Source organism: Sorex araneus, chromosome 7 (genome assembly GCF_027595985.1).
Source record: "Sorex araneus isolate mSorAra2 chromosome 7, mSorAra2.pri, whole genome shotgun sequence".
In the NCBI taxonomy this organism is placed as follows: domain Eukaryota; kingdom Metazoa; phylum Chordata; class Mammalia; order Eulipotyphla; family Soricidae; genus Sorex; species Sorex araneus.
This window is the reverse complement of record NC_073308.1, coordinates 69,390,256-69,530,707: the sequence shown is the minus strand read 5'-3', so window position 1 is coordinate 69,530,707 and position 140,452 is coordinate 69,390,256. Positions and strand designations below refer to the sequence as shown.

The following is a 140,452-nucleotide window of genomic DNA, read 5'->3' as shown; positions in this document are numbered from 1 at the left end:
CACACAGAGCACACTCAGTGCACACCCGTGGCAAACTCAGGGTACACACAGGGGGCACATGGGTACTCAGGACACACACAGGGCACACACAGGGCATGCTCAGGGCACACATGGGACATACATTGGGGCACATGGGGCTTTTAGGACACACGGGACACACTCGGGCACACATGGTGACCCCAGCCTATGCACCAACTGCATGCTCCGTTTTGTCTGGTTTTGTTGGGACTTTTTTTTTGCGGGGGGCGGGGTGTCTGTTAGTGGTTGTGAAATGCAGACGAGACAGAAAGTCACTTTCTGGATGCCGTGCCTGTCTACAGAATGGGGGTCTCCCCTTCCAAACACAATCAGGTGTGCCCTAGAACAGATGACTGGTTAAAGAAACTCTGGTACATCTACACAATGGAATACTATGCAGCTGTCAGGAGAGATGAAGTCATGAGATTTGCCTATAAGTGGATGGTCATGGGGAGCATCATGCTAAGTGAAATGAGTCGGAAAGAGAGGGACAGATATAGAAGGGCTGCACTCATTTGTAGAGTATAAAACAACGTGAGACTGACCCCCAAGGACAGCAGACACAAGGGCCAGGAAGACTGCCCCATAGTTGGAAGCCTGCCTCATGAGCTGGGGGAGAAGGCAGCTGGGATAGAGAAGGGATTACCAAGTCAATGATGGTTGGAGGGATCGCTCGGGATGGGAGATGTGTGCTGGAAGTAGATAAAGGACCAAACGTAATAACCTCTCAGTATCTGTATTGAAAACCATAATGCCCAAAAGTGGAGAGTACTGTCTGCCCTGGAGGCAGGGGGAGGGTGGGAAAGGGGGGTATACTGGGGACATTGGTGGTGAAAAATGTGCACTGGTGGAGGGATGGGTGTTCCATCATTGCATGACTGAAACTCAAACATGGAAGTTTTGTAAATATAGCTCACGATGTTTCAACTTAAAAAATAAATTTATAAAACACCATCAGGGGGCTGGAGCGATAGCACAGCGGGTAGGGCATTTGCCTTGCACACGGCTGACCCGGGTTCAATTCCCAGCATCCCATATGGTCCCCTGAGCACTGCCAGGAGTAATTCCTGAGTGCAGAGCCAGGAGTAACCCCTGTGCAATGCCGGGTGTGAGCAAAAAATAACAAAAAAAAAAAAACTACCATCAGGTGGCACAGATCCATGAGATCTGGGACTAGGGATGAATGCATACATGATACGCAGATATGTGATAGATGCAAGCATGTATATACACGTGTGCATGACAGCTACACGCATGGCTAGGTGGCAGACACACGCACGACTTGGTACAGACAGACACATACATGCACCCTTCCCAGGAGACGGACCACGGACAGAGTCTCCGCACAGGGGCTGCTGGGAGCAGGGCGAGCTGACGGGGGCGCGGCCCAGGCTCGGGCGCGTGCGGGGCCGGGCGAGGGGCACCGTGGACTCTCTCGGGGGCACGGCCACGCTGGCCTCAGGGACAGCTGCCTCCCGTGGAGGCTGCAGCCACCAGACGCCGCCCACGGCTGCCTCGGGCTCCTGGGAGGGCGACAGGACGCCGAGTGGGAGTCTGGGGCGCCGGGAAGCATCGCCCGCTGTCAGTGGGTTTCGGCAGCCCTGGGGCCCCCGCGGGGCGGGGCGGGGCAGGGGGCAGCGCCACAGCCCACAGGCATCAAGCCTCGTACCGCGGCGCCGAGCAGAGCGCCCGGCTCGGGGGTCCCGCCTGGACCGTCCTGGACACGGGTGTGGGCAGGCCGGGCAGCCGCCCACGACCACTGTCTCCCTCCGCACAGCAGGGGGCGCCCTGCGGGCAGGAAAGAAGTCGGGGCTGCTGGGGCGCGAGAGGCAGGACGCAGAGTCCACGGAGGAGCCGCTGCCCCTGCCTCTCTCTGAGGGCCCTCGGCCTCCCCAGATTCCCACCAGGGGGTCTCCATCGCAGAACCCGCCCCTCTGCCCCTCCCTCTGCAAGGGAAAGAAGAACCTGAAACTGGGGGGGGGGGGGGCGGGGGGGAGGGGGAGGGAGAGAAGAGCGAGGGGAGGGCAGGGGGAGGGGAGGGGGAGAGTGGGGGACGACAGGAGGAGGGTGGGGAGGACAGGGGGGTGGGGGAGGACAGGGAGGGCTGGGGAAGAGCGGGGGAGGGCTGGGGGAGAGCAGGGGAGGGCAGGGAAGGGTGGGGGAGAGAAGGGGGAGGGGGAGGAGAAGGGCACGGGGAGCCTGTGGGAACCACCCCGGTGTGACCCTGTGGCAGAACCCGTGCCCACCCACGCCTGCCCACACACTGGGGCTCACCCTGTCCCCACCTGTCCCTGCAGGTTCTCTCCCAGCACTGCCCCTGGGCCCGCCCCAAGACCCCCCAGCCAGGCACCGGTGGTCACATATGGTCGCAGCGGCCCAGCTCCCCCACTAGACAGAAGCCGCAAGGAGCCTCCTGGAAGCTTCCGGGGACTGGTCTCCCAGAGGAACAAAGGCTGGGCCGGCCAGGGCCATTGGCGGGATTATCATTCACTCCCTGGCCAAGCTCTGCGTCCAGCCAGGCCCGGCCCTGGCGCCTTCCCAGCCCAGCCAAGTGTGCTCAGAACCCGCACCGCAGCCTGGACGCAAGAAAAGAGCATTGCAGGGGGGCTGCAGTGCCTGCCCGCATCGTGATGCTTGTTCCGCCCCCCCCCCCCCCCCCCCCCCCCCCGCACCGACCCTCCCGCCAACCTTTTCATCCCCTAACGACAAAGGAAGGGCCTGGGTGCCTGAGGTGTCACCTGCTTCCCCCCTCAGGGCTCCCTGGGCCCTGCAGGGGGCTTGGGGCTGCCTTGTAGAAAAGAAGAGAAAGGGAAAGGGAAAGGGAAGGGAAGGGAAGGACCAAGCCAGCCCCCATGAGACTAATGACAGGAAAGCCAACAGCCGGATGGAGCAGGGGCCGGGCAGCAGCGAGAGATGCCGAGAAGGAAAGACCCAGGAAGTTGGTTAAACCTGACGGGGCGCAGGGCCACGGCCCCGCCTGGTCCCCAGCTGCCAAATCAGGTTCCGGGAGCCCCGGTGGCCCGATCCTACCTCGTCAGACCCGGGGCGGGTGGCAGTGAGACTCGGCCATGCAGGAGCGGGGCTGGCCCGTCCCCACGTCACCGAGAGCTGCTCCTGCTCCCTGCCACGACACTCCAGGCGGGGAGAGGCCCCCGGGAGGCACCGGCCTAGCACAGGGCGGCCCCGGTCCATTCCCCACACCGGGAGTGAGCGCTGAGCCAGGCCCCTGAGCACTGCCGGGCAGAGCAACCCCAAACCCCACCAGCACCATGCCGAGCCCCGAGGGCTCCCTCAGCGTCACCTGGTCTAGCGGGCACCGCCAGGCAGAACCCGCGCACACACACCCCGAGCACAGAGCCAGGAGTAGCTCCTGGCGCTGTAGCTGTGACCCAAACTTCCCCACCCAAAACATCCCAAAGAGGAAGTTTCTCGCCGTCAGACCCCCAGGGGAGGAGCCCCGCACCCACGGCCCAAGCGCCATGGTGCTGGCAGCCCCCAGGGGTCCGACACAGCAGGACCCGGGCCGGGAAAGGGCAGGGCCAGCCCAGACTCACGCCCAGCACCGGGCGGGCCCTACACCCACAGGTGTGGCCCAGGGGTCCCACGCAGCCTCCGGGGCTGACCCCTGGACGCCCCACGCACCCCAAAGGAGCGTCACAGGGTAAGGGTGATTCCCCTCCTGCTGATTCCACTCCGGCCACCAGCCTCGCCCCCCAGGCCTGCTCACCCCTGAGTGCTCAGGGTGGGTGGAAGAATCACCCAGAAATCTCCCGGCTCACAGCAGCTACGCCCCAACAGGCAGGGACACGTCCAGAGGAGAGGGACAGCAAAGCCAGCCACGAGGCTGCCTCCAGGCCGCTCAGTCCCAGCCAGCCCCCGGGGACCCCTCGGAGACTTCCTGGGTGCAGGGCTGCCGCCGGAGCACCCGCCACCCTCCCCGCACACAGAGGAGCGGCCAGCGCCCGTCCTGGGCTGGAGAGTGACCGCAGGCAGGGAGCGGGCTCGCCGGTCTCCAGCCCCACCCCGGGCCCCAGGGCGAGCCGCTCTCTCCCACGGAGGGTATCTCAATTGATCCCGTGGCATTTTAAATGGATCTAATTTATATCATCTAATCTAATTAAGCATCCTCTTCACCTGGCATTATTTAAATTAACCTGAAGGTATTTCAAATTTATCACAGTCCAGGAGTTCATCAGAATCAGCAAGGCTGGCTCCGGGCAGGGGCGGGCACCCGGGCTCCAGCCCCAGCGCCCCGTAGAGCCCTCCAAACCCCACCAGCAGTGACGCCCGGGCACCGCCGGCCCCAAAACAAACCCAAAAGAGAAATAAAGCTGTTTAGACAGAGCAGCAGAAAGAACCGAGTGGACGCACCCCCAAAATGTCCCCTTCCCGGTGCCCACGTGTTCGCTGGGCCCCTCCCACACACACACCCCCCAGATTCGGGCTGAGAGACAGACCCCAATATCACCCACTCCTCCGCCAAAAGCCCCTCCCTGCCACACTGACCGTCAGGGCCACCGGAGGGCCCAGGGCCACTCCTGCTGCCGGCCCCAGGGCTCTGTCCCCACACATGCAGCGGCTACTCCGTGGGAGGCCACGGCCCGGGCTTGGGCCACAGAGCTGGCAGACGCCCCGCAGGGCGCAAAGGGACAGGCCCTGGGGGACACTGGGTCAGCCCTTCAGCGGGGCTCCCGCAGGGAAGGGGGGCCGGGGTCCTGCCATGGCCCGCCTCCACCGCCCTGCACACCCACGCACCCGGGGAGCTTCGGGGCTGGGCTCCCCCTTCTCGCCTACCGTTTCCGGGGGTCTGGCCTAGAGACAGGTGGCCTGGCCCCTACAGGGCCTCGAGTCGCAGCGCGTGGGCGCAGACCCCCCTGGGCAGGTCGGGCACCCCCCACCCGCTGGCAGTCACCGCGTGACCACAAGGAGGCGCCTCTGTCCACCTGGACGCATTGCCCAGGCCCCACGGGCGGGCAGCGTGTGGCTCTCTCCAGGACGCGCCAACAGTCGTCACGAGTCACAGGCGACCACCAGCCGGGCCGTCGGGCCGCTGGGTGCCGCGACCACCGATGAGGTGCTCTCAGACGAGGCGAACTCCCCTCCAGCCCCGCCGCTGCACGCGCCCGCGCTCTGCTCACGTTCCGGTTCCGCCCACCCGGGACAGGTGCAGGGTCCGGCAGGGACGGGCGGGCTGAGACGGCGCCCCCGGCTCGCCCCCGCACGACCAGCAGAGAAGCACTTGGCTGCGGCTCCCTGCGGACAGCAGGGCCGGCGCGGGCTGGACAATCGTCCCACGCAGGTCGGGCGCGCCCGCGTCCCCAGGCTCTGCGAACCACAGGGACACGGCGGCCTGGCCTGCGGGTGACCCGGGGACAGCGCCCGGCCGGGCGGCGAGGGCTGCAGGGCTACTGCTCAGGCCTGCGTCCCTCTCCCGCCCCAGGGCCACCTGAGTCCTCGGCTCTGGGCCTGGGCCTCCCCACCCCCCGGTGTCGGGAGTCCAGTCCTGCGCGCCCACGCTGGAGGACACGCTGGAGGACACGCGCGGGGCGGCCGCGGGCACCAGCAGCAGCTCACCTTGGCGCGGCGTCCACGCGGGCAGCCCGGGCTGTTCCCCACAGCAGGCGGGCCGGGGTGGCGCGTGGCCCTCGGGCCTGGCCGGCCAGCAGGGGCCTCGCTTCCTCCTTCCTGCAGGGGCTCCGTGGCCCCAACACTGTCCCCGGGAGCCCGAGGTCAGGCGCCCCCAACTCTGAGTCCTCGCGGCACCCGGACCCCTGGACTCTGTCCTGGTGCGCTCAGTGTCCCCGAGGGGCCCAGAGTCCACCACCGGCTGCTCCGAGCCCCCGCGGGGAGGGCTCCGCTTTCAGCCTCGGTCCGCGCGAGGTGCCGTGCGCACTGGGCCCCCGGCTGCTACTGACCGTTCACGTTCCCCGGACCCCGGGGGGGCCCCTGCACCGCTTCCCACTGCCTCGAACCCGGTGAGAGAGCAGGCGAGGTCCTTCCAGGCACGCAGACCCCGTCCCCCGCCCCCCCAGTGCACGCAGAACCCCCCAGGCCCTCCCCCAGCATGCAGCCCCGCACACAGACCCTCCCCCAGGCACGCAGCCCCTACCCCTGCGCGCAGGTCCCCTGGGCACGCACCCCACGTCTCGGGCAGGCAAAGCCCAGGCACACCCTGGGCACATATGCTACCCAGGCACGCAGGACCCAGGCACGCAGGCCCCCAGGCACGCCCCGGGCACTCAGGAGCCCCGGCTCGCAGCCACTAGTCCCCCGCCCCCTGCACACAGGCCGCCGCCCGGGGCACACAGACCCCTGTCCCTGGGCACGCCCTGGGCACACAGGCCCTGGGCACATAGGCCCCCTGGCACGCAGGACCCCCAACACGCAACTCCAACCCCCCCACCGCACGCAGGTTCCTCCCCTCCCCCTGTACACAATCCCTCTCCCCACTCCCGACACCCCCGACAACCCCCGCACGCAGGGCCGTGCGCCCGGGCACGTGACTGCTCACATCCAATCACCTGCCCCAACAGTAGGCGGGAGGCGGCCCCAGCGGTGCCAACTTCGCGGGGCAGAGTGCTGGGGACCTGGGGGACTGTGGAAGAACCCGTCCTCTAAAATCAAAACTAACTCTTTGTGATTGGCTCGGGGGTTGCTCCTGGCTCTGTGCTCGCAGGTGGACTCTGACGTGCAGTGCTCAGGGTCGGTCCGCGGTGCCAGGGATCAAACCCAGACGCCGCGAGGCGAGTGCCAGACCTGTCCTCGCCCTCCCGCCGCGAACTGTCTTCCAAGGGCTCCAGCGCGGGCTGCCGGCTGGCAGGCTCCGAGCCCGGGTCCTCAAGACAGGGCTTGGGGCGCAAGAGATGCACCCTGACCCAGCACCTCGGGTGGCTCCCGAGCACCCCGAGAGAGCCCTGTGCACCCCTGGGGTGGCCTCAAAAGACAAACCAAACAAACGCTGGTTGGAAAGTGACCCTGCAGGGCAGGCTGGGTGGGTCAGGGGTCAGCGCCGCGTCCCGGCGTCTGTCCTTCCCCGCAGCTCGCGAGCCTGTGTGTGGTCCTGAGCCCGGAGGCCTTGCAGCAGCCAGGCGAATCCCCCCCCCCCTCCAAGAAAAACAACGACCCACGACGGCGAGACGCCGCCACTTGTCGCTTCGTGCGTGCGCGGGCCCCCGTGCGTGCCGCATTTCCCACGGGGTGCGCGCGGGGTGCCGCGGCGCGGGGAGGCCCGCGGGGGCGCACTTTACACCGCGGTTGGTGGGGGGAGACTTTGCGGCGCACAACGGCCTCGGGTCGCCCTTAGGGCACGGTAAGATGGGGGCCCTGACCGCGAGATCCAGGAGTTCGGTTCTCCAGATGGAGACACGCAAAGTGCTTCCCACCCGGACGTGCCCGACGCTTTTCCTACAGACCAGGGCCTTGACCCGAGACCTTGCCGGGGGCCCGCATCTGGCGATGCTCGGGGCTTACTCCTGGCTCTGGGCCCAGGGATCGCTCCAGATGATGCTGGGGGACCCTCCGGGGCGCTGGGCATCGAACCCAGGCCCGCCGTGTGCCCTCCCCGCGGCGCCGCTGTCGCTCCAGCCCGGGGGACCGTGAGTTTGGAGTCAGGGGCTCCTCCGTGTTCCCTCGGGCCTTGTTCCCGCGCACGGCTGGCTGCGAGCTCCCGGGGGCCTCGTTTCTTGCTGGCGTCCGCACCTGTCGTTGGTCGCCGGGTTCTCGGGATCCAGAACCCTGCCCGGCCCGGCTCAGCCCGGCCCGACCCGGCGGCGCAGCGCGAGAGCCGGCGTGGCTCCGGCGCCCCCTGGCGTCCGCAGCGGGAGCGGCGCCGGCCTCTCCCCTCCGGCGAGGCGCGGGGGGCGCCGAGGGACCGTTTCCTAAGCCGAGATTGTGCATCATCTCCTGTCCGTTATCAGGGACTCCCGGGGGGCAGCCGTGCGCGCCCCGGCAGCGCGCCGCCCCGGCGACTCTCCAGCTCGTGCCCAGCTCGGGGTCAGCCCGGGCGCTGCCGGGCTCGCCTGACCGTTCTCCGCCGACAGACCGGCCGTTAGCGCGGACGCTGCTGCGCGGACGGCTGCTGGGGGGCGCCACCGCGGGAAGACGCGTCTCCGCGTCCACGCGTGGACCGCGCTGGGGATGCGTCCCAGGCGCCAAGAAGAGCGCAAACCTGGGGCTGGGCGATAGCACAGCGGGGACGGCGTTTGCCTTGCACGCGGCCGACCGGGGTTCGATGCCCAGCACCCCAGATGGTCCCCTGAGCACCGCCAGGAGTAACTCCTGAGCGCAGCCAGGAGGAACCCGGCTCTTGCATCCCCCAAGCACACCCTCCCGCCCCACGAGCCACCTCCCCTGTCCACTAACATGCAGCTTTTTTCTAATTTTTAGACTGACATGCTACTACGCACAAGCCTGAGGAAATGTTCCCGACCCCCATAGTCCTTTAGAAATTTAAAAAAAAAAAGGCTTCATTTCCAAATAACTCTAGATTTATATTTGAGTGCAGAGACTGATGAGACCAGACCCGAGGTCCAGAAGCTGAAATACAGACCGTGAGCGGGGTGGAGAGGCCACCAGTGGCTAAAGCACCTGCCTTGCAGGCTTCTGAGCAGCTTGTCACCGGCACCCAGGAGGCCGGGCGAGCGTGGGACCCTGTGAGGACAGCAGCATCGGTCAGGGAGGGAGGGAAAGGCGAGAAGAAGGACAGAAGCGTGTATGGACCTGGGTGTGAGCGCCACAGGCTGGGCCACCTGCTTGTGTTGGGACCCCGGGGGAGTGGGATAGACCATCCCCAGCACCATGCAGTCACCAGAGCACCGCCAGGAAGGGACAAGCAAGCACAGAGCTGGGAGTAAGGGCTGGAGCCATAGTACCGTGGGGAGGGTGGTTGCCTTGCGTGAGCCAATCTGGGTTAGATCCCCGGCACCCCAGATGGTCCCCCGAGCACCACCAGGAGTGATTCCTGAGTGCAGAGCCAGGAGGAACCCCTGTGCATCGCCAGGTGTGCCTCCCCACCCCCCCAAAAAAAAGAAATGGAAGTAGCCCCAAGCATTTCCAGTCACACTCCCATTTTAAAAAGCTTATTTATTCTTACAAACTGGAGGAGACTGTCTAGGTAGTGAGATTAATTGCAGGAGAAGAAATTAACGAGACTGTTTCTACTTGATGGTGTCTGCGGTGCTCAGAGACGAAGTTCCCAGAGCTTGTTCTTTTCCTGTCGTTTTTTTTTTAAAAAAAAATTCAAACATTGGGCTGAAAAAGTGAAATATTTTACAGCGTGCCTCTAAGATGGCATGTTGAGTAAGGTCACTTCTGCTCAAAGAAAGGAGGAGATGTAATAGTCTGTGTCGCAGAGCCCGTCTGAATAAAAGGCTGCAGAAAAGCAATTAAACAGCAGCCACCTTTGGGACAGTCCAGCGCCAACTTTGGGGAGAACTATCTCGAATGCTTCCACTTTCTTCTTTGAACTTCTCTTTCACAGGGAGCGTCTGTGGTTTCTGATACAAAAAAGAAGAAGAAAAACAGTAACAGGGACCTGAGAGATAGTACCACGGGGAGGTGTTTGTCTTACACACTGCCAACCTGGATTCGATCCCCTGCATCCCATAGGGTCCCCCGAGCACCACTGGGAGTGATTCCTGAGTGCAGAGCCAGGAGTAATCACTGGGCATTGCCAGGTGTGGCCCAAAAACCAAAAGAAGAAAGGGAAGGAGGGAGGGAGGGAGGGAAGGAAGGAAGGAAGGAAGGAAGGAAGGAAGGAAGGAAGGAAGGAAGGAAGGAAGGAAGGAAGGAAGGAAGGGAGGGAGGGAGGGAGGGAGGGAGGGAGGGAGGGAGGGAGGAGGAACAAAGGGAGAGAAGGGGAGGGAAGAGGAGGGGAGAGAGGGGAAGGAAAGGGAGGGGAAGGGAGGGGAAGGGAAGGGAGTCGAAGGGAGGGAAGGGGAAGGGAGGGAAGGGGAAGGGAGGGAAGGGGAAGGAAAGAGAGACAAAGATCAATAACACAAAGCTACTTCCAGTTTGAGGATAATCCAGGAGGAAGAGTAGATAAATTCCACCAAATGAACAAGAAGGCCTGGTTCACCTTCACATCCCTGTAGTCAGCTCAAAACTCCTGGAATCTGAACTTCTTTAAGTCAGCATTAGGCTAAAGTGCCCTTCTTTTTTTTTTTTTTTTTTTTTTTTTTTGCTTTTTGGGTCACACCCAGCAAGGCTCAGGGGTTACTCCTGGCTTTGCACTCAGGAACCACTCCTGGCGGTGCTTGGGGGACCATATGGGATGTCGGGGATCGAACCCAGGTCGGCCGCGTGCAAGGCAAACGCCCTACCCGCTGTGCTATCCCTCCGGCCCCTAAAGTGCCCTTCTTTAATTTGAGTTCCCTCTTGCTTTCCTTCTGATGCTGCTGGTGGTTGTTTTGTCACCGCTGCGGGGTGCTGATGTCACACTGGTGTTGGCAGTGATGATGGTGATCATATTGCCAATTGGGTTGGCGGCTTGTAGGATGACATCACTTTGTCCTCTCCCCCCTTGCCACAAGTAGCTTCTCCCGGTTTTCCCCGGAGTCTAGGCTTACCCCAGTCTCACCCATCAAGGTGTTCCCGACTCTCTCCCATCCCTTTGTTTAGCTATAATCACTTCTCTATGCTCTCTTCCCCAAAACAGTTAATCCGCGGCTCTACCTTAATCTGACTCTGCTAATTTGTAAGGTCAGACCTTCCTAGGATACTGAATTTATATTATATAAGTTAATATTGCCTTTCTCCTCTTCTTGTGCCTTTTGAATAATTTACTTTAAAGCTATGTCTGTTTTATATAGACACAAGAAGACAATATTATGTTAGACACAAGAAGACAATATTATGTTTTTATAACTTGGGAATTAATTGGCCTCGAATATTATTCCCTCCCGGGCATCTGCTTTCTCCACTTAAGCCTCAGTTGCCCTCAGTTCCTAGCACCCCAAAAGCAGGGTCCCGACGTGGGACGGGAAGGATCCAGGGCAAGCGGTGAGTTATGTGCTACCCTGGCATCGAGATGGGCCTGGCCAAAGTGCCTAATTCTTAACTATAAGTTAAGAGCTTGATCATAGACAAATACTGTCATGATCCAAAAGTAATGACGAGACTAGGACCCAGCTAGGGATAGGAAAGACTGATCTGGCCTGAGCACTGTAGTCTGAGATTGAGATGGCCCCAGGAGAGCAATTCCATAAGCTTTAATGCATCTCTTATTGTGTCCATACAAAATGATTAATATTATGAATTCTTATATGTTTGCTGGCTGAGGAGAGGAGAAACACACTCATGGGACTCTGCCCTTGGGTGGATCCTCCTGCTGAAAGAGAATTAAGTCCTAGGAGAAGCATCCCCTAAGGGAAAGGAACCTTACCCTATTGATGGTGACCACACCTAGGTGTACACCCCAACCCCCTTATGCTGGGGAGATTTAACTAGGCTGTAAGAGTGAGTTGGGGGGCCAGATCCACGGGGCCAGATCCACAGATCCTGAGAGAGACTGAGAGCCGGGAGAGAAGCAGAGAGAGAGAATGAAATAAACTGATCGAGCAACCAGTCTGGCCTTCTTCCTTCCGTCGCCTGCCCTCGACCGACAGCACACACAGCGGTTCCGGGGCACCGAACTCGGGCGGTGAGACAGAGCCGCCCGGAGAGCCCGCGAGTGCTCGCGCCCTTCGGCGAGCCTTAGTTAGCGGCTGCTGAGACCGGTGTTGGTGATGTTGATACTGCTGCTGTGACAAGCAGAGGTCGCGCCCGGCTGCTGTGCCCACACTGCACACCTTCCCAGGGCCCGGGCACCCGCCGGCAGTGCCACCGGGGTCACACTCCGTGCTGCGTGCGCAGCCCCTGAGGCACAGCCCTGGCCCCTCCATATTCTCTGACTGGGATATTTTGGCCCCAGCTTTACTAGGACCAACACACCCTCCTGAGGCAAATGCAGCCCTAATCCATTTAGAAACACATTTTCACAGCGGGGTTTGTCCTGCAAGCAGCTTCACCCGAAGGACTTCGCCTGACTCGGCCCCGTTGCCGGCGTGTTGCTGAAGCTCTCATCTGCCCTCCGACGGGCACTGCGTCACAGTGCCGTGTCACCAACACGGGACTCTCGGCCCCCCTCCAGGAGGGCCTGTCCCCTCCCCAGGGGGGACAGCAGCTCCAGGTGCCACTCAGAGATGGCAGCTTCCAGAGTTCTCGCCTGACCCTGCTGGTTCCGTCTCTAGATGGACTCAGGGTGTTCCAACGACAAGTGATTCAAATTCAGGTGTTCCCGTCAGGAAATGAGCCCAGAGATGCAACACTGTGACTTTAGATTCATTATTTATTTGTTCTTCCTTCAAGCTAAGATTTTTCTTATTGGGGGCCAGAGAGATAGTCCAGTGGGTAGCGTGCATGCAATAGGCCCAGGTTTGATTGCCATTACCCCATGTAGTCCCGATGCAGCCAGGAAAGCGCCCCGAGCACAGAGCCAGGAGAAAGCCTGAGCACAACCAGGTGTGACCCCAAAACAATATATATTACATATATAAGTCATATATATTATATGATACAAAATATATGATATATGACAAATATCTGTGTGATATATAATATATATGTGTATATCATGTATGTCTGTCCTTTGTTAGTGTGCTAAGTCATCTATCATATTAAGGCTAATGTTTAGCCAAACATTTCTGTTTTGCCCCCAGCATGCTTGAGGAAAGCACCAGGGACTCCTCAGGCCACGGTCAGCACTAAGGGCCAAGAGTGTGCCGAGCTGGTGGAAACAGACTTACACTGGCCTCCCGAGATACAAAGGTCCCCTGGAACGTGGAGAGGCCTCAGAGCATCAGCGCCCTGCCCGGCCCCGACTATTCCAGTGTGAATTTTTACCCGGAAGGACTGATTGACCGGGGGTGTGCTGATGTGGTGGCTGGAACATTCCCGTGCCCCGCCCCCTCCCCAGGGATTGGTTTTAAAAACAGCTGAAGCCCAGAGACGCTCAGCTAGTGCGGGCGGTGGAGGCAGGAGGCCCAGGTTCTATCCCCAGGACCGCTGGGTTCCTGAGCACTGAGCCCGGAGTAACCCCTGAACACAACAGAGCAAAAACAAAATAAAAGCAGTCGATCCCCAAAATACTTGCAAGCCGTGGGAAGTATATTGCAGACGGATCTCCAGCCCGCGGAGCCTGGCAAGGAGTCACTGTGAAACAGCACGTCAGCGCGGCGAGAGGCGGGAGGGAGGCAAGGGAGGGCTGGCCTTGCACGCTGCAGGCCTGGCCCACTCCCGGTGCCACGCAGGACCCCCTGCACCGCCAGGTCCCCCCTGAGCCTGGGCCAGTTCCCTCTTCTGAAGGGTGGGACGGTCAGAGGAGACCAGGCCAGCCGGACCCAGCACTGTCCCCGCGGCCTCGGCCTGCGGTGCTGCCGGCTCTGCCCAGCTGGGGGCAGCAGAGACCCCGGTACCCCGCGCCCCTTGGCCCTCCCGCCCTCGGCTCGGCGCCCCGCGGCCCTCCCGCCCTCCGCTCGGGGCTCCTTCCTGCGCGCCAGAGTCCAGGAGACGCCGTTGGACCCGCACAGCTAGGACAGCCGGGCCGGCACGGGGGCACGGGGCGGCGGGCGTGTATGGAGCCAGGCTCAGCCCGGCCCCGGCAGCACGGGGGCTCCAAGCACTGTCAGGCTTGACCCAAACTACACACTACACACACTACAACACACGCACGCGCACACACACATGCACACACACACGCACACACACGCGCACACACACTCACACACGCTCACACAGTACACACACATACATTACACAGCACACACACTCACACACACTACACACAGTACACATGCACACACACTACACACATACGCACACATGCATACACATTACACACGCATACTACACACTACACACACATACACACGTACACACTGCATACAGATGCACATTCACTACACATACTACACATGCACACTACACACACACCACACACACTACACACACTATATACACACACTACATACATGCACACACTACACACATATGCACACATACACATGCCACACACTACACACATACGTGCAACACACACTACACATACCACACACACTACACACACATGCACGCACTACACACACCGCACACATGCACACACTACACACACACACACCAAAAAACAAAGCCCGGGAGAGGAGCGGTTGCTGGGTGCGAGCAGCCAGCGTCTGCTCACATGAGCCCCGAGTTCCACCCCGGGGGCTGGGACAGGCTGTGAGCAAACGCGGCAGTGACAGGCTGGACGGGGGCCCACCTGCTCCCCCAGCACGACTGGGAGCAGCCCCTGAGCACAGGGCCGGGAGCAGCCGGTGAGCACTGCCGGGTGGGGCCCACACCCTTCTCCCCAGAGCCAATCCCAGAACAATTCTCGGCGTTCCTGGGCAGGCAGGGACCGAGCTGCCGTCTCAGGGCCTCGGGATGGGGCCGGGGGCCCTGGGAGCCCGACCGAGTTCAGATGGCCGCCTCGGCGAGAATGACACAGCAGGAGGGAGAGCGCGCTGGCTTTGCACACGGCTGGCCCAGGCTGCACCCCCGGCACCCGCATGGTTCCCCAAACCCCACCGGGCACAGAGTGAGAGCCAGGGGAACCCCTGAGCACGGCCAAGGGCGCCACCCGCTGCACCCCCAAAAGGAGCAGCTTAAAAACAACCTCTGGGGAGGGGCCGGAGAGATTACAGCGGGGAGGGTGCTGCTTTGCACAAGGCTGACCTGGGTTCGATCCCCAGCACCGCCAGGAGTGATCCCTGAGTGCGGAGCCAGGAGGGAGAAGCCCTGAGCCTTGCCAGTGTGGCCCGAGAAGAAAAAAGAAAGAATAAAAAAGAAGAGAAGAGAAAAGAAAAGGAAAGGAAAGGAAAAAAAGAAGAAAAGCAAAGAAGAAAAGGAAAAGAAGAGAAAAGAAAAGAAAAGAGAAAAGAAAAGAAAAGAAAAGAAAAGAAAAGAAAAGAAAAGAAAAGAAAGAAAAGAAAAGAAAAGAAAAGAAAAGAAAAGAAAAGAAAAGAAAGAAAAGAAAAGAAGAGTAAAAGGACGAGAAACCCTCTGGAGGCCTCCCCCTCTCGGAGGTCCTGGCCTCCCTCCCTGGCCAGCAGTGGCCTTGCAGGAGGCTGGGGGAACTCATGCTGAGGACCTGGGCTATGGGCGGGTCCCTGGGCCAAGTCCCGGCAGGGTTCCCGGAAGAGACGCCCGCCAGCCCCGGCCTGGCCCTCCCCTGCGTGGGGGCTCGCCCTGCTCACTGCCCCACAACCGGGAAGCCACGGAGAGCAGCCCAGGTCGAAGGCAGCAGAAAGCAGGGCTCCTGAGGGACTGTCCGCTGGCTGAGGACGCCAGCCCCGTGCTTCTCTGCCGTGGGGCGGCAGCTCCCGGCTGGTGTGGGAGAGCCCAGACTGGCCCGGGGATGCGTCTCCCGCTCACAGCCCACCTACCCACGGGAAGAGGCCTGTCCTCGCGGTCCACGGGGGCTGCTAAGTTCCAGCCATGGCGAAAACGTTCCACCTCCAGAGAAATGGAAAACAACTTCCCGGGAGTTGTGTGTAACTACCAGTCACATCTCACTAGCTGAAACTGCACCATATACGGCCAAGGGATGTCAGGGCTTTCTACTCCAGTTGGGTGACAGTATGTCTAAATAGCGAAAGGGTCACACAACGAGAGAGAGAGACAGAGAGACAGAGAGACAGAGAGACAGAGAGAGAGACAGAGAGAGAGAGAGAGAGAGAGAGAGAGAGAGGAGACGGAGAAGAGAGGAGAGGAGAGGAGAGGAGAGGAAAGGAGAGGAGAGGAGAGGAGAGGAGAGGAGAGGAGAGGAGAGGAGAGGAGAGGAGAGGAGAGGAGAGGAGAGGAGAGGAGAGGAGAGGAGAGGAGAGGAGAGGAGAGGAGAGGAGAGGAGAGGAGAGGAGAGGAGAGGAGAGAGAGGAGAGGAGAGGAGAGGAGAGGAGAGGAGAGGAGAGGAGACAGAGAGAGGAGAGGAGAGGAGAGGAGAGGAGAGGAGAGGAGACAGAGAGAGGAGAGGAGAGAGAGAGGGGGGAGAGGAGAGAGAGAGAGAGGGAAAGAGAGAAATAGAGAGAGAGAGAGAGAGAGAGAGAGAGAGAGAGAGAAAAGCGCCTACCCAGGAGGCAGGCGAGGGGTGGGGGTGGTGACGGGAGGGACCCTGGGGACAGTGGTGCTGGGAAATGTGCACAGGTGAGGGACGGGCGTTGGAACACGGTAGGACTGAAATTCAGCATGAACAGCTTTGTAATGCTCTAAGAAATAAGACTTAGTGACAGGTCCTGTGCGCCTGTGTGCTGCAGTGTTGGTCCCAAGCTCTCCGTTCGCGGCCCGGCCCTGGCAGAGAACAGCAGAGCCAGCAGCCGCCACGGGGTGGGCCGGCCAGCTGACTCAGCTGCCACCAGCCTGCCGGCGAGACACTGCTTCCACGGTCGCTAAGAGCACCGTCCCGAAGGGCGACGGAGCCGGCGTCTCACCGCCGTGGGGTTCGAGTGACGGGCGGCTACCTCGGGCCTCAGAGTGGCCAGCGCCTCGGAGCACTGCCTTGCGACCACCCACGCACCCGCTCACGGGTTCACATGCCTGATGTCCCACAGACCTGAGAACACGCAAGCAGCCTGCTGTCGGGCCTCACGCGTGTGTGTGCACACGTGCACAGCCGCCGGCCCGGGCCGGAGGGGGGGCGGGGTTCAGTGGCTCACCTGCAGCTCCAGGGCAAGGGGTCGGTCGTCCCAGCCTCCCTCATGCACCCAACAGGGCTGATCTCTCGGGAGGCGTGTGACGCCACAGCTGAAGGGTCCGAGTCTCTCTGTGAGCACCACACCGAGTACCATATCCCAGGGGCCCAGCACCACGGCAACGGCAGCGAAGGGAGGGGGAGGAGGGGAACGTTCTCTGCCAAATGCAGGGGGGCTGCAGGGACGGTGCTGCGGCAACCTGGGCTCCATCCCCACACCCCACCTCGCCCCCCGAGCACCACAGGGGTGGTCCCTGGACCCAGAGCCAGGACCCAGCCCTGAGCACTGCTGGGTGTGGTCAGAACAAAGCAACTGCCCTCCCGCCCCCAAAAAGCACACTGAGGAGAAACACGTGGTTTCAGATAGGAACCTTCCTCGGAAGTTTGGAGTTGATTTACTTCACCTGGTCTGGGGGACCCAGAGTTGCTCAGAGGCCACTCCCAGTGCTCAAAGGGTCACCCCCAGTGCTCAAAGGGTCATTCCCGGTGCTCAAAGGGTCACTCCCGGTGCTCAAAGGGCCACTCCCAGTGCTCAAAGGGTCACTCCCGGTGCTCAAAGGGTCACTCCCGGTGCCCAGGGTCACTCCCGGTGCCCAAGCGGCACTCCTAGCCAGCTTAGGGGCCCACTGAAGCTGGGGCTTGGCCTAGTGCCCAGCCCTCGGACCCGCCCCGGGGTCGTCCTGAAGCTGTAGGACCACAGGACATTCCCTCGGCCCCGCCCGCCCGCCTGTCCCTGCAGGGCCGGGTCTGTTCTCGGCTGACCCTGATTTGTCCAGGGCCTCCTCGGCCGCCTTCCTCTGCCCAGGGCTGCATCCCCACACCCGCAGTGGCTGAGATGAGAGCCTGTGGGGGTCCCGGGAGGGAGCGGAAAGGGCGGGGCTGTGGGCTGCTCCCCCGGGCACACAGGCCCCCTAAAGCCCAGGCTTGCTCCCGTGACTCCTAAAGGTGCTTCTTTTTCAGGGGCTCTACACCCGGTGCTGGGGGCCAGGCCAAGCCAGGGACGGACCCCAGGGCTCCCTCACGCCAAGCAGGGGCTGCCGAGTTGTGCATTTGAGGCTGGCTCTGCCTCGCGCTCTCCCCCACCCACCCCTGCCCCGGCCCGGGGCTGCTAAAGACACCAGAGCCCTCCCCAGAGGGAATCTGTAGCTTCTCACTCCCCGCTCACTCTGTCTGTGTGTCTGTCTGTCTGCCCTCTCTCTCTCTTTCTCTCTCTCTCTTCTCTCCATTGCCTCTGTCTCTCTCCTTCCCTCTCTGCCTCTCCCTCTCTCTCCTCTCTTTCTTCTCTATTTCTCTGTCTCTGTGTCTGTGTCTCTGTGTCTCTGTCTCTCTCTGTCTCTGTGTCTCTGTCTCTCTGTCTCTGTCTGTCTGTCTCTCTCTCTCTTCTCTCCATTGCCTCTGTCTCTCTCCTTCCCTCTCTCCTCTTTCTCTCTCTCTGCCTCTCCCTCTCTCTCCTCTCTTCTCTATTTCTCTGTCTCTGTCTGTGTCTCTGTCTCTCTCTGTCTCTCTGTCTCTGTCTCTTTCTCTCTCTCTCTGTCTCTCTCTCTCTCTCTCTCTCTCTCTCTCTCTCTCTCTCTCTCTCTCTCTCTCTCTCTCTCTCTCTCTCCCTGCAACCATTGTTTTAGGAATCTGAGTAAACGTAGAAATATCGGCGCACATATGCTGCCTGAGCCCATGTGCTGCTTGTGCCCACGTGGCCGAGCACATGTGTCGCCCGCATCTCCCCTCTTAGATGTGTACGTTCATACTTTCATACTTTTGTGTCTAAAGCTCAGTTATGTGTAGGGGCTTCCTCCACCCTTGGAGAAGCCCGCGTTCTCTCTTGAGCCCGTTATTCTTCTATTCTCTCTCCCACTTATCCCTTCTCCTTCCCTCAGAAACCTCTGAATAAAATCTATTTACTTCAAAAAAAAAAGAAATATCAAGATATTTGGGGTTTTTTCTTCTTCTTTTTCAGAACTGTGAGCAGCGCTGCCCGAGGAAGGGAAGAGAAGGCACACCTCTCCAGCGCCCGTCCGGAACCACAGCTGACACGGCTGTTTCCCTGAGCCGTGGGTGAAACTGGGGGTTTTCCGTGTGTCCTGCCGCTCCACTCCAGGGCACCCTGTCCCCCAGCCCCAGTGTCAGCGCTGCCAAAGTCACGAGCGTGGGTGACCTCCAGCCACAGCCCAGCCCGCGGGCACGGAGCAAGTGATTGCCCTGCCCAGGTCGGGCCGACAGGAGGCAGATTCACGCCCCGGGTCGCTGCCCCCGGCGTGCCCACCCGCGGCTCAGGACACATCAGTAGACTCTGCCGGCCATGTGGACGGGGCCTCGGGGACCCGGGAGCAGGGAGATGGACACAGAGGCCCTCTAAAGCCGGGGTCAGCACAAGATGCGGGGTCCCTCCTGGGGAACAAAACACGGGTGGCAAACCGGAACTACCTCCCGCTTTGGGGGCATAGGAAGGAAGAAGCGCCTCGGCGAAGCCCCCGCTCCCCACACAAGCATGTCGGATAAACCGGCCCACACGTTTGTGGCTGAAATCTCCGGGTTTCCTCAGGGTCGGGATGGGCTACCTCCCCCACCTCCTTGTAGTCCGGGAGCCTCGGCAGCCACATCCACCCCCACACGCCCGCCCAGTTAGAAGCTCCTCCAGCCTTTCCTTCCCGATAAAAACGCCGAATGCCCTGAGCAAGCACGACGACCTCTTAGCACCTGCATCGCAAACCACAACGCACAGGAGAGAGAGGAGGGCAGGTGCCTGCCACGGAGGCAGGCTGGGGGGAGGGACGGGTGCGGGGTCCCTGAATGAATGAAACCCAGTCGTGACCAGCTGGTACTGGTCTCTAGTTCACGGTTATTCAATTAAAAACAATTTTTTTAAACAGCCCACAAGTGACCTGCAAGCACCTTCCTCCTGTTTCTCAATCCTCATTCCGAGTCATCAGAACGTCTTCCAGCTCTTAATTCACACCCCAAATGTGTTTTGCAACACACTTGGCCGAGAGTCTCCCTGGGCCCTGGCCCCTGGCCCCAGATGGCGTGGGGCGAGCGTTCCTCCTGCCAGCACTGGCCGCGTGTGGGCACCCAGTGCAAGCTCAGCGGGCGATCTGCGTCCCCACCAGGCTCATCCCTCCCCCTGGCCCCTCCTCCACCTCCTGGCTGGCTGCCCAGCTTGACAGGTGAATGCGGCTCTGCAGGACACTTAGGCCAGTGCTTACGCAGGCAGCTCACTGCAGGCCTGTTTCTCTGGACTTCCTGGGGACCCCTCACTTCCTGCCCAGCAAACAAAATATAGGAAAGGAAGGAGCGTGCCAGAAGGCATCAGGGTGGGGGGGTGCACCTCGGGCCCTGACGGCTCCCAAGGCCCGTCGTACCCAACAGCTTCCTTTAGGGGCAGGGATGTCTCCTGGGGCAGGGGACAAGCCTTCTAGCCCCAGATACTTGAATGGGACACACACGCACACACACACTCAGATATACATATACATACTCAGATACACACACACTCAGATACATACACACATACTCAGATACACACACTCAGATACACACACACACTCAGATACACACACTCAGATACATACACACACTCAGATACACACACTCAGATACATACACACTCAGATACACACACTCAGATACATACACACATACTCAGATACACACACTCAGATGCACACACACACTCAGATACACACACTCAGATACATACACACACACTCAGATACACACACTCAGATAACATACACACTCAGATACATACACACACTCAGATACACACACTCAGATACATACACACACTCAGATACATACACACACTCAGATACACACACACTCAGATACATACACACACTCAGATACATACACATACTCAGATACACACACACTCAGATACACACACTCAGATAACATACACACACTCAGATAACATACACACACTCAGATACACACACTCAGATAAGACACACTCAGATACATGCATACACACTCAGATACAAACACACATTCAGATACACACAGTGAGATACATACACACTCACACAGAGACTCACCCACGGGAATATTTGCCACCCCTCTCTCCTTACTCATAGTTGGGCAATACTATGAGGTTTGCAGCTATTTACCAATTTGGCAATTTTCCGTTTCTTTTCTCCCAGCATGCGCCATAACCACACCGTCTTCCGGGCTGAGGTGGCGCATCTCCGCTTTGCTCACCGTTGCCTCCTGGCCCCAGAGGGGCTCCAGACAGAGAACTCCGGGCTGAGGTGGCGCATCTCCGCTTTGCTCACCGTTGCCTCCTGGCCCCAGAGGGGCTCCAGACAGAGAACTCCCACACAGACTCGGGGAGGACACGCCTCTCCGCCGGGAGTGGAGGGGAGGCAACGAAAGTTTGCTTGTGGGGGCAAACTCCTGTGGGGGCTCCCGTAACTGTCCCTGTTTCCCGGCCATCTGTGTGTCTCTGTGAGTGGCCCTGCCTCTGCCCATATTTCCTCTCGCTGCTTTTGCTCGTGGCTCGGGGGGTTGCTTGTCTGCGGCCCCACATCTGCAGACCCACCCAGTGCTGAGTCCCCGAGAAGCCTGTATGTGCTCTTTCTTCCTATACAAGCACACCAGTAATGAGTTTTAATTTATGGACTTTTGTAATGGGATTTGCTTAATCAATCACCCCAGAAACACCTTTAGGTGAGAAAGCAAGGAGATAGGATTATTTAATGTTAAGACAGACCACAACGAGGAGCTGGAGTGACTAGCACAGCAGGATAGGGCATTTGCCTGCATGCGGCCAACCCGGGTTCGATTCCCGGCATCCCATATGGTCCCCTGAGCAACGTCAGGAGTAATTCCTGAGTGCAGAGCCAGGAATAACCCCTGTGCATCACCACGTGTGACCCAAACAGCAAAAATAAATAAATAAATAAATAAATAATTTATAAAAAGAAAGACCACAACGAAGCAATCAGTCGACTTTATGGGCCAGGGCAGAGCGTACCGAGCACTTTTATCGGAGTTTTTCTGGCAATCAGAGCAATGATGAAACAAAGACAAGAAGAGCCAAGAATAGAGTTTCTCTGTTAGCTGCATGTGAAAATACACTGAGGGACACTGAGGCAGGAGGGACTGGACACGGGCCGAAAGGGGCCCCTCCTGCAGGGATCTTTGTGGAGACATTCTACTTCAGGACTCTGGACATTTATTAATTTACCGATTGCTTCAACTGGCCCCATCCCCTCCCTGCCATGTAGCAGGCGGGTTTGGGTCCTCAGCCCCTTCTGAATCATAACTGATGGTGCATGATCTCACCTCTGCCCGGCTCCCCCAGCCGCCTCCTTCGTGACCGTCGTGCTTCTAACTTTCCCATCACTGCAGCAATACATCAAGACAGCCAGAGGCACAGGGGAGGAGAGCAAAACTGCAATTTTCACCTGTCACAATATTAGGTCCAATAGGAAGCTGACGGCAACCAAGAGAAATCAAAGTGAACAATTGTAATAATATGTTATTTTTTTTAAAATCGGTGACTGTCTTCTCTCCCCTTTTGAAATACCGGTTTTTTGGTTTTTTTTTTTTTTTTTTTTTTTTTGCTTTTTTTGGGTCATACTCGGCGATGCACAGAGGTAAGTCCTGGCTTTGCAGTCAGGAATTACTCCTGCGGTGCTTGGAGGATCATGTGGGATGCGGGGGAATCGAACCCAGGTCCGTCGTGTGCAAGGCAAACGCCCTACCCGCTGTGCTATCGCTCCAGCCCCCGCCTTTTGAACTATCTTGGGTGGTATTTTCGGGCTTCTTGGTTTGGGGGCCACGCCGGGCAGTGCTCAGGGCTTCCTCCTGGCTCAAACCGTCTGGGGTGCCAGGGATCCAACCCGGGTTGGCTGTGTGCAAGACTGGGTGCCCGCCCCCGCGTGGGGTGGCCCCAGCCCCCTTAGAGGCGGTCTGGTCTCGCTGCTCTCACCTCTTAGGAGAGGACGGGCACCCCCCTGCCACAGTGACGCGAGCACGCGCACCAGGCGGTGGGCGTCAGGTCCGCATCACTGCGTCAGCGCCCAGCAGGGGCGATGTCCCCTTACGTAACAGGGGGCGCGGGTCATCCACACGCGGACGGGAACCCAGCGGGCAGTTGGAGGCGCACGGAAGAAATCCCATCACGCAGTTTGGCACCGTGCACTATCTGAACATTCTGCTTGTTTCTGCAATTTTCCATCTATTCTGTTCGGACCTGGGCGGATCTGGACCTGGGGAAGAAGGTCCACTCGGTCCTGGGCCAGCCCTTTCTGCTGCAGGACACGGAGTTCTGTTTGAGCCTGTTTCCACATGCAGGTGTTGCGAGTCTTATTATTCACACGCGCAGTATTGGATTGTACTGCACACGCCGGGCAGACACTTGCTAGCGAGTCACAGGCGTGTCCCGCTGCCTTCCACGCCCGCCCGGGAGCAGGCTGCGAGTGTTACCCAACAGAGCAGAGCACCGTTTCCCAACGCGGTGGCTTTCCTCGGTCACTAGCGAGTCCGAGTGTTTCTGAGTCAGATCTGCCCTTTCCTTCTTCTTTCTGCAATGGCTTTGAAGTTTGAGACTTATTTAAAAGGCCTCCACTCCCCCGAGATAATTTTGTTTGCTTTGGGAGTCAGGGGCCACTCCCGGCTGTTTTCAGGGGGCTGTGCTGTGCCGGGGTCACACCGGGGCTGATGGTGCGGGGCAGAGGGACAACACTGGAGGGAAGGCACTCGTCCAGAAAGCGACTCCGGGGGCCCAGAACCACACATGGATGGCCCCCGGGCACATGGATGGCCAGTGGTCACCCCAGAGCGAAGAGCCAGGAATGACCCATGAGCGTCACCACCACGTATGGTCAAAAATAAACCAAATTTAAACTTAATATAAATAATTAAATTTGACAGTGGTGAGTGGTGTTAGAATGTTGAGAACTGGCAGCCACAAGAAGCCATACATGTACATAGGTCATGTAAGTCATTCTGTGTTCTTACCAAATATCCAGTGACCTCTCACCCTGAACTTAGCTCATGTTTTCACTCATTTAGAATTACTTCGGGGTTGTTTTCTTTCTCTGCCAAGTTTAAATACCATTAACTGATCTGTTTCAACCTATCAATAATTGATGATAAAACAGTCTATATTTACAGAAAACATATGTTGACAGTTAGCACTAATGAATAATTTGTGAATCAAAAATTTGCAGATCCAGTCATTTCTGAAATTTGGGGGTTTGGGGTTTTGGGGTGTTTTTTTGGTTTGGGGGTCACACCTTACAGTGCTCACGGGGTACTCTGGCTCTGCACTCAGGGATCATTTCTGGCAGTGCTCAGGGGACCCTATGGGAAGCCGGGAATCACACCCGGGTCGGCCACATGCAACGCAAGAGCCCTCCCCGCTGTAATATTGCTCCAGCCCGTTTGAATAATTTTAGTAACTTTCCATCAATATAAATCCAAACGGAATGGGCCGTTATGACACCATTGGAAATTAAATGAATGATAGCCTGGGAATAATATTCAAGAAAATGAAATAAAGGAAATTACATTCCTCAGAAGTCACTTCAGGTGTGTATATGCTGCCCGAACCCACGTGGTGTTTGCGCCCACGAGGCCGAGCACATGTGGCGCCCACATCTCCTCTCCCGAGGTGTGGACTTTCATATCTCCATATCGGATGCTGGGATGTGTGTAGGGGTCTCTCCGCCTTTGGAGGAGCCCGTGTTCTCTCTTCAGCATGTTACTCTTTCTCCCACAATACAACCTGTCTTACTACACACACACACAAACACACACACAGAGTCACTTCAGGGACAGAAAGGAAGCTAAGCCAGGAGTCTAAGCTTCCCCACAATGCTCGGGCCACCCTGCCTCTGCCCTCTCCTCTCGGTATTCGGGGGACAGTATGGAGTGACGGGGATCGAACCCAGGTCAGCTGCATGGCAAACACTCCCCCGGCTGTACTATCGCTCTGGCCCCAAACTTCTTAGCTTCTTAGGAAGTAGGTTGGAGTGCTCTGGGGAGTGCTCTGAGGTGCCACCTGCAAGTGTGAGGCTCCACGCGGTGCCCAGGTGCCCCCCCAGAACCACCAACTGTGACAGTGGCAGCCCCCAGAACAGCTAGGCCTGAGGGACACTGCCCTGCCAGCCCCTGCAGCAGAGCTCTGGAGATTGGCAAGTGTCCCTCAGTTTGATCCCGGCACTGCATACGGTCCCCTGAGTACCACAGGGCGTGGTCCCCGGGCACAGAGCCAGGCGCAAGCCCTGAGTACAGCTGGGGTGGCAAAAAAAAAAAAAAGCAATGGGATTTGCAATGCTGGGCTATGCATTTTTGAGAAAATAAAATTTCTTGAACAAAACTGTAGAAAAATTGAGGACCCATCACTATCTCTGCCAGGAGATTCTCAGCCATTTTGAAAGTTTTATCAAATCTATCCAGTCCATAATTTTCTAACTAATGGTAGCTTTTGCCTAGAAAAGAAGAAAAACTTACTTCTGATACACAATCAGGTCTCAGCAGAAAAACACCGGTCTATCAAAAGACTATCAGCCGCTAAAGCAAAACTTTCAAATATTCCCTTAGCAAAGCTAGTAAAGGGATCTATTTTGTTTTCCTGGTGTTTGCTTTATCCAGAAATGATAATAATTATTGAGACTCAGATATGTGAACGCACTATTAGTGGGTTCCCAAGAAATGATAATCAGAGACATCAGCAAGAGGAACGAAGAGTTCTCTTTCTGATGTGTCTTTTCTCCATGATTATCTCTTCTGCTGGGAAGAGAGAAGTTGCTGGAAATTATAAAGATCAGATTCCCTTCCTTTCCAAATGGTTATTTTCAAAAGGCATGCTTTGTTTGTTTTGAATCGAGTTGTTTTTTTTTTTTCAGTAGGGAGAGTGTCTTCAGGTTGAAGAAATGTTCCGATAAATATTTCTACTACAAACTTCCGTGTAGCCAGTCACCACTCCTTCCCCTTCATCCTTTCCAGCCCCGTACTCAGAGGTTACCCTGCTCCATCCTTCCGCTTCCTTTCTAAACACGAACAGAGACGGGTTTTCATATGGATCAAATGGATCAAATGACAGGTACATTTTCCATAGTGTCTGACCGTTTTCTTTTCAAAAATGAAAATAAGAGTTTACTCAGAGAGGAAGATTTGGGTCGGTCAGTGAGGTGATTTTTGATCTCTCTGAATCTAAAACTCATTTGTTCCCTGTGCCAAGTTGCCGAGAAGGAGAAGGCTGGCCGGGAAAGCAGGCGGCAGTCTAGAATAACACAGCAGAAGTCCCGAACCCGGAGGCTGGAGAGACAGGACGGGTAAGGCACTTCCCTCGTATGCAAGTGTCCTACCCGCTTCAATCCCCGGCCCCATATATGGTCCTCTGAGCACCAAGCCAGGAGTAAGCCCTGAGCATTGTAGAACGTGACACACACACCCCCTCGCCACCCTGCCAAAAAAATAATAATTCTTTTTTTGTTGTTTTTTTGTTTTTCTGGTCATTCCTAGCGGTGCTCAGGAGACCATATGGGATGCTGGGAATCAAACCTGGGCCGGCCCCGAGAAAGGCAAAGACCCTACCCGCCGTACTATTGTTCCAGCCCCCAAATCAGAATTCTTGATGCAACCAAGACCTTAATAGAGACTCACTATTATCCAACAAACAGGCACAGCACAGTTGGGAATAAGATGAAAAGAACTTCACGCCCAGCCCACACCGAGAGCTCCAGCTTCAGTTATGATATCACCACTTAGGCTTAACGGGGATCTTCCCCCTTCACAGAAAATAAAAAGATTTGTTTGCCTGAGCAGGGATTTTTTTTTTTTTTCAAAATCTGGAAGCTCTCCGGTTCCTGGACAACTAGTCAGTCAAGATGATTCGTTTCCTACTGGCGAAAGAGAAACGGCCGTGGTTGAACTGTGCCCGTCACGAAGACGGGTTGAGGACAGGGCAGCGGGGCGGGCGCTTGCCTTGCACACGGCTGGCCCGGCTCTGATCGTCCTCCCCCAGACAGCCCGCTGAGCCCACCGGGAGCGATCCCCGAGCACAGAGTCGAGAGTGCACCTGGTGTGGCCCGAAGACAAAACAAAACAAGACAGATCTGCTTAGGGCAAGAGAGAGGTGCAGAAGGCTCCGGCACGGCCTTGCAGGTGGGGCCCCCAGACCCCCCGCTCCCCCAGGCATGGCTTGAGTGTCCCCCAGGCACTACCCAGTTGTGACCCCAAAACAAACCAAACCAGACACGTGTAGGGCCCCACGGAGAGCACGCGTGTGGTGGCCTGCCCCGCCTGGCACGGGGAAGGCCCTGCCTTCAGCCCCCAGAACCTCGGGGCCCCCAGAGCACCACCTGGGCCCCCCCAAGGCCTTGAGGTGCAAGCACTGCCCCCCAATATTCATCCTGTAAAATACAGAACAGGATGTGACACCCCAAGTCCTAGGGAACGTGGCCTTGTTGCTGATGAGGGGCCTGGGCGGGGGCCTGGCGCGGGCAGGACGCACAGGGCCAGGGCACTGGGGGCGAGGTGGGTGCCCACCCACAGCAGAGGGGCCCCGGGCAGCTGGAGGAGGCAGGGAGGGCCTGAGACAGGACAGCAGGTGAGGCCTGGCGTGCGGCTGACCCGGGGCTCTATCCCACACCCCGATTCGGGTCCCCCAAAGCCAGGGGGTGGCCAGCTGGGGGTGGCCCCAAAGACAAGACGGTCGGGGTCGTGTCCACACCTAAAATGGCCAGTGCTGCTCGGGCCCCTCGGGGTACCCAGAGTGCCCAGCCAAATACTCTCCTTGGAGAACGGTGGGTTTGCTGGGCGAGTCCTGGAGCAGAGAGGGCCCCTGCATCTGCAGAGAGACGGGCGGGACAGGCCTTCGGCAGGCGTGAGCACGCAGACTGCAAGCCCCCGCCCCCCCCCGTGTCCGAGCCTTTGGGTGGGTAAGGACCGACCCCGCCCGAGCCCCGCGCCTGCCGGCTCTCTTTCTCCCGGGACCGAAGTGACGCGTCCACACCGAGTTCCTCTTCGCTTCTGCCCTTCCCCATCCGCCTCACACCTGCTTATTTCTCCGGCTCTGGAGAAGCCAGGGGCACGCAGGGGACACCCTTGGGGCCCCACACCGAGGCTCAAGCCCTGGGCGCTGGCTTGCTGCTCACATCTGGTGCTGGCGGGGCCCGTGCCGGGCTCAGGACTGACACCTGGGGACGGCGTTTCTGTTTCGATTGTTCGCATTCTTTTTTTCATTGAGTCACTGTGATACGGAGCTACAACGTTGATCATGTCGGGTTTCAGCTACACCGTGTTCCAGCACCCGTCCCCCCCACCAGTGTCCCCAGGTCCCTCCCGCCACCTCCCCCAGCCTGTCTCCACAGCAGGGGCTTTCTCTCTCTCTCCTCTCTCTCTCCTCTCTCTCTCTCTCTCCCCCTCTCTCTCCTCTCTCTCTCCCCTCTCTCTCCTCTCTCTCCCCCCTCTCTCTCTCCTCTCTCTCTCCTCTCTCTCTCCTCTCTCTCCCCCCTCTCTCTCTCCTCTCTCTCTCCTCTCTCCTCTCTCTCCCCCCTCTCTCTCTCCTCTCTCTCCCCCCTCTCTCTCTCCTCTCTCTCTCCTCTCTCTCTCCTCTCTCTCCCCCCTCTCTCTCTCCTCTCTCTCTCCTCTCTCTCTCCTCTCTCTCTCCTCTCTCTCTCCTCTCTCTCTCCTCTCTCTCCCCCCTCTCTCTCTCCTCTCTCTCTCCTCTCTCCCCCTCTCTCTCTCCTCTCTCTCTCCTCTCTCTCTCCTCTCTCTCCCCCTCTCTCTCCTCTCTCTCTCCTCTCTCTCTCCTCTCTCTCCCCCCTCTCTCTCTCCTCTCTCCTCTCTCTCCCCCCTCTCTCTCTCCTCTCTCTCCTCTCCCCTCTCTCTCCTCTCTCTCCCCTCTCTCTCCCCTCTCTCTCCTCTCTCCCCTCTCTCTCCCCTCTCTCTCCCCTCTCTCCCCTCTCTCTCCCCTCTCTCTCCCCTCTCTCTCCTCTCTCTCCCCTCTCTCCCCTCTCCCCCCTCTCTCCCCTCTCTCCCCTCTCTCTCCTCTCTCTCTCCTCTCTCTCTCCTCTCTCTCCCCCCTCTCTCTCTCCTCTCTCTCCTCTCTCTCCCCCCTCTCTCTCTCCTCTCTCTCCTCTCCCCTCTCTCTCCTCTCTCTCCTCTCTCTCCCCTCTCTCTCCCCTCTCTCTCCCCTCTCTCTCCTCTCTCTCCTCTCTCCCCTCTCCCCCCTCTCTCCCCTCTCTCCCCTCTCTCTCCTCTCTCTCCTCTCTCTCTCCTCTCTCTCCTCTCTCTCTCCTCTCTCTCCTCTCTCTCTTCCTCTTTTTCTGTCTCTCTTTCTCCTCTCTCTCTTCTCTCTCTCTTACTCTCTTTTTCTGTCTCTCTCTCTTTCTGTCTCTGTCTCTCTCTCCTCTCTCTCTTCCTCTTTTTCTGTCTTTCTCCTCTCTCTCCTCTCTCTCTTCCTCTTTTTCTGTCTCTTTCTCCTCTCTCTCTTCTCTCTCTTCCTCTCTCTTTTTCTGTCTCTCTCTCTTTCTGTCTCTTTCTCTCTCTCCTCTCTCCTCTCTCTCTCTCCTCTCTCTTCCTCTTTTTCTGTCTTTCTCCTCTCTCTCCTCTCTCTCTTCCTCTTTTTCTGTCTCTCTCCTCTGTCTCTCCCTTCTTTCTCTCTTCCTCTCTCTTTTTCTGTCTCTCTCTCTGTCTCTCTCTCTCTGTCTCTGTCTCTCTCTCTCTCTCCTTTGCGGGTTTGTCATACCGGTACGTTTGTTCCTCTGCCTGCTCCAGCACGCGGTTCTTATCCAGAGTGACCATTCCCGGCTATCTTTGTCACGGTGGTCTTTGTCACAGACGGTCCCTATTCCAACTGTCCTTTCCCCCCAGCACTTGAGACAAGGCCCCACGTCTTGAACCCAAATGCCACCACTGTGCCACATGGGTGCGGAGAAACTCGCACCTGCTGGACTGGGCGGGAGAAGGAAAATAACGATAACAACAATGAGCCCTGAGTGGTGCCCCCGGGGGCGGGTGGCAGGGAAGAGGTGTCCCTGCTGCTGCCCCGGGGCGGCTGGGGCTGGGCGCCCTCCGCGGCCACATGGCCATAGCCCAGGAGACGCGAGCACCGTCAGATTCACGGGCGACAGTCTCCAGAGGCGAGTCCTCACGGGCCGTTCCCCTTCTCGGAGCACACCGGGAGCGGGGCTGCGTGCCCGGCACCGCCCAGCCCGTTGCCCCTCAGGCGGGTGGCTGGCACTTGGGCCCTCAGCCCCGTCTCTCCAGGAGGCAGAACTCCCAAGCTCTGACCTCGGAGTGACGCCACCTCATCACCTCATCCCGGGGCTCGTCTGACCCCCGGGGAGAAGCTTCTGTTGGGTCTCTCCCCCGAGGCTTCCCACCTGCCTCGGGAGGGGGCATCTAGCCCTCGGTGCTCACAGCCCCTGAAGTGGCACCTTAGGCCTGCTCTGGTTCTGCTCGGGGCCCACCCCGGCGCTGCTCCAGGCCCGCTTCCGGCTCTGTGCGGTACCCGGGATGGGGCCTGGCCTCCTGCGGGCGGGCGAGGCTTCGCTCTGCCTCTGCAGCTCCCTCGGAGCCCCCCTAGGGTCTCACGCCGCCTGAGCGCGACCCCTCCTGCCCAGGGCAGGGCTGGGGGGCCTTCTCTGCTCTCCCCGACGCCGTCTATCCTTAAAGCATCTCCCTGCAGGTTGCAGTGACCTGACTTCTCCGTCAACACTGGATCCAGGGAAGATGCGGGGGGCTGGGGGCCTGGGGCGCTGAGGACCACCAGAACCTGGACGCGGAGTTGAGTGTCATGCCGGCGAGCGTCCAAAGAAGTGCCGAGACCACCATGGAAGAGAGGACAATGAGCCTCACGCCCCTGTGGGCCCGGGAGGGTTTCCCCAAAAGACAGGACACTCGGGAGAGTCACAGTGAGAGAACGGGCCCTTCTGTCGCAGTGAAATGACAGTGTTCTTGCCAGCTGCTATTTGAGTTTTCTTTTTTAAAACACCACGAGGAGTTGGAGAGATGATCTGGTAGACCCCTTTCTTTCGTCTCCCTGCCTCTACGTGGAGAAAACCGGATGCTGTGAAACCCACTTTAGGGCCAGCACCATCAGGAATGGTCCCCCAGCAATAAAAAAAATAACCAATCATACTGGTGACAAGGGACAGGCAGTGACCCAATGCCCAGGGGCCCGTGCGGGACAGAGGGGCTGACCAGGGATGGATGGAGAGGCTGACCAGTGACGGCCGGAGGCGCTGACCAGTGCTGGACAGAGGGACTGACCAGGGAAGGATGGAGAGAATGACCAGGGATGGCCAGAGGCACTAGAGGGAGGGGCTGACCAGTGACCACCAGTGGGGCTGACCAGCAACAGATGGAGGGGCTGGCCAGTGCTGGACAGAGGGGCTGACCAACCCTGGGCTCTAGGTCAGCTGTCACACCGAAGTCCTGTGGCTAAGAATGCAAATCCAGGGGCTGGAGTGATAGCACAGCAGTGAGGGCATTTGCCTTGCAACCCAGGTCGACCCGGGTTCGAATCCCAGCATCCCATGTGGTTCCCTGAGCACTGCCAGGGGTGACTCCTGAGTGCAGAGCCAGGAGTAACCCCTGTGCATTGACAGGTGTGACCCAAAAAGCAAAAAAAAAAAAAAAAAAAAGAATGCAGATCCAGGTTTGGGAACCGTGCGAGGGACCCCAGGCCAGCACTGCGAGGTAAATGCTAACGAGAAGCCGAGGTGAGCCTGGCTCCTTCCTACTGCCCCGTCCACCCCTCTGACCTCTTTCTCGGGGTCATGCGGCCACTGTAATTAAGGAGGGTATGGGCACATGTCTGCAGGAACTCCAAGCTGATAAAAATTCCAGGTGCACAGTTTTTTGGGCTGGGAACTCTGGGGTCTTCTCAGACTGGGGGCAGGCAGCCTCCCTCCAACCCTCCACCCAGGACCCCCGCAGCCACACCACCTCCCACGGCAGCCCCGCTCTGCAGAGCCTCACGTTCCTGGGGGGTGCGACCTACCCGAGGCCGCCAGACTCCAAGACTGAGCCGGAGATAGCACAGTGGGGAGGGCACTTACCTTGCACTAGAACTCGATGTAATTCCGGGCATCCTGTATGGTCCCCGGTGCCCTGATACCACCGGGTGTGGTCCAAAACAAACAAACAAATAAAAAAACCAACTCCACAATACTGACATTCCAGTAGGAGCACACCAAACTACATGGGAAAGTGACACAGAAGCCAACTCAACAAACACAGTACCGCAGAAGGCTCAACTAGCAACGGCTCAGCAAACCCACCAGAAGAACTTGCTGACCCCATGGTGAGATAAAACAATTTTCACATAATGTTTTTTTAACATTTTTGTATAATCCCAATAGCTATTTAGTTGTAACAAGCAACATAAAATAATTTTGTGCCTACGTGGTGGGCAGACTTGCGGGAAAGGAACCGCCCAACGGTGATAGCGGGGCTGGTGTTCAAACAGTGAACATCCAACCGGATTATCAACAACTTTGCAAATCACAGTGTTTAAATAAAGATTAAAAATGGTGCTCAGTTCAACAAGCTTATCTTCCGTGAAAAGATAGAAAGCTGAGGTACAGTGGGTAGGGCGTTTGCCTTGCACACGGCCGACCCGGGTTCTAATCCCAGCACCCCATATGGTCCCCTGAGCACTGCCAGGGGTGATTCCTGAGTGAAGAGCCAGGAGTAACCCCTGTGCATCGCTGGGTGTGACCCAAAAACCAAAAAAAAAAAAAAAAAAAAAAAAAAGAAAGCTGAGGGGTTGTTTTTTTTTTTTTTTTTTTTTGCTTTTTGGGTCACACCCAGCGATGCACAAGGGTTACTCCTGGCTCTGCACTCAGGAATTACCCCTGGCGGTGCTCAGGGAACCATATAGGATGCTGGGATTAGAACCTGGGTTGGCCACGTGCAAGGCAAACGCCCTCCCCGCTGTGCTATTGCTCCAGCCCCGAAAGCTGAGGTATTTTTATTTTTTAATTTGAGTTGGGGTGTTTTTCTTGGGGGCGCTGTTTTTTGTTTCTTTGGCTGGTTGTTCTTGGGTCAGGCCCAGCTGTGCTCAGAGATTGCTCCTGCTCTGTGTTCAGGGATCACTCCCGACTGGGCTCAGGAAGCACAGACGGTGCTGGCGGGGATCGAACCCAGGCCAGCATGTGCAAGGCAAACGCTTCACTCTTTCTCCAGCCCTGGGGAGCTGTTTTTATCCATCACCTGAGATTGGGACCCTCAGTTCCCAGGGCCTCATCCAGACTCCGACACTTCACTAGTGGTATGATCTCGGGTGAGTGACAAGAGTGCTTGGTGCCAAGTTTTTGGCCCGTGAAATAGGGGTGGTGGCACCGACCTTATCAGCTGTTCGTGCCGGTTCAATGCGGCAGCGAGAACAGCGTGTTGCACTAACAAACACGAGCTGTTACTCCCCCCGAAGGTGCAGGCTGGGCTCTCGGGAGCCGGGGCGGGCTGTGTTTTTCTCTTGCTAACCTCCCTGAAGCTGGGAGCGCTGCCAAGATGCCCGGGGCAAGCACCCCGCACCCTCACGTCCTGCCCTGGGGATTAGGAGCCCACAGCCCGGCCGCTCCTCCCCAGCCCAGCGTGTCCCAGGAGGCCCCAAGTATTTATTGTCTCCAAACCCTCAGACAATACCGACAAAACCTGTTTCGAGCCGGGCTCCCCTAGGTCCGGGCACCGTCGACGTAAAACCCGCTCCCCGACATTTGTCTCATTCCAGGTGAGACAAACAGGTTGTCCGACTGCGCTGGCCTCAGACTGAACCGTAGCCCACGGCCCCTAAGCCCCGCCGCCACCTGGCAGCCGGAAAACACTTGAAACCACGAGTTGTTCCGGATGCTCATGGAAAAAGGAGCCGCGCTAAGCCCCAGGCATTTGTTACCGAACTTTCTCCACAAGGTGAGTCCGCACTTTCCCGGCTCTGCAGCAGGAAACGGAAGCGCAGAGAAGTCCCATGACTTCTCTGAAGGTCAGAGGCAGGAGAAGCCAGGAGGCAGCAGAACTGGTGGCTTTTTTTTTTTTTTTTTTTTGCTTTTTTTGGGTCACACCCAGCGATGCTCAGAGGTTACTCCTGGCTCTGCACCCAGGATCACTCTCCTGGCGGTGCTTGGGAGACCATGAGGGATGCCGGGGATCGAACCCGGGTCAGCCGGATGCAAGCCAAACGCCCTACCCGCTGTCCTATCGCTGCAGCCCAACTGGTGACTTTTAATAACTGTGGTCTGTCCGCCCTGAGCGTGGGGCCAGGGGTGGCCACAAGTGCCCCCCGGCAGGCACTTCCTGCCACATTTCATTCAATCCTCCCCCTAATCCTGGAGGGGGGGACTGGTGTTAGGGGGCAGCAGTTGGGGGTCACACCTCCCGGACTCGGGGTCTGGGGGTTTCTGCATGAGCAAGTTAAGGCCAGAGAGATAGGACCGGGGAAGGCACTGCTCTTGCGTGTGGCCAACCCTGGCTCAATCCCCCGCACTGCGTACGGTACCCCAGAGCCGCCAGCTGTGGCCGGAAAAGCTTCAAGAATTGGGGCCAGAGGGGCTGGAGTGATAGCACAGCGGGGAGGGCGTTTGCCTTGCACGCGGCCGACCCGGGTTCGATTCCCAGCATCTCATATGGTCCCCTGAGCACCGCCAGGGGTAGTTCCTGAGTACAGAGCCAGGAGTAAGCCCTGAGCATCGCAGGGTGTGACCCAAAAATAAATGAATAAATAAATAAATAAAAGAATTGGGACGGAGAGCTGCCCTGGAGGCTGAGCTCAGGGCTGCACACAGGAGGCTCATGTTTGTCCCGGAACCACCGAACACAGCACCGAGAGTAACCCCCAGCACTGCTAGCTGTGCCCTCCCAAAAAATTTATGATGACTTGAATTTTATTTATCTGGGGGTGGGGGGTAGGGGCTCACTCCTGGAGGCTCGGGGGACCCTCTCCCCACCTGCTGTGTTATAGATCCGGGGAGGGAATTTTTCAAAGACTGGGACTACACAGAAATAATAATCCCAGAGTGAAGGGAGGATGGGTTTCTGGGTTACGGGGACACAAAATTCAAAGGCGCCTCCCGGAGCAGAGGTGGCACAGAAGCCCCACACTCGCCGGGTAGAGACAGCCGGGGTGGCCCCCGGGGCCCCCCAGGGTAGGGGCCCCCCCAAGCAAAAGCAAACCAACAAGCCATGCGGCGCGCAGGGGCCGGGCGCAGCGCGGGGAGAGGCCTCTACATGCCGCTGTTTACTGACTTCTGGCCCACTGGGACGGTCTCAGGGCACGTGAGGCCCCGAGTCCCCCACCCGCCCCCGGCATCTCCTGTGGGAATTCAGGCTGTAACTCACTGGGTCCCAGTTGCCAAGTTTAACCAGTGAAAATTATGGCAGTCGGCTAGGACCGTGTTTAATGTTTGCTGCGGCTGACGGGCGAGCCCGGGGCCGGCCCGGGTCAGAGACCGTGAGGAGCTGAGCAGATCGGGCACAGGAAGGGGCCAGAAGGCGCCGGCCCAGCGGGTCGCGGCAAGGCCCGGGAGCGGAGCGGAGGACAGAGCAAGGCGCCTTTGTCCCTTTCGGTCAACAGAGCTTTTTTGTTTTTGAGATAATTGCACGTCTGTAAGGAAGCAGAGCGTCTGTGGGGTCCTTTCCGGTCTTCACCCTGCCCGTCGGGGACAGCGACGGCTTATGAACCCGCCCCGACAGGCCAGATGCGGCCCAGTGGGAGAGCATTGGCTTGGCCTGTGTGAGGTCCTGGGTTCAATCCCCAGCATGAAAAAAAAAATCAGTTTCATGAAACCCTCATCCCAATGTGACAAAGAATCAGACCGTGGTGCACACATAGGCCTGCCTGGTGGCTTTAAATAACCGTGTCCACCTCCTTCCTTCCTCAAGCCGGACAAGCATCCACTGGTACAGGGCTGTACCATACAGGCTGCCGTCCACACAGAATTCTCTAGAATAGAGCCCTGAGGGACTCAGGGCTGGAGAAATGGTCCAGCCCTAAAGACAAACAACTGAATGAGCAGCGCCCAGGGCAGGGAGCCAGCACCCAGGTCAGGGAGCCAGCACCCAGGTCAGAGAGCCAGCACCCAGGGCAGGGAGCCAGCACCCAGGTCAGAGAGCCAGCACCCAGGGCAGGGAACCAGCACCCAGGTCAGGGAGCCAGCACCCAGGTCAGAGAGCCAGCGCCCAGGGCAGGGGGCCGGGAGGGCTGGGCCCGGCACATGAGCGGTCAGAGCATATGAGGGCGTCCTCCCTGCCCCCACAGCTGAGCCCCCACCAGCCTGGCAGCGCTGCCCTGGAGGACAAGGAGAGGCACATGATCCTGCCCCCAACACACACACACACACACACACACACACACACACACACACACACACACACACACACACACACACACACACACACACACACAAGAGGAACCAGCTGCTGTGGTTCCCGTGCTCAGCCTCCCCGCGCGACATCAGCTCCCACCGGTCTGCAGCCTGCTCTGCACACCGGGGCTCCGTCCGTCTGTCCTGCCGGGACACCGGGGTTCTGTCTGTGCTGCCGGGACACCAGGGCCCTGTCTGTCAGTCCTGCTGGGGCACCGGGGCTCCGTCCGTCTGTCCTGCCGGGCACCAGGGCTCCGTCTGTCTGTCCTGCTGGGGCACTGGGGCTCCGTCCGTCTGTCCTGCCAGGGCACCGGGTCTCTGTAAGTCTCTCCTTCCGGGACACCGGGTCTCTGTCTGTCCTGCCGGGACACTGGGGCTCCGTCCGTCTATCCTGCCAGCGCACCGAGTCTCTGTGAGTCTCTCCTTCCAGGACACTGGATCTGTCTGTGCTGCCGGGACACGGGGGCCCTGTCTGTCAGTCCTGCTGGGGCAGCGGGGCTCCGTCTGTCTGTCCTGCGGTCCCCCAAGTGCAGTGGGGCACGGAGAGTGGGTCCTGCACCAGGGCCGGGCTGGCTCTGCTGCTGCTCCCTGACAGGCTGCACTGAGCCTGGGGACTTCGCTAAGTGCACGGAGCGGGCCAGGGTACACGGAGCAACGGAAAGGCCAGTGCAGGCCCACGTCGGTGTGAGTGTGAGTGTGTGTGTGTGTGTGTGTGTGTGTGTGTGTGTGTGTGCGAGAGTGAGTGTGTGTGGGTGGGGGTGGTGCACAGTTCAAGACACGGGGCCAGAGACGGTCCCCGGAGCGCAGCCTCTTGTCAAGCTGACGGGGAGAAACTCGTGGTGTTCTTCCTGCCTTTGTAGCTCCAGATCACCCGCCTGCAACCGTCCTTCGAGAGAGCTATTCCCGAGAGACCGCGGGGAAAGAAGGGTGCAGAGAAGGTAATGCTGCAAGTCACCCCCAAAGGACTAGATAAAAGCAGATTAAAGCAGAGTCTGGGACAGAAAATAGTGCAGCCCGGAGGGTGTTGGCTCTGCACGCGGATGACTGGGTTCAATCCCAGCACCCCACATGGTCCCCCACGCTCACGAGGGATCCCTGAGCACAGAGCCAGGAGTAAGCCCTGAGCACCACTGGGTGTGGCCCAGAAACACACACACACACACACACACTTAAAGGTGGCTAAAAAGACAGAAACTATGCAAAACGGGTCCCAGACGGAACGAACCGAATGCCAGAGCTGCGGGGACGAGAACAGGCTGCTCTCAGGGGCTTCCCCGGCCTGTGAGAGAGACGCACATGACCTCCCCAGGCTCGGTTCAACCCCTCCACTGCAGCCTGCGAGAGCAACAGGGCATCGATGGTGACGGGAATGTTTGGGTGGAGGTTACGTGAGCATTTCTGAGTCAGTTCCTCTAGTTTCCTACATATTCAGAACTACGAGAATGAAGGGGGTGGGGGCACACGCAGCTGTGCTCAGGAACTCGAGACCGGGCCGGCTCACGTCTGTCTCCTACTAGCGCTCCAGCCTCTGGGGGTTTCTGTTCGGTTTTGCTTTGCCCGCACGGCGCGGTGCTCAGGGGTGAATCCTCACAGTGCTCAGGGGGTTGTGCAGAGTCGGGGACCGACCCCGGCCTCCCGAGTCCCAGGCCCCCCTTCAAGCCTCTCCCCAGTCCCAGTTACAAACTTTTAGTTCGCCCTTTTCTTAAGCTACTGACCTCATCTTCCTCTTTTCTCCCCTCAAAAAACCTTCACTCCGTCCTCCCTTGGGGAACGCTCTGGGCCTTCTGCCTGACGAGCGTGTGCCTTGAGAGACAATCTCTGATTCCAAACAAAGGCGCGCTGCGTTCTCCGCTGCCTCCTGGCTTCGCTGGTTTGACAAGACTCAGAGGAGAACGCGGACTGAGCAGCCCGTAACTCAAGGAACCCGGAAATAGGACAGGGAGGGCTTGGGGCACTGGCCTTGCCAGAGCTGCCAACCTGTTTCACCCCCCAGACCACATATGGTCCCCCGAGCACTGATAGGAGCCGAGCTGGGGACAGGCCCGAGCACCTCTGGGTGTGGCCCAAACTCTTCTTCCCCTGCAGTGAAACACCTGGAAAGCTGCTAAATCTGGACTCCAGAGAGAAAGGAGCGGGGTCAGGTGCAGACTATTCAACATGAGAGTGACTGGAAGCGGCATTTTAGGAAAACTGGCTACCATGGTACAGAAAGTGGACAAGTCACGTTTAAAAACAAAATTCAGGGCTGGAGTGATAGCACAATGGGCAGGGTCTTTGCTGTGCATGCAGCTGACCCAGGTTCGAGTCCCAGCATCCCATATGGAACCCCGAGCACCGCCAGGAGCAATTCCTGAGTGCAGAGTCAGGAATAACCCCTGTGCATCGCTGGGTGTGACCCAAAAAGGAAAAAAAATTCAAGGCTAGACAGTGGGGAGGGCATTTGCCTGGCTGCCGCTGACCTGGATTCGATTCCCGGCATCCCACAAGGTCCCCTGACCAGGAGCCACCTCCAAGTACTGGGACTAGGCCCTGAGCACTGCTAGATGTGACCTATAGAAAAAATAAAAATCATCCAGATCAATTCAGAGATGCGTTGCAGTTGACTTTATTCAGTGATTCGTGAATTGGGGCAGTATCCCGCCCCCCACCTGGCAAGGTGAAAGGGCTGGGAGGGGTCCTACAAAATGAAAGGCTTTACAGCGAGAGACTGGGAAAAATTCTTACAGGAGGCTGTGCAGGAAGAGGGTGGGCGGAGGGTATTACCGTGCAGATTACCTGCTATTACCAACAGGGCAGGGCAGGATTACATTACAGGGAGGAGTCGAAAATACAACAAAACGAAAGAGTAAATCTTGTTTGGCGCCCTGGATTTAGGAAGACTGACTCCATTTTGGGCTCATGGTTCTTTGTGGGTAGAAAGTTATGATGTTATGATCTGAAAATAGCTCCCTCCCCCCCTACCACCGCCAGGGGCCAGAGCAATAGTACAGCAGGCAGGGCGTTTGCCTTGCACGCGGCCGACCCAGGTTCAGTCCTCAGCATCTCATATGGTGCCCCAGCACCGCCAGGAGTGATTCCTGAGTGCGGAGCTAGGAATCACTGAGCATCTCCTGGTGTGGCCCTAAAACAAAAAATTAAATTAATAAAAATAGTGCCCCTTGGGGCTGGAGAGATAGTACAGCAGGGAGGGCACTTGCCTTGCATGTGGCCAACCCGTGTCCAATCCTAGTACCCCAGACGGTTCCCAGAGCCCACCAGGAGTGATCCTTAAGCACAGAGCCAGGAGTAAGCCCAGAGCACCACTCAGTGTGCTCTCCCAAAAAAATTACACCCCCCAGGGCTGGGACGATAGCACAGCACGTAGGGCGTTTGCCTTGCTCGCGGCCAGCCCGGGTTCGACTCCCAGCATCCCATATGGTCCCCCAGGCACCGCCAGGGGTGATTCCTGAGTGCAGAGCCAAGAGTAACCCCTGTGCATCGCTGGGTGTGACCCAAAAAGAAAAAAAAATCACACCCCCCACACCAGAGAGAAAGCGGAAAGGCACTCTCGGACAGGGAAAGGTGTTGTCCCTCCACATTATCCCTAAGGACCCCGGCAGCCGCCAGCTACCAGAATTCAATGGAAGTGCAGGTACGCGGCTACAGTGACGGCAAACTCCAGGACTCAAGGGAGAGGGGATGGGCCGTCCCTTTCATACCCCGGCCCCATGGAGGTCATGCCCTCAAACTGTCTCCGGCTGCTACTAAAGTTCTTAATGGCTATGACCCAGAGACCGTCACTGTCACTGTCATCCCGTTGCTCATCGATTTGCTTGAGCGGGCACCAGTAACGTTTCCACTGTGAGACTTGTTTGTTACTGTTTCTGGCATGATGAATAGGCCACAGGTAGCTTGCCAGGCTCTGCCATGCAGGCGAGATACTCTTGGTAGCTTGCCGGGCTCTCCGAGAGGGGTGGAGTAATTGAACCCAGGTTGGCTGAGTGCAAGGCAAAGCCCTACCCGCTGTGCTATCGCTCCAGCCCCCAGAGACACACAAAAGAATCGCTAAACTGAGCAGCTCGCTGCAGAGATTTCTCCAGACCCTAATTATTTAAAATTTTAGAGCATGACATCTTATGCTATTCATAACAAGCAATACAAAAGTATGGGGAAGACTGTCTGCCATAGAGGCAGGGGGAGGGGGCAGGGGGATACTGGGGACCTTGATGGTGGAAGATGTCCGCTGGTGGAGGGCTGGGTGTTAGATCATTGTATGACTGAAGCTCAAAAAGGGAAGCTTTGTAACTGTATCTCACAGTGATTAAAAAATAATAATAAAATAATAATAAAATAAAATTAACATTCTAAAAAAAAAAAAAAAAGAGGTCGGGAACTTGCCCAACTTGCCCTGCATTTGTCTGTGGCTGGTTGGCTCTGACCCTGGCTCAGAGCTCAGCACCACAGACGGTCCCAAGGTACCACTGAGGGTCACAGCTGAGCACAGAGCCGGGAACAGCCCCTGAGCACTGCCGAGTCGAACCCACAGCCAAAGGTAAGTAAAAATAACCCCCGCTGAAACAAATCAATGGCACGAATCAATCAGACTTTCACCATGAGATGACCGGGTGCCCCGAGAAACCCTCCAGGAGGACTAACCGCTGCGCAAAAGTGACCCAAGTACCAGTCACCGGCCCCGGTTACCATGTGCTCGTCAAACCCGCACAACTGTAAGTCACTGTAAAATCAGTACTGCTCCTTTCATGGGCGCAAAAAGGAACAGGGGGAGGAAGAACAACTGACGGCCTTCCACTTCCCAACTGCAGAACAAGCCACGACACGCTAGTCACACAGGCTGCCCGGGGGCACGGAACACACACGGAGACAGAGAGAGCACAGACGAGAGCCCAGTAATCGAGTCTCAGAGTTGGCGTGGGTCTCCTGGGGTGCTGGGGAAACGGGCAGGGGTGAGGAGGGGAGGGAGAGACAGACACAGAGAGACAGACAGGGAAACAGAAAGACATACGAGACAGAGACAAAAAGGAGACAGAGAGACAGAGAGAGACAGGGAGACAGAGACATACGAGACAGAGAGAGACAGGGAGACAGAGACATACAAGACAGAGACAGACAGGGGGACAGACATACAGAGGCAGAGAGACATAAGAGACAGAGAGACAGAGACAGGGAGACATACAGAGACAGAGGCAGGCAGACCGAGTGGGAGTGCCGCCATCCTCCTGCTTGACAGGACAAGGTCTCCCGACGGCACCTTGGCCTTCCGACTTCCTGGGAAACTCATCCCTGCGGGCCTCCCCGCAGTGGCTGAGCCAGGAGAGCCGGGACAACTGGCGGCAAGGGGACAGTCTCTTCCTAAGTGGCCTGGCCAGTCAGATACCCACAGGCAGCGATGACCGTGGGCCTCCGCGTAACCACACCCCACACAGGCGTGGACAGCGAGAAGGCCCTGACCCTGGCTGGACCCCGGCACCGAAGGGTCCTGTAGCCTCGGGCCTCACAATGAACCCAGGAGTGGCCCCGGGCCTCTGAGCACTGAGCACGAAAGGAAGGAAAAAGTAGCTACCGAGGTGTCTCCCCTGCACTGTGACGTGACCCAGCGACTGCCACAGCTGATGGGCTCTAAGCCCGGGGCTGAGTGTCCCCAGGTCTCAAGAGGGGCACTGGGACTTGTCGGGAGACGTCTGAAAGATGGACTTGTGGGTGGGCAGCATCGGCCGTTTCTCACCAACACTCAGTCCACTGGCCTCTTCCTCCTGCCCTCCACCCCCCACCGCCCGTCTCTGCCAATTTAAATTAAGAGACAGTACAGTAGGGGGAAGCCCACATAGGCATGTGCACACACACACACACACACACACACACACACACACACACACGCACAAGCACGCACACACACACACACACACACACACACGCTGCGTCCAGAAATCCATTTGCTCACACACTTGGGAGAGATCCTTTCCCAAGAAGACCCCTTCGACAGCCGTAAGCCTCTCCTCCTCGTCCAAATTGGGCTAATGCTCTACATGCAAGAAGACAGGGAGGAAGGCGCCCGAGGGTGGTGTGGCCCAAGGCCAAACAAAAACAAATTACTACTGTATGGATTCCTGGGCCGGGTGTCACTGTGTGTACAGGGGTGTGTGCATGTGTGAGTGCGTGCCTGGACGTGCGAACGTGCCTGTGCGTGCGTGCAGGTGTGTGCGTAGTTGCTGCCCGTGTGCATGTGTGGGGCCTTTCTCAAGCCACCGCCACGCGGCTCTCTCAGACACCTGGGAACCGTCAGCTGAGGATTCACCTGCAGGGAGTCAGGTTCCCAGTGACCGACCCAGGGTCCCCCACTTCAGATTCCCGGGGCCCAGGCGACTGGCCAGGGACAAAGCTGCCCTCTGGGTGCAGCAAATATCCGAACACCAGGAGCTCGACAAGAGAAAGAGCCGCATGCCCAGCCACGCCCAGCGGCACTCAGGGCAACCCGGCAAGACGAGCGAGTCCAGAGAGCGGCCGCGGGGGCTGAGGCCACGCAGGGCACAGCCAGAGGAAGCATGCACACGCACGTGAGTGTGAGTGCACGTGTCCGAGCGTGTGCGAGTACGAGTATATGTGAGGCGCGATGGGTGTGCAAGTGTGAGTGCACGTGTGGATAAGTGTGTGTGCGACCATTTGAACACATGTATGGGAGTGTGTGTGTGTGTGTGTGTGTGTGTGTGTGTGTGTGTGGTGCAGGAGGGGCACCAGGAAAGGCACGAGGGCCAGTGAGTGAGCGCTCCCCTTCCTGGCCCCTGCGTGGCGGGTTCGAGGTGAGGTCTCCAGACGAAACAATCTTGGCGGTGCGCGGCGCACTGCAGCGGGCAGGCGGGGAGATTCTCCCGCACCCCTGTAAACAGACCCTGCAAAAGCAGCCCTGCCCGCAGGCGGGAGGACTGAGCCACGTCTGTTACATGCGGGGGTCCCCAGCTCCATCCCATCTCTGCACGGTTCTCTGAGCACCTCGGGGAGTCGCCCCCTCCAAACTACCAGCTACAGCCTCCCCCCAAAAAGATAAAAACCAAAGCTCTGCCCGGCCTTCAGAGCCCTTCCTGTGAAGGCGATGTCAGAGGCATGTTGGGGGCCCGCAAGAGAGCACGCGGGTTAGGCCCTTGCCTGGCCCACCGGCAACCCCGGCTCGGTCAGCAGCGCTCTCCAGGGCCTCCGGAACCCGGCCAAGAGTGAGCCCTGAGCACAGAGCCAGGAGTACGTCCTGAGCAGCACCGGGTGTGACCCCAAACGAAAAGTAAAGACCAACGCGCCACCCGGAGCGCAGTCATCTGCTCAGCGCCCTGCAGGATGGAGCCGGAACCCTCGGGGCAAACCAACCTCCTCTGGAACCCGGGTCCTGCTCCTTCCCGGCCTCCCCAGGCTTCTCCACCCCACCCCACCCCCACCCGTTTCGACTCCCCCCTCGACTGCGCATGGAGGAGAGGGGCTGCCGCAGCCCCAACCCCCTGGGGCTTGGTGCACCTCGCGTGGGGCAAAAGCAAGGCGAGAGTCCAGCACGCGGCTGACCAGCCTCAGTCGCTGGCGCCCTGTATGGTCCCCGAGCCCTGCCAGCATCGATCCCTGAGCACAGCCGGGTGTGGCCAAAAAGCAAATCAAAAATTAAGACTGCGGACTCAAACTCAGGGGAGCATCACTCTGGACCCTCGCCTCCTCACCACAAACCGTCTTTTCTGGTTTTAACCCTGTGTTTCATTTGTTTCGGTTTGGGGGCCACACCAGGCGGTGCTCAGGGCCTACTCCAGGCTCTGGGCTCAGGGACCACCCCTGGCGGGGCTGGGGGACACATGCAGGGCTGGGGACTCCCACATGCAACAGACGAGCTTCAATCAGATCCAAACCAGCTCAGCGGCAAGCAAAAGTGCCTCGACCCCTGTGCTTCTCTCCAGCCCCGATTTTCATTTTAACTCTGTAGTACAGGCTTGGGGGCGGGAGCCATAGCACAGCGCTTGGGCGTTCACCTTTCACGCGGCCGACCCGAGTTCGATTCCTCCGCCCCTCTCAGAGAGCCTAGCAAGCTACCGAGAGTATGGAGCCCGCGCGGCAGAGCCTGGCAAGCTACCCGTGCATATTGGATATGCCAAAAACAGTAACAAAAACAGTAACAATAAGTCTCTCAATGAGAGACGTTGCTGGTGCCCGCTCGAACAAATCGATGAGCAACGGGATGACAGTGACAGTGACAGTACAGGTTTGAAGCGAGACATCAGCAACCATAGTCGTGGAGGGCTTAAACACCCCAGTCTCACCAATGGAAAGACCAACTGGACAGAAAACCCACAATGCCTTGAAGAGCAACAGCCTGAAAGAAGGGCTTGAGGCAGGTGGGCTTCACTGACATTCGCAGGGCCCCCCACCCCCTGAAAGAGGAAAACACGGTCTTTTCTCAAGCACGAGTTCTACGGGAATATCTCCCCCAGTGCTTCATGGCGCAAATTTCCAGACACAGGGAGAAGAGAAAGAATCAGGATTGGAGAGAGTACAACAAGTGAGGGGCGTGTCCCGCACGCGGCAACCGGGGTTCAATCCCCCCCGCAGGAGTGATCCCTGAGCAGAGTCCTGTAAACATCACAGGGTGTGGCAAAAAATAAAGACAAAACAATCCCAGGTGAACAATCTACACCCATCACCCACCCAAGCCAACATCCTGCTGCATTGGCAGAACCGCTTTTATGGGCAGAATTTATTACCGTCCTTTATCTCGCCCGGTGACTAAAGCAGGTGCTGTGTGCTTTACAGATGAGGCTAGGAGGGCCTCCCCGGGTCACTGGGCGCCCAGGAGCGTGTGCACTTGAAGCGGGCATAGCCTGTGCCAACTGACTCACCCACGCTGGGGGGTGGGAGTGGAGGTCGGGAAAGGAGCGGGCACGAGCCTAGAATCCTGGGATGCCGGATCCATGAGAAGCTCCCACTGTCAGCAAAACGCGAGCTGGGTGAAATGGTGGGAAAAGCAAGAGAAAGCATTTCTGGGCGCCGGGGTCATCCCCGAGGAATCCGGGGCTGGGAACCCCCCTCCCCGCCCGCCCCCACGGCTTCCAGGCCTGGTTAGTCACTGTTTCCTGCCCGAGCCTTCCCAGTCCGCCGGATGCAGGCCAGGGGCCGGCGCTGCCCCCAGCCAGCGGCCCCTCTCGCGCCCCTGCACGTGCCCAGGGAGCGGGGACCCCCGGGGAAAGCCCGGTCCCCAGCTGCTGGCCTTCCAGCGCGGGCACCACCACCGGCCCACGCTCCCCGGCCCGTGACGCCCAGCAAGTGTCCGCCCCGGGCCGCCCCCCACGCTGCTCTCCCTCCCCCGCGGCCAGGCGGCATAGCTCCGGAGGGTGGTCTCGCCGCCCACACCCCGGGTCCTCGGGCGCCCGGTGAGTCACCAGGCGGCACCGCCCCCGCCGCAGCTCCGCACTTAACCGTTCCCGACGCTGCCAGCCAGCGCCGGTGCCAGCCCTGCCAGGACACCCTCTGCACCACCCCCGGCCCCAGGACGGCGGCGCCACCTCCAGCAGCGGCTAACGTGGCGCTGGGGGCGGGGGCTCGGAGAGGGGCGCGGAGCTGAGCCCACCTGCTGGAGACAGATGCAAGGTCGGCGCGCCCGGGCCCCCACCCCCGCGCCGCCCCGGGACGCCGTCGGGCCGCCCTCGGCTCTCCGGGACGCCCCCCGCGCTTCGCCGCGGCCGCCCCGGGCTCCAGGGCGCAGGGTGGGCGCCCCGGCGCGGCGCACACGTGTCCCGGGGGCCCCGGCCCCGCAACCGTCTCCAGACTCCCAGGCTCTGGGCGCTTCCATCGCACCCACGGGCGGGGGGGCGCGCGTCCCTGCCAAGCGGCTCAGCGGGCCCCGCGCGGCCCCGGAGACCCCACGCGTTCCCTCGGCGCCGGCCCGCCCGGGGGTCCGCGGCGCGCGCCGGGGAGGGGGCGGCGGGCCGAGGGGCCCCCGCGCGCCGCCCGCGGGCGCCGCGATCCCGCGCCCCCCCGCTCCGCGCCGCCGCTGGTAGCGCCCGGCCGGCCGGCGCGCGGCCCGCAGCCACCCGCCCGCGGCAGTCGGTGCCGCCGCCCGAGCCGCCGCGCAGCCCCCGGGACCCGCGCCCGGAGCCCCCGAGCCCCGACCGCGGCGGTTGGCGCGGCGGCGCCCGCCCGGCATGTTGCAGAGCCCGCGGCGCCTGTGCTCCGCGCTGCTGCGGCCCGACGCGCCGCGCCCGCGCCGCCGGCCCCCCGCCCGCCGCCCGCCCGCCGCGAGCGCCGCCGCCCCGCCAGGTGAGCCGCGCGGGGACCCGGGCCGGGCACGGGGCGGGGGCCGGCCGGGATGGGGGGCGGCGCGCGGGGGCCGGCCGGGATGGGGGGCGGCGCGCGGGGGCCGGGCCGGGATGGAGGCGGCGCGCGGGGACCGGGCCGGGATGGAGGCGGCGCGCCGGGGGACGAGATGGGGACCGGGATGGGGGGCGGCGCGCTGGGGGGACGGGGACGGGGACCGGGATGGGGGGCGGCCGGGATGGAGGAGAGCCGGCCGGGTGGACGCGGTACGGGCCGGGCTGGAGGGCGGCGGGCCGGGATGGACGCGGCGTGGGCCGGGATGGACGCGATCCGCCCCGGGGTGGACGCGGCGCGTGCCCGGGTGGACGGGGCCGGGGCGGGTTCCCCCTGCATCCTGGACGCTTCTGACCTTCCTTCCCTTCCCCGGTCCTGCCGAGACCCCTCGGGTCTTCAGGCGCCTTGTTTTGGTTCCCCCCCTGTTTGAGTTACATGGGGGCGAATTTTTATTATTAAAAAAAAAAATGGGAAAAAATATCGGGGCCGGAGCGATAGTCCAGCGGAGAGGGCGCTTGCCTTGCACGCGGCCCACCCGGGTTTCGATCCCTGAGCACCCCCGGGGTGGGGGGAATGGGTAGAGGGGCCTTGGGGGTGCCGTGAGGCTCCCGCACAGCCCGCTAAGCGGCTGAAAACCAGCGACCGTGACTTTTGAATTTTCTTCTCAAGTTCTGATGCACACTTGTTTGGCCTAAGACGGGCGGTGGGCTGAGGGTGGGTCTTGCACGCGGGTGAGTTGCTGGGGGCACCCCTGGTGGTGCTCAGGGCCTGCCTCTGGCTCTGCGCCCTGGGGTCCCACCGGAGTAGGGAGTTTTCCTTTCTTTCCTCCTTAATACCCAGGACGCTGTGTGCCCTGGAGAGCTGGTTAAGGTCTGGCCGGGGCAGGGCAGTGCCCCTGTGCCCAGCCAGTTTTATGCATCATGGATTCCCTTCCCCCTTTTCCCCCACCTCCGTGAAGGTGCAAAATTACTTGTGGGTTACTCAGACTCTTAAAGGTGAGAAACAGTTTCTCTTTCAGAGCCCTCAGTGTCTTGGTATTTGGGTTGGTGCTCAAGCGAAACGTTGGCGGAGGCTTCTCTAGATTATAATGCTTGCATTGGCTCTACAGTATTTGGACTCCTTATTTATTGATGAAGACTAAGCAGCAGAAAGTATGAGGAACTTTTTTTTTTTTTGAATGATAAATGTGATCATCCAAGGGGCTAGATAGTATTGTGTGTAGGGCACTTGCCTTGCAAGTAGCCAGCCCCGGTTCGATCCGTGGCACTCCGTAGGGTCTCCCCTACACCACCAGGAGTAACCCCTGAGCGTCGACAGGTGTGGTCACCCCAAAAAATATTTTTTTAAAAGTGATTATTCAAAATGGAATTGAAGCGGGCGGGTGGAACTGTCCAGCTGTGGGGGCTGCTGTGTGCAGCCGGAGGAGAGGCCGCGCCTGCCCTTATCTCCGGTTCCCTCCGGCCTGGAGGCACAGCAGGGGGTGTGAGATGCAGATGGGGTGAGGTGCGCTGGGCCCGCCTGAGGCCCGCCTGATAGCCCGTCCGCTGTGAGAGGGTTGGAACCCGGAAAGGGGTTTCAGCGACGGATCAGGAGGAGGGGAAAGGCCTCGAAGAATCTCAGAGCACTGCAGGTACTCACTGCCAGCTCCAGGCAGCCTGCGGTTCACTGCTGTTTATTTGTGTTTGTTTCCACCGGCTTGGGTGCAGGGGGGTTGCCCCCTGCTGTTCTCGGGGCACCCCGGGGGGCTGGCACCCTACCCCGGGCACAGTTCATGGAGCTGTCCTCTCTGGCCCGCCGCTGTGCACTTAGAAACTGCTCGGGGCAGAGGTTCTAGGTACAGGCTGTTTGGGGCTTTTGCTGTAATTATGTCTTGGTTTAGGGGCCACACCCTGTGGAGCTCCGAGCTTACTCCTGGCTCTGTGCTCAGGGGTCCCTCCTTGACAGGCTCCGGCGACCCTATCGGGTGCCAGGGCTCAGACCCGGGCCAGCTTCACGCAAGGCACACGCCCTCCCCGTGGTTCCTGCCGCCTGTTTGGGTGTTTTTGATCTGGAGGGCAGGACTGTGAGAAGGAGCTTGCGGCTCGGCGGGGGAGGTGAGATCCGCAGCAGGAAGTAAGTGGGTGTTTCACGCCGCCCCTCTTGTGCATTCAGTAGGAGCTTCCTGGGCCCAGGCTGTGCTGGTGTCTCGGGCCGGAGTAGGACTGGGATGGGAGGTGAAGGTGTGTTTGGGGAACGCCAAGTGGGCCGGGGGGGGGGGGGGGCACCTGGCGGGTCCCCTGAGCTCGGGCGCTGCTTAGCTGCTGTGTCCAGGCCTGCGAGGGACAGGCCGGGCGCTGCTGTTGCCCTCTGGTTCGGAGCCGCTCGCTGGCTCTGCGCTCGGGGGTCTCTCCGGGCCGGGTTCCGGGAGCATATGGGGTGCCAGGGATCGAACCCGGGTTGTTGGTGCGCAGGGCCCGTCTCTCGCCCTCGTGCTCTCGGGGCTGTGGGGACCGCTGTTGTGGTCCGCGTCCTGCGGGGCGTGCCCAGCACCCAGCACCCGGCTGCCCTGGCCTCAGCCGCGTCACGCCCTTTGCGGTGATGGAAAAGTCGCTTCTGCCTCCCGGGGTCCGGCCTGCCCCTGGGGAAGAGTCTCGGGGAGGGGACTCGCCTAAGTGCTCTCCGGGGAGGGGCCGAGGCGTCAGTGCTCTTGCTTAGGCCTCCCCTGATGTGGGAGGGCTCCGGGGGTTCTCCGGGGGCTGCTGAGCCCCTGCGTGGCTCTCCCGGGCCGTGTGGCCCCGGCCTGTCCTCTCCCCGCGTGCCGCCCGCCTCAGGCCTGTGTTTCCTGCCGCCGCTTCTCCTTTCTGAGGCCCACCCTTCCCGCGGCCCTGTCCAGCTGATGGGCCACGGTTTCTGCTTCCGCGGGCACTTCTGTAATACTGGGAAAGGCGTGACAGCCACGGAGGCCCTGGGCTCCCCCTGGCCCACCCCTGCACCTCCTGACTCACCCCTGCTGCCTCTTCTCTGGCCTCACCCCTGCCTCTGTCCCGACCTCACCTCTGCCTCTTCCCTGCCTCGTCCCCTGCCTCTTCCCGGATCACAGGACAGCAGGGAGGAGGCTCTCTGGCCTCTCGGGGTCCCGAGGCCACTGCCCCCTGCAGGTCCAGCCCTTCCGCCCTCCGCCTTTGTTTCCAGGGAGCCCCAGAGCTGCTCTTGGAGTTTGGAGCCTGTTCTGGGGGGCAGCTCTGCATTCCAGAGGGGGGTGGACCAGAGGCGTCCGCCCCCCTCTGGTTTCCGAGCAGAGGATCTGGCTGGAGGCACGGCCCGAGGCCAGGGAGCAGCAGGGAAACCGAGGCCCGAGCACATCTCGGCGGCACCCTGAGGAGAGACAGTCTTCATCCCGAGCCTCCCTGCGGGCCCCCCACCCCCTGAAAGAAAGCAGTCGCCATACGGTGACCATGTGGGTCCCCTGCCGTCCGCTACGTGGCATTGGTGTCGGGGGCCCCGGTCCAAACACGGTGCCCCCACAAGGCCGATTGCCAGCCCTCTCCCGACTGACGGCTCAGAAGTGGGAAAGGCAGTGTGGCTGGGTTTGTGGGGTCGCAGGGGCGTGAGCAGGGGGAAGAGGAAGGAAGAAGGCGGGCATAGCGACACCAGGGCACAGTCTGCAGGAAGGGCGCCCCGGGGAGGAAGAGGCACATCTAGACGCTTCCAGGAGGCTGGGTACGCGCAGACTAACACTGTCCTGGTGGAAGCCTGGGGGAGTGTCCCCGGAACCGGAGAACCCGGGAACTTTGGAGAGCTGGGGGCGGGGGGGGGGCAGGCTTTTGACAGACACTCCTCCATGGCCCAGGAGAAGGTTCTGGAAGGTAAAGATCCGAGCTGGGAGTCAGAGGGTCGCCCTGAGCATTCGCCTGAGGGAAAGTGGCCTTTCGCCTCGCACCTGGCCGGGGTGAGGCGGGCCGGGCTGGGGCTTGGTGTTGGGTTTGGTCCAGGCACTGTTACTTTATCCGTTTCCTCTTCCTCCGTTTCCCCGAGAAGCGTGACTTGTCCAGCGCTGCCAGAAGTCCTGGTGGGCTGTTGCTCGCGGTGGCCCCGTTGGAGCCCGGGCGGGCGGGCGGGGTGGCCAGTGTCAGCCCAGCTGCTGTGGGTCTCCCAAGGTGACACGGCAGCTCCCCTCCTGGGCCGGACGGCGGGACCCCGTGCAGGGCGTGCGGCGAGGGCCGGCCCCGCGCTCCAGCTGTCCGCCCGGCCTGCCGGAAGGTCGCCAGCCCGTCCTCGGGCCCAGGTGCTGGTATTTTTAGCCGCCGTGGTGCCAGCTGTGACCTTCAGGAGGACCAGCACATGGCTCGCTGAGGGCTGGACACGCTGTCCGTGACAGTGACGTCAGCAGCAGGGCTGGACTTGGGCCCCGGCCTGACCCTGTGTCCCGGGGCCCAGGCAGTGTCCGCGGGACACCCCGCCCTGTGCTCACCCCAGCGCCCCTTGCAGAAGGCCGGTGCTGGGGCCTGGTGGCCACCACGCAGCCCAGCACTGGCCCTGACTGGAATGACCCCAGGTCACTGCAGCGGGGCCCCGAGGCTCTGCTGGAGCCATTCGGGGGGCTACCAGGAGGCCGCCTGGCGTCTGTCCGTCCCAGACCTGCAGCTCGGCTCACACCGGGGAATGAGCACCTCCGGGGGCCTGCCCCGCCCCTACTCTGCTTGGGGGTCTCGCAAGGTCCCGACACTCCAGCGCGTGTGTGGGGAGCCCCCAGGATCCTGCTGAGTGCACCAGCCAGCAGGTGGCAGTGTGGGGCTGCTGCTCCCGCAGAGCCGTGCCTGACTCCCAGCCCCCACCCGTGTGCTGGGGTGCAGCGGGCAGCCCCCTCAGAAGAGCTGGGCCCAGGCTCCAGCTGGGAGCACTCACTCGGGGACTCCGGGGGCTCCCGGCAGCTGCTCCCTGGGTGAGGCCCCAGACCAGCTGCAGCCGGGAGCACGCGGGGGGGGGGGGGGGCTGGGGCCTGGGTCTGGGGGAGCACGCGGTGGGGAGGGGCTGGGGGCGGGTCTGGGGAGCACGCGGGGGTGGGGCTGGGGCCCGGGTCTGGGGGAGCACGCGGGGGGGGGGGGCTGGGGCCCGGGGCTGGGGGAGCACGCGGGGGGGGGGCTGGGCCCAGGTCTGGGGGAGCTGCTTCCTGACAGGCTGCACCTGCTGTTGCTGAGGCGCGGCAGGTCCTGTACCAGCCCCCCCGGCAGTCACATGCCCACCCCAGTGGTCACCTCAGGGAGACAGTGACAGTGATCCCGGTGTCTGAGACTGCGCACAGGCATGTGTGTGTGCACGTGTGTGTGCACGTGTGTACGCGCGCACTTTCCATCCCTCTCAGACTCTTGTGGCTCTAGTGGATCCCTGTGGCTGTCCCCAGCGGCCACGCTTCTCGCAGTTCCTGTGCTGCGGGTGGGTGTGGGTGTCGGGGACACGGGGACAGCTATGGGCCTACGTTCCTCAGGCGCGGCCTCGGAGCCAGCCTGCGTCCAGCGCGCCCCACCGTGCCCGCCGTGGTCAGGGAGGTTTGCTGGGCCTGTGCGGTGCCCCCGTCTCATCTCCCGCTGGCAGAGAAACAGGGGGTGGGCGGGGGTCCCTCCCGCCGGGGGGCACTGGCTGTGCCCTGGTGACCCGCTTCTCCTCTCCGCAGTCACGCCCATGGGCAGCGGCACGAGCCGCCTCTACAGCGCCCTCGCCAAGAGCCTGCCCGGCGCGGCGGCCCAGCACCCGGCCTACCTGGCGGCGCCCGAGCCCGAGCCGCTGGAGCCGCTGGAGCCGCAGGAGCTGCTAGCCGAGTGCAGGGCCGTGCTGCAGGGCCGGCCGCCCCGCTGCCGCAGGGACTTCGTGGCCGCGCGGACCGACAGGCCCAGCCGGCACCCGCCCATCCGAGTCATGCAGTGGAACATCCTGGCGCAAGGTGGGCCTGCGGGCAGGCGCGGGGTCGGGCCCTCCCCTCCTCACCCCCCCACCCCCAGATCCGTGTGCTGCTCCTCACGGGGGGGCCTGGCTGCTGGGGGAAGGCCCTTGCGTGGTCCTCGGGATCGAGGAAACAGTTAAAAAGATTTTTGGTTTAGGAAAAGAGATGTGGGGCTGGAGCCATAGCACAGCGGCGAGGGCATTTGCACGCGGCCGACCCGGGTTCGGTTCCCAGCATCCCATAGGGCCCCCTGAGCACCACTAGGAGGAATTCCTCAGTGCAGAGCCAGGAGTGACTCCTGTGCACCGCCGGGTGTGGCGCTAAATAGATAGATAAATGAGACGTTTGTGGCCGCCCCTGGCAGCCGCCTCGCTCAGGCCCCGCAGTGTAGGCACAGAACAGGCTCCTCCGCCCTCCCCGGCTCAGCATCACGGTGCTCGGGGCTCGGCCCGCACTCGGAGACACTGCGAGACCGTCCACGGAGGGCCGGGAGGGTGGTCCCTCCCACGTGATTCCCCGGCTGCGGAGAGTCACGTGGGCCCCCCCAGGCTCAGGTCCAGCAGGAGTCCCCAGAGGCCACCTGGGAAGCACGTCGGGGGCTACTCACTCCCGGGAGGGGGTGTTTGCAGAGCCCGGGAGGCGGAGGCGGGGTCTGGGGCCGTGGGGGCTGGCCGCTGTCCCGGTCCCCCGGGCGAGGGGGCCGAGGCCACCGGCCTGCCCCTCCTGACGGGCTGTCCGTTGCAGCGCTCGGGGAAGGCAAGGACAACTTCGCGCGGTGCCCGGCGGAGGCGCTGCGCTGGGAGGAGCGCAAGTGCCTGATCCTGGAGGAGATCCTGGCCTACCAGCCCCACGTCCTGTGCCTGCAGGAAGTCGACCACTACTTCGACACCTTCCAGCCGCTGCTCGGCCGCCTGGGCTACCAGGGCACCTTCTTCCCCAAGCCCTGGTCCCCGTGCCTGGACGTGGAGCACAACAACGGCCCCGACGGCTGCGCCCTGTTCTTCCTGCAGAGCCGCTTCCGGCTGCTCGACACGGCCAACATCCGGCTGACGGCCATGACCCTCAAGACCAACCAGGTGGCCATCGCCCAGACGCTGGAGTGCAAGGAGTCCCGGCGGCAGCTCTGCGTCGCCGTCACCCACCTGAAGGCGCGCACGGGCTGGGAGCGCTTCCGCTCGGCCCAGGGCTGCGACCTCCTGGAGAACCTGCAGAGCATCACGCAGGGGGCCAAGCTCCCCCTCATCGTGTGCGGGGACTTCAACGCCGAGCCCAGCGAGGAGGTGTACCAGCACTTCGCCTCGTCCAGCCTCAACCTGGACAGCGCCTACAAGCTGCTGAGCGCCGACGGGCAGTCGGAGCCGCCCTACACCACCTGGAAGATCCGCACGTCGGGCGAGTGCCGGCACACGCTCGACTACATCTGGTACTCGCAGCAGGCCCTGAGCGTGCGCGCCGCGCTGGCCCTGCTCACCGAGGAGCAGATCGGACCCAACCGCCTGCCCTCCTTCCACTACCCCTCGGACCACCTGTCCCTGGTGTGCGACTTCAGCTTCAACGAAGAGCCCAGCGGGCGCCTGTAGGCACGACCCGCGCCTCCGGGGAAACCTTTGCCATTAAAGCCTCTGGCTCCCGACGCAGGCCTGTCCCTCGGGTGTGATCGCTGTGTGTGCTCTCGCAGGCCGCGCGCAGGGGGTGGGCTGGCGGGCTCCTCCCGCGCTTCCTGTGCGAGCTGCCCCCTGCGTCCCGACACCCCGTCCAAAGAGGTGCCCGCCTGCCCCCACCTCAGCCCGGCCCTCCTGCGTCTCTCTCTCGGTGGGGTTTGGAGATGTCAACCAGACACACACGGCAATATTTATTTTTTATATCCTCGTGTGAAAATTAAAATAAACGGTAGCATTATGGACACTCGAGACGCACGCAGAACCCGAGGTGCCGAGGGGTCTGTCGCAGCTCGCCGGCTCTCGGCAGCCCCAGGCGGGCCCAGAGGGGCGCGTTTGCTCCTCCGAGGGGACTCCGAGTTGGGGTGCCCTCACCTGCCTTTCCCAAGCCGTCATGAGCTCAGGCGCCCCGTGTCCACGTACGGCCGCACAGTCACGGGGAACTCGGTTCCGGCCCTGCGCGTGTACAGTTTGACACTAATAAATGACCCCTTCAGGCTCGAGCGTTGAGTCCTTTGTTAGTCGGCGGATCCGGGGGCAGGGGTTCTGCGGCTCCCCTTCCACTCAGACCCACAGACCCTGACCCCCGGCCTCAGCCTGGCCCTGACTGAGCACAAAGCACGAGACTAGCGCTGGGTGGGGAGATGGGGCCGGAGGAGAGGGACCCCCCCATGAGCCACGCTGGCAACGCCCCCTCCACACTCAGGGCCCGGCCGCTCTGAGCCCCCTGAGCTGTTGGCAGCTTACTGGGAGAGAAACACGAGAGGCTCCTAGCGTTGCAGACAGTGCCCCGGGTGCCGCTCTGAACCATTCTGAAGCACCGAGACTTGACAATGGCCGTTTCTGACCTGCCGAGGTCAGGTTGCAGGCTGTCGGACCGGAGGCTAATTTTAGTACAGGCGCGGCCCAGAGATGAACGCTTGCGTAAGGCGCTGGAGTGGGTGGGGGCTGGGGGTGGGGGTGCCGTGCTCAGGGGACCACAGTGCAGAGCTGGGGTCTCAAATTGGTGGCGAGGGTGCCGGAGTCCCCCCGGTGCAAACGCCTCACCCCATAGCCTCAGTGCAATGAATTTTGTTTCGGGGAGGGGTGGGGGGTGGGGGGTCACGCCCAGCTGCACTCAGGGTCCTTTGGGGATTGAACCTGGGCCAGCCACGTGCAGGCGAGTGTGTGGCCAGCTCCGGCCCAGGGCTTCTCTCAGAGTGCTCTAGGCAGGCTCTGGGCACAGGCAGGCCCGCTTGGCCGTGGGGAAGGCCTGGGGCACCAGCGGACTGGGGCGACAGAAAGGTCTCCACACCCCCGGCCTGTTTCCATCCGGCAGAGCCTCACCCGGCCGGTGGCCGCCCCCAGAAATATCTGTCAAGTGCTGCAGAGAGTGACCATCACTGAGGTGGGCAAAGGCACGCCCTGCACTTCTCCGCCGGCCGCCAGCCTCCACCACCTCTAGGGGAGCCCCCCTCACCCCCAGAGAAACTCAGGGGTGGGGGGAACCAGTGCACTGCCCGAGAGGTCCCCCGGGCAGGCGAAGGGCATAGGATGACAATTTGCTTCCTAAACTTTTTGAGGTCGTGTACCCCGGTCCTATCCCTGGTCCCGATGTCCACGTACTGTGGGGTCCACAAAGTCCCAGAAACTTTTAAAATCCCACCCGGGTGTTTAACAGTGCGGGAGAGAGTGGGGGAGGCGTTTGCCAAGCGTATGCATATTCCATCCCGGCCTCATCTACGGCTCCCTGAGCACGACCAGGTGAGCCCAAACACCAGAAGGTAATAAAGCAGACCCAGCTCGAGGCAGGGGCAGCCCCGAGGCTCTGGGGGGTCTCAGGCTGGCTCAGTGGCCGGACGCTCCAAACCCAGCGGTAGCGGCCCCCCTGACTGAGTTGTCTCAGCCGGGCTGTGTTCGCTCTGCCTCGTCGCCTTGGACACTAGGCGCACTTCCCTGGACGGGGTTACCGTCACTTACTCTTCCAACAGGTGAACGGCTTGAAATTCTTGCGAGTTACACAGGTCAGGTCTAGAACGCTAAGCGTGAGAGGGGCCGGCCAGACGAGGAAGCAGGACGGCACACTGGTGGATTCTGGATCTGGCTGTGCAGGTCGGCACACCTGAAGGGGACGTGGGGAGACCCCGCAGCACTCGGGTCATTTATTCCGGGACTAACCTTCCCTCTCCCCGAGCTCCCTTTTGGAGGTGCGGGCTCAAGTTTAACTGCACCCAGGGGGTGAGTTCTGTTTCTCTGTTGAGTCCAAAGTCTTGCTGAGAAGTTCTTGTTCCTAATACAAGGAACAGAGCAACGGTTTCTTCAAGCAGTCCCGATTCTGATTTGCGCTTCAGAACCAGAGTTTGTTTAAACTGCTCCAACCTCTTGGAACCGCTTGGAACCGCTTCCCTCTATCCGGGTCGGCTTTCCAGATCTATCTCGTCAAACTAAAATGGCCTGATTCGCATCAGTGAGCCTCAGGTGACTCGGCCCTTCTAAAACTAGAATCCTCCTCTGAAAAACTGGGCTCAGTTCAGTCCGTTGAAGGTGGTAGGCTGAGCTAAAGCAGATCAATCCCCGGCACCACACACGTCAGGGACCACGGCCAGGAAACTGCCAGGGGTCACTCCTGAGCAGAGCCAGGAACAGCCCCTGAGCACAGCAGGCCTCGCCTCGTAGAGGTTGTTTTGGGAAATAGTCAAGTGTTTTCGACGATGGCAGCACTGCTGGAAATACCATACAGAACCTCCCACGCCCTCTGAAGACAAGGCGCGGTGAGGTGGGATTTCACTAGACTGGGTCCATACGTGAGCTTTTAAGTCATTTGTAACACAGCACTCAGTGCGAACGGAGAAGTCGCCTTAAGTGGAGGGCCATGCCAAGCCCTGATTTAACTGGCCCAAGCACAAACTGGGCCGTGGGGGTGTGACATCTCCCCAGGGGACCTGGTATGCAGCAAGGTCGCCACTCCTGTCCTCCAACTCAGAAGCACCGTCGGTGACCCGGAGGGCTTTCTGGCCCCGATCTCCTCAAGGCACCAGAAACCCTGTGTTCCAAGGACACCCGAGCACTGCCAGAAGGCTGTGGGGGCCCCTTGGGCAGCTGCGGGGGCTCAGGCCAGCACGAGGGAGGACGTGCTGTGGAGGAGGGACCGGAGACCCCGACTCATACACAGTGGAAGCGCGAACAGGAAAGGAGGTGCTGGAAGGCTGTGAGCTCAGGGGCACGTGGGCAACGGGCACTGTGTGGGGAGAAGCGGCTTCGAGGCGCCTGCCCTGTGCGGGGACAGGAGCACCCCAAGGACACAGCGGGCAGAGGCCAGTCGCTGGGCCCCAACAGTGTCCACAGCACCTCCGGGCAACGCTGCTCTCCCAGCCACCACCCTGCCCCGCCCTGCTGGTCCCCAGGGAAATTTCTCCCAAAGGCCCACCTCGCTTCCTCTGCACTTTGCAAACCTAGTTCTGAAGCTTCTGCTCTGAGGCGCGGTCACCGCCAAGAGCAAAGTCCAGTCCAGGACAGAGCGGTCCAGAAAGATGCTCTGCAGGGCTGGGCCAGCGAGGACTGGGAGAACAGGGCACCGCGGGCATCTCAGAAGGCTCCCGGGGAGGGAGCAGCGGCCACTGCAGTGGCGGGATTCGGTCTGAGCCACAGGCTCTGAGCTCAGGTGACCACGTGTTCGAGGACGCACATGGGCTGGCTGCCGGGTAAGACGAGCACCTTCAGCCCCGAGCTCTCCAACCCTGGGAGAGGAGCTTCCCAAGACTCCAGCCGTGGAACCTGGGCAGAGACTGCCGAGGTTTCTAGGAGGGCCCTCAGCTGGTGACTGTCACGTAGGAGCAGCCAAAAGATCTAAAACAGAAGAGAATTCATTTGGACACTGGAATTAGAGAAATTAGCCCGTGGAATTAGAGAAACCCATCCCACAGCTAGAGTGTGTGTGTGTGGGGGGGGGGGGGGGTGGGGGGAGACGGCGCCAGGTGGCCGGGGGCGAGCCCTCGTCCCCAATCCCCAGACCCAGAGCTAGGGCAGAATCGCTCCAATATCCCCAGTCTGACCACCACGCACGCACAGACCGCCAGAGACAGCGAACTTTAGACGAGTGCGGGTTATCCTGCCAAGCACAGGGTCTAAACCCTCAACACCGGGGCTGGAGCGATGATAGCACAGTGGGTAGGGCGTTTGCCTTGCACGCGGCCAACCCAGGTTCGATTCCCAGCAACCCATATGGTCCCCTGAGCACCGCCAGGAGTAATTCCTGAGTGCAGAGCCAGGAGTAACCCCTGTGCATCGCCAAGTGTGACCCAAAAAAAGCAAAAGATAAATAAATAAATCCTCAACACATGGACCCAATGCTTCCGACTGCTGTCTGGGGAAGGCCCCAAGAGGATGGCAAAGCAGAGAGGAGCCAGGGCAGCCAGAGCGCCGAGATACCGCGTGAGACCTCGAGCTCACTCGAGAGCCGGGCAGTGGGCTGGAACCGTGACCAGGGGGTCCCTGCAGGTGGGCAGGAGAGCAAGGACGGGCCTGGAGGAGTAGATGCGCCCACACGAGGGGCCCAGCCGGGACCGACTCGTGGACGGAGGTGGAGGCGCGGCATGGCAGCTCAGTGCGGCTCTGACGCAGACACAAGCCCACGGTCTCCTGCTTGCTCAGGCTGGAGCAAACGCCCTACCTGCCCGATTCAGTCAGCGCCAACAGGTGAGGACGTGCTGGGTGTCCGACTGCAACTCGACACCTCAGCGTACTTAATCCGAAAGACACAAAGAAGCGTTCGGTAGTGACGGGCAAGCTAGGCGGGCGTGGCCGAAGCGAATCACAAGCAAAGAACACGGCGGGTCAATGACGTCCACCCGTAGTTCTGAGCCACACACAGCATGGCCTAAGTTCGCGGTAAGCGTTACCAACTGCAAGCAATATCTGCGTCTCCAGGGAGGGCCCCGCTTGCCTCACACTGGCTGAAAGATGCCAAACCAGACCCATCGAGCGTGACTCCCGGTCCGAAACTCAAGACAGAATCAAGTGCCAGAGTGTGGGTTCCGAGGCGGGCTTCTTAGGAGATCCACTCCCCAAGAAACGCTTTAAGGACGGAGTATTTCAAGGGCTGTTGTGTATTTATGGGCAAGAGAAAAAAGATTACAACAGAAGTTACTACAAAAATTTTTGTTGACCCTAGAAGCTGATAAAATGCACAATTCAAGGCCACAAAAAACAGAATTTTCTTGGGAGTAGAAAAGAGAATGAAGATGCGACGGTGCAGCTGGGTGTGAAATGCTCCCCGCCCGCCACCTCCGTGCTCAGACCTGTCAAAGGGCCAAGGAGTCCTCATTCTTCCATACCAAGCATTAAGTGATCTGACATACATGTAAATCAGTATGTGCAGCCAACGCGCAACAGCAGCTCCATCGCGATGTGCAGGGCTGTAGAATAGGGCTAGGAATTAGAAAGAAGGCAGCACCATGGAGGGATGTGCCAAAATGTCCACGTCCTGGGCCAGAGAAACCCACGGCAGCCGGCCGGGCTCCTGACCCGGGCTCCCCGCTACCTTTGGAATAGTGTTATGAACACCACCAGAGACCAAAACGCAAGATAAATTTCATATCTATATTTCAGAAAACCTACTTGAATACACTTTGAAACAAGAGTACAACAAAATAGAATATACTTCAAATGTTGAATATACAAACTATTATAGTTCAAATCTGAACACTGGTACTTTCCCTCTTAAACTTCAACTAAAAAAAAAAAAGAAAAGAGAACTCCAGGTATTAGAGCTATCTGACAAAAATTCATGCTGGGCCTGAACTGCCATGTCGGCACCGATGCAGGGCTGCTGAGTGACACAGGTGTGTGACAGCAAAGGGCCGGAGCCAACTGTGAATTTGTCCACAATTAAGAAACTGACAGACTTAAACTACCATATAAAATGTTACATGTAAATTCTATAACAATACTGTGCTAGGTACAAGATTTTTAAAATTTTCTTTAATAAAAAAGCTTTACACAAACAAGCCATTAGCTTATTTCAAGAAAGAAAACCGAAAATTAGTCTAAGGCCTTTGTTTTAAATCAGCTTAAAAGCTATATGATAAAAAAAAAAAAAAAAGAAAAAGAAAAAAAAGGAAAAAAAACACACTAGGTCATTTTTGCTCTCCTCTTTCTGAAGCTTTTGGATCCGTTCTTCAATTCACATTCTACAAGAACTATATTAGCAGAGTCTTCACATAGCACCAGTTAAGTGAGTTCTGTGTGAACACAGTAAGAATTGCTGGTATGCATGTAAAATGCATGGAGAATCGCTCTAGGTAACACTGCGATCGCCCGCCCCTCCCGTGGACTGTCCCTCTTACAGAACGTTAGTGTGCCGAGGCGTAGTGTGACTGACATTGTAGTGACTGGCTTGGTCCCTCTGAGCCTTCTGGTGTTCGGGCTCCGCGGCCCACCGGGAGAGGCAGTTGCCGTCAGCATCGGGTCTGGCGTTCACTCCCCACTGAAACATGGGGAAGGTAATCGGCTCCAGTAAGATGATTTCCTTGCACGATTCCAGCGTCTAAAGTCAGTCTCCGAGACTGTCCCGCTGCCGCCCTCCAAGTGTTCTGTCAGTGCCGTCGAGGACAGCCTCACTTCTCACAGGTCACGAGTCCTTCCGTTTTCATGGTGACGGGAAGGGCGATGGCAGACGGCGCGCTCACCACCACGACGTGGGTGACCGTCTTCCCCCCGTCGGCGGGCTTTTCCTCCTGGGCCAGCTGCAAGGCCTTCCCGTCGTGCTCCGGCCTTTTGGCCAGGGCTTCGGCCTGCGCCTCAGGCCCTTTGAGGACCGCACTGATAACCCGGGGGGGCGTCTGGCTGGAGGCCTGGGGCGCAGGCACGGAGAGTCTCATGACGGGGGTGCCGTGCGCGATGGACACGGGGGTCAGTGCTCTCACAGCCAGAGGGGTGCCCACAATGTTAATGCTGCCTGAGCCGGGCAGGCTGGACTTGGTCTGCAGCTGGCACTGCGCCAGCTGCGTGGCCGGGATGGTGATGATCTTGGCAGGCTGCATGGTGATTTTGTCTCCGCTCTCAGCCGCGGTGGGCATCACGGTGGGGATGGTCTGGATCACCACCTTCGGGGAGCTCGCGGCGCTGGGGCTGCTGCTGCTGACTAGCGGCGCACCCGCGTTCACGGACTGGACGGCCACGGTGGAGATTTTCTGACCCAGTGATGTCATTACAACAGGGACCTGCATCGCCACACGAACCGTCCTAGATTTGGAAAAGTCTCAGTATTAGAAAATTGGTCTGGAACAAAATGAGGCACACACACCCAAACTGTGCATAGTGTTCGAGACTTTGCAGACACTCTGAGAATCCCTGAGGTGCAAAATATGAAAGACCACACGCCTGGGAAAGTCCACGTTACATTCTTAAGCCGTTAACAAGCAATTTAAGTGAGCTGACACATCTCCTTTGAAAACCAAAGACACCTAAAATGCCAAAGCACTTTTCAAAGTCCTGGTGACAGTGGATTCTTAAAAGACCAACATTAAAGAGGAACCAACCATTTTTTTTTCTTTTTGGGTCACACCCGGCCATGCACAAGGGTCACTCCTGGCTCTGCACTCAGGAATGACCTCTGGTGGTGCTCAGGGGACCATATGGGATGCTGGGAATCAAACCCGGGTGGGCTGCATGCAAGGCAAATGCCCTCCCTGCTGTGCTATCGCTCCAGCCCCAGGAACCCACCATTTTTATCAAGGAACTTTCTAGAAAGTGCACTGTCCCCAGTGCCGTCCCCTCCCTCACCGTGGAGCTGCTGGAGAGGCCACAGAAGCCGTGGCAGGTGGCGATCTGGATGAAGAGTCATGACCGGGGGACGTGATATTCAGCACCCGAGCGACGCCCTTGTCTGCCCGGGCGCAGCTGAGCGGCGAGGCGTTCTTCCCGCCGCGTACGGAGGCCGCCGCCTTCAGGAGGCTTTCTGCAGACACCGACACGCGCTCCAGGGACTTGTCGTCGGGAGCCGCTGCCAGCTCTTCACTGCAGGCTTCACTCTTGTCGTCATCGATGACCACGATGTTTTTGGGCATGTCCTTGAACTGGTAGACAAGCCGCTGTCCCTCTACCTTGGCCAGAATGCCCCTCTGGTAGTAGTACCTGCCAGGAAAAGCACCCATCAGCCACGGGCTCCCCCAGCCCCGCCCAGCTCCCCAGCCCTTGCTCCCGTGAGCCAGACAGGGTGCTCTCCGCCTCACCGCTGCGAGGGCGAAGGGCTTGGAGCACAAAGCTGGAACCTGGTGTCACTGATCTGAGAAACTAAGTCGCTCAAATCCTCTTTTTTTGTAGTCTTGTTTTGGGGACCACAACCAGTGGTGCTCAGGGCCACCTCGTGATGGGGCTTGGAGGGCCACGCAGGAGTGGGGAGGGAGCCCAGGGCTCCTGCCTGCGAAGCATGTATTCAGCTCTCCAGCTTACTCACCTGTAGGGAAGGAATTTTGCCTACAACCACTTCACTGTATTTTACAGACACTGATACAACCTCAACTGTCATTTACACAGGCCGTAAGCGGCGAGCCACCTAAGCAGCACTTCTCAGAGATTCAGCCGGGGTGCGGGGACGGGGGAGGAATTCTGCCCATCGCTATGACAAGCCACACCCCTTCGAGTCTCAAGGCTTAGGAGACAGCTGTCTATCCAGATGAAAGTCAGTGAACAAATCTGCCGAAACTCAATGCCAAGAATCTGGAAACTCATTGGGTCTGGGTTTAGTTTCTTCCAACCTTTGCCACTCGGGCACAAGAGATGACGCAGGAGAGAGAGGCACTAGCCTGGCACGCGGCCAAGCCAATGGCAACTAGGAGTGAGCTGTAAGCCCGGCCAGGCGGGGCCCAACCACCACCGCAGTCCGAGGCAAAGCTTTACTGCTTTCTACGTGAGGAGTAAGTAACTTCGAATTGCAAACGTGCACTTTCTGCAAAGCACATTTTCCAATAACGTAAAAATTTTAGGCATCCAAGATTTAAGTCTACTTCCCAAACCTGCACCCCGCTCTAGACCGGGGCTCCTCAGGCTTTCCCGGTTCCTGTCCCCCTTTTGTCAGAGAAATGTTTATGACCCCAATTATACACCGGTGCATGAAGCAGGTGGGTAGAGGCCAGAGAGATCCATGCAGGGGCTGCCAGGAGCTGTCTTGCCAGCCGCAGGCCTACCCTCGGCACTGTACACCGCAAGTACCACCAGGAGTGGCTCCTGAGCACTGCGAGGCATGGCCCCCAAATTCTAACTCCAAAACGCGGTGGGGCCCTAAAATATTTCCCAGACTGAAAGTTATTAAGAAACTTCTAAACATTTCTCTTTAAACAGCTACCGTACAGTATGAAGATACATTTTATCTGAAGGTTAATTTTTCTGTGTTCTTACCTCAGAGCCCGTCCCATCGTTTCATAGTTCATGTCTGGCTTGTTCTTATGCTTGCCCCAAAGCTTCGACACAGCCTTCGAGTCCACAAGCTTGAATATGCCCTTTTCTCTCTGAGTCCACTTAATATACCGGGGACACGTATTTTTATCTTGAAGGAGATCTAGAAGAAACTCCCACAAGTAGGTTGTGTTTCCTTTGAAAACAATAATGATAACGTAAAACTGGTTAGTGTACTTAAATACAAATGCTTAACTGCACTAGCATAATTCATTAGTGACAAAAGAAAATGCCTGGCTCGTAGTCCTGCCTGTCCACCGGCACGTGAACAGCGGCCAGCCCTCTGGGCTAGCCCTCGGCCCTGCGATGCCGTCTGCCGGTACCACTGCACGCCCGCACAGCGCCCGGCTCACAGACTTGTCTTCTTCCTTCTCATGGATTTGCGTTTTTTGGTTGTCTTCTGATTTATTTTCCCTTCCTCCCTCCCTCCCTCCCTCCCTCCCTTCCTTCCTTCTTCCCTCCCTCCCTTCCTTCCTGTTTCTGGACCACCCCTGGCGGTGCTCAGGGGACCAAAGGGAATGCCAGGTTGAACCCAGGTCGCCCACATGCCAAGCAAGTGTCCCGCCCACTACACTGTGGCTCCAGCCTCATCACGGGCTCTGGGTTCAGTAAAGGCCAGGCAGAATAATTTACTTCAGGTGAACCCAGACTGAACTGAATCAAAGTTACCTGCATTTGAACTCTGAATAAAATAAATTGCATCTCAAAAAAACACTAAACTTTTTTTTTACAGTCTTAAAAGTCACACTCAGCAGTGGTTGGAGGCTACTCCTGGCTCTGTTTCAGGGACCATGCGACGCTGGGGACTGAGCTAGTGCCCCAGTGTGCACGGCCAGTGCCTTGGCCGTAGTTCTCCCCAGCAGAGACCATGCCCAGTGCGGAGGGATTTCACGCAAGCCAGCACGATATGTTAACTGAAAGTAACACGCATCTTTTAAGTTTCTTTCCAGCTCGGGGCCACATCTCAGCCCTAGCAGACCTTAAACTGTTCCACTCCACCAGTTCTCCCCAAGGTAGGGATCAGCGTGTGTTTTTCAGGCAGGGTTTGGGAAAGACACAGAGTTCAGAAAGGGAAGCCTTTTTACTTTGCAAGCAGGCGACTCTACAATCGATCCCCAGCACCACATAAGGTGCCCAGAGCACTGTCAGAGTGGCCTCGGGGCCTGAGAGAGGGCACAGTGGGGAAGGTGCTTCTTTGCACGCAGCCAAGCAGGGTTCGATCCCTCGCACCCCATCTGGCCCCCAAAGCCGCTGGGTCCTGAGTGCAGATCCAGCTCCGTTCCCTCAGGCCCCCCCAGGGCTGGCTCAGTCGCCATGAGGAGCCCGAGTGCCCGAGACACCACCCGGCCCTGCCCCTGCAGCAAAGTAAAGGAAACTAGGTAGACAGGAGAACAGCTCAAGGGCTGCAGCTGACGTTCTGGACTTGAAAGACCCAAAACCAGTTCCCAGCACCACAGAGCCCCCCACCAGCCCCTCGCTCGGCACTGCCAGGCTTGGCCCTGGGCCCTGAGCGCCTCCGGCCCAAGCGGCACTGTGCTAACAGGCCTGCGAAGGTACGGCGAGGCCCAACAGCGGCTCCTGCCCAGTACCAGCACCACGCCCCCACGCCCCCTCAGAGCCGCCCGCAGCCAACAGACACTCCCTGGTACCCACACGGGCCCACATGCCTGCGCTCGGGACAGTAAACCAACACTTCCCAAATAACCTGCCCAGTTACCTTTTCCTTCCCTGGGCTTCTTCTTTATACCTAACTCAGGAGACCCATTGGAAATTGGTGATTGCTGGGTCTTTGGTTTACGGCCAACTGGGGGGAAAAAAAAAAAACCAAGGTATTAAAACTACACATTGCAAACAAGAAAGGTAAGATTAGCAGACTTTGAAAGTAGACATCCATTTGTAGATTAATGTACTTTGCACATAAAAGTTGCTTTTAGAGAGAGCATTAAAAGCGTTTCTGTATTTTAGGGGCTGGAATGATAGCACAGCGGGGAGGGCGTTTGCCTTGCACACCGCTGACCCAGGTTCGATTCCCAGCATCCTATATGGTGCCCTGAGCACAACCAGGGGTAATTCCTGAGTGCAGAGCCAGGAGTAACCCCTGAGCATCGCTGGGTATGACCCAAAAAGCACAAATAAATAAATAAAGGCGCTTCTGTATTTTAGATTACAATGGTCAGTTGGCAGGACCATTCAGAGCTCTGAGAAACCAGATTATTTCCATGATGGGAGGCTCAATGTGCTAACCTGTTTCAACAACACAGCAATAAAACCAGTCTCAGTATAGCTTTTGCTTGTTGTTGTATAGTATTTTTGGATAAAGCTTTTCCCTACCTACTGCTGAGGATCTGATAACCTGTGAAGCCCTTCAAGCTCAAAAAGATCGTTTCACACACTCCTGCTCTAAGCCAATCAATATACCAGATTTCAAGCATCACTGTTCAAGTCCCCCCACTTGAACAAACACATCAAGAGGGTAAAAAGTGTCTTCCAAGTAATGATCCCATGGCTAGTCCACGTGTGTCCGACCCGCCCTACTCACTCCCGGCACAGGCTCTGACACTCGCCCACGGCAGCGGAGGGAGCGAGGCTGCTCTACGCTGAATCCAAATCGGCGCTGAGGGGGGTTCTAAGAGGCTGCAAACACTGAACTAGATCCTATTTCCAGATTAAGTAGATTATTACTGATTACCTGGCACTCTATTCTGCATTAGCAAGGATTATTTAGAGCTAAATAAAGGGCTGAACTAGAGCCAGAGTGATAGTACAGTGGGGAGGGCGTTTGCCTTGCATGCGGCCAAGCCGGGTTCGATCCCTGGCATTCCATACGGTTCCCAGAGCACCACCAGGAATAATTCCTGAGTGCAGAGCCAGGAATAATCCCTAAGCATCTCTGGGTGTGACCCGGAAAAGGAAAAAAGAAAAAAGAGCTGAATTAAAGTGTCTATTTTAAAACAGAGCTATTACAATTTAGGACTTTATTAAGGTAATCCTATCATCTGTAAGAATGCTTTGGCAAAAATTCAAATCAAAAGTTCACTGGCCTCCTTAAAACAGGTTAATTTCTCAATTTTAAGTAACATTTACATGTAGGAAATCAGTAAAAATGACTAACATCTTTGCTAAATCCTAATTTCAAGGATGAAAGTTTAACTTAAAGGAAAAGTTAACCCAAACAGATTGTGTTTCCTATGCAGCCAGGTTTTTACCAACAGTACTTAAGTACTTAAAATGGGGAGGGGGAGAGAGGCGAGGCACATTCCAGTAAAATTACCTTTTTTAAAAAAAATTTATTTTGGGTCATACCTACAAACCCAACTTACACAAGCTAAGAAGTTGACTCCTGGCTCTGTGCTCAGGGCTATTCTGGAGGTGCACTATCCCCTCTGTACTCTCTTGCCAATACTAGTAAAACTAATTCTTGTATACTTCGTGCTACACGGTCTTGAAGACACTTATTAGTCTAGACTACTAAAATTTGAAAATAGAAAGCTGTTACCAGCAAGAGCAAACAGCACCTACTAACCTCGCCCCCAGTGCGCTGAACACAGCCATCTGATGCTTCGGTATGTGATTTTCAAGCGGTCAGTAAGCCCATTCCCATTAAGACCATTTCCCTGGACTTGCCGTTATCTCCTGCTTCTGGTCACACTCACGCCAGCTTTTCTGGGTCCTTCCCTCCTTAGGAAGCTCCTTAGAAAGCGCCCACTGGAAACAGCCTTTATTTGCAAATATTTATAGAAGCAAGTCTCCTCGCTTCTTTCCTTCAGACTCTCGGGAGACAGCCACCCTACACGTGTCATGAGGGATGACACTCGTCCTTCACCGGAACCGCAGCAATGGGCACAGGCCCAGGACATGGAATAGGTGAGTTCACTCGCCACTGCTCCCCTGGCTTCAACTAGGACAAGGCCACGCCATCGCCACTGGTCCCTGGCGGTGCTCAGGAACCTGGTGAGCCCAGCTGCCAGCCGGAGTCACAGAGGCGAAACTGCTCTCTACTATTTATTCCACTTAAAAGTGTCTCCCAGTTGGGGCTGGAGTGACAGCACAGTGAGTAGGCGCTTGCCTTGACGCAGTCACCCTGGGTTCAATCCCCAGTACCACATATGGTCTCCTTGGTCCCTAAGTGCAGAGCTAAGAGAAACCCTGAGGACCACTGGACGTGACAGGGGGAAAAAACCCAACTAAGGAACAAAAAACAAGTGTCTCTCAGCAATCTTGGTGTTTTTTTTTTCTTTTTTTTTTTTTTTTGGCTTTTTGGGTCACACCCGGCGATGCACAGGGGTCACTCCTGGCTCTGCACTCAGGAATTACCCCTGGCGGGGCTCGGGACCATATGGGATGCTGGGAATCAACCCGGGTCGGCTGCGTGCAAGGCAAACGCCCTCCCCGCTGTGCTATCCCTCCAGCCCCAAATCTTGGTGTTTTCAAGTCCAAGGTAAGGGCTGGGGATAGGGCTCAGTGCTAACAGTAACAGCCTCGTACACAAGCACAGACCTAAATTCAACTCCTCATGCCACAGACAGAAACAAAACACAAGGTACGGGGAGCAAAGAACACGGGACTTCGTCCTTCACTTTATTTCAGGGGGCTGGGAGGGAGGAGCGGGTGTTGCTTCCGGACCACACCTAGTGGGGCTGGGGCCCAAGTGCGGAGCCAGTGATCAAACGAGGGTCAGCCGCGTGCTCCCGCCTGGCTTTTACCTTAGCACCCACAAGAAAGGTGGGAAGATTTTTAAACCATGAAGAATATTTTGTGTTTTTAAATAATCAATACCTAAAGGGGTCAGAAAGTAGAAAGCTACACACTGAATCTCTGATCTTCCTGCTGTGACTAACATCTTCTGTAATCGTATTTTCAGACAACGACTTTTATGCTCTTCTACACAGAATAAATATATTAGGGGCTGGAGTGCCAGCACAGTGGATAGGGTGCTTGCCTCGCACGCAGCCTACCCAGGTTTGATTCCCAGCAACCCATATGGTCCCCCGAGAAGCCAGGAGTAATTCCTGAGCGCATGAGCCAGGAGTAACCCCTGGGCATTGCCGGGTGTGACCCAAAAAGGAAAAAAAGAAAAACAGAATAAATATGTTAAAGCACAAAATAAACCCTCAGTCCGTTGGTTTTGGAGGATCTCTCATTAAGACAACATCCTAACTTTATGTCACATATTTTCTAAGTCCCTTGATGGGGGGAAAAGATACCTCCCCCACAGAATGTGCCCGCCTTTCTAGAAAGGTCCACACACGCCCTACCTTTTTTCTTTCTCATGGGCTCGTGGCTCTCGGGAGATGTGGGTATCGGAGAGGTGTCCATGGGCTCAGACTCCTCTGTCGACACCTCCACTACCGTTTCAGTAATGACGTCGGGTCGCATAGCAGCGTGGATAAATTCTGGAGTTGATACACAAGGAGGGACAAACACTTCCACTATAAAAAAAAGTTGAAAAATTAAAACTTCCCCACCCCTACTACTGGTTCTCAATGTGGGCAATTCAATATTCAGCAGCAGTAAGGCCTACTAATAAATCTCCCCAACAGGGTCAGCCGGAAGCTGGTTTGGTGAATGTGCAGAACGCTCTAAGGTGTGTGAGGAAATCAATACGAAGCAGCTGGCATTGGGACACTGATAAGGTAAGGAGGATCGCGAACAGTCAACCCCTTATTCACTTGGAAGAGTTTCTCAGCTCATGAGAAAAGACTTTAAATTATTTTGACAATTGGGAAAACGTCTGAAACAACGACCTAACCATGTGCCATTTAATCAGAACTGTCTTCAAGTATCCACCAAGAGAGTCCAGGAGTGGCCGAAGAACCATGGGCTCCACGCCAGGACTCCGCGGAGCTGCACCCCTGGCCCAGCAGGGTTCTTCCACTGGAGACAGACGCACGTGAATTAAACACGTGGAACCGTCAAAAGTTCATCATCATTTTAGAATACGAAGCAAAGGCAACCCTGCTTATTAGTAACGGGGCCAGGGCCTGTTGCCTCGCTGTGTAAAATCTTCTGAGAGGGTCACAGCGCAGAGCACGCTGGATTCTACACAGGGGGCCCGAATAATCAGGGTCTGACGCATCTATTTCAACACAGATCGGGGCTACATACTGTCGGAGATTAATATATTGACCAATATGCTCTCCCTTTCCTCCCAGACCCCGGAATAAAACATGAGGTTCTTACTTCAACTAGGAGTCATGCTAAACCCCTTGAGAAGGGCCAATCTGACATTTATTAACTCCAATTAGTAGTAGGACATTAAAATTTGAGCAAATTAAAAAACCAGGACACAATGGCCCTCCGAGGTAGTCTTGGGGGGGAGGGGGCAAAGAAACAGGAGGGAGACGCAGAAACGAGCTCGTCTCCCTCCAGGCCGCCAGGGAGGCGCGGACCAACGCATCAAGGATCCGGAGCTCAAGGCGTAACGTCAGGGGCCCACATGGGCCTCACGGGGTGGGACGGGCCCCGAGTCGGGGAAGTGCGGGAACTGGCAGACAGACCAGTTCTTCCATCCTCACTGAGAACAGCCTTCCCTCTGCTCGCGCATGCTCACGTACCGGGGCTCCTCGACTCCCGCAGGCAGGTGGGAGACTCCATGTGGAGCAGCGCTTCGGCAGCCTCGATGGTCTTGTCCATACAGTGCGTGCTGCTGCCGTGAACAGACGCCTCCACTGTGGGGGGAAAGACCCACTCAGTTACCGAGCACGTGCACTGTGCAAGAAGCGGAAAGCAACCGCGTCACCGAGACAGAGTATCTGTACGAAGCACGTCCAGTAAGGCCCAGAGCCCCGCCGGACTGTGCAGCCTTCGGCCTGAGCTGCCTACAGGGCTGGAGACAGGCCGGCGGGGAAGGTGCTCCCTTGCAGGTGGCCCACCCCTCTGCCCGTCCCAGACCGCCTCTGGTCCCCGGAGCACAGCCAGGTGTGGCCCAGAACAGAAAAACAAAAAAGGTGCGGAAGGTTAATAAAGCAATTACTGAGATTAGAAATTACAAAGGACTGGAGCGATAGCACAGCGGCCGACCCGGGTTCGATTCCTCTGTCCCTCTCAGAGAGCCCCACAAGCTACTGAGAGTATCTCGCCCGCATGGCAGGGCCTGGCAAGCTCCCCATAGAGTATTCCCTATGCCAAAAACAGTAACAAGTCTCACAATGGAGACGTTACTGGTGCCCGCTCGAGCAAACTGATGAACAATGACAGTGGTACAGTGTTACAGAAATTACAAAGATGTTTGAAATGTAAAATCTATCTGAATTTTTAAGCCTAAACTAAGTTGGGGTAGGGAATAGGTGGGAGGGCAAAGGGTTCAATCAATTACATTTTTTTTTTTATTTGCTTTTTGGGTCACACCTGGCGATGCACAGGGGTTATTCCTAGCTCATGCACTCAGGAATCACCCCAGGCGGTGCTCAGAGGACCATATGGGATGCTGGGAATCGAACCCGGATCGGCCACGTGCAGGCCCTCAATTACATATTTTGACAGTCACTAAAACGCCAGAAGTCCTAAGGAAAAAAAAAAAATCAGTCAGAAAAACACACTCTTAATTTAATGTATCAGACTTATCAGGCTGAGTTCTTTAGCTTGAACACTAGAGAAACTTCTTCATTACACATGGATCCTTGTAGTCTTATCAAGAGCTGTCAGGCTTTGCTGAGATTCACACATAATTTACTTAAAAATTTGTTAGCGAGGGGGCTGGAGAGATAGCACAGCGGGTAGGGCGTTTGCCTTGCACGCGGCCGACCCGGGTTCAAATCCCAGCGTGCAGAGCCAGGAGTAACCCCTGTGCATCGCTGGGAGTGACCCAAAAAGCAAAAAAAAAAAAATTTGTTAGCAGGACCAGAGCAACAGTACAGCGGGTAGGGAGTTTGCAGCGCACCCAGATTCAATCCCTGGCACCAGACCTGACCCCCAGCACACAGCCAGAAGTAAATTCCAACTGCAGGACGCTGAATATCACTGGTTGTGACTGAAAACAAACTAACAAAAAGAAAACCCTGCCACAAAATTGTCTGCTCCCCCCACCCCCGACTTCCAGATCCCATGAAAGTTTTTTTCTGACTCCGCCTTCCCAAACTCTCCGAAGGCTTCCTTTACGCCCTGCTGGGTTTATCACTCTGAAACTGCAGTGGCCTGCAGCGGGCAGGACTCTCAACTGTGCTCAGAATCTGCTAACCTCAGCCAGCAGCTCACTTTCTTCTGAGAGCAATCTGTTTCCGCGCGCAGACTCCTGAGCTCGGAGTATAAAACGATTCCCAGAAGGAAGTCCAGGGCCTGGTGCCCTCTGAGAAGCTCGAGGTGCTCTGACCACAGAGCCTGTCCCCTTAGCCTTTCTCTTGGTTTGTGATGCTCAGGGATCAGTCAAGCTCACGGCCAGGCCCCTGCCCACTGGACTCGCTCCGACCCACTCACGCATCATTAGCTGCCTCTAGTCGCAAACACTGACCCCACAGAGCAGACGCCAAGATTCCTCTCCGATGCCAAAGGAGCACCAAGTGCCAAGTACCCTTCCAAGGAGAGCGCCACTCCGGCAGACAGGATGCCCTTCAGGACACGCTACTCTCACATCCTGATTCATCTTATCTTTATTGATTTGTTTTGGTTTTGGGGTCACACCCAGCGAGCTCAGAGCTTACTCCTGGCAGTGCTCAGGGGACACTGCCGGGGTCCGGGAGTCAAACCCAGGACACCGTCAGGCAAGGCAAGCGCCTACCCCCCCTACGATGGCTCAGGCCCCTCACGTCCTAATTTTAAGTGGGCAAGTACTCTACTTGGTAGGTAAGAGGTTCTGAAACATGAATTTGTACCAATTTCTAATTTGATCTTAAGAGGGTCTCTCAGAGGATTACAGTGGTGTATTTACATACATTTAATACAACTTTCCAAACTCAAACTGCACCGTAAGATGGAAATGTTTAAAAATTACTCCCAGGCCACTTTTCAGAGGGAAACACACACTTGGGTGAGCCCGGCCGGGCAGAGGCGCGGAGAGGCCAGCTGGCCACCTGTCGCCCTGCCCGCCGCGCCTCTCTACCAAGGTGCTGCGTCTCCAGCTGCTCTTCCCATTTATGGCAATCTGCTCCTCGCCAGCGCCGGAGGGAGGCAGCCAGCCTGCAGCCAGTCTATCTTTAGGTGACCCGGCTCATTCTCCGAGCACAGGCCCCAGCGCCGGCCCTTCCAGCTCGGCCTGGAGGAACGGGCGCAGGAGCCCCACGCAGTGCTCTGCTCTCAAGGGCTTGGAAAAAGAGTCCCGTCCCACAATGCGTGGGACACTAAGGAACGTGGGGAAAGTTTTAGAAGTTTTGGACTCTAAACAGCTTCATTCCCTTTCTAGTCCGTTATGTTGCAATTAAGCTGTAATCTTGGGGGCTATTAATAAAACATTCTGATTACACTGATTTATGTAATTGTATTAAGACACATCCTAAACCGTTGTCACGGTAAAAGCTTCAGGTACGTATTCGATATTAACATAAGGATTCCAGCAACAATTTATTGTACTAAGCTACACACAGAATGAAATTTGCCGAACAGTTACATGGCCCTTCTGTTGCGTCAGGTACACCCCCAACTTAAGGTTCCACCTTAGTTATGCCTGTGGAAGCTATTACTTGGAAGATAAGCTGTCAGGCTGGAGAGATGCTCAGCAGGTAGGGCGCTCAGCTTGCACGAGGCCAGGTTCAATGCCCGGCGCCCCATAAGGCCCTCTGAGCACCGCCAGAGTGATTCCTGAGCACAGAGCCAGGAGCAAAGACCTAAGCACTGCCAGGAGTGGTCCAAACACAAAAAAGTTTTGTCTTCTGGGTTGGAGACAGCACAGGAGGGAAGGCGTTTGTCTTGCGTGCACCCCAGATGGCCCCCTGCTGAGAGCCAGGAACATGGGTGGGGGGGTTGGTGCCCCAAATTCAACTTATTTCTTAGAATAAGAAATTTTTATTTACAGAATAAAACATATGAAAACTAACAGAAATTTACTGGGGCTGGAGCAGTAGCACAGCAGGGAGGGTGTTTGCTTGCTTTGCATGCAGCTGACCCAGGTCCGATCCCCAGCATCCCATATGGTCCCCCGAGCTCTACCAGGAGTAACCCCTGAGCATCGACGGGTACGACCCAAAAAGAAAAAAAAAATTTTACGTATTCCTATTTGAAGCTTAGATAAGAATGTAAAAGGGAGGGACTGGAGCAATAGCACAGCGGGTAGGGCATTTGCCTTGCACACAGCTGACCCAGGTTCGATTCCAGCATCCCATATGGTCCCCCGAGCTCTACCAGGAGTAACCCCTGAGCATCGCCGGGTGTGACCAATCAATCAATCAATCAATAAATAAGTAAAGGTATCAAATGCCTATAAGTTATCAAGCTTTTAAAAGATCTACTCTGTTCCGCTTGGGGCGTGCTTAGCTGGATGCAAGCAGAACTGCATCGCTAGCCTCATGGTTCAGACACTCGGACAATCAAAACCAAGCTTAAGTAAAACACTTAAAACCCGAGGGGGGCAGGAGAGAGCAGAGCAGGGAGGGTGCATGCCCCAGCACCCACAGGGTCCCCAGCACCAACCAGTTCAGGAGTAATTATGTCTGTTCTCTTTTCCATATGTACCTTTAACGGCCTTTAACACAGCACCACCTGGTATGCCCCAAAAACAAAAAAAAAGGAGAGCACTGGTTTGTCATGTTCAGTTTACTTTAGTAACCTAAGCCATATTCAAACAAATTAACTGCTAACAGCGCATACAAAAACCAATCTCCAATAACGTGCACCTGATCATTTCCAAAAGTTGTTTGCCCACTATGTAAAGGAAACATTCTCCCCTTCCTACTTTGCTTCTGACATTTGCTAGTGACTATTTTGTTTTGTTGTTTTGGGGCCACACCTGGCAATGCTCAGGGGTTACACTCCAGTCTCTCAGGAATTGCTTGGGGGACCATACAGGAAGCCAAGGATTAAACCTGGTGGCCACATGCAAGGCAAGTGTACTATCATGCCAGTCCCTTAACTAGTAATTTTTGATAACATAGATGTTATTACTTCTACTTAAGTTCCTGTTGAGATTAACAAATGTATATTCAAGTGAAACTAATATTTTGCACAAATGATTAAGGATGAAAATAAATTTCCCAGTATATACAGTGCAAGCCAGCTCACAGCACGGGCTGGAAAGCACTAATCACTTCATTCATATCTGCCCTGCTACTTGGGGAGTGAAGCAACGAAGCTCCAAGTAACCTCACAAGTATCTTGCTCATGGGGCTGGAGTGATAGCACAGTGTGTAGAGCGTTTGCCCTGCACGCGGCCAACCCGGCTTCGATTCCCAGCATCCCATATGGTCCCCTGAGCACGGCCAGGGTAATTCCTGAGTGCAGAGCCAGGAGTAACCCCTGTGCATCGCCGGGTGTGACCCAAAAAGCAAAAAACAAGTATCCTGCTCGTTCCCATCAGCTGCTGATACTGCTGATCAATTCTCTTGGAATACATATATCCAATTTCAAAACAATTTCATTCTAATCACATTGCCACAAGTTAAATGTGCTTATGCCCCCTTTCCTACTGGTGCTAGTCCTCTGTTCCATTTCTAGCTTTCTAATCAACTGGTGTCTGCATGGGAGACTATTCCAGACTCACTCAACAGCTGTTAGAAAATACCAAACTTGGTAATTAAGTCTGACAAGAGACATACCCTCTCAGCTTTGCAGGAAAGACCGCTGCCACTAGATCCAGTCCCTACAGTCAAAAATAAAAATTACTAGCATTTTGGAGCTGGAGCAATAGCACAGCAGGTAGGGCATTTGCCTTGCACGCGGCCGACCTGGGTTCGATTCCCAGCACCCCATATGGTCCCCTGAGCACCGCCAGGGGTAATTCCTGAGTGCAGAGCCAGGAGTAACCCCTGTGCATCGCCGGGTGTGACCCCCCCGCAAAAAAAAGCAAAAAAAAAAAATTACTAGCATTTCAACTTGAGAGCAATGAGGAAAAAGGAGAAGCCCTTCCCTGCGGCAGAGGTACAGCCCTACGAGCCCTGCCATCCACTGCCACTGAAGGTCAAGGGTCTGCCATCACACCCCCTACCTGACCAGGCCGCTAGTGCCCCAAGGCTGAAGCGCTGAGGGGAGCCAAGGCCCACAGATGACCGAGTGCCAGGAGAAAGCGGGAGGTTCGCGACACGAGGCTCTGCTTTTCCCCCGCATAGTTTCCAATCAAGAATGGCCTTTAAAGGTCCATATGGAAAAGAGAACAGACATAATTCTCTAAAGTAGAGCTGTCCCATAAAAGTATGTGAACCACATAAAATTTAAAACCTTTCTAGTCCCGGGTTCAAGCCCCCAACACCAGAGTAAGGAAAAAAAATTCCAGCTGAGGGGGAAACAAAAAACTTTAAGGTAGAAAATGCAAGTACTGGGGCTGGAGCGATAGCACAGTGGGTAGGGCATTTGTCTTGCACGAGGCCGACCCGGGTTCGATTTCCAGCATCCCAGATGGTCCCCCAAGCACTGCCCAGAGTAACCCCTGTTACTGCCGAGCGTGACCCAAAAACTGTGGGGGGAAGCAAGTACTGCCTCTGTTGTTAATTAGCAAACAGAGTTAAGGGAGTGGGTAGATGGGAAGCGGACTCCTGGCGAGGCACACGCAGATGAGGCGCCCAGGGATGGCGGAGACAGGAGGTGCTCAAGGAGAGACCTTGAGGTGCGCTTAAACCTGCACGCCATAATCCAATGAAGTTGATACCGTTCATTTAACCGGCAGACCCAAACATTAGCTCTTTTTTGGGGGGTGGGGGGAACTGGGGCCACACCTGGAGGTGTGCTCACGCACACTGGTCTCAGGGGACCACATGAAGGCAGATTCTGAAGTGGGGTTGGCCACACGCAGACATGCATCTTAATCCCTGAACACAGACATTTGAACAACATAAGGGAGTTTTCCACTGCTTCGGTCACTGAGTTAAATTAATTATTTTAGATTCCCTTTCTCCGCCACGTTTCAAGTACTCAATAACTCCGTGTGGTTTGTGGCTTACAGCAATGAAAGTATAGCTGACCTATCCTCAAATTTCTGTGGTCAAGTTTTTGAGGACTGCTAAGACTCTGTTCATGTAAGTCCTATGTATAGACACTTACCCTACCTGAAATTAAAACTAAACATTAAAACTCATTTAAAACATATTGGATACTTGCAAATACAAGTAATATATTTTCCATAAGTGTTAAACCCAGCCGTTCTCGGGGCTTCCTCCTGGCTCTGCGATCAGGAATCACTCCTGGCGGTGTCCAGGGATCGACCATAGGCGGTGGCAGGGATCAAACCAGGTCGTCTGTGAGCAAGGCCAGCACCTCACCAGCTCTGTACCATCTGGCCAGGCCCTCCAAGTACTGTATTTGTAAAAACAACCGGGCAATCAGACAAGTTGGGTGTGCTGTTGCGTCCTGCATCATACTTAGTCAAAAACAGTAGAAGCGTCATATTTGTTTCTTCAATCTATCAAGTCTTGTAAGCCCTGGAGAATTTCTCTGAGGACTGTGAAAATGAAAAAGCAGTAACGTCTTTACTCCCGTGACAGGAAACCATTCTGACTAAAAGGCCCCAGAACAGAGTCCTGGGATACCAGAACCATCAAGGGAGAGATTTTACGAACTGGCCCTCTAATTTATGATCATATAGAACTAGTGACATCCAATCTTACTGTCGGATTTCTCTTCGAAGTTTTGGCTTCTAAACGTCAACCGAAATGTGTAGATCAGAAATTGTTCCCAGGGCTGAAGCAATAGTACAGCAGGTAAGGCAGCCGCAAGCAGCAAGGCAATCCCCAAATCTCATTCGGTACCCCAAACCCTGCCAGCTGTGATTGGAGCAAGCCCGGAGCACTGTCTGGGAGAGCCCAAATGGGTGCCCTCCCACCAAAAAAGAGAAATTGTTTTCACTACTACAACAGTATTTTGTCCACTTACACATAACAAATTTTTCAAAAGTCGTAAATATTTTCTTGCACCCCTTTGAACATTTGTTAAACTGAACATAAGGAGTTTAAGTAAAACTTAGAACATTCTTCTGCTTGCCTTTCTCCACCAACTCAATCTGCTTCTGAAGGGAACTGTTTTATGTTGAAATACCCTGATTAATTATACACTGCTCTTTAGCTTAGTTTTTTATATTTTAGTCCCAGTGACGCAATGAATTCCTAAGAGTAATTCCTTTTTGACAAAAGCATTGGACAAAATCTTTAAAAATTAATGTCATTCTTCCATTTTTATTTCAACACATGCTTCGTCTCACATTCTAATTTTTCACATTAATGATCCTTAAGATTCATACCAGATATTTTAATTTATGGTAAATTACAAATATAAATTTCAAGTTATAACCTTACAATGAACTTTGACAAACTAGACAGTGTAAGTGCTTAAACTAAATATCCAGAAAAATAAACCCCCTTCCCCTTCATAACTGCACTCAACTAGACAAGCTCACTGGGGGCCTGAGTTTCTAATTCTCAAATGATCACATTTCTCGATGTCTTAAAAAAACACAGACAAGAAAACTAAACTTGAGAGTAAGAAGGCAACGTCTCTGACTTTGAAAGCAGGCCGACAGCCCAGACCCTGTGTACCCCTTTGCGCCGGGACAAGCAAGGGCTGGGCTGGCGCCTTCGGCCTGCAGCGACCAACACACCGCGGACAGGGACCCTCGGCGCTGCCCCCGACTGCTCGGTCGCGGCGCCAGCTCCAGCACCGCACCAAGAGCCACCGAGGGAAACGCGCTCAAGCACCTGACGGCCGCTCCCGACACGCAGCACTGGACAGTCCCTGGGACGGCTGAGAAGGAATTCCGGAGTCTGTCCCGCCACTGGGCACGAGCCGGACGCCCATCTTCGAAGCGGACACCTGCCCTCTCCGGCGCACTGAAGGCGCTGTCCTGACCCCCCACCCCCAGGGGCACCTGCAGCAGAATCAGCCCCGCCAGAACAGAACGCACAGCAGCAGAGGGGCGAGGCGCCCCTCGCCGGGACCCTCTCCTGCAGGGTCCCACGTCATCCGCACGTCATTCCACCAGCCGCCCCACCGGAGCTGCGCCCCGGACAGCTGGCGACAACTGTCGGGCTACCAGCTCCACGCACGGCCACAGACAGCACCTGTGAAGGCTCAAGCTCTGCGCTGGACCCAACTCTCAGCCCACCTGGCCGGGCCACACCCCTATTAAGGGGTTCAGAGTAAGGGACGCGACAGAGGGAATCCTACGGGGGAAAAGGCACGTGTACTTCTTGGGGGTCGTTGGAAGCGGAAAGGGAACTTCAACAGTGAGGATGGTACACATCAAAGCGCAGGGGGTGGAGGGGAGGGGGAAGCGACAGTACAGAGGGGTGGGCCTCTGCCCTGCGTGGGATCCATCCAGCATCCTCCGTGGCCGCTAGAGCCTGCCAGGAGCGATTCCTGAATGCAGAGCCAGGAGTGGACCCCTGAGCATTGCCGGGTGTGACCCAGCAACCAAACAAAAACCGAGGCAATCAGCTGGAATGGGGCATTTAACCTTTAAAGAAAAAAAAAAAGAAAATAATAAACTTACGAAGAGACAAACTTTGATTTTTCTGTTTTTAATCCGCAGATTGTATGTATCCACTGGCAGTAAAATACGTACAGGTGACATTAAGTATTGTCGACAAATGAAAAGGCTTAGGAGGAAATACCTTCCACCCTGAAAACTACGCATTCACAACATTTGTCAAAGTTCCAACCTCCGGGGTCCTTCTAAGGGTCTCCGGCGTGTCCACGGCCACGGGAAACAGCCCACTGAAAGGGATATGACACTGGCACAAATATCGCTTAAATGTCGCCTGAACAATTTCAAGCAGAAAGTCAAAAGATTCATCCCTTAACTCCTACTGTATGTTACTAGTGCACTCACACACACACACACACACACAACCACCTCCTTGTACTGCACGTCCGTCACTAACACAAGTCCTCGCTCTGGTCCCAAAATAACTGTCAGGTGTGTTTTAAGCACGACTCAAGTCAACTTTCTTCCCCGGAAGCCCTGGGAAGCGCAGTGCAACACTGCCCCGGGCACAGGGCTTGCAAGGGCGCTGTTACTCCGGGCTTTCTCTGCACCTACAGGTCTTCGGTCTAACCCGAGAAGCCCCCGGGCCCCTGCGAACTGAATCCGAGACCCTCCCAGCAAACTTCTCGGCAAGGAAAAAACCCACCACGGGTGGGAGAGAGAGGGCGAGCCCTCCCAGCGCTGCTCGCGGGCGGCACGGGCGCCGGTTCCCTGTAACTTAAGTCGGTGCCCTTCCGCTGCAGCGCGGCGCCGCACATCCCCCACCCGCGGCCACTTCCGTGTTTACACTCCTCTTCCCTCCAATTCCATGCGTACATTGTCGGCTCCACTCCCGCCCAGCGCTCATTGGCCCGCCGCGGCCCGCAGGCCCGCCCCCAGAAATCAACGTTCTTATTTGGAACCTGGCGGCGAGCAGATTGGAACCCGGCGCCTGTCAATCCCGCGCGCTCTGTCCTCTCCGCGGCGCTTCCGCTATGGTGGGAGGCGTGGGGGGGAGGGGGAGGGGGCGCTCCCGGCCCCGACTTCCCGGGGGCCGCGACGCCCGCCCGCCGCCCCGCGACCCCGCGCCCCCCCCCACGTGTGCAGAAATGACCCTTGTCGCCCGCCACGCCGGCTCGGGCGCGCACCCGGTCCCGTGTCCTTCCCCCGCTGCCCCCCAAACGCTGCCCACGAGCGAGGGCAGACACCGGCTCCGGCCGGGCGGCCACCGGGCGGGCCCCGAGCCGCCCCCGCGGGCGCCCGCAGCCCGGGCCGCCGGCGCCGGGACCGTTAGTCCGGGGCGCGCCGCGGCGGGAGGCGGCGCAGGGCCGCCGCGGGTTTTGGCGGGCAGCGGTCCCCGGCGGACACGCGGAAGTCCGGGCTGAGGGGGCCGGCGGCGGCTCCGCGGCGCCGAGCGGGCAGCCGGCCGCCCCCCGGCGCGAGCCCGGGCGGCCGCGGGGCCGGACAGCGTGGCAGGCGGCGCCGGGGACAACAGCCGCGCTCACTTCCTGGTTCCCCTGCAAGCGGGGCGCCGCGCGCAACTCGCCGCCCCCGAGTCCCCAACTTCACTCGGGCTCGCCGCGCCCGGGGCCGCCGCCCGGCCCCGCCGGCCCGCGGCGACAGCGCCCGGCGCGCGCGGCAGGTTCCTCGCCAAGGTGATCACTTCCTGATTCGCCGCCTCCATTACTTCATTCACTCCCCCCCTCGCTCCCCCGGCGCCCCGGCGCCCGACGCGCTCGCCCGCCGCTGACCGCCCGCCCCCGGGAGCCTCCCCGCGCCGCGCACCCCCGCCCCGGGCCGCGGCGCCGCGCGGGCCCCGCGGCCGCGCTCACCCGCGCGGATGAGCAGATCCAGCTGGTTGGTGGGCCCCTCATGCAGAGACGTCGCCATGTTTATCCCGGGGCTGGAGCGGCTTCACATTGACTTCCACCGTGCGCGGCGCGGGGGAGGAGGCGGAACCCGCGGGCCGGGCCACGCCGTGCGAGCGGCGCTCACGCTCCGCGCACCGACGCCCGGATCCTTGCGCGTCCGGCCTCCCACAGGAAGCGGCGGCCGGCCCGCCTCCCGCGCCCCGCGGCCAGCCCAGCACCTAACGGCAGGGGCGGCGGCGGGGCCGCTCGCAGCGGCGCGATCCTTCCGCCCCGGCCCAGACAGGAAGTCCCGGGCGCCCGGCGCGGCGGCCCCGCGGCCCGGCCCCCGCGGCGGGGACGCCCCCGGCCGGCAGCGAGCGGCGGAAGCCGGGCGGCCGGGGCCCCCCTCGGGGCCGGGGATCGCGGCGCCCGCCCGCCGCCCCCGTCTCCGAGGCGCGAGTGGGGACGAGGGTTCCGGCGGCCTGCGCTCGCCGCGACGCGAGTGCTCGGGAGAGCACAATAGCGGGGCGCCCGACCCCGAGCCCCGGAACCCCCGAGGAGGGGCCCCACAGACGCCTCCACCGAGGGGCGTGAGGTGCCACGTGCGCGGAAGCCGCGCCCCGCGCTGGCTACACCCCCACGCGCGGGCTCCCCGGGGACTGAGGCCGAGTCCGAGTGGGCACCAGCTGCGGGTCGGCGGGCGCACCTGTTGGCCTGTCCCCGGCCGACCCCCCGGGGCTCCCTGCGTCCACCGGCCCGCGCGCCCGAGGCGGACGCTGCACACACGACGGGCCCCCCGACCCCTTGTCCCCCTCAGGTGGGCTCGGGCCGAGCGACAGTACACCGGGAGGACGCCGCCTTGCACTCGGGTCGAGTTCCCGGCATCGCTATGGTCCCCCGAGCCCACCAGGAGTGACCCCTGCACGCTGAGCACCGCCCACTGTGGCCCCCAAACCAAACATAAACGAACCAAGCGGGGCCCACGGCCCTGGCGCTGCGGGGCCTCTCGGGGGGGCTAAGGGTGGCCTGGGAGGCAGGATCCGAACCGGATCGAAGGGATGCGGCTGGCTTTCCTCCACAGGCCACAGTGGACCTGGGTCCGGCAGGAGACCCCCGGCCCGTCGGTCTGAGGCCTCGCAGGCTCCTCCCGCTGCTCCCGAGACATGCTCCCAAGCCGCCAGTGTCTCCTCGATCTGGCCATGACCATCTCTATCCCATGTGCCTGTGGGCCTTGGACTTCCAGGAGACCAGAAGCTGAGGGAGGGGGAGGGCCCGGGGCCCCACCTCAGGCCCCCACCCCCCAACCTCCCTGCTCGATGCCCAACAAGAAGAAGATGAGGCCAGAGAGCCAGCACGGGGCCGGGGCGCCTGCCACGGTCAAGTCCCTGCAGCAGGGGCTGGAGCACCCCCTTCCCAAGGGAGTGATTCCTGAGCACCGCCCCGTGTGGCCCAAACCCCAGGACCCCAAAAAGCAGTGTGTAAAGGGCCCTGGAGCCTCAGGGTCCACCCAGGACACCAAGTCCCACCCCCCACAGCCCCCCCCCACGACCAGGAGCACTGAGGCTCTGAACAGCACCAGGCAATCTCCCCAAACCAAAAAGAAAAACCCTTAAATAGATTTTGTATTGATTCTAGCATCAATACATAAACAATATATACACATACATTGTGAATAACAAATTCAGGAAAACTAAAAATTATTCGTATATATAAGAGCCCTTGCAAAAACAAAGTTCCCTGGGTTTTCATGTTAATTCTGCACTGCTACCACAGCCAGGCTTTTAAAAGCCATCAATATGTTTTAGAGATCACTAATGCCATACTGGAAATAGCAAATAAGACAGGCCGCTGCAGCAAATGAAATTGGAACAAACCTTCAGGGAAGTAATGTGGCATTGCATTATATATCAGAAATCTAAATGGGTTCATATATTTTTAACCCAGGAACTTCGTTTCCAGTGAAGTAATGAGGATAGTCAATGGATGTACTAACAATAATATTAGAGAATTTTTAGCATGTTCTATTATTAAATGTAAATGTGGGAGGGAGAGAGTACAGTGGGGAGGCATCTGCCTTGCACACAGCCAGTCTGCATTCAATCCCCAGCACCCCATATGGTCTCCCGAGCCCGGCCAAGGGTGATGATCCCTGAGCACAAATTCCTGAGTACTACTGGGTGTGGCAAAAAAAAAAGTTAATAAGTAAAATGTAAATTTGGTAGGATTTAAATACCTATGTCTTTCTTCCACACACAATGATTCAAATGTAGCATACAAGGGCATGTGTGTTTGTGTGTGTGTATGTGTGTGTCTACACATATACATATCTGCATTCCAAGTCTTTAAAACTTGCAGATATTAACAAGCAGGATAAAATGTTGAATAAAAACAGGTAGGTTAGTGCAATAAATAATTCAGAGCAAATTCTTATTCTGCTAATAACATCCCCTATATTGATCGGATGGATAGTTGTGTCCAAGCAGTAAAAAGGACCACTATGCTACATGCTCGACCCTCTACATGCCAATGGAATGGACCGACCTCACTAGATCTGGGATGGGTGAACACCGTATGTCTGAAAGTCAACTGAGTTAACTCTGTAATCACAGTGCCTTAATAAAAAATTAATTTTAAAAATAGTACTGCGGGTAGGGCATTTACCTTGCATGCGGCCGACCTGGGTTTGATCCCCGGAATCCCATGTAGGTCCCCTGAGCCCGCCAGGGATAATTCCTGAGTGCAGTGTACCAGGTAATCTCTGAACACCACTGGGTGTGGCCCAAAAACAGGGGGGCAGACATTTCTGTGTTAAACTGCTAAGCTTGGGGTGACCCGTTAAACAGCAAAAGGAAGCAGCGATCGATGTGAACACTTCAGCACTCTTCCCAAACTGGCTAAAGGGAAGAGGGCGGCTTCACACTGACCTGTTACTCTCCCGCTGGGGCTCTGGGCAGTTCTCTGCACTTCTGAATGGTCTGAACGGTTGTACATCCAGCCATCAATTCTCTCCGCTCCTGCAAGTCTGACAGCTGGTCACTGCAGCTGCGCTCTGCCCACAGCGGGCCATGACCTTCTCGGGCATGGCTGGAGCCAGGCGGAGTTCCAAAGCCCATGGGAACAGTCAGTGATCTCCCTCTTTCAACTCTTTCAAGTCTGTTTCTGACAACTGATTCCAAGCTTAGGTTCTTGGTTATCATTAGAGAATGTGCAGTACCTTACAGATTCTAACATGAGATTCTGTAGCACGCTTATGAAGATTCACAACGGAGCTCCCAACTAAACCCAGTGACAGTGCTGTCAAACTCCGTCGAACTCACTGCAACAGGAACATTCAGGTCACTGTCTGCCAACACGAGCTTCTGCACCCTTGCCACTGGCAAGTTCTTTAAGGTTCACCTGACCAGCCTGACACTCCCAAAACAGGACATGCTGGCCACACGAACCCTGCCTTGATTGCCCGAGTAATCAGGCTGTTTTTCCTGGCCGGCAAAGCACCCATGTAACGACTGTGCATCCCCTCTCCTGCCCGAACCCCATGTACACGGCTGGGGGGGCACTCTCCCACGTGCCCTGTGCCCTCCAGCACCTTCTCCACACCCTCAGCTGCTCACTGCCAGGACTGAAGGTCCTACCTCGGCGCCTCCGGCATGACCGTCCCATCTAGGGGAGGCAGGGAGCCACGCTCAGCTCACAGCTCCGTCCCTCCAGGCCTGGCAGCAGCCAAGGTAGAAAGCAGAGTGCCTCTGAGTTCTCCCCAGTAACTGGAGGGAGACCCAAAACAAACACGAGATTCCATAAACTAACACAAGCAACAGTCACGGGGGCCAGAGCCCAGGACCAACAGTAGCCACTGTTTTCTCTTTCAGACACGCATTATTTCACTGCGCTGACCTCTGACCCCTCACCACTCTCCCCCGACCTCTGACCCCTCTCCACTCTTCCTTCACACCAGCACAATCCCTCCCATTGGCATCAAGCATATTCCACAGGGAATCTAGGGCACTTTTCTGGGTGTCTGTGTGTGTGTGTGTGTGTGTGTGTGTGTGTGTCTGTGTGTATGTGTGTGTGTGCGTGTGTGCATCCCACAGTATTATTCTCTTGACTTGGACTTGACAACACACCAATGAAATTATACTATATATGCCTTTTTTTTTTTTTTTGCTTTTTGGGTCACACCCAGCGATGCTCAGGGGTCATTCCTGGCTCTGCACTCAGAAATTACCCCTGGCCGTGCTCAGGGGACCACATGGGATGCTGGAAATTGAACCCGGGTCAGCCACGTGCAAGGCAAACGCCCTACCCTCTGTGCTACTGCTCCAACCCCTATATATGCCATTTTTAAATGTATTGTTTGGGGACCAGAGAGATGGCACAGTGGCACTGCCAACCTGGTTCGATCCCAAGCCCTGCCAGAGGTGACCCGTGTGCAGAGCTAGAAGCCCTGAGCACTGCAGGATGTGCACCCCTCCCCCCAAAAACAGTCTTAAAGATTTAAATTGTATTCACATTGGCTTATATAACAATGCTTATATTGCCAATACATGCCAATCAAACTGTTTCTACTTTTCACTTTTATGAATGCTGCAAAAAATATTTAATTGTCCACAAGTACATATGCTAGTTTCTCCTCAGAGTGATCCATAGAATGGGTGCATTTTTATCAGGAACTCTTTCCCAGAAGCTGGACCAGTCTGAGACCCCCTGGGGAGGAACCCGCTGCTGGGAGAGGGGGGGGGCGGGCCGTGAGCCAGTGTTAATTTGCTTCACCAGAAGTGAGGATAAACATTTGTCATCATCTTACTGACCTTTAACATCGCCCTTGGCCATTTTTCTGTCACACCTCATCACATTCACAGACAGAAGGCTTCTGGTCTAGAGAGTTCTGACAGCCTTGGACAGGGAGTGCTCCCCAGCCCTGGAGCACTACAGCTCTGTCACCTGTCTCCCTCCAGGCTGCAGGACAGATTTTGTCACCTATGATAATTCGCCCCATATATTCTTTACATTTCCCTTCTACAGTCCGGATAATACTTAAGTCATTTTCCAAAATAAAAAGGGCATATAAGGAATTAGAAAATGTTTAGAAATGCATTACAATCAAATTAGGTGTGACATGTCAAACTTGGACAACAGCTAAAAGTGCAGTAAGTCAGGAAATGAGAAGCTCCAAAAGTAAGCAAGCATGCGCTGCACACATTGGAAAGAGCAGCAGCACGTCCAGGAGGAGGAAACAATAAAGAACAGGAAAGGTACACTCAGAAAAATAATTTTAATAGAAACATTTACAATATCGAAAGATGATTTTGAAAAAATAAAAGTGAAATCTTGGGGAAAATTATCAAGAAAAGACAAAGCAAATATGACAGAACAGAGAAGAGTGGTGACCACAGATAAGACAGAGACAAATGGAAATCATGTTAATATTATAAACTATTAGATACTAGTGGGGCCGGAGCAGTAGCACAGTGGGTAGGGCGTTTGCCTTGCACGTGGTCGACCCGGGTTTGATTCCCAGCATCCCATATGGCCCCCTGAGCACTGCCAGGGGTAATTCCTGAGTGCAGAGCCAGGAGTAACCCCTGTGCATCGCCGGGTGTGACCCAAAAAGAAAAAAAAAAAAAAATATATATATATATATATATATATATAAACAATTAGATACTAGTAAAGTTGAAACCTGGATGAACTGTATAAAAGAGACTGTATAGAAGACAAGAGTAAATAGTAGAGAAATTAAAATTCAATCCACTGTCTCTTCGATAAATCCCAGGTTTAAAAATCTTTTTTCCATAGTCTTTTTAGATGAATATTATCACATTTAAAAATTAATTTTTAGGGGCTGGAGCAATAGTACAGCGGGTAGGGCGTTTGCCTTGCACACGGCCGACCCGGGTTCGATTCCCAGCATCCCATATGGTCCCCTGAGCACCGCCAGGAGTAATTCCTGAGTGCATGAGCCAGGAGTAACCCCTGAGCATCGCCACGTGTGACCCAAAAAAAAAAATTTGTTTTTAATGATTTTGTGGGCACGCCTGGCAGTGCTCAGGGGCTAGTCCTAGCTCTTGCATGGGGACCACTACTGGCAGAGCTTGGGCAACCAAATCTGGTGCTGGGGCCAGACGGGGACAGCCAGCTGCAAGGCCGGCCCTTACCCAACTGTGCTCTCTCTGAGTCCCAACCCAACTTCTACCTACATAATTGTGGAAACTAGAAGAGGAAACTAACTAAAAGCAACCTGGCTGACGCTGTGAGCTAAGTACAACCTGGATCCCGGATCCGGATCAGGGTGGCATGAGAACAGCTGCACTGCTCCGTGTGACTCCTAGAAGATGCCTGGCACAAGCGATGGCGCCCAAGCAGCTTCTGTGCCAGGAGGGCTCAGCGGGCATCAGACCCCACAGGCCGCACCAACAGCCAAGTCAGCACCGGGCAGCGTGTGCCAGCACAAAGCACCCCCTTCGAACACAACTTAACAGCAAACGAGAACCTTCAGCGGAAAGCGAAACCTTCTCCCTGCGAGGCCGGGACAAAACAGCGACTCCAGGTGGCATCTGTACTGCTGCACACCCCGACTTCTTCCCGACATCCCCGGACAGGACGCAAGCCGGGCCTGGGAAGGAGGGCCCGTGCCCTCTCCCCACCCGGGGAAGAGAGGGGGCCCAGGCCAGTTCACAGCCGGGGAGAGCAACCCCTGGCTCCAGTTTCCAGCAGGCTGAGTGTGAGCTGGTGTGGGGGTGGGGACCCGCGACCCAGCACCCGCTGCCTGGCGGGAATAAGGTGGAGGAGTCAGGAGCAGGAGAGCAGCCATGCAGAGCCCCGCGCACAGGGCTCGCGGCACCTGGGGAAGACTCGGAGGCCTCCAAAGCCAGCCCTGACAGCACCAAGCACGGCCCAGCGGCTCCGTGGACACCCCAATCCGGGGGGTGCCAGCACTGCAGACCCCCACAGCGAGCACCTGAGAAAGCGTTCAGATAAAAAAAAAAAAATGGGGAGGGGAGACCACACCCGAGATGCTCAGGGGACACTCTGGGATGCTGGGATTGAAACCAGGGTGGCGGCGTGTAAGGCAAGCACCCTACCCACTGGACTACCTCTTTGGCCCCCTGGATAAAACAGTTTGTTTTGCTTCGGGAGCGACATGCTGCTAGCCCTGGGACTGGGCCCGGGCACTCAGCCCTTCAAACTCCATCTTGGGCTGACCCGGACCCCTCGCCAGCACCCACCCAGACTCAGTCCCCAGCAGTACGAAGGGGTGTTAGCTGGAAGGCAGAGCTCCTGGGGTGCTCCAGCTGAGGAACGCCGTGTGGCTCAACCCTCGAGCTACCCTAGACGGCGCGAGGGCCTGTTCCGTCCGGACAGAGGCGCGGAGGCGCAGCATCTGACACGCATCTCCACTCCTGCGATTCTCGCCGCTTTGCTCTGAGCCAGTGCTTCCAAATCCAGGGACCCCGACTCCACCCTGGACTTGGGGACTGGAGGCGGGTGGGCGCCGGGGCACTAGGGGGGGAGGCGGCTTCTCTGTTCACTCCAAGGAGCTCTGACTGTTACTATTTTCGTTGTTGCATTTTCCTGGAAAGGGTTCAGGAATCACACAGTTGGGAGCCTCTGTTTAGGATATTTCAAGGCTAGGTTGGTGGCTGCATAAAATTTACGATTGTATTTTCTGGATTTTTCCTTTTAAGGTTTAAAAGTTGTCATCACAATTAAAGATTTTAACCCTAATTTTTAGGTTTTTTTTTACTTTTAGGGCGACTCCTGGCAATGCTCAGGGGTCACTCCTGGCTCTGCACTCAGAAATCACTCTTGGCAGTGCTCAGGGGACAAAACAGGATGCTGGGGATCAAACCCGGGTCAGCCACATGCAAGGCAAACACCCTACCTGCTGTACTATTGCTCAGGCCCCCTAAATTCTATTTTATTCCACCAGCTTTCTTTGGTTATAAAGGAGAATTTTTTCTACCATATATGTTTTCATTCTTTTTACTTAATCGTGCTTCTAAATCTGCTGAAAACAGCAGAGACAGGAGCCACGGAAACAGCTACAGAGCCGAGCCCCTGCTGGGAGCCCCCGACACCACATGGATCCCCCAAACCCACCAGGGGTCTCAGTCCCCCTGTGCCCATCACCCTCATCCCAAAAGAACAGACTCCAGTGTGGCTATGTGAACATCACAACAGGGGATTTGCCGTGAATGTCTCGGATTTGGCGTCTAGTCCCTTTCGTGACTTCCATAGGGCCCCCCCCGCCCCCCGCACTTTTGTCTTTTGCTCAGTGGGTTTAGCGTATCCCGTAACTGCCCCTCTGCTGAGCATTAGGGACTGGATCCCTTTCTGTTATTTCAGTGAACTTTCATTGTTTGAAATAAACGTCTCTTTTCAAAGTCCCAGGGCCCCGGCAGTCTGACCCCTCCATCCTCTCAGCCTTCTCTCTCTCAACCGTAAGCTTCAGCATCACCTGACCCCTTACAGAATACCAAGTCCAAACAGCGTGCTTATGGTTCACGCTGATGTCTCTCACGCACAATCAACAGGTGCTCCGTTCTACATATCTCGGTTCTCGGGCCGGAGAGTCTAGTGGGTAAGGCACTTGCCTGGCAACCCACCAAGCCGGATTCAATCCCCAGCACCTCACAGGGTCCCTTAAGCAATGACACCGTGATCCGGGAGCACACCCCGAGCAATGTCAGGGGACGGCCCAACCTCCGCCCCAATAAAATCAAAATATTGATTCCGCACAATCCCGTGAACGCAGTGGACACGCGCCCCGGCCCTGTGGCGCCGTCCAGACACACGAGAAACAAACGCCACGACCAGCCCCAGAGAACTCGGCCGCCAGAAGCAAGGCACAGCCAGGGGTGCTGTCCTGGACAGCCCCCCCAGGGGGCACGGGCGGCCACGCGGCTGGACACCTGCGTGGGGCATGTGGGACGCCTCATGTTCACCACGTCGAGAGCTGCCGGCGCTCAGTCAGGAGAAGAGCGGCGGGGAAGGGGGTGGCGGGCAGGGGCCAGAGCACAGGCGTCTCGGGGGAGCGGGGGGCCGTGACCCGGTCCACAAGGGAAACGGCCCAGTGTTTAGACTGACGCGATGCGTGCGTGCACACAGGAGTGAGTGTGCGTGTGTGTGTGTGTGTGCAGATGTGCGAGCGCATGCAGCAGTGAGATAATCCATCAGGGTAACGTTCCGAAGGTGGCTCTGGAGCCCGCCTGACAGAGTTCAAACCCTCGCTCGCCTACACAACTGTTCACAATTTGAAACCTTATTAGCCGAGGGTGGCCGAGGGAGTCAATGTGCTACTAGGCAAAGGCCTAAGAACCACTCCTGACAATAAAGGTAGAGTTTTTGTACGGGAACCATTGCTACTGTTTCCAGATGGAGAAGCAAAATGACTGAGGCCACATTAGGAACTCTGAATTCCATCCTGATGACAATCAGATCTCAATAGGGGCTAAGATAAGCAAAGTATCAGGATTCAATGGATAGACATATATTCTCCGACTTTCGGTTATTTGGGTTTTGGGCTCACACCAGCCATACTGACTCCTGGCTCTGTGCTCAGGCGTCACTCCTGGCAGGCTAAGGGGAGCCCACGGGGTGCTGAGCACTGAACTTAGGCTGGCCGCATGCAAGGCAAGTGCCTTTCCCACTGATCCATGTCTCTGGCCCCTAAACTCATAATCTTAAACCACTGACTACCACTGTATAAAAGAGCCAGATGCAGGCTGGAGTGATATAACAATGGGTGGGGCATTTGCCTTGCATGCAGCCAACCCAGGTTCGATTCCCAGCATCCCATATGATCCCCTGAGCACCGCCAGGGGTAATTCCTGAGTGCAGAACCAGGAGTGACCCTTGTGCATCTCCAGGTGTGACCCAAGTAGAAAAAAAAAAAAAAAAAAGAGCCAGTTGCCGAGGTTAAGTATGGGGGAGGCCGGGGGTCGGGGTGTTGGCAGTAAGTGGGAAAATAAGGCCAATGAGCATCCCACGCTGGTCACAGAACCTCTGCCACAGTCCAAGCGCACAGAAAGAAACGAGCTGGTTCCAAGAATACTCCGGAGCACCTGAGGTGAATGGGAGAAGTGTCAGCGATAACGCTCCACACCCACCTTTCTCATCCTTTACAAGCACAAGGATTTGCTTTTGCCTTTATCACTTCCCAAGTGAAACCTTCCTTTGTTTTCGTTTAGGGCTGTGCTCAGAGATTGCTCCTGGCTCTGTGCTCAGGAACCCTCCTGGCGGCACCATGGACAGAACCCAGGCTGGCTGCAAGGACAGCACCTGCCGCTGACCCAGCCCAGCACACCTGGTGACGGCTCTCTCCCTCCTCGCACTCCCCACAATTCTGCTTTTCAGACACACTGTTGGCCAAGTCCAGTTAAAACCACTCCGTGGGCACATGGGAGGGCAGTACAGGGTGGGGGCTCGCCTCGCACCCCCGTCCCCGGCAACACACATGGCCCCTGAGTCCCGCCAGGAGGGAGTGACCCCAGAGCACAGCACGAGGAATCAGCCCGAGTGCGCTAAACGGTCCCCAAAACAGCAGCAAACAGAAGACCAGAGCAGGACCCAGGGGACCCAGCTCACCCGGCCCGATCCTGACCCCCGGCACGGCACGCTCCCCCAAGTACCCCAGGAGCCTGGGCACTGCCAGGTGTGGCCCCAGGCCAACGCTAAGAGGAGTAACAACGACTGTGCCTTGACGCCTGAGGGGCCGAGGTGGCCGGGTGGGGCTAAGGCGCCTGCCCCCGCGCCCCCGGGGCCAACGGGACGCGAGTCCAGCCCGAGTGCACACCTGCGGTGACCGACTTTCAAGCTGGGCGACTGCTTCCCAGCAAACCGCATTCTCAGAGAGTATAAAAACACCATTTTCAACTTTCTTTTCATTTCCGCTAATTGAACTAACAGGGAAGTTCCTGCTGCAGGCCACCATCTCCCCCGTAGCCTGTAAAGCACATGTCCAAGTACACTAGGCTCATGGCTATGTTAGAGAATTCCTGAGCAAACTGCTTTAAATGACAGTTTTTTTGAAAAGAAACTCTGAGCCAACGGAGAATACAGGGGCTGGGGCCAAGCCAGGGCCAAGCCCCGGCACGACGTGTGGACCCCCGAGAAAAGCCAGGAGTGAGACCTAAGCAGTCGTGAGGAAGTTCTGAGTACAACCTGGGGTGGTCTCAAAATCAGAAATGAATTAAGGAAAATTAAACTGAAATAGTAACACATGATTGTGATAAAACTCTGGTTCTAACTGAAATTAACTGTTATATTAAAATGTGTTCATTTGGGGGCTGGAGCGATAGCACAGGGGGTAGAACCTTTGTCTTGCATGCGGCCGACCCGGGTTCGATTCCCAGCATCCCATATGGTCCCCCGAGCACCGACAGGAGTGATTCCTGAGTGCAGAGCCAGGAGTAACCCCTGTGCAACGCCAGGTGTGACCCAAAAAGCAAATAAATAAATAAATAAAAATGTGTTCATTTGGGCTGAAGTGATAGTACAGCGGATAGGGCATTTGCCTTGCACGTGGCCGACCCAGGTTCAATCCCCAGCATCCCATATGGGTCCCTGAGCACGACCAGGAGTGATTCCTGAGTGCAGAGGCAGGAATAATTCCTGAGCATTGCTGGGTGTGACCCAAAAGGCAATAATTAATTAATTAATTAAAATAAAATATGCCTATCTTCCACATTCTCAATTACTTTGTATTTAAAAGCATACTTTTAAATAATACACTTAAACAATTTTTTTTAAACTTAAGCATTTTTTCTTCAAAGACAGTCAAGAATTAAAATCCTGGACCACATCAAAAAATAGAAAGAGGGGGCTGGAGTGATAGCACAGCGGGTAGGGCGTTTGCCTTGCATGCAGCTGACCCGGGTTTAATTCCCAGCATCCAATATGGTCCCCTGAGCACTGCCAGGAGTAGTTCCTGAGTGGAGGGCCAGGAGTAACCCCTGTGCATCGCCATGTGTGACAAAAAAAAAAAAAAAAAGGAAAGAGATGAACAAAAGCTTCCTCGAAGAAAAAACACAAATGACCAAAAGGCACATGAACAACTGCTCTTCAGGGGGTGGGAGAGACGGTGCAGCAGGTAGGGCATTTGCCTTGCACAGGACCAACCTGTTCGATTTCTGGCATCCCATATGGTCCCCGAGCACTGCCAGGAACGATTCCTGAGTGCAGAGTCAGGAGTGAGCATCACCAAGTGTAACTCAAAAACTTTCTAAACAATGATGCAAATTAAAGCAACAAGACACCATCTCATGCCAGCGACAGACACACCTCAGAGAGAACAGAACAGGAAGGCAGCGCTGGCTGGAGGCAGGGAGAAAGGGCCCCCGTTCACTGCTGCTGGGAACGTCCACTGGTCCAGCCATTCTGGAAAAGTACATGGACACTCCTAAAAAAAAACTAGGAATACTGTTCCTATTCGACCCAGCAACTGCACCTCTTGGAAAGCTGGAAAGTGGAAAGAGCCCAAAAACAAATGGCATTGGCACCCCTGTGTTCCAGCACTATCCCAGCAACCCAAATCTGGAAACAACTGAAGCGTCCGAGAATAGATGACTGGGTACAGAAACGACAGTACAGACACAGGACGGAATATTACTCGGCCCCGAGAAAAGGTAAAGTCAAGCTTCCCCAGGGAGGGACCCAGAGAGTCTGAGGCTGAGTGAAGCTGTCAGAGGGAGGGAGATCAGGACAGAGTAAGTGCTCTCTTACGCGGAGACAACCAACACCCAAAGACAAGGGAAGCAAAGACCGTGAGGACTGTGTTCAGTAGGAAACGTGCCACCGGAGGGGGCAGGGAGGGGGCAGGGAGGGGGCAGGGAGGGGGCAGGGAGGGGGCAGGGAGGGGAGGCAGAGCGGTGGAAAGCATAGTGTGTTCCCTGCAGGCAGCAGTGCCGTGACACAGGCAGGAGCGGGATCAAGGGCAAAGTGTCACCGCGCCTGGTAAACTAACACCAGCCCAGCTTCCCACGCTCAGTGTGTCCCTCAGGAGGTCCCGGCCAGAGGCTCCTTCTCAGGCCCCCGTTTTCCATGCCGGACCTTCTAGCCCCTGTGCAACCATACTTTCTAATGAAAGGAGCCCTTCTGTGCCACAGGGAAGATTTCTGCCGTGTGACAAACACAAGCGCCATCGCGGCTCACCACGAAGCCACCCAGCCTGGCAGAGTCTCCAGAGGGAAGCTGGGCTTTTCCAAGAGAGAAATCTGGTTCTGTTTCTGAGTCACACCCTGCAGTGCTCTGGACTTACTCCTGGCTCCGTGCTCAGTGCTCAGGGATCCCTCTCGGCAGGCTGGGGGACAGTATGGGGTGCGGTGATCAAACCCAGGTCGGCCTCCTGCAAGCCAAATGCCTTATCCACCTCAAATGCTGGCTTTTATTCCCCAGATGGTTTTTTTTTTTTAACTACCTTTTTAAATCCTAAACTTTCACTTGCTTTTCCTTTTTGTAATTCACAGCTTACTCACTGTGTTCTACAAATGCTTTAGCCGGTTGAGAATCTTTTTCACAATCTCTAGATAAAACATTGCCGGTCACCAAACTGCTCCACATTTTCTTGGTGATTTTGCTAATAAGACCAAATCTTTTGTTTCCAGACCTGGTGAAAAACAGTTTTGTTCCCCGTGATCAGGGGAAGCAGGAAGCTATCAGACCACTTTCAAGCAGCACTAGTTAGCAAGGATGAATTCATCTACTTGCATCACATAATAATAGCACCTAATTATGCTTAAAATGTACATTTTAATGTGTAATTAACATGTGAAAAAGCAGTAGCTATTATCCTCTGACAGGTGAAAGGATGGGTGATTTTTTATCACTTACTTTTCGCAATATTTCCCAATTTTCCAATGAGCGTGAGTTGTTTGGTTTGTGTGTTTTTTTTAAATCTTGGGGGGGTTGGGATAGTACAGCACTAGGGCGTCTGCCTCGACCCGGGTTCGACCCCCAGCACCCCATATGGTCCCCTGAGCCTCGCCGGGTGTGACCCAAGCAGGCTAGAGAGGGAGTGCAGCCAACCAGGCCTGGCTCCCAGCACCTCCCCCTCCCCCCCCCAAGGAGGGTTTCTGAGTGCAGGGCCCGGAGTAAGGCCTGTGCTCGCCGGGTGTGGTCCAAAACACAAAGCCAAAAAATCACCTGATAGGCCAGAAAAAAACAGCTCAAAGGGCCAGTATGTGCGAATGCTCCGCCCCACGGGGTGGGCCTCAGGCAGCAAGTGGGAGCAGCCAGAACACCACTGAGGAGGTGAGGAAACAAAACAGAGTCAGATTCGGGCATTTGTAAGGACGGTGAGAGCCTGGGATTATAAAGTAAGTTAATATGGCAAGATTATTTCTTTGATAGAATATTTCGAATAACCAATTAATGTTTTTTGGGCTGGGGCGGTAGCACAGCGGTAGGGTATTTGCCTTGCACGTGGCTGACCCAGGTTCGATTCCTCCGCCCCTCTCGGAGAACCCAGAGTATCCCGCCCACACGGCAGAGCCTGGCAAGCTAACCATGGCATATTCGATATGCCAAAAACAGTAACAAGTCTCACAATGGAGACGTTACTGGTGCCCACTCGAGCAAATCGATGAGCAATGGGATGACAGTGACAGTGACCTTTTCATATTTTAAATAATCCCAAGGTGGGGCTATAGCGATAGCACAGCAGTACAGCGGGTAGGGAGTTTGCCTTGCACACAGCCAACCAGGGTTCGAATCCCAGAATCCCAAATGGTCCCCTGTGACCCAAAAAAAGCGGAAAAATAAATAAATAAATAAATAAATAAATAATCCCAAGGTAGCCAACATTCAACATAAAAAATAAGATGTATTTAAGATTTTACATAGATAGATGCTCCTTTCTGTTTAGTTTTTTATGGGCCACACCCAGAGGTGCTGAGGGCTTACTCCCGGGTTTATACCCTGGGTCACTCCTGGCAGGCCCGGGAACTTTATGGGGTGCCTCGGATCAAACCTGGGGCTCTGTGGGACAGCAGGTGCCACTCCCGCTCCATTATCTCTCCAGCACCCCCCTGTGGTCCTCGATAATAATGCAGCACTGGGGGGGCGGGGAACTCAGGTGGGGAAAACATTCAGTTTGGGCCAGAAGATATGTGGGGGGGGGGGTTGTCGGTGTGTGTGTGTCGGTGTGTGTATATGACTGCGTGTATGAGAATGTGTATGAGTGAATGAGTGTGTGTGTTGGTGTGTATTATTTGTGTGTATTATGTGTGAGTGTGTATGAGTGAATGAGTGTGTATATGAGTGTGTGTATGGTGTATGAGTGTGTATCAGTGAATGAGTGTGTGTGTATATGAGAATGTGTATGAGTGAGTGTTGGTATGTGTATTAGTGTGCGTGTATGTGTATGTGAATATGTGTATGAGTGTGTCTGAGTGTATATGTATGTGTATATGAGTGTGTATGAGTGAATGAGTATGTGTGTGTGTGTGTGTGTGTGTGTGTGTGTGTGTGTGTGTGTGTGTGTGTGTGTGAAACTCCATGGCAGAGGGAGACCAGGACAAGGAGTGTTAGTACAGGCCGCAATCACTGGAAAGTTCCAGACCTTGGCCTTCAAGGACAGGTCCTACCTGACCGTGTCCTTGACAGGGTGTATCTGAGCAGAAGCTGGGACGCACAAATGGCAGAGTCCGTTCATGTGAGTGAGGAGAACAGTACGCATCCAGTGCCGAGATAATGACGGGCTGGGTAGGATGGCTTCTAGATGATTCCATGGATCTGTGAATTTGGCACAGGAGTGACCTCTGAACTCCAATGAAGCATCCCTGTTGCTGGGGCTCTAACTCAGACAGACGCAAGCACAGAGAAGGAGTCACGAGGGGGGTGCAACAGAGCAGGGGGAGGTGGGTGGGGTCAGAGCAGGCTGGACGCAGCACCCGAACCACCGCAGCACCCGAACCACCGTCACTCCTGCAAATCAAGACGACTGGGCGGGCAGAAGCGGGAGGCAGACCCCCAGCCCGGCAGACCCTCCCTAAGCTGCCCACGGGGCTGCAGAGAAGAGAAAATCAAACCTGGGCTTTGGACCCCCTTTGCTAGCTGATGACTCTCTGGTGCCTCGGGATCTTGCTAAAATGTAAACCCCCCCTGAAGGAAGCATCTTAGTTCCGTCTTTGTTCTTTACAGCTTTGAACCACAGAATTCAGCGCTTTCCTCCTCAGGGAGATTTCCAGGAGCTTCTCCAGGGGAGTTCACGCACCTCTGTGGTTTCCATAGGAACTGATCTACCTACTAGCCGCAGCATCCAGGGGCATCCAGGGAGCCTTCCGTGCCCCCCTCCCCCTGCCCCCTGCCCTCTGCTCCCTGCCTCTGGCCCAGCAGCTGGTCAGGCAACAGCAGCAGGCCCTGGAGGGGCCCCTTGGAGACCATCAAATCTGAGCACTTCCCCGGCTCCTTCCTGCTCCTCTGGGCAAGGCTGGGGTCTCCCAAAAGGTGCTTCTCTTTTTTTTTTTTTTTTCTTTTTGGATCACACCCAGCGATGCACAGGGGTTACTCCTGGCTTTGCACTCAGGAATTACTCCTGGAGGTGCTCGGGGGACCATATGGGATGCTGGGAATCGAACCCGGGTCTGTTGCGTGCAAGGCAAACGCCCTCCCCGCTGTGCTATCGATCGCTCCAGCCCCAGGAGGTGCTTTCTTGGGGCCGGGACAGCCTCGTGAGGGGCCCTACAGTGCCCTGTGAAAACCCAACCACTTCCCCTGAGACGCTCCTCTGCAAACCAGCACTCGGTCCCCAACTTCTCTGCGTTCCTGGACAGTCTCGCCCCCTCCAGCCCTGCCGCTGCTGGGGTCCCTCCTGAGCACTGAGCCAGGAGCAGCTCCTGAGCATCTCCAAGTGTGCTCAAACACACCCCCCCCCGCAATAAACAAACTTTGAAGCATTTTTAGTGAACAAATTGGTGCATGACACAATGGTCATCACTGCAAGAGCCATGGAGGCCGCAGTGGCGCCTGCCCGCGAGCACGCCGCCTGCCCTGCCGCGCCGTCAGGGCAGCTCCCCGGAGAGACAGCCAGGAGAGGCAGCAACGCCAGACAGCGCCGCCCAACTCCGCTCCCCTCGCTGCACCTTGCTCTCCAGCTGCTAATTACACTGCACTTCCCATTCTAAACCTTCCAGACCCTTCTGCTTCTTGAAGGTCTAATTACAAAGCCTGGAGCTCAACCCACTAGCAAATCTCGCCTCTTCAGGGACCCTGGCCAGTGTCGTATTTCTATCTCCCAGGACCCATGCCGTTTCCTGCCATGCAGACCCCACCACCTCGACAAGGGGCACCCACACGGGCCCAGGGCACACCAAGAGCAGGCCAGGCAGGATGGCGAGCACCAGCCAGTCTGTGGAGCCGTGGACGGCGGAGCCCAGCTGAGGCGGGTGCACAGGAAGAGGCCCGAGCCACTGTTTGGAACTGAAGCCACATCATCACAAGAGCACCTGATCCCAACACAGCAGGCAGGGCGCTTGCCAGGAGATGCCCCTGAGCACAGAGCCAGGAGCAAGCCCTGAGCAGTACCAGGTACAGCCCAAAATCCAAAAGAAAAAAAGAAAGAAAGACTGTAACCACCTTTTCCCTCATGTTCCTTGTGCCCAAAGAATATTTTTCAGAGTTGGACCCACTTAAAACTGCACTGAGGGCCAGAGAGCTAGTGCAGTGCTCTCCCAGCGTGGCACTGACCAGGCTCAATCGCCAGCACTGAAAGTGGTCCCCCAAGCACTGCCAGGAGGGATTCCTGAGTGCAGAGCCGGGGGGAGTCTCTGGGCATCATTGGGTACAACCCAAAAAGCAAATAAAAAAAGCCCAGAGCGGGGCTGGAGCAACAGCACAGCGGGGAGGGCGTTTGCCTTGCACGTGGCCGACCCAGGTTCGATTCCCGGCATCCCATATGGTCCCCTGAGCACCGCCAGGAGTAAATCCTGAGTGCAGAGCCAGGAGTGACCCCTGTGCATCGCCGGGTGTGACCCAAAAAGCAAAATAAAATAAAATGAAATAAAGCCCTGAGCTTGGCCAGGTGCAGCGCCAACCCTCCTGCCACGCACTGAGGGACCAGGAGTTCTAGGGAGCAAGCACTCACCTTGCAGGCAGCCAAGCACAGGCCTGATTCCAATCCCCAGCCCACATCTGGTCCCCCAGCACCACCAGGGGTCACTCTTGGACTCTGAACCAGAAGTCCCTGAGCACTGTTGGGTGCGCTCCAAAGTCACCATGCCCGTTCATTTGGTTTTCGGGTCGCGTTCGGCAGTGCTCAGGGCTCACTCCTGGTGGGCGCAGGATGGGCAGCTGGAATGGAACCCGGGTCAGCCTTACTCAAGGCCGGCACCCTACCCGCTGTACTGTCTCTTCAGACTGGTTTGTGCTCTCCCCAGTATTAAAAAGTCACCCTGCCCACCCGGCCAAACAGAGCTCCAACAGCAGGAAACCCCCAGAACCCGGTCCCCACCATGCTCAAGGCCCCCTCCACAGGATCGGGACAAGCGTCATGCAGGAGTGAGTCTGTTGAAAGACTCAGGTGTGCGGGTTGAGGACCGAAACCTCCCCATGCCCTGTTCTCCGGGACTCTGCAGTCCCCCACACACTGCCCCTGGCGCCACTGATGCCCAGTAACAGCCTCGGTCCAGAGACGCACAAGTAAACCTCAGAAGAGACCAACAAACTGCAGAGATGCCTCCAGACCCCAAAATCACCATCCAGCTAAAAATTTAACTCCAGGGGCTGGAGCGATAGCACAGCGGGTAGGGTGTTTGCCTTGCACGCGGCCGACCCGGGTTCGAATCCCAGCATCCCATTGGTTCCCTGAGCACCGCCAGGAGTAATTCCTGAATGCAGAGCTAGGAGTAAACCCTGTGCATCGCCTGGTGTGACACCAAAAAAAAATAATAATAATAATTTAACTCCAGCTATATCGCCCTGTTTAAAATTTTAGAATTCCTAGAGCCCGCAGATGCACGTTCAAGGTGAGATACAGCAATCCTCATACACCTTCTTCTAAGGAAACTTTTTTTGGATCATTTTTAGCAAATTATTCATAACAAGCAATACAGAATAAAATATTTAGGGCCTGCTACTGGGGCAGACTTGGGTGGTGTTTATGAAAATTCAGAATAATGATGGTGGGAAGGTGTAATGGTGGTAGGACTGGAGTTGGAATATTGAATGCAATAAACTATTGTGAAGAACTTTATAAAAATTGAATTTAAAAAAAATTAAAATTAAATCACCCTGCCAATGACAGCATCCTTCCCAGACTTTTACAAGAATGAGAAAGTAAAATTCTGGGAGGAGACTACGGTCACCGCCTGAGACGCTTTTGCCTGAGCGATCTGAAATGAAGGAAGCTTTGACAACGAAGTGTAAGATTAATCTGATCCAGCCAACATGCTCTGGTGCTCTGACGTGACAAATACCCTAACTTTGTACTGGAGTTTTTATCGTTCAAACAGTGGGGTCTGCATGGCCGACGGCAGGTGAGACTTCCTGCTGGCCCAAGGAAATGGGATGAACGTGGTGGGCAAAGTTTCCAGTTTGTGGGGCCAGAGAAAGCACAGCGAATGAGGTGCTCGCCTTGCACACAGCTGATCCGGATCGGTCCCCAGAACCTCACATGGCCTCCTAAACCCCACCCCAGGAAGAACCCCTGAGCACTGAGCAAGGAGTATCCCTGAGCACTGAGCAAGGAGTAAGCCCTGAGCAGTGCTAGGTGTGGGCCACCCCCCCAAGAGAGTCTCAAATCTACAACCTAAGTCAAGTCTTTCTTCTTGTCTTAAAACATCTTCCAGACGTTTCACACGAGTTCTGTGTCTTTCACTCAGGCTGTGATACTTTCGTCTCCGGTCACACATTTTCTGCTTTACTGATGGAAATTGCAACACCTACTTAAAAACCTCACGCAGCACCAAGCCGGGACCGTCTGTCCATCCTTTCCCCCTGGCCACCTGCAGCGGGCACGTCACCTGACTCGGGCCGGGGCACAGCCCCTCCCCCCACCTGCTCAGTCCACCGTCTTGACACTCCGGGCACTGGACACCGCCCCCCCCCCCCCCCCGGGCACAGACTGTCCTGTTCCCCCGACCCCAGCTGCTTGGCAAGAGGCCGCCGTGGCCTCCCCCGGACGTGATGGGCGGGAAGGGCAGCCTGCGCTGGGGCGGCTGACGCGGGCCACGGCTCCCGCTAAGCCACAGAGACACCAACTTCCCCACCCCAACTTGCTCCTTTTACAGAAGGCGTCTGCGTGGTGAGGAATGTTTATCACAGCTGTAAACCTAGCAAAGAAATTTTTTCCCTTGTTAACCAAAAACAAAGTTTTGCAATTCTTTTTTTTTCTAAGAGATTTTTCAAGGTTTTTGTTTATTTATTTATTTATTTTGCTTTTTTGGGTCACACCTGGCAATGCACAGGGGTTACTCCTAGATTTGCACTCAGGAATTACTCCTGGCGGTGCTCGGGGGACCATATGGGATGCTGGGAATCGAACCCGGGTTGGCCACGTACAAGGCAAACACTCCATCCGCTGTTCTATCGCTCCAGCCCAAGTTTTGCAATTCTAATCATAAAATAATATAATCCCTCTAAAATTTTTTATTTTAAATTTTGATCACACCCAGTAATACTCAAGGCTAACTTCTGACTCACTCAGGAATCCCTCCTGGCCGCACTAGGGGGACCATCCGAGATGCCCGGGCTGGACCCTGGGGCTCGCCACATGCAGGGCAAACGCGCTACCCGCTGGACCATCTCTCTAGCCCGACACTCCACAGTAAAAAGATTTCTTTAATAATCAGACATCCGGGGCTGGGGCGATAGCACAGCAGGTAGGGTAGTAGGGTTCGAATCCCAGCATCCCACATGGTCCCCTGAGCATTGCCGGAGGTGATTCTTGAGTGCAGAGCCAGGAGTAACCCCTGTGCATCGCCAGGTGTGACCCAAAAAGCAAATAAATTAATTAATTAAATTAAAAATAATCAGACATCCTAGACCATCCAAATTAAATATACAGCTACCTCACAACAGAGACTAAAATACCAAAACTGGAGAAGACGGAAAGAGGACTCTAGCGGATGACTACGAGAACGCTTCTTCGGAAAGGAACTAGCTCTGCCCCCAGGCTCGGGGGACGCCCTAGCGGTCATGGGACAGGACCACTCGATTGTGGAAAAGTTACTCTCCTCGACTGACCAGATCTCAAGTAATCACTCGGCAGTACTCACAAGCAAGTGCTCAAAATGCCAGTTACGGCCCGATAGCTCTGTCCTAGGCCCCCGGTGCAAGGCACGAGAACGGCGATGAAAACCCGTGTCCCGCGAGCGTCTGGGTCTCCCGGCTCACACGGCCCCGAGGAGCGCGAAGGCCCTTACCCGTCTCCACGGTCTCCGTCTCCACCTCCTGCTCCTCCGCCACGTCCTGCATCAGGTACGTCTCGTCGTCGTACACCAGCACCTGCGCCGCGTAGCCCTGCTCCAGCCTGGCGCTCGGCACCGGCTCCACGATCACGGCCGGGTACTCGGGAACCTTCTCGCTTCCCTACGAGAGCGGGGAAGAAGCCGTCAGGCGCCACTCCCGAGCCGGCCGCACCTACACACAGCTCAGACCGATGCCGGGGCCACGGGGTCTCAGGGATCCGGGACAGAAGCAAGAAACCGAACACGGGGAAGCCGTTAATGTCCTTCCTGGCTCTGTGACCACACCCGGAGGCACTCAGGCGGTATCAGGGGTCAAATCCGCTCTGACTCCATGACATAGTTTTTACATACATATTCTTTTTTTTTTTTTTTTTTTTGCTTTCTTTGGGTCACACCCGGCGATGCACAGGGGTCACTCCTGACTCATGCACTCAGGAATTACTCCAGGCGGTGCTCAGGGGACCATATGGGATGCTGGGATTCGAACCAGGGTCGGCCGTGTGCAAGGCAAACGCCCTACCCACTGTGCTATCACTCCAGCCCCCTACATAAATATTCTTTTTGCTATTCTCTATTCTTAAATGGTATGTGTGTATACATAAGACTATTTTGTATAAAGTATTATACAAATTTTATTTAAAATAAAATTTGTGGGGCTGGAGCAATAGCACAGCGGGTAGGGCGTTTGCCTTGCACGCGGCCGACCCGGGTTCAATTCCCAGCATCCCATATGGTCCCCTGAGCACCGCCAGGAGTAATTCCTGAGTGCAGAGCCAGGAGTAACCCCTGTGCATCGCCAGGTGTGACCCAAAAAGCAAAAAAAAAATAAATAAATAAAAATAAAATAAAATAAAATAAAATTTGTATAATAAAACATGAATTTGTATAATAAGAATTAAATCTGATAAGTTTGATTTTCTTTTACAAGTGCACACTAAGTATTAACATTGAGCATCATACTCAGCAGCAGGTAAGACTTCTGAGGACGGGGTCGGAGAGAGGAGAGCAGGAAGGGCCCTCGCCTTGCACTCAGCCAGCTCCTGTCCGATCCCCGGCACCCCACGAGGCCCCCAAGTAGTGGCCAGCCTGTCCCCGAGAACAGGACCACGAGAGCAAGATGAATGGAAGGAGCAGGAGAGTCTCCAGGGGAGGGTGGGGGGGCAGCTCCTCGGCAGGAGCCACGTCCCAGGAGGCAGCAGGGACTCGGGTACCTGCCCCGGCGAGACCAACCCCAGCACAGCCCCGGGCACCGCAGGCCGCACTCGGCAAAACTGAGCAAAACTCCCGCCCCCCCAAAAAAGAAAGAAAGTTCCGGGCTCTGAGCCTGCGAGCCAGGAAACAGCTGGCTCGGAGCACAGGGGACACTGCACCGGCCTCGTGCCAGAGTCCAGCCTCGCACGCAGCTGCCCAGTGACTCGCTTTGTCGCTTCGCGGCTTGTAAGAACACCCGTGTTTGGGTTCTTCCGCTTTCATGAGTTTCGCTCGTGTTATGTTTTTGGTGCGGAGGGTGGGGCCACACCTGGCCGTGCTCCGGGGTCCCTCCTGGCTCTGCACTCAGGGATCACTCCTGGCAGACTCGGGGGACCATGTGGGGTGCCGGGGATCCAAACTGTTCCAGTTATTTTCATGCACTCAAGGCCAAGTTCCAAGGAGGGGCAGAACTTGAAGTCTGTAGCCTCATTCAATGATAATGCTCAGCAAATGAAATATTAACAGATATTCACAGACGTGCCCAGGGGTGACTCTGCTGAGATGCAGACACTGACTGGCGTGCGCTACGCACTGGAGTTAGCTACTTTCACTGGGGAAGGAGAGTGGGAAATGGAGGAATCAGCAGTCTTTGTGTTAAAATAATATAGTAAAAGAACCTACACATCTACTAGGTTATTTGACCTCGGATCACTATAATCTTGCTCAAGTCACCAGAGCACGCACTAATTAAAATGCAAGAAATCCAGCTCCAGAATGAGCACACTGCGAGGCGCGAGGGCTAGACGTAGGTAAAGGGACACTCTGGATAACCTCTCGGGGTCAATACTGCAAACCACAGTGCCCAAAGGGGGGGGAGAGGGAGGGAGGGAAAGGAGTGAAGGAGAGAGAAGGAGAGAGACAGAGAGAGAGAAAGAGGGAGAGAGAGAGAGAGGGCTCCTGCCACAGAGGCAGGTGGGGTGGGGGTGGGGGAATGATGGAGCGATCGCTGGGAAATGTGCGCTGGAGGAGGGATGGGTGCCGGCTGGAACACGGTATGACTAAAATTCAATCACAAGCAGCTTTGTGAGGGTCTATCCCACAGTGATTCGATGAAAAAGTTGAAAAACTAAAAAGAAAGAAAGAAACCCAGCTCCACAGGCCCGGCACGGTCTACCCAGCTCCCGAGAGCAAAGGCCGGCAGCAAACAAAACAGTAGCCAGTTCAGTGTGAATTCAAGATCTCCAGTCAAGGGGCTGGAGCAATAGCACGGTAGGCAGGGCGTTTGCCTTGCACGCGACCGACCCGGGTTCGATTCCCAGCATCCCATATGGTCCCCTGAGCACCGCCAGGGGTAATTCCTGAGTGCAGACCCAGGAGTAACCCCTGTGCATCGACGAATCAACGAGTGTAACCCAAAAAGGAAAAAAAAAAAAGACATCTAATCAATAAAGAATGTCCTGCAAGGCCGGACACTGAGCTCAGGCCCCCGCGCTTCTCACCGAGCCCAAGCTGCAGCGGCAGCTCCAACACGCCCACCCAAGGAGTCGCTGCTCAGAGCAAGGCCTGCCGAGTCCCCACACACGCACCCTCCGGGCACGCCAGGAAAGGCTCTACTGCTGAGCCGGATCCCCCACCTGAAGGGCTTTTTCAACTAAAATACTGAGCGAGGAGGGACCCGGGCACCAGTACAGCGAGGAGGGCACTTGCCTTGCAGCGGCCAAGTGACCCCCCAAACCTCTTAGTGATCCCTAAGCACAGAGCCAGGAGTAATAAGCCCTGAGCACTGAGTATGACGTATAAACCAAATAATGCAACACTGTAGCACTGTCGAACCCTTGTTCATCGATTTGCTCAAGCGAACACCAGTAACGTCTCCATTGTGAGACTTGCTGTTACTGTTTTTGGCCTATCAAATACGCCACGGGGAGCTTGCCGATTATTATTATTATTATTGAGGATCTGGAGCAATAGTACTGCAGATAAGATACTTGCCTTGCAGGTGCTGACTACAGTTAAATCCCCACTCAAACGATCCTCACCAAGAATGACCCCTGGGCACAGTCAGGAATAGCCCCTGAGCATCACCAGGTGTGGCTCAAAAACTTAAAGAAACAAACATTAAAATCCTCAAAGCCAATAGAGATCATTTTAAGACTGTGAAAATAAATTATTTGCATATTATTACATAACAAATACAAAGCTGGTGGGAATGTACTGCAACAGATCTTATTTACTTTCATTAATTTAACCTGGTCTGTTCATAGATATAAAATGCAACTATTTAAATGTACAGCTTGTACTAAAGCATCCTGTTTCTGGAAAGTTTCAAATAGTAAACCACTCAGGGCTTTATTTTTCTCAGTAAGACATAATAGCCATACACACAAAAAAAATCTCCGTAAATCAGGAAACTGATTTATCATTGATGTGGCTCTCATCAGCCAATAGGGAAGTTTGAGTAGTTAAAAAGGGTTGGAAAAATCACGTAGTATATGAAAACACATTCTATTTCTGTCTTGTGCCTATGTAAAAAAAATACATATTTAATCTATGCTAAAAGAAAAAATTATAATGAAAACCATGAGAACATCTTTATTTCCTTAGAATGGGAAAGCATATTTTACATGTCTCTCTGTCACAAGTCATAAGATGAGAAAACTATGTGAAAATTGAGGATGTTTATTACATAAAAATATAATGTTGATAACACAAAAATAAATAAATGTACAGCTTGCGATTTTAAGAAATGTAGACCTATTAATTACATTTGTAATTAATTACCATCACAAAAAATATAGCTATATTGGGGCCGGAGCGATAGCACAGCGGGTAGGGCATTTGCCTTGCACGAGGCCGACCTGGGTTCGATCCCCGGCATCCCATATGGTCCCCCAAGCACCGCCAGGAGTAATTCCTGAGTGCAAAGCCAGGAGTAACCCCTGAGCATCGCTGGGTGTGACCCAAAAAGCAAAATATACATATATATATATATATATAGCTATAGAAACTAGCACTGTGCCAAAGCACTGCTGTCCCCGCAGAGTAGCCGTAACTGCGGCCACGCGCACGCCCAACAGAGCTGCCTTCTCTGGAAGCCTCCTACTGCGGGGTCGGAGAGCAGGACGGGCCGGAGGACATCACATCACACTGCACGAAGCAAACCGGGCTCAATCCTCAGCACCCGGTATGGTCCCCCAAGTTCCGCCAGGAGTGATCCCTGAGCACAGAGCCGGGAGGAATCCCTGAGCACTGCCACGTGTGCCCTACCCCACCCCCCAAACAAAAAATTTCCCCAAAAGAATTCTTTTGAATGTTAAATCTGGTATTGCATGAACAACGTGTGCCTTTTGTGAGTCCAGGTTCTTTGGCCTGAGGTGAGGTTCTGTGGCCTGGTGCCCACACCTGGTACTTCCTCTCTCTAAGCTGATGCTTATCCACTAACCGTCTCCCTGGGGCCGCAACACTCCTCCCCGCGCCCCTGCCACCTTCCTTCCCATCCGGCTCCGGAGCACAAGCGCAACTCCCAAACCCCGAGGTGATGAGACGGTTATCTAGGGCCCAGGGGCACCACGGCAGGTGGTTTCGGAGTCTGCACCGGGGGAATCAAACCCTCGGTGCCCTCTCCCCGGGGCCCTGGAGGTCGAGCCTTAAAAGGCCTTACAGGCCTTCACAGGGGGCTGCAGCTTCATGAGCCAGTTCGAGAGCTCTGGCGAGGGGCAGGACAGCGAGCCCACGGCCGGCCCAGGCTCCAGCCCTGCAGCCCGGAGTCTGCCCGGAGTCTGCCCGGAGTGAGCCCTGAGTGCAGAGCCAGAAGCAAGCCCCTGGGCACCGCCAGGTGTGACCAAATAAAAACAAAAAAGGGAACAGAAGTGACGTGTGCACGTCCCCACTGCTCCGCGTGCTCTCCCAGGCACAGTGCTCCCTGCTCCCGCCCACCCAGAGCGCAAAGTCATCGCGCTGTGCTGAGCACTGCTGACTCCCCGACAGCCAATACTGGGACACTTTCAAATGCTCGTCGGTAAGATTCCTTCATGCAGGGACCCCGAGGGACACGGACACTTGGAACAGGTGAGGGGGAAGGAGAGCTGACCTCTTGGCGTTTCAAGCCACCGCTGGGAAGCTCCAGAAGAGACCTCCGCTGTCCACCACTGCGGACGTCATCCTGCCACTGCTGAGGAAGCTTCACCGGCCACCACACAAGGTTCATAAGGGAAGGCCGGGGTCAGCCGTCGGCATTCCGGGGCTCTTCACTCAACCGTGCTGGCGCAGAGCGGACGCCCTGGAGTCCAGCCTTCGCAGGGCGCGGGGCCAAAGCCTGGAGGAGAAGCATTTGGAAAGTGATTAGGACACCAGGAGCCCAGCAGGTGTGACTTCAACACTTTCAGACACTAAGGCAGAGGAGGAGCGCGGGCAGCGGCCTGCACTGAGGAGGCGGCAGACGCAGGCCATTGCTCAGCCCGAGAGGGGGCAGCACCCTGGCCCGCCACCCCCCCATCTACACATACACACACACACACACACATACACACACACTGCACCCGAGAAAGGTACACTTTCCCGGCCCGCACCCCCCCCACCTACACCTACACACACACACACACACACACCCTGCACCCGACACACACACACCGCACCCACAACCCGACACACACACACACACACACACTGCACCAGAGAAAGGTACACTTTCCCGGCCCACACCCCCCCACCTACACACACACACACACACCCCCTGCACCCGACACACACACCACACCCGACACACACACACAGCACCGACACACACCGCACCCCCCCCCCCACACACACACTCTGCTCCCGAGAAAGGTACACTTTCCTTCCTCGAGCATTTGGTGGCAGTTTTCAAACCTTTCCTCTACTGAAAACAAAATGAACTGCATTGTGACAACTTCTAACACTCCCCAGCTGTTATTCACAGGAACCGAAAGCTTTCGGCACAGGTTTCGTTCTCCCTGGGCCCTCTGGGCTCGCGGACAGCCTGGCGGGGCTGCCCCGGCCCCGCAGCGACTGGCTCCAGCGCCACATCCTGACCCGGGAGTGGGGAACAATTGGATCTGAGTCGCGAGACTTTGAAATACAAGTTCGAAAACAACATAATGAAACTCTTTGGAAATTTGGGGGATTTTTTTTTTTCTTTTTCTGGTTTGTTTTTCTTTTGGAGCCAACACCCAGAGTTCTCCCTGCTCCGGGCACTGCACCAGATACGGTACTGGGCTGGAACCCAGGTCTGGGGTTGGCGGCGCACAATGCAAGTGCCTTACCCGCTGCCTATCTTTCTTTTGGAAAGTTTTCTTTTTGGTTTGGGGGCCACACCCAGCAGTGCTCCGGGATTACTCCTGGCTCTGTGTTCAGGGCCCACTCTCGGCACGGGGGCAGGGGACCATACAAGGTGCAGGGACAGTACACCCATCCCACTGTACTACTTCTCTGGCCCCTGGAAAAATCTTAATCCCGCATGTTTTTCTCAGTATCATTTGGCTACTGGTCAAAATGCGGCACAGCGAAGAGTTCTGAGTAAAGATAAACAAGCTTTTTCCCCTGGGAGGTGACTGTCAACCCAGCGTCAACAACACTCACACATCAGATTATTCCTAAAATGCACACTTTATTTGGGGACCAGAGAGCGAGCACAGCGGGCAGGGCACTTGCCCTGCACACAACTGACCTGGGATTCAATCCCCGACACCACCACATGGTCCCCAAGCCCTGCCTGCAGTGACCCTGACCACACAGCAAGGACAAAGCCCTGAGCACTGCCAGATCTGCTTATAAACAATAAGTTACCTTGTATTAAATTTCATATGGCAAAGCTTTCAGAGATTTCTAACAGAACTTTCTTAAATCAAGAATTAAAGAGTGCAGGAAAATCAAACATCTCTGAAGGGCGGGAAGAGAGACGGTTTGGGGGGCTGAGCACAGACTGTGAGTGCAGGGTCCCAGATTCCCCCAGCACCCCAGGGCCCCGCTGGAAGCAACCCCGCAGTTCCGAGAGGGCTGTGCCCCCCAGAAAAGAACCAAAATCCTCCTGGGAGGCCAGAGAGAGAGCAGAGCAGGGAGGGCCTTGCCGTGCACGCGGCCGGGTCCCACCCAGCACCCCAAATGGGCCCCGGAGCCTGTGGAGAGCGGACCGAGTGCAGAGCCGGGTCCCACCCAGCACCCATATGGGCCCCGGAGCCTGTGGAGAGCGACCGAGTGCAGAGCCAGGAGTAAAACCTGAGCGGCCCGGGTGTGGCCCGAGAACAAAAGGAAGAAACGAAACCACCTGGGAGGCAGGTCGGTGGCACTGCACAGCCCCACAGGAATCGCCCCCCAGTTTCATCCCCCGAAACCCCGGGGACTGCCACTCCCCCCAAAAAAGAAAACCCTACAAAAGACAGTTCACCTCATTACCCGGACCCCTCCATCCTCAGCACGTGGGGGCGGACCCCAGAGAGAACCCAGGACTGAGCACGGGCCTCCCAGGCCAGAGACCCGAGTTGGGCCCTCGCTCCGCGGGGCCCTCGCTCCACACGGCCCCCACTCGCAGCGCGCACCCCCAGATGTGGCCCCAAGCAAAAGGGAAAGACAGAAAATGCAAAGTGTTGCTTCCGAAGAACAAAAACCAAGCAGGGCTGCGGCTGGCCTGAAGGTTCCAGCCCGGCCCGGCGGGTCCTCAGCCTGCAGGGAGCCCCTGGCCCCACACTGGGTGTGACACCCCCCCAAACAGAAATCAGGAAAGCTCATAATGCCATCTCAGTAACGCTCCGGACTGCCACGGAGTGGCGACTACATCCAATTCCTGTCTTCTGACCACACAACAGTAACAGAAATCATGTTTACTTACACTCGAGTGTTAAGCAGTCTAAACATCCTTCACTACTGCACAGCTCGGCAAGAGCGAGAACAGAAACCAGCGGTTCTCTGGGACTACTAGTGGGCTGGGGGGAAAGACAGGATTAATAAAATGCTCCTGAAAAATATTTTGTCCAGAATAGGTGTGACTCAGAGGGTATGTACTGGTGACCACAAGCCACGGCCAGCCCAGCGATGCGGCTGATATGCTAAACGCATGACGAGACGGCGGAGGCCAGAGCGGTGACATGGTGGGCATCCGGGATCCATCAGCGGCACCACCAGATGTGGCCCCGGCCACCAACCAGAAAAGAGAGAGAAACTGTGTCTGGGCGCTCAAGTCACCCCCCAAATTTTTTTTTTATCAGAATTAAAATTTAAGTCAAGTCACCAGTGGAAGCAACTACTGAGTTTGCTGAGCAAAACCAGGCGACAAGGGCAGGCCCGGGATCGAGGAGGACTTGATTCTCACCCACGACCGCTGGCTGGGGAGCAGCGGGGCCTTCCTCTGGGCAGAAAATCAAGTTGGAGGGGCTGGAGCGATAGCACAGCAGGGAGAGAGTCTGCTCTGCACGTGACCAACCCGGGTTCGATTCCAGCATCCCGCCAGGAGTGATTCCTGAGTGCAGAGCCAGGAGGAACCCCTGTGCATCGCCGGGTGTGACCCAAAAAGAGAAAAAAAAAAAGTCAAGTTGTAAAAACAAACCCCTCCGGGGCTGGAGCGATAGCACAGAGGGTAGGGCGTTTGCCTTGCACCTGGGTTCGATTCCCAGCATCCCGTATGGTCCCCTGAGCATGGCCAGGGGTAATTCCTGAGCAGAGCCAGGAGTGACCTGAGCATCTCTGGGTGTGACCCAAAAAGCAAAAATAAAAAAACCCTCCCACAAACTATTCGCTGCGGGGCCTGGGTCGCTGTTTGGCCGTCACTTTCCTGCCCTCGCACCCAGCAGTCCCCAGGCCCTCTGAATCCCACCGTCAGCCACCTGCATCCCCTCCCTCCGGGCTCCGGGAGCAAACTTCCCGGGTCCCCAGGCCGGGCCTCCGCTCTTGGCTTTCTCCTTAACCTTCTCCACGCCTCCGCCTCCTTCATCAACATCTCCACGGAGCCAAGTCCTGCTCAGTTCTCCTGGAGGTGCTTGGGGGATCGTCTCCGCCCTCTCCCCGCCCCCCGGAACCTGGAGGTCGCACCCTCTCACCCAGGGGCCACACAGCCACCCCCCAGGGCTCGCTGTGGCTGCAACCCCCACCCTGGGCCTCAGTTTCTCCTGGAAACTTCACTCTCCCTCTCTGGCATTCTTGGGGGGAGGGCGCTCGAGGAACCCTCTGACCCTGAGTCGGCCAGGAGGTCCGGCTGCTCCTATTTTGCCGCAGACACTCAGGACACCGCCACGGAGACTTTCCGATCTGGCCCTCTCGGGCTGCCTCAGGCCCCGCAGGCTCACTGTGCCCAAGCTCTGGCCTCTCCGAGCCCCCGTGTCCAACCCCTTGGTCCAGACCAGAGCGGAGGGGAGCAGGAAGGAGCCTCTGGGAGGCTTCTTGGACAGGGAATTCGGGGTTCCAAAGGGGAAGATGGACAAGTCCCCGGCCCCCAAACCCTCTTCCTGCCAGGAGGGGGCGATGGAAAGGCCGGAGAACAGCAGAGTGGGCAGGGGCCCAGCACCCAGCCCAGACCTCGCCCAACCCTGCTGTCCCCCAAAACCTCTGGCCGTGCCCCAGCACCACCCAGCCGCCTTCCTGCCCCTCCTCTTCCTGCACTGCAGCAACAGGCCGGCCGTGCCCAGGCCCCCGGCCCAGGGACAAACCACACACACAAGCCCGGAACCCAGGGGCACCCCAGGGGCGTGGGCAGGAGTGTCCCGGCTGAAGCCGGAGCAGGGAGCGGGCCGGGCGGGGCTCAGCGCCTCCAACAGAGAGAAGGTCCGGGTCTTCAGGGGGGCGCGAGGGCACAGGGTGGGGAAGACAGGCGAGACTCAGCGACAAGGGCAGTGCCTCGGGGCAGCCGGGTGCAGGGCTGAGGGGCCTGAAGGGGAGAGTCTGGGCCACGCCCAGAGGTGCTCAGGGACTAGTCCAGGCTCAATCCCAGGAGTGGCCCCTGGAAGCACTGAGGGGACCACTCGTGGCGCCAGAGAATTGACCAGGGGTCGCCGCGAGCTAAGCCAGCACTTGCCTCCTGGACTGTCCTCTGGTCCTTATGTTCCCGTGAGGCGTTAGCAGCCCTGTAGTTTACTCTGTGACTGGGGGGGGGGAGTGTTTGAGTGTTTGGCTTTGCTCTGGGGGGTGCCCTCGCTCGAGGGTGCTCAGGGGATCCAGTCTGGGGCTCCCAAATCTGAAGCATGCACCCCACCTCTCTGATTCAGCCCCCTGGCCAAGTTAACTCTTTAATGGGTATAGATAACACGAGTGACAGCATCATTAATAGTCTTCCATCCCCTAATAGTGCTGTGAAAGAGATATAATTATTCCACTTACTACATCAAGACTATTGTAACAGTGCAATATTTAAGAGCTAGTAAGATTTAACAGTCTAAAGCCTGCTGGCCACACTGTCCCCAAAGCACCACAGGAACTCCACAAAGAATGTTGAATCGTGCTGTCACCTCTAACGCTCAGTAATTATATGCTATGAGTTACTTAGATGTCACTATGAGTAAAATAGCTATTAGCAATCTTAGTTACTTCTGTATCCTCATCTATTGTAAAATAGCAAAACAACTCTGGGAAGGAGGTATATTTAGTTCTTGATTCAAACTGGAGGGGCGGGGGCTGGAGCAATAGCACAGCGGGGAGGGCGTTTGCCCTGCATGCAGCCAACCTGGGTTCGATTCCCAGCATCCCATAAAGTCCCCCAAGCACCGCCAGGAGTGATTCCTGAGTGCAGAGCCAGGAGTAATCCCTTAGCATCACTGGATGTGACCCAAAAAGCCAAAAAAAAAAAATGTGGAGGGGCAGGAGTGCAGCAGAGAGGAGGGCGTTTGCCTTGCACGCCGCCAACATGAGTTTGATCCCAGCATCTCATGTGGTTCCCCAAGCACCAGCAGGAGTGATTCCTGAGTGCAGAGCCAGGAGGAACCCCTGGGCATCGCCGGGTGTGACCCAAAAAGGAGAAAAGGAAAGTTTAACCGTCAGGGCCTAGCGGAAGCACAGCTGCAGGGTTACCCAACACCCGGCTGACCGGGACTCCACCCCGGCCCACAGACGCGCTCTGAGCCCAGGGTGATCCCTAAGCGCAGAGCCAGGAGGAAGCCCTGAGCACCATCGGGTGAGGGGAACAGGGAGCGGGAGGAGGAAGCAGTCAAAGGCCAGGCGATGAGCTGCCGGACAGTCACGGGTTTGGACAGAAGCGCCTCTTTTTGTGGAATACACACCTTGCAGTGCTCAGAGGACCAGTGTGGCAGCAGATCGAAACCAAGCCAGCCACGGAGCCCTGCACTATCTCCAGCCACGCAAGCGCCTGGTGTACACCAGAGAGCTCCGGCTGCAGGCGGAGAGGCTCCTTCCAGACAGCTGAGCCCATGGGGTGCGGACCCCGCCCGTGAGGACCCCGCCCCACTGCCAGTCCTGCCCACAGAGCAAGAGGGGCGTTTCCCTCTAAAGGAGAGGTCACTGCCATCCTGGCCTCGGCCACTCTGAAGGCCTAGGGCCGATGGTTCTAAAACCAAAGCCAAAGGCTTTGCCTATGAGTTAACAAGGAAGCAAGCGTCTGCCACTAGCAGAATCTTGCGAGGGCCGTAGAGACAGGACGGGGGAAGGCACCTGCCTTCCATGTGCCCAGGCCCGTTCTGGTCCCTGTCACCACAGATGGCCCCCTGCAGGTCAGTTACTCCTGAATATTACCGAGTGTGGCCCCTCCAAAAAGAAGCTCCTGAATACTATGGCTTCACACGATACAACTCCATTTGAGGGAGATTATCTTAGAGAAAAGTCAGTAATTAGTGTAGTTAAGAACATTTTTCCAGGGGCCAAAGTGATAGCAGAGCAGGGTGTTTGGCTTGCATGCAGCGGACCCAAGTTCGATCCCCTGAAATCCCATATGGCCCCCCAGAGCACCACCAGGGGTAATTCCTGAGTCCAGAACCAGGAGTAAGCCCTGAGCATCACCGGGTGTGATCCAAAACCAACAAGAATAAACACACACGAAAAGAGTATTTTTCCAGGGGTCACGAAGCTCGTACAGCAGGTAGGGTGCTTTCCTGCTCAGGCCTGGACCCCAGCATCCCATACCATACCCCCAGGCCCTGCAAAGAGTGATCTGAGCACAGAGCCAGGAGTAAACGCTGAGCACTGCTGGGTGTGGCCCCAAAACCAAAAGAAAAGAAAGAGGGAAAGGAAAATGCCAGGGAGAGCAGGAAGACGGGGAAGGGTCAGAACAGCCCTCTGGCCGGTCCGACCCATCCCCCGCACCTGGCCCGAGCAGCCGAGCAGGGAGCTGCCACAGGCAGGGAACAAAGTGCGCTTGTTCCTCCCCGGAGCGCGCTGTTTGCTCGTGCCAGTCTCGTCTCCTCGCGCCCCTCCGGGGCACAGCAGCAAGCCCCCCTCTCCAGGGGCCTGCGGGCGCTGCCAGCCTCACTCTGGGCAAGTGGCGGAGGCAGGATCTCACCGGCCACCTGCTGCTGCCCCCAGGCCTGCCTGCCTCACGAGGATGCACGTTCAGACGGTCACACCGGCGGGCCGGGGGCCAGGGCAGGGCTGCGTCCTACAGGTGAGGGCTCAGGCTCAAGCTCCAACCGACCAAAGCCAAGATATTAGCAAAACTAAAACCGAGAGACTCGCGAAGGACCTCCTGCACAGCCCCCTCAGAGAGGGCTGCTACCTGCGCTCTTGGTTCTTATTAAACATGTCGTGCCGTGTCGGCCTCGAGAGGCCGCGGGATCCCAAACTCCCCCTCCACTCCCCCTTCTCACGGCTGACTCCTTTGTTTGAGAAACAAACGCCAGCCTGCAACCCTCGCCCACACTCAGCTAGGTGCCCTCACTGCCGCTGATCCACCTTGCAGGCACAGAACCACCTGCAACCAACGGCAGGCCGGTCCTAATACCAACAGAAGGGCCCAGCGCCAGTCTGCACACAGGAGACCCCAGAACCAGGAGCACGCAGCGCCTGAGCACTGTCAGGAGCCAGCAGGGAGTCACCCCTAAGCACCAGGAGGGCAGTGCCCCCACCCCACCTACCATGGAGCCCCCAAACACACCCCCATGAACGGGCAGCTACTGCCTGCCCTGCCCTCCACAAGCCCCTCAGGCACTGCCTCAGGGGCCCCCAAATCCGGACCCCAGTGGGGAAAGCAGGCCTCTGGGGGCGGGCCGGGACTTGTGCCTTCATTCTCTTCCGCACAGAAAGTTCTCAAGTCTCCAACAGCTCCCACTCGTCGGGAAAATGGGAAAATAAAAGTTATGAAAACTACTTCACAGCCAAAGGATCATGGTCTGAACTATCTGCAAGAGTGTACAAAGTTACAGTAATGCAACACTTTCATTTAGCACTGCAGCCTCGCCAGGGGAGAACCCAGCTGCAGGACCCGTGCTGCACTCCCTGCACTCCCTCCCGATCCCTGGGACCCCATCTGCCCCCCAGCACTCCCCACCCCAGGAATCCCGGAGCAGAGTCAGGAGGACGCCCTGAGCATCACGAGGTGTGCCCCCCAACCCCCCCCACACACACACACAAGGAAGGAAAAAAAGAAATGAAACCCCAGCTTCAGGACCGGGGTCAGGCTGTCCCCTGGGAGCACAGGGCTGTGTCCCCCAGACTGGAAGCAGCCGCCTGCCACCGGCCTGGAGGGACTGCAATCGGGCACCACAGGGGTGGCCCAAATAGAAAACTCCCTCAAGCTTGGCAGCAACTTTGACAGGACAATAAAAGCCATAATTTGAAATGAAGAAACAGACGTCATCACCCCTCAAGGAGACTGAAAATGCCCGTCTGGGCTGGAGAGCTGAAGGCACTCGCCCTGCACGCGGCCAGCCCTGGTCAGCCCCAGCCCCGCGGAGGACGCCCCGAGGAGCAGAGGAAGGAGCCCGGAGCACAGAGCCAGGAGGAAGCCCTGCGCTCTGCCAGAACTGGCCCGAACATCGACATCAAGCAAAAACGCTGTCGTTTAGAGCACTATCACGACAGCACCTAAATGCTTAGGCAGGACAGAGTAAGAAAATGCCAAGAATGAGAGGCCAGAGAAACGGTACAGCAGGTAAGGCCGGACACACAGCAGCCCAGGCTCAATCCCCAGCACTCCCGAGGGTCCCCCCAAGCACCTCCAGGAGTGACCCCTGAGTGCAGAGCCAGGAGCATGCCCTGATCACAGTTGTGTGTGACCCAAAAACAAAACAAAATTAAGTTAACTTCCTGGAACAGCCTGAGTTCATGCAGATTATGAGATAAGGGGAGGCGGAGAAAGAGCACAAGGGTTCAGGTGCGACCTTCCGTACCCACAGCCAGGATGCCACCCCGGCACCTCGCTGGCCCCCACGGCCCCGCGCACAGACCCCCGAGCACCACCGGGTGGGAACTTACCAGGAACATCCTCTACAAGTGAAAAACACTGGGAAATCAGATTCCACCAATATTAAAGCTCAAGGGTCACCAGAGGCTTCTTTGTGCCACACCCACCCAGCCGTGCTCAGGCGTTGGCAATTGCTGGGGGCACAGGCACGTACTGCGACAATTCCAGCATGCTGCAAACCCAGCATCTGTCCAGCCCTCGGGCTCTCCCCAGGCCCCGCCGTGGCACGGCAGGCAGGCTCTCGCCTTGTGCAGCCGACCTGGGTTTAATCCCCAGCATCCCGTACGGTCCTCTAAGTGCTGCCAGGAGTGATTCCTGAGTGCTGAGCCAGGAGTCAGCCCTGAGCATCACTGGGTGTGGTCCAAAACCAAACAGAAAAAGGCCCATTCCCCTGAGGATAACCTGCATCCAAACTTGGGGGGTGTGACCCCTTTCCTCTTCTTGCTTTTCTCTTTCATGTTTCTTAAAATTTATACTTGAAAAAACCCAATAGCTGGTCCAGAGGCTGACCCACTAATACGGGGTGAAGACACTTGCCCTGAGACCCCGGCACACCGCGGTCCTCCCCACAACACCCCAAGCACAGAGCCAAGAGCAGGCCCCAACACGGCTGGGGTTCACCCCAAACTTCTATTCCCAAACAAACAAAGAAGCCTCGGAGCAAACGTTTTTTACAAGAGTATGCACATCCCAGTATGTATGAAAACATGACTACTTAAAAAACCTGCACAAATGTTCACAGCATTATTCATTATATTTGGGAAAAGTTTACTCAAGTCACGGGTAAATAAGTTGACTCATGGTTACACAGTGTATGGTACAGCTCAAGACAATTCATCGGCAGTTAAAATGAAATCCTGATACATGCCACAAGGCCGACAAACTTTATTTTTATTTAGTTTTTTTTGGGGGGGGCGAGGGAGGGCCAACACCTGGCAATGCTCAGGGTTATTCCTGGCTCTGCACTCAGGAACTACTTCCAGTGGTGCTCTGGGGACCATATGGGATGCCAGGGATCTAACCCAGATCTGCGGCGTGCAAGGCAAATGCCCTACCCGCTGTACCATCGCTCCAGCCCCAAGGCTGATGAATTTTAAAAACAGTATGCCAGGGGCTGGAGCGATGGCACAGCGGGGAGGGCATTTGCCTTGCACACAGCCAACCCGGGTTCGATTCCCAGCATCCCATATGGTCCCCTGAGCACCACCAGGATTGATTCCTGAGTGCAGAGTCAGGAGAAACCCCTGAGCACCGCTGGGTGAGACCCAAAAAGAAAAAAAAAAAGAAAAGCCAGTATACCAAACCATCATAAGAGCTCACATGTCACACGACCCTACTCCTGTAAAATGCCCAGAAGCAGCAACTCTCCTGTGTGGCTGGGCTGGGGGCCGCAGGAGCCCGCACGCGGGTGTACAGCAAATGTCCCAAGATAGAGGACGGTGACAGTGCACAATTCTGTCACTATATTAAGAACCACCCAACTAGACACTTAAATTTGGGGAGTCGGGAACCGAGAGGGGGGGTGCAGTGACTTAGAGCACCTGCCCTGCAAACAGTGTCCCGGGTTCGAATAGCGGATCCCCCCAGTACCCAGAGCAATCCTGGCAGCCCTGCTACGACCACACCAGCACCACAGGTGTGTGTGAGCGGCCCGTGAGGGCTACACCCCCGTGAGCAGGGGTGTGACTCGGCACCTGGGGCCCTGGCCTGGGTTTCATCCCTCCACACCTCAAAAAAATAAACAGTGCGGGAGAGATGGGGGGGGAAGGCGGGTCACTGGTGCCCCAGGGTGGCCACTGTCCAGGGGCAGCATTGCCGGGTATCTGGCTGATCCCTGCAGCCTTCGTTACACTGCAGCAGGCCAGAATCGCCCTGAGGCCCTGCTCCTGAGCACTGCCTGCGAGACCTCAAACTAAGCGGGGCACAGGCCTGCACCCAGGGTTCAAGAGCTGTGTGCCTCGGCTACAGGCCTGCAGCGTGGTCCCATATGGCAACCTGACGCGTGTGGCCCCGAGGCCAGCGCCCCAGCCACAGGTGCAGGTGATCCCTCATCCAGTGCCTACTGTGGCCACACGGGCCGGGGAGAGGGAATGCTAAGTCCCATCCTGCTAACATGGATGCTTCTAGAACGCCAGCAACCACAGCCAGGGAGCCGGCACACTGCCCCACACCGGGGTTCCTGCATGCAGAGGAGAGAGAGCTCAGACGGCAGAGGGCAAGCAGAGGTGCTCCAGCGTTCCACCCCACATGGTACCACACACCCCGCCACCACTGTGGAGGCCCCTGTAGCACCTCTGAGGACCCCCTGAGCACACCTGGCATACCTCTTCCTCTCTCCCCACAACAGCCAAGCTGCCTTAGGTGTGGCCTCCGGGCAGGTCGAATCACCCACCCTTGGTTGGGGGGTTTTTCTGGGGGCGGTAGTTTGGGGGTCACACCCTGTGATGCTCAGGGGTCCTTTCCTGGCTCTGCACTTAGGAATCACTCCTGGCTGTGCTGGGGGACCACATGGGATGCTGGGAGGTGGAACCTGGTCCAGCACGGGCAAGGCCATCGTGGTACCTGCTTGTGCCATCCCTCCGACCCAGAGTCACGCACACTTGGCTGGACCACTGACGCTTGCCAAATTCCACATTCCCCGCAATCGCACTCACTGTCGTTCAGGACCAGGCGCCTGACTAGCTGAAAACTCCACGGGGACAAGTCAGCAGGGCTCTGGGGTCCTCCAGGACCACAAGCATAAGGGCCTAACTCCAGGGATCTCGCCCCCCACACCCCCACCCCTGCGGGGTCTCCCACCCTCACGTCCACCCTGGATTATCCTGTAAACTGGCCTAACATGTCTGAGATGAGCTGCAACGACTAAATCACTCGAAGTTTACAGAAAAAAAAAAGGTTTACCTTAAGGAGCCAAAGTTTGAAAGCGCTTAAAATACCACTTCTCTACTTCACTCAGGCGGAGCCTGGAGAACATGCCCAGAAACGCACTGTGCGCACCGCACCGGCCCGGCCCGGGTCCCGAGTCCCAGCGGCTGCTCCGGGGTCTGCCTCGGGCGCTCCCTGCAGCCGCCCACCGTCATTTCAGTCCCGGGCCCAGAGAAACAAACTCGGGATCACACGCTGCGGCCGCGGAGCAGAGCGGCGCTTCCTCCCGGGCTCGGGCGCCGCGGAAAGTGCGCAACCGGCACGGAGATGCCGAGACCCCGATAAGGCGAGAAGCGAACCGGACCGGACCGCGCCCGGCGCCGGCTTCCCGCGGGACCCGCGCGGCGGCCCTCGGGGCTCGCGGACAGCGGCAAGGGCGGAAATTTCGCACTTTCCACGCCGAGAGGTCTCGCTCGCAGGAGGAAGTACCGAGAACTTGCAGAGAGGGGCTCGGCGGCGGCGGCGGCCACCCGCCGCACGACCCGCGCCGCGCGGTCCACTCGGGCTCCTTTATTGACACCGAACAAACACGCCCGAGCGCGGCCCGGCCCGAGGCCCGGCGGCAGCGGCGCGGGGGCCGCGGGGACCACGACCCGCCCGCGCCCCCCGCGCCGCCCGCAGCCCGCGCCCCTGGGGGGCAGCCTCGCCCGGGGGAGGCTCCAGAAGGCGGGCGCCGGCCGCGCGGGTTCCCCGGGCCCTTTTTGTTTTGTTCCGAGGACCGAGTCTCGGCGGGGCGCGATCAAAGGGCCACGGGGGTCCCACCTGCCGCGGCCGGCGCGCGCGGGGACGCGGGGCGCCCGGGGGCCCGGACCGCGAGCGCCGCCGCCCCGCAGCCCCGCACGCCGCCCCGCCGGCCCGGCCGCCGCGGTCCCGCCCCGCGCCCGCAGCCCGGACCCTCCCAGGACGCGCTTCCTCCCGGGCCGGCCCCCCCCCGCCCGCCGCCCCGGCGCCCCGCGGGACGCGGCGGCTCGGTCCGGTCCCGCTTCCCGGCGGCCGCGATGTAAACACGCCGGGGCCGGCCGCCCTCCCCGCCGCGGGGTCCCGCGCCCCGGCCCCGCGCGCCCCCGGGGCTGCTCCCCGCCGGCGCCCCGCAGGCGGGCGGGCGCGCGGGGCGCCTTCCCCTTTCTCCAAGTCCCGCTCCCCGACCGTTGCCCGGGGCCGCCCGTGTCACCGCCACAGGCTCCGGAAAAGCCCTCCGCACCGCCCCGAGCAAACAACACCGCGCGGGGCGGGGGCGCCGCGGGCCCCCCGCCCCGGGCCCGCCCGCCGCGCCCCTCGCCCCCCGCGCCCGCCGCCCGCGCTCTTACCTGCTCTCCGCGCCGCCCGCCCTCCCGCAGGCCCCGCGGACGGGCCGCCGCCGTGGGCCGGGCGTCCGGAGGGAGCCGGGGCCTCCCCCGCCGCCCGAGCCGCTCCGCGGGGAGAGGAGGAGACACAACGGCGGCGCGCCGCCCCGCGCAGCGCCCCCCGCCCGCGCCGCCCCGCCGACCCCCCAACCGCCCCGGCGACGGCGGCGACACAGAGCCCGGCGCGGGGAGCAATGGTGGCCCCCGCCCTCCACCCCCCGCCTCGGCTCCTCCCCCTCGGCCTCCTGCCGCCGCCGCCAGGACACTCGAGGCCGCCTCCCCCACCCCGCCCGCCGAGCGCTCCTCCCCTGCCCGCGCGGCGGGGGGCGGGGGGCGGCCCGCCAGGCCCCGGCGCGCCTGTCAAACCCGGCCCGGCTATTTATACCCGCGGGCCGGCCGCGCTCGCCCGCCGCGCGCGCCCCGGGGCCGCCAACTTCTCCCCCGCGCGCGCCGGCAGGTGAGGACCCGGCGCCGCTCGTCCCGCTCCGGCTCGGGGCGCCCCCATCGCGCCGGCGGCGGGGCCCGGGGCGCGCGGGGGGCGGCGGGGCCGCGGGTGCACCTGCAGCGCCCGCCCGGGGTCCGGCCGCGCGGCGCTCGCCCGGGTGCCCCCACGGAGCCGCTGTCACTCCCCGCACCACCCCCCGGCCCGCCTCGGGACCCCCGCCCGGCTCCTCCCGCGGCCGCTCGGGCCCGGGCACGGCGGGCAGTTCTCGGGGGCCGGGGGCTGGGAAAACTCCGACCCCGGATCCCCCCCGGTCTCCACTCGCGGGCCCCGGGGCTCCGGGGAAGGGGGGGCGGCCGGGCCGTGCGCTCCGGGCCCCGCCCCGGCCCCGCCCCGGCCCCGCCCCGCTCGGTGACGCGCTGGCCCCGCCCCGCCCGCTCGGCCCCGGGCGCGCCCGCCCGCCCCGCCCCCCGGCTCGCCAACGCCCGGCCGCGTCGGCCCGCGGGCCCCGCCCCGTTCCCAGAAATTACCACCCGCCCAACGGCCGGGCGGCGCGGCGGTTGGTGCCCACGTTGGCGGAGGGTCGGGCGGCGGGGCCCAGCGCGCAGCTGCGGAGCGCGGCGGGCCGGCCCGTGCGCTGCCCCGGGAGCCGCGGCTGCCCCCGGCGCCCCCCGCGCGCCCGGGAACTCCGGCCCGGCCGCCGTGCGGGCGCGGTGCGGGAGCGCGCGGGCGCCGGCGCCGAGACGCAGGAGCGTCCCGGGGCCGCCCGCCTCGGGTCTCGCCGCTCGCACACAAAGGGGAAGCCCCGAGCCGGGCAGGGGCACAAAAGCCGCGGACCCGGTGCCCACGGCCCGCCGCGCTCCGAGCGTCTCCTGCCGGCGCCCCCCGCGCCCCGCGAGGTCCCCTTGCCCCACACGGCCCCGCCGCCGCGCGTGGTCGCCGGTTCCCTTAACAAAGAGCCGCGGCGGGTCCCGGGGCGCGGGGACACGCGGGGGGCCCCGCGCCGGGGTCTGCGCGCCCGCCTCGCGCTCGTCCGGCCGCCCCCGCACCGCCGGGCTGCGGCCGCGCGGCCGCCGCGGGACTCGGGGCTGCGGCGGAAAGTAACGTGGGAACCTGGGAGATGGTCCTGGGACCGGGCGCTGCGTGTGCGGGACCCCGGGGCCCCGGGGGGGCGAGCATCGCGTCGCTGGCTGCCGTGCTCCTGTTGTTCCGAGGCTGTCGCGCCTCTCCGTTGCCGGCTGCAGGCACCGGGTGACTCTCCCCGCTCCCCACCGGAAACTCCCTACTGCAGAGGCGTTTCACTTTCGGAGCTAAGGGAAACTTCTGAGTTTCCAAGTTGAAGCTCGGTGGACGCTGGTGACGTTCTTCGGGTCCCCGAGTTCTGAAACATGGCGAGCCCCGGCCGCTTCGGAAACTGCAACAATCGAGCCTCTGATAAAGGCACCATCAACAGGCCCCTTTGATTATGACATCCCTTCTCGGGCAGCATCTGAGACCGCCCCTGTTTGCTCGGAGAGACGCTGTCCCTGGGGCCCGAGCAGCACAGGGCCCTGCCTCGCACGCGGCCGCCCGGGTTCCATCCTCGCCGGCCTAGGAAACCCTAGAGTGGTACCTGAGGGGCTGCAGTGAGAGTACAGCGGGCAGGGAGGGCGTTTGCCGACCCGGGTTCGATCCCTGGCACCTCACGTAGTCCCCCGGGCACCGCCCGGACAAATTTCTGAAATTTCTGAGCCCAGATGCAGAAATAACTACTGAGCGTAACCGGGTGTGACTCAAAAAAAAGAAAAATCGAATGGTACCTGAGTGCAGAGCCAGGAGTAAGCCCTGGAGTGGCCCCCAAACCAACATTAAATGCAATAGCAAGGTGCACTTGGATATTATTTGGAGTGGGGACCCTCCTGTACCCCTGCGGGGCTCTGGGGGGAGGGGCGGGGGGATTTAATGTGTGAACCCTTGCTACAGCCACATGCCAGGCAAGTCCTTTGACCTCTGTGCTGACTTCTGTGCCACTTTGATATTTCTGCGAAGTTAATAACCAGGGCCACAAATAATGCAGCGGGTAAGGCGTTTGCCTTGCATGCTGCTGACCCGCCATCTGCTCCCATACCCATGGCTCCCCGGGCCCCTGGGCACAGCTGGGTGTGGACCAAGCCCCTGTCCCACCTCCAGTAAAAAAGGGATGTTAATAAACAGCCTTGCTCTCAGCCCACCTGTTTTGATCTCTGGACCAGCACAGCCATACTGCCCTGCCACATTCTCAAGGTCTCTGAGAGATCAAAGGGAAGTTGCCTGCCTTGCTAGCCTTCTAGCTCCCGAGTCACACACGCTCATGTCCTGGGTCACACGGATCCCGGGGCCCACATGAGGCAGATGAGCCTCGAGGAAGCACACCAGAGACATGGCGGAAGCCGGCCACCACAGAGGCAGGCCCCAAGAGCTCTTCATTTGGAAGCGACACCCGGCGATGCACGGGGTTCCTCCTGGCCCTGCACTCAGGAATCACTCCTGGCGGTGCTCAGGGGACCTTACGGGTGCCAGAGATCAAAGCCAGATCTGCTGTGAGCCAGGCCAACACCCTCCTAGCTGAACTGTCACTCCAGCTCCCCAGAAGTCTTTGTTTGGTTTGGGGGCCACACCTGGCGGTGCTCCAGGGTTACTCCCAGCTGGGTGCTCAGAGGCCCATGCAGTGCTAGAGATGGAGCCAGGGCAGCACGTAAGGGCAGCACCTGTACCCTGCCTTCCGGCACCCGTGTGCAGCCGCCCCGCCTGACAGCTCACAGCTCAGTTCCCTCTGGGCAAAACCCCAGGCTGTCACCAACGGGGGACTTTACAAGACTAGCCAGAAAAATATCCCCTCTCTCTCCCCTCCCTCTCTCTCTCTCCCTCTCTCCTCTCTCTCTCCTCCCTCTCTCTCCTTCACACTCTCTCCCTCTCCCTCTCTCTCCTATCTCTCACCTCCCTCCCTCTCTCTCTCTCCTCTCTCCTCCCTCTTTCTCCTCCCTCTCTCTCCCCTCCCTCTCGCTCTTCTCTCTCTCTCCTCCCTCTCTCTTTCTCCCTCTCTCCCTGTCTCTCTCCTCTCTCTTTCCTCCCTCTCTCTCCCTCACACTCTCTCCCTCTCCCTCTCTCTCCTATCTCTCACCTCCCTCCCTCTCCTCTCTCTTCTCTCTCCTCTCTCTTCTCTCTCCTCTCTCCTCCCTCTCCTCCCTCTCTCTCCTCTCTCCTCCCTCTCTCTCTCCATCTCTCATCTCTCTCCTCCCTCTCCCTCCCTTACACTGTCTCTCTCTCCCTCCCTCTCCTATCTCTCACCACCCTCCCTCTCTCTCTCCTCTCTCTTCTCTCTCCTCTCTCCTCCCTTTCTCCTCCCTCTCTCTCTCTTCTCTCTCTCCTCCCTCTCTCTCCCTCTCCCTCTCCCTCTCTCTCTTACCTCTCTCTCCCTCACACTCCCTCTCCCTCTCTCTCCTATCTCTCCTCTTTCTCTCCTCTCTCTCCTCCCTCTCTCTCCTCTTTCTCTCCTCTCTCTCCTCTTTCCTCCTCTCTCTCCTCTCTCTCCTCCCTCTCTTTCTCCCTCTTCCTCTCTCCCTCTCTCTCCTCTCTCTCTCTGTCTTCTCTCTCTTTCTCTCCCCGCCCCAATGCTCCTGAGGAGTGACCCCTTGCAGTGAGTGCTCAAGGAACTGTAAACCGTGCCTGGAACTGAGCAGGGGTGGCCACAAGCAGAGCAGGGGCCGTAGCTGCAGCCTCCTTAAAGAGTAGGTCTTGAGGCGAGACACTTCCATCACACGCAGCCTCTTGGGCAGAGACTCTTGTTCAATCCCTGGCGCTGCGTGTGGTCCCCTGATACCACCAAGCACCGTTCCTGAGCATGAACCTAGGAATAACCCCTGAGCACTGTGGCATGTGGCCCAACACTACCCCCACAAAGAAAAGTAATTAGTGGATCTTGAAGACATCAACATACACATAACAGTGGCTCTTGGGGCCAGGAAAATGGCTCAAAGATCTGAATTAAAGGGGCCAGAGCGACAGTACGGCAGGTAGGGCACTTACCTTGCATGCAGCCGACCCAGCTTCCATCCTGGCATCTGACATGGTGTTGATCCACCTCCCATTCCATCCCAGCGCCGCCAGAGGTAATTCCAGAGTGTAGAGCCAGTAGTGATCCCTAAGCATTGCCGAGTGTGGCCCCCCAAAAAAAATAATTTTTTAAAAAGTATATCTGAACTGTATACTTTGCGGGAATGAACCAGTTCAGTCCCCGGCACCACACCGTCTCCTCAAGCACCCGGCCAGGAGTAGACCCTGACACCACTGGGTGTGGCCCAGAAGCAGAATTAGGGGCACTGGAGAGACAGGAGAGCTGGCCAGGGGCTTGCCTTGCAGGTGGCCAACTCAGGTCCAACCCCTGGCCCACTCAGGGGTCCTCTAAGCACAGAACCAGGAGCAAGACCTGAGGTGGGTGGGGGTGAGGGGCTGGGAGTACACCCAGCTGTGCTCTGAGACCACCCCTGGAGAGGCTCAGGGAACCACACGTGGTGCACAGGATCAAAGCAGGTCTCAGCTGTGTGCTCGGCACCACTTTAACCTCTGTACCATCTCTCTGGCCCCTGCAGCAGAACGTTTTGTTTGTCTTGGGGCCATACCCGGTAGTGCTCCGGGGTTATTCCTGGCTCTGCACTCAGGAATCTCCTGACCGTGCTGCAGGGAACCGTATGGGGTGCTAAGGATCAAACCTGGGTTGGTCACGTGCAAGGCAAGCACCCTACCTGCTGTACTATTGTCTAGCCCACTGCCTCAGAATCTTTCTTTTTTCTTTTTGGGTCACACCCGGCAATGCACAGGGGTTACTCCTGGCTCTGCACTCAGGAATTACTCCTGGCGGTGCTCAGGGGACCATATGGGGTGCTGGGAATCGAACCCAGGTCAGCTGCGTGCAAGGCAAACGCCCTACCTGCTGTGCTATCGCTCCAGCCCCATCAGAATCTTTTAAACAGGTATACAACACGTTATAAAAGTCTTGCTTAGAGAATGTCCCAAGCCAAAATATTCGGAGCACGTTGGCTTTCCAGAATTCAATGAAACAATTCTGTACTCACAAATGCGATCAGGTAAAATTTTGTATGATTGAAGCCTGGTTGGAGTCCCTAGGGCCTCCCCAAGCACCCAGCCAGGAACAGACCCTGACACCAATCAAAACATCAAGCTTTGGGGCTGGAGCATTAGCACAGCGGGTAGGGCATTTGCCTTGCACATGGCCAACCCGGGTTTGATTCCCAGCATCCCATAGGGTCCCCTGAGCACCGCCAGGAGTAATTCCTGAGTGCAGAGCCAGGAGTAACCCCTGTGCATCGCCAGATGTGACCCAAAGAGAAAAAAAAAAATCAAGCTTCATGCAAGGAAGGGATGCTGAGTGTTTCTAGCAAAACATCAGGTCACTTTCCAAGGTGAGCTCCAGATAGACTTTAGGAAAAGCACAGAGCACAAAGGGCCCCCAAGTACTGCAGAGAACAGCCAGGAGCAACCACCAACAGCCAGGGGGGATGAGCACCCACCAGCCCCCCAGCAGCACTACTGGTGTGACCCCATGACCAGGAACATCTTATGAACATGTAAATTACTTTTAAAGAACATTTTATTGCCTTAATAAAATAGTTGAAGTGTTCAAGACAACCAAATGAGGATTTACTACACTTAGTGAGAATTTCTAATGCTTTCCATGTCAAAAACCAATTTTTGTAAGCAGATTTTTGCCTCTTTTTAATGAAATTAAAATTCAAATGAAACGTTCACGCTGACCTTTTCTTCGAGATGTAATATATTAATTTCTAAAGTTTCTGAATAAAATTAGCCTTTTAATAAAATTCAGGATAAATGCTGTAGTAATTGAAACCAAAGATAAGTATCTTCCATGGGAAAAGAAATGAATTTCCTTATTTGTGAGCTGCATAGTTTTTCCGAGAGCTTTTAACCCTGTTTCTCCCATGCTGTGCGGCGAAAAATGGTTAAGATTTTTTCTTTGCCATTCATTTCATAACCTTGGCAGCAGACCAGCAGGGCCCTGGGAGGAGGGGACAGCCGGCCAGGCACCTGCCTCAGCCGTGGCCAACCTGGGTTCCCTCCCGGCCACGGCATATGGTCCCCCACGCAGCCAGGAGGAAGCCCAGAGCACTGCCAGGTACGGCCCAAGAGGGAAAAGGAGGGGAAAAAACCAAGAGTCTTGTTTCCCTGGTTCATCCTCTGTGGGAGCAGGGGGTTCCGATGGTCAGTTCTGACTGAAGAGGTCACTAGGGACAATGCAAACAATCAACAGTACCGCGGCCAGTGTCCGTCACGGCTCTCCAGACTGTGCTGGCCCTAATCTCCCGAGCTCGCCGACCCTGAGGATCTGAGCTCCACCCCGGTGCCCTGCAGAGGCTGGAGACGGGAAGGAGGGTGCGGGGGCCCCTCCCCGGGGCCAAACCCCAGGGCTCAGAGAGCACAGCCTGGACGGCGCGGACCTTGCATGCAAATGACCCAGGTTCCATCCCGGGGGCCCCTGTAGTCCCTTCGAGCACCACTGAGATGCACCCCTGAGCAGAGTCTAGGGCAAGCCCTGAGCGGGTGTGGCACCCCCACCCCTAACTAACAGCTCCCGAGCTGAAAGCTCAGCCTCCTCCCAGCTGCTCGCGCCGTCTGCGCCCGCCTCCCCTCTGCACGCTCTCCCTCCGCACCCTCCTTCCCTCGGGCCAGACTCTCTCCCCGCACGCAGTGCTCCCCTCCAGCGGGCCCCCGGGGCTGAAGCCACCAGACAGTCTGGAAGATAAAAGAGCCGGGGCCAGGCGGTCATTAGAATGTGAAAGCCGGGCCGAGCAGAACCGGAGGAACGGGAAGTTCGCAGGACGGCGTGAATGGGGCGTGAAAGCGCGCGGCCCGGGAGGCTGCGCCGACTGGGGGCCCCGCGCGCGCCCCGCCCGCCCCGGCCGCAAGGCCTCGACCCCCGCCGGCGCGGGTGGCCGGCGCTGCTGGGGGAGATAAGGGACACCGGGTGGCCTTGCGCCCCCGCGGGGAAGATAAAGAACCAGAACTCGGGCAGAGGGAAGGCGAGGGCGAGCGGGAGCGGGGGCGCGGCGGGGCGCGGCGGGGCGGGGCGGGGCGCGGCGGCCCCTGCCCCGGCGCCCCTGCAGCGGTGGGGACGTTCCCAGCCCGGCTGCAGGGCCCGACCTGGCCCCTCCCGTCCCCCTGTAACGCCCGCGGCCGGGAGGGCGCCGTGATCACCGTGCAGAGTGGGGATCGGAGGCAGCCAAGGGCTCACAAGGGCTCCCCAGTCCCCGCCCCGGCCAGCCCCGCTCCGGAAGGTAGGGTGGGGGCCCGGAGGGCAGCAGGCCCGCCCCCTCCTCAGGCGCATCTCCGGGGTCGAAGGTCAGCCTGAGCCGCCCGTATCTTTGACCTGCGGAGGGGGGAGGTGGACGCACCACCGCCCCCCGCCCCAGCCCCCCCCCGACCCCGCTCCGCCCGCCTAGGGGCCCCCCGGGCGGCTGGGGAGACTCAGAGCTCACTGAGCAGGTCTCTTTTTATTTGTTTACCTGGGTGCGGGAAGAAACGGGTTTCCAAGGGTTCTCTTAGTCACCCAGTGTGACTAACTGGAGGAGGGCAAGTGGGTCCGCGCTATCTGGACCAACCAGAAAAGTCAGCCCCTTCCGGCCGGCAGCCGCGCGGGCCGGAGTCCCCGCAGCCCCCAGCTCGCGCCTCGGGGACCGAGTCCCAGGTCGGACTGACCCCGTCTAAGATCCCGATCCCGGGGATCCCGGGTCCTTACAAACCTGGCGCTTGCTTCCGTGCGTGCGGCCCGCGGAGGGGGTTGCACCCAGACCCTCCGTGTCTCCCAGCTCCCTCTCGGAAGCCGCGCGGTGGCAGCTAAGAGGCCGTGTTGGGGGGCGGGCATGGTTCCCCGGAGCCCGGGGCTGGGGGCGGGTAGCACACCCCGGCTCCCTGGCACGGACCCCGCCGGGCAGGAAAGAGACGGGTGCAAGAGGCAAGACATTCTTTCTTTCAATTTTCCTACTGGTTGTCCTGTATATTTGGACCACGTGGTTGACATTAATCATCAGCCAGTTTAGGCATCCTCCCGTCACTGAGAGGTGACAGCCACTTTCTGTGTGTTTCCTCTAGGGTGCTTACTGACTGGTGGGTCCTCCCTGATTATTCACGGTCAGCTCCAAGAGCCCTTCCAGCGAGCGTCACTGAGATCAGCTGGGAGCCAAGGAGCTGGGCGGGGACTCAGTTGCCCTAGAGACGGGCTGTGGGGGCTGCACCTCCCGCCAGAGGGCCAAGGGGGCAGCACTGAGTCCTTCTAGAGTCAAAGGTTTCCCTCCCCGCGGGGCTGACCCACCCAGCAGGGCTGATTGGTGAGTTCTCCGGAGTGCGTTCCACCCGGTGGAACCGGCTTTCCACAGAAATGCCTTAGCCTGGATCCTGCTTTCCCGAAGACGCTTTGAGGAGGATGATAAATAATGGATGAAGTAATGAAAGCATAGAAGTAGAGGTCAAGGAGCAGGAGCGGTAGTACAGCGGGTAGGGCGTTTGCCTTGCAAACAGCCGACCTGAGTTCTAATCCCCAACATCCCATAGGGTCCCCCAAAGCACCGCCACGAGTAGTTCCTAAGTGCAGAGCCAGGAGTAACCAGCATCGCTGGGTGTGATCCGGAAAGAAAGAAAGAAAGAAAGAAAGAAAGAAAGAAAGAAAGAAAGAAAGAAAGAAAGAAAGAAAGAAAGAAAGAAAGAAAGAAAGAAAGAAAGAAAGAAAGAAAGAAAGAAAGAAAGAAAGAAAGAAAGAAAGGGAGGAAGGAAGAAAGAGGTCTTTCTCCTGCCCCAAATATAGACCATTTCTGGAGCTGGAGCAATAGCAAGGTGGGTAAGGCATTTGCCTTGCACCCGGCCGACCAGGGTTTGAATCCCAGCATCCCATATGGTCCCCTGAGCACCACCAGGAGTAATTCCTGAGTGCAGAGTCAGGAGTAACCCCTGTGCATTGCCAGGTGTGACCCCCCAAAAAATATATAGACCATTTCTGCTCTGGGAGGGGAAATAATTTGGGGACAAAGAGACAAGTACCAGTAAAAGTGTTGTCTGCTAGGTAAACAACGCTTTTTGTTTTGTTTTGTTTTGTTTTCAGGGCTTCCCGCTCTGGGAGAGCCCGGCAAGCTCCCCTGTGGCATATTAGATATGCCAAAGACAGTAACAACAAGTCCCACAATGGAGACGTTACTGGTGCCCGCTTGAGCAAATTGATGAGCAACGGGATGACAGTGATACACTGATATAGGGCTTGGGGGATCATATAAGGTGTCAGGCATCAAAACCAGGTTGGCCACAACTGTCCTATCTCTCAGGCTCAACATTATGTCTTTGTGTCCCAGTTTGTTATTGTTACTATTATTATTATTATTTATTATTATTATTATTATTTGGGTCACACTGAGCTGTGCTCAGGGCTTACTTGTGGCTCTGTGCTAATGGATCACTCCTGGGGGGCTTTTGGAACCATACGGGGTACCAGGGCCCTAAACTGTGTAAGTAGCATCTAAGGCAAGCACCCTAGCAGCTGCAGTAACTCTCCAGCCCCTGTTCTTGCTATGTATTGCTGTGGGGCCACACGCAGTGATGCTCAGGCCTTATTCCCGGCTCTGCATTCGGGAATCCTGCAGCGCTGGTGGCGGGGGGACCCATGGGATGCTGGAGATCAAACCCAGGTTGGCCAGAGACAAGGTAAGTGCTTTAGGGGCTTTGCTACTATCAGGCTCCTGTCTGGTTGTTTCACCTAGCAGCAGGTCCTCACCTAGCCCACCTAGCCCAGCCCTCCTGTGACATGGCGTACATTTCCTTTTAAAGGTGCACTCCGGGGGCTGGAGTGATAGCACAGTGGGTAGGGTGTTTGCCTTGCACACGGCCGACCCGGGTTCGATCCCCAGCATCCCATATGGTCCCCCAAGCACCGCCAGGAGTAATTCCTGAGTGCAAAGCCAGGAGTAACCCCTGAGCATCGCTGGGTGTGACCCAAAAAGCAAATAAATAAATAAATAAAGGTGCACTCCGGGGTCAGACATAGTACAGCGAGTGGGGCACTTGATTTGCACGCAGCCAAACCAGGGTCAATCCCCGGCATCCCATCTGATCCCTGAACCTGCCAGGAGTAATTCCTGAGTGCAGAGCCAGGAGCAACCCCTGGGCACTGCCAGGTGTGGCCACAAATTAATAAAATAAATAAATAAATAAATAAAAATAAATTAATAAATAAGAAATAAATAAATAAATCTGGATTTGGACAAGAAATAGTACCAGGGTTAAGGCACTTTCCTTGCCCACAACCCACTCACTTTGGTTCAAACCTCCCAGCACCCCATACGGTCCCCCCAAGCACCACCACGTATAGTCCACTGAGGCCTCCAGCCATGATTCCTGAGCGCGTCCAAGTGTGGCCAGACCCCCTCCCCAAAATAGTCAGTGTGCCCATGGTCACACTGCAGTGTTTGAGGCGACTCTAGCCTCGGTTCCTGCAGGTCAAGCCCTCAGCTGCTCTCACCCGTGTGTGCAGGCTGGCCTTGGAAGTAGGGCAAGCAGCGGGTCTATTTCAGCTTGCTCAGACTAGCGTTCAGACGGGTTGTTTGCAGAGTACCTGTAAAAGTCTGCCTGTCTCAAACACACACTGAGCATGTTGCAGGAGAACACTAGCTAGCAATCTATTTAGAGACAAAAGTGTCAGCGGGATGTAACACTGTGAGTGTAACTTAATACACCGATCATACACTTACAATGGCTACAGTAGTGTCCTGAGCCATAGCACGGGGGAGAGGAGGGCGTTTGCTGTAAGCCAGGGACCCACTGCCAGGAGCAGCTCCTGAGTGCAGAGCCAGGAGAAGAAAAAAGGTTAGAATAGGGGTCCAGTGATAGGATCGCAGGGAGGGCATTTGCCTGCCTCAGTTTGAACGCTGGCATCCCATATGGTCCCCTGACCACCACCAGGAGTAATTCCTGAGTGCAGAGCCAGGAGTAACCCCTGAGCACTGCTTGTGTGGTCCAAAAACAAACAAACAAGAAAATTATTACAATAGTAAATGTTAAGTTTATTAAGTGTAATGAAAGAGTTCATGTGCCCTAGACTTACCAACTTTTCAGATACTGACATTGAAAGATAGCCGATAGTGCATTGCCTACTCCCTCCAAAAAAAAAAAGAAGAAGAAGAAGAAGAAAAGGACCATTTTGCAGTAGAACCAAACTTGGTTCTCACTCAAGTTTCAATTTGAGCCCCCAGAGCCAGCCAGGAACATGTTAGACTTGTAATCATTACAGGGAGTTGCTGAGGAACATTCGGGAACACAATGCAGTTCATTCTATTCTGCCATGCGCACGTGCTTGTGTGTGTGTGTGTGTGTGTGTGTGTGTGTGTGTGTGTATGTGTGTGTGTGTGTGTGTGAAGTGTAGTGCCGTTAGGTTAGCTAACGCTGTGACAGAGGGGCCTCCCGGCCTATCACCTCTCCCCACTTCTTCTCAGAGATGCCAGAGGGCTGGGCCAGCCACTGGGGTCCAGTTTCTCAGGAGGACGCCGTCAGCTGCGGGCTGGTCACTGTCCCCTGCGCTCTGACTGCAGAGATGCAGGGCGACTCCCATTATACTGACTGTGCGGTCCGGACAGGAGGTCTGGGCCCCTCAGGAGGGTGCACCCCGCCAGCTGACCCAGGGCCAGGGAGGAAGTGAGAGTGCTCCAGGGACCCTGGGACAGCCGCATGTCCTGACACGCCTGGCCCGGCGGTAGAAACACACAGAGGACAGCAGGAAGCCCGGAGAGTGTGGCCACAGGCAGGGTCCCGTCAGTGTAAGCAGGACACCCATTTGTCTGCCTGTCTGTTGCTTCTGAGCCTTACAGGGCCGCGCTTCGGGCTTCCTCCTGCCTCTGTGCTCAGGGATCCCTCCTGGTGGTGCTTCAGAGAACATCTGTGGTGCAAGCAGGGCAGGACTTTACCCGCTGTGCTGTCTCTTCCGCTTTCTCTACGTTTCTCTGAGGTGGGAGATTAGGCCACATCCCTCAGGCCCACACATGAGACTTTTTTTGGGGTGGGGGGGTGAGGGGATACCAGGGGTTGAACCTGGTGGTCTCCACTCTGTGAAGAGAGGCTGGTAGATTTGGTGGCGGGAAGGACCGCAGAGGATGCTAGACAACAGCTTTCAGGAACTTCGCCTTATTAAAGGCTTCCAGTGTTCCAAAACCAACGCGCCCTCAAAATCCTTCTGGTGGAAAACTCGGGCCCTGAGTCTGGATGCGCTTCTGGAGTTTGGCCACTAGAGGGCAGGGCGGAACGTGGAAACCCAGCGGGGCGGCCACTCTCACTTGTAAAAGGTCCTTTTTTCAAAGAAAACCCATTTAACAACCATAGGCGTTTGTCTCCACCCCAAGCGTCGTGTAGGGTATCTGGAAGACAACGCTAGAGGCCACGGGCAGTGTGGTTTCCGCCACGAATCTGAAATGCCCAAAAGCTCTAAGAGCAGAACTCGGGACTGGAATAATAGAACAGCGAGTGGGGTATTCGCCTCATCCTAGCACCCCGCAGGGTCCCCCAAGCCCTGCCAGGAGTGACCCCTGAGCACAGAGCTGGGAGGAACCTCCGCTCAGAGCGGGCCACTGCCCAGAACAGGAGCAAACAGGAGAAGAAGCTTTTGAGAACGAGTCCACAGCCAGCGTGGCCCCGCAGTGCCTCTCCCAGGGGCCCAAGGACACCCTGTTCTCTGCTCTCGGAGTCTTCCCCCGGGAGGGCACCTCAGAGGCTCACCAGGAAGCAGGAGGAGGAGACCGTCACCTCTTTCCCACTTCAGCCAGGAGGTTCTTTTTTTTTTCTTTTTGCTTTTTGGGTCACACCTGGCGATGCACAGGGGTTATTCCTGGTTCTGCACTCAGGAATTACTCCTGGCGGTGCTCAGGGGACCCTATGGGATGCTGGGAATCGAACCCAGGTCGGCCGTGTGCAAGGCAAACGCCCTCCCCACTGTGCTATCACTCCAGCCCCTCAGCCAGGAGGTTCTTGCTTTGTGGCTGGCAAGTGGCGGGCAGGGGCCAGAGGGTCCTGCAGGTTCCTTCTCCGGAGAACAGGGCTCCGATGGTTGCGGCTCTGCTAAGGAGAAGGATCTTGGCGTGCCCTTGCTCCCAGGAGCCAGGACGCTTCATAACTTGGAGCAAGCAGCTTATTATTATTACTTTTTGGGTCACACTTGGCAATACTTAGGGATTACTCCCGGCTCTACACTCAGGAATTACTCCTGGCAGTGCTTGGGGGACCCTATGGGGTGCTGGGGGTCGAACCCAGGTTGACATGTGCAAAGCAAACGCCCTCCCCCTGTGCAGGCACACGGGCCCCAGAGCCAGCAGCTTCTACAGGATTGTCTGTAAGACAGCTGGTGAGGGATTTAATTTTTATTTTATCTTTTTGGGAGAGAGAGTGATACTATTTCCTAAGGGTCGTTTTTCATAATACTTACGTGGGTGCTGATGGTCACCAGGGCCATCTCCAAGGGCCGGGGGGTTCGTACATAACCAGGCATCAAACTTGGGGTCTTGAACTCTTCAAGACATCTCTAGATGGCGGTCCCTCTCAGGGGCACTGAGGGGTCATTCTTAGTGGGGTCGGGGGCCATATGTGGTTCCGGGATTGGACCCAGGTTAGCCACACTCATGGCAAGTACCTCCCCCACCCCCTCCGCCACACACACACTGTCTCTCCTGCTTTTAGGACGTGTCAGCTAAGATTGTCATAAGTGTCATTCTCTGAAAATCATGTAAATCTTTCCTTCTTCACACCCCGCATTTTACACTTCTGAAAATAAAGCAGAAAATTACTCAGAGTCAGAGAGAGAGAGTACAGGGGTAGGCGCTTGCCTTGCATGTGGCTGACCCGGGCTTAATCCCCAGAACCCCAAAACCCGCCAGCAATGATCCCTGAGTGCAGAGTCAGAAGTAAGCTCTGAGCACAGCAGGGGGTGGCCCCCCGCCCACCAAAAAAAATACCCAGGAAATTACTTCAGAAAAATACATGGAAGAAGATCAAGTATCTTCAAACCATTTCAGAAGGAAGGAATATTTTTAAAAATTGAAACTTAACAAAGGCAGGGGGGAGTAAGGAATGTTTAGCTTTTAAATCCCAAGGAGGACAAAAAAAACAAGTGATTTTTCCACTCTCTGTGCATGGGCATCAGATGCCTTTACCAAGTTATTTCTCTGCATATCTGGGGACACTCTGGGCCTCTCGGGCCACTGCAGAGTCCCGAGTCCAGAGAGACAGAAAGGGGTGGGGAGGGGATACGACTGGCAGCAGGGCGCTGGCCCGGGGTGGCATCCGCTCCACTGTGACTCTCCAGCACCCCATGTGGTCCCCTGAGCACCTCCAGGAGTAACCCCAGAGGGTAGAGCCAGGAGTGACGGAGCATCACGAGGTGTGACACCCCCCCCCATACAAACAAACAAACAAACAAAACATTCTGGTACTTTGTTGGTTTGTTTTTGTTTTGTTCTGGGGTCACACCGGGTGATGCTCATGGGTTAGGCCTGGCTCTGCACTCAGGAATCACTGCTGGCGGTGCTCAGGGGACTGTATGGGGTGCCAGGGACAGAGCCCAGGCTGGCTGCATGCAAGGCAAACGCCCTCCCCGCTGGACTTTGGCTCTGGGCCACTCTGTTGCTTTTCCATCCGGCAATTATCTCCTCCCCAAGGTCCCCTTTCTTTGGGGCCAGATGGCTCACCAGGCCTCTAGGGTCTTCCCAGCAACTGTTCATTTGGCTGGTGATTCAGTGCCAGGGTGTGAGGATGTGGTGTTGGGGGGGGGGGGCTACCCAGGACACCTACCCCCTGTTCTCTGCTCCGCACCTGGCACCTCGCTATGTTTTTGAGGAATGAGTGTTGGACCACATCTGGAAATGCTACTCCTGGCAGAACCTGGCCAGGTGCCATACTGAGAGTTTTCTGGGATAGGATACAAGCAAGTCAAGCACCTTATCCCCGTATTCTCTCTGCCCAATTAGAATAATTTTGACATTAATGTGATCAGAGTAAGGGACCGGAGTGATGGTACAGCTGGTAGGGTGTTTGCCTTGCACTCAGCCACTCCAAATTTGATCTCCGACGCCCCATATGGTCCCCCTGAGCACCACCAGATGTGGCTCCCAAACAAAAACAAAATAATATGGTCAGATTTACCAATCTTCTCCTCTGCTTGGTAACCCTGTATCACAATACCGCCTTCTTTTGAAATCACAAAAATAGTTGTATTCTAGATCTTAGAATATTTCATGTTGGGGTTGGAGAAATAATAAAGGGGTCAGGTCTCTTGCCTTACTTGCAGCCAAGCCTGGTGTGACCTTTGGCACCACATCTGGTCTCCTGAGAAGCTCCAAGAGTGATCCCTAGCTCAGAGCCAGCAGTGAGCCCTGGGCACTGTCAGGTGTGTCCTCCTCCCCCCAATAACAGAGAGGGTTTGCTTCCAATGAACACAGCACTGCTCAGAAACAGGAAATTAAGTCTGGGGGAGGAGCAGGAAATACCACTGTCACCAAGACTCAGTAAGTCAAATGTACCCCGGGCCCTTATGACTGCTGTCTTCGCAGATAATCCTTTTAAATGAGTTAGCATTGGGCTAGAAATATTTCTGCCAAACATACGGAAGTCCTCATGTCGAGCTTGCCATATCGATTTGATTTTTCATTGAGTTATAAGCAATAATAGGACGGTGACGGGTATTTCTTTGGGCCTGTTACTGAGTCATGTTTACCAACGTTAGGGAGAATGGATGTGAGATAATGCGAGGTGACACATGGATCATTCTGGAATCTGCCCGCAGCTACAGCTCCCAGGAACTCATTCAGCCTGTGCTGGAGCCAGGCTTTCTGGTGCACTCCTGACCCCGAGCCCCAGGTGCCCTCTCTGGCTTGTGCACAAAGATTTGAGGCGAAACTGTCTACTCAGACCAGAGCGACTGATCTACAGAAACAAACTTCTCTAAAGAAAAGAGAGAGAGGGTGCAGAGAGAGAAGAAGGCTTCTTTCTTTCTAGACTTGGGCCCTCAGGAGTGCCCTCCCTGCCCTACGCTCTGGCCCTGGGACAGACCCGAGTCACTCGCCTGGCACACGGCCAACCTGAGTTCAATCCCCCTGCTCAGGCATCCCGTACATCCCACCGGGACTGAGCCCTGAGCACTGTGCCCAAACCCAAACCAAAAAGTGACAATTATTTTAGTGAAGTTACCCATCTGAGCTTTTGCCAAGACTGGCTTATTGAAATAGATTTTGCTTTAGCTCTAAGAAATCCGGTGAGGGTTGTTCTTTTTTTTTTTTTTTAATTAGAAATATTTATTTTTGTGCAGTTTGCCAACTTTTTCAAGCAAAACTGTACTTAATCAAAAAAAGTCCAAGAGTTTCATAACATTCCTCATCATAATCCCATCCCTTTATGGCCAGAATGTATTACATATATGGTCTTTTTTTTCTCTTTTTAAAAGAAGTTATTTGTATTGAAACCCCGTGATGCAGGAGCTGGAGGGATAGCACAGCAGCTAGGGCTTTGCACGCAGCCTGCTTCAATCTCTGGCATATTCTGTGGTCCCTGAGCACCGCCAGGAGTAATTCCTGAGGGCAGAGTCAGGAGTAACCCCCGAGCATCACCAGGTGTGATTCCCTAAATAATAATAATAATAATAATAATAATAATAAAGAAAAGAAAGAAAAAGACCATGATTTACAGAGTTGTTCATAATACTGTTGTTTCGGGGCTGGAGCTGTGCATCGCCGGGTATGACCCAAAAAAGCCTAATCCTGTTGTTTCAGACATCTAGTGTTCCAACACTCGTCACTAGTGTGACCTTCCCTTCACCAACGTCCCCAGTTTCCCTCCCAACCCTAGCCTGCCCCCTTAGTCACATAACACGTTTACTTTATATTACTTGCTCCAACGAAACTTAAATGGCATATAGAACGATCAGAAAATGAATTGGTAAGAGCCAATTTGTGATTGCTATATGATTTTAAGTTATGTAAACAAGGAAATTAAAGCCATTAATACAACATAATCAAATGCCTACTCTCATTTCCGTAGGTAAGTGTTTGTTCTTGTGGGGGCTTTTGGGGATGTAGAGCTAGTGCAGGGTTAAGGATTTTATTACACATATTTTTGCCTTGTGTGCCGCTGTGACACCAGTTGTAATTCCCCCATATAATAAAATAAAATATTAACACTAAAAGAAAACTGCTGGGGCTGGAGCGATAGCACAGTGGATAGGGTGTTTGCTTTGCACGCGGCTGACTCAGGTTCGATTCCCAGCATCCCATATGGTCCCCCAAGCACCGCCAGGAGTAATTCCTGAATGCAGAGCCAGGAGTAACCCCTGAGCATCGTCAGGTGTGACCCAAAAAAGCAAAAAAAAAAAAAAAGGAAAGAAAGAAAACTGCTATTTTTATGGGTCCAAATGGCCAAAATAATCTCCCCAAACAAAGGCCAACAGGACGGAGAACTAGCTCATAGCGCTGAGGTCTGGCTTTGCCTTGGGGAGACCCAGGTCCCAGCCCCAGCACCCTGGGATCCACCAAGCATCTCTGGGAGAAGTCCCCAGGCTCAGAGCCGGACTAGCCGAACATATCGCTGGCTGTGGCCGGCAAACGAAACACAGCCGGCCAAGCTGCCCTGGCACTGCCCGGCACCAAAAAGAAAAGACAGTCAACTAAGTGTAGTTCCATAGTATTCAACTATGTGAAACAGGTCATCACTCTCTAAATCTAAATTCTTAATTTAACTCACCACATATTTATTGATTTCTATTTTGGTTTTTTGTTTTGCTTGTTTGGGACCACACCAGAGTGCTCAGAGATTACTCCTAGCTCTGTGCTCAGGGATCACTCCTGGCAGGCCTCAAGGGACCATATGTGGTGCGAGGATTGAATCCAGGTCGGCCACACGCAAGGCAAGCTCCCAGCCCACTGCTCCGTCTCTTCAGCCCACGTCGTGCTTTATTACAGTGCACAGTATTACCTTGTCACCAGATGTTATCTGACAGGACAAATACTTGGCAGAGAAATTACTAACACATTCAGAAACTAATCTACCCTAAATCCGGCTTCAGCTCTCCAAAGTTCTGCCAGAGAATACACTGAACTCTGTGGTAGAAAATTCGCATTAAAAGCGAAAGCTGCCGGTGGAGTGGTTATCTCCACGCCATTGTTCAAGGCTTCGGGGTGCATTCCTTTCCCAAACCATCCAGAGTGGGACTTCAAGGCTGTGGCGGTCATTGGAATGATGCGCTGCGTTTCTCCCGACTTAGTCTTCCTTCATATCCTGGTCTGCAGCTCAGAAACAGTTTGGTTATCTGAATCTCCCGGGTTTGTGTTTTTTTTTTTATTTTTTTGTGGAGACGGAGCTGGGCCATGCCTAGTGGTACTCAGAGTTAATTCCTGGTTCCTTGCTGAGGGGTCACTCCTATAGGACTCAAAGGACCATACAGAGTGCTGGGGATTGAACCTGGGTCAGCCTCAGGCAAGGCAAGTAACCTATCTCTCTGATCCTAGCAGTAAGTGTGGGAATTTTTTTTTCGGGGGGTGGGCACACCTGGCAATGTTCAGGGGTTACTCCTGGCTCCGCACTCAAGAATTACTCCTGGCGGTACTTGGGGGACCATATGGAATGCCAGAGATTGAACCTGGGTGGGCTCGTGCAAGGCAAACGCCCTCCCCGTTGTATGATACTTCAGCCCTTCTAACATTGAGTTGTTTTTGTTTTTGTTTTGTTTTTTGCTTTTGGATCACATCTGGCAATGCTCAGGGGTCACTCCTGGCTCTGCACTCAGGAATTACCCCTGGCGGTGCTCAGGGGTCCCTATGGGATGTTGAGAATCTAACCCAGGTCAGCCGCATGCAAGGCAAACACCCTACCCGCTGTGCTATTGCTCCAGCTCCTAACATTGAGTTTTCAAAAGAAAATAACCTGGGGCTGTAGTAATACTACA

General features: G+C 56.9%; 3 protein-coding genes and 2 long non-coding RNA genes across 7 annotated transcripts; 3 read left to right on the top strand and 2 right to left on the bottom strand.

The window, feature by feature from the left end:
- Positions 1-38,697: 38,697 nt before the first annotated feature.
- Positions 38,698-46,002, bottom strand: LOC129406593 (uncharacterized). Its single transcript, XR_008631091.1, has 3 exons — positions 45,677-46,002; positions 44,949-45,052; positions 38,698-39,214 (listed from the first exon to the last, which is right to left on the bottom strand). It is a non-coding gene; the product is annotated as an uncharacterized LOC129406593 (long non-coding RNA).
- NOCT (nocturnin) lies at positions 45,557-54,494 on the top strand. Of its 3 annotated transcripts, none has more exons than XM_055144839.1 (3): positions 45,557-45,696; positions 52,067-52,333; positions 53,078-54,494. In XM_055144839.1, the coding sequence occupies exons 1-3, from the start codon at positions 45,690-45,692 to the stop codon at positions 53,911-53,913; spliced, it is 1,110 nt and encodes a 369-aa protein (XP_055000814.1). In that variant the 5' UTR covers positions 45,557-45,689; the 3' UTR covers positions 53,914-54,494. The 3 variants fall into 3 exon arrangements, with proteins under 3 accessions (XP_055000814.1, XP_055000812.1, XP_055000815.1); XM_055144837.1 differs by lacking the exon at positions 45,557-45,696 and adding an exon at positions 46,167-46,365; XM_055144840.1 differs by lacking the exon at positions 45,557-45,696 and adding an exon at positions 50,960-51,337.
- A 5,060-nt stretch (positions 54,495-59,554) lies between these two features.
- On the bottom strand, positions 59,555-107,982 carry ELF2 (E74 like ETS transcription factor 2). The gene is given in 9 exon segments (XM_004606212.2): positions 59,555-61,212; positions 61,753-62,103; positions 63,367-63,559; positions 65,141-65,227; positions 68,679-68,816; positions 69,978-70,091; positions 102,159-102,324; positions 107,485-107,525; positions 107,528-107,982. Coding segments are annotated over 9 exon segments (1,746 nt in total). The 5' UTR covers positions 107,556-107,982; the 3' UTR covers positions 59,555-60,584.
- LOC129406467 (uncharacterized) lies at positions 65,529-69,969 on the top strand. The gene is made up of 3 exons (XR_008631011.1): positions 65,529-67,287; positions 68,964-69,056; positions 69,191-69,969. It is a non-coding gene; the product is annotated as an uncharacterized LOC129406467 (long non-coding RNA).
- Positions 107,983-119,714: 11,732 nt separating the features above from the next.
- On the top strand, positions 119,715-128,460 carry LOC129406461 (serine/arginine repetitive matrix protein 2-like). Its single transcript, XM_055144245.1, has 4 exons — positions 119,715-120,235; positions 121,005-121,580; positions 121,976-122,552; positions 128,176-128,460. The coding sequence occupies exons 1-4, from the start codon at positions 119,715-119,717 to the stop codon at positions 128,458-128,460; spliced, it is 1,959 nt and encodes a 652-aa protein (XP_055000220.1).
- Positions 128,461-140,452: the final 11,992 nt, after the last annotated feature.

Bases quoted from the DNA above. Each gene is read 5' to 3' on its own strand.
- NOCT (XM_055144837.1), top strand. From the start codon at position 46,251: ATGTTGCAGAGCCCGCGGCGCCTGTGCTCCGCGCTGCTGCGGCCCGAC. The intron at 46,366-52,066 runs GTGAGCCGCGCG...TCCTCTCCGCAG, and splicing joins GAGCGCCGCCGCCCCGCCAG to TCACGCCCATGGGCAGCGGC. The intron at 52,334-53,077 runs GTGGGCCTGCGG...TGTCCGTTGCAG, and splicing joins GTGGAACATCCTGGCGCAAG to CGCTCGGGGAAGGCAAGGAC.
- LOC129406461 (XM_055144245.1), top strand. From the start codon at position 119,715: ATGCCCAGAAACGCACTGTGCGCACCGCACCGGCCCGGCCCGGGTCCC. The intron at 120,236-121,004 runs GCGCGGGGGCCG...GCCCTCCCGCAG, and splicing joins CCCGAGGCCCGGCGGCAGCG to GCCCCGCGGACGGGCCGCCG. The intron at 122,553-128,175 runs GTAACGTGGGAA...CCCTCGGGCCAG, and splicing joins ACTCGGGGCTGCGGCGGAAA to ACTCTCTCCCCGCACGCAGT.